Below are 108,012 nucleotides of genomic sequence, written 5' to 3'. Positions count from 1 at the left end.
AAAATAAAAATTACCCTCTCTGTCATTAACCCCCCCTAAAGTGTTTTGATATCTGACAGGAATTTATTTGAGTTCTTGCCCCTCCCTCCCTCCTCCTCCTCCTCCTCCTCCTCCTCCTCCTCCTCCTCCTCCTCCTCCTCCTCCTCCACTTAGCTCTCATGCATGCAGTGCTGAGCTCCAGGCCAAAACGCTACATCCGACAGACAGGTAATGAAAGTGTTTGTGCAATATTAACCACAATACTTCACATTACAGCGCTGCTGAAATCATTATGTGGTTACGCGGCATTTAGGTGTCACACCCGCTGAATATTACATCCAAAGAGCATCCATGCATAACGCATATAGCCTACACGTTTTGTACTAATGAAATCCGTTAATGAAAGCCTTGTCCAGCTGTTTACTTGTCATGTTCAATGAAGAGAGATACAGACAGACAGAATTTAAATCACTTTTACCATCAAAGTAGAAGGCGTCCCCGTGTGAACTATAATATCTAACAGGGTAGCAGTCATCGGCAGCCATCATGGACCTGGTAAAAAAACAATATATCCACAGCTACTGTTGAGAGATGCAAACTTTTTAAATTCTTGCAGTTATGAAAATGTTTCAAATTATTGCTCAAATGTGAGAAGGAATGTTTTTCAGCAGTTACTGGGTTAAATGACGTGTTTGCTTGAAACTGTGTTTCATGTGTTTCACAACAGATTGACTTGTTTCAGTCAGAGCTCATTATGAACCCAGTAGTGGGGGAGTTTTTCCTCTCCACAGTTGGGAACTGTTGGGTTTCTCTATATTTTGATTTTAAGGTCCTCACCTTCTATGTAAAGTGCCTTGAGATAATGTATATTATGATTTGGCGCTATACAAATAAAATTGAATTGAATTGAATAGTGATGTAGTCAGATGTCACTCGCCGCAGTTGAAATCTGATCGGCCTCTCAAGTGCCCCTGTAGTTTTTTAAAGAAACTAGTCACTTGTTAACAATACTACAATAAAAAGGACAATTTGTTAAGAATTCTTTTTTTATATATCTTTTTAAGAACATAATTAGCTTGAACAAGGAACAACCTTCAAAAATAAATTCAATAATGTGTGTCTTTTCTTAAAGTGACTGATTCAGGAAGTGTGCATTCCTGTAAAGTGTGGCCCCTTCATGACCCCTGACTATGGAAAATCCTAGATATGCTACAATATTATTAACAAGAGAGAATAATATAGGCCAAGATGATTATAGCTAGTGATTATTTTACATCTATCAAGAGGCAGAGATTTCATCACCAGGAATTTGGTTGGAGACATAAAAAAAACCATATAAACCACAGCGCTGCAATCGACCGTGCTGCTGTGCAGAAGCTCACGTACTCACTCTATATATCTTACACACGTATAGTGTAATGTCAAGAAGTATGATTCATTCTACTGCGTCAGCATGAGAGGTGTCAGAAAAGAGATGGGTCTCAACAGATCTCAGACTGAAGTCCGCAGCAGACATCGTGATAACAAGTCTGAGCTGAAGCAGTTCAACAAATTACTAAAATGCAAATCAGACGGGCTCACGCCTCTGCCAACACATTTCAATCTCAACCTCTTTTTTTACCGTTAGCGAGTGTGTTCCTTTTTTTTTTGACATATTTTGACTGACAAATGTTCCACAGCCAGCAGAGAAGCTTCTTCTTTTGTTTGTTTTTCCATGTTCCCATTATTGTAGAGCAGGGGCAATAAAAAACTGTGTCAGACACTGAGTCATTGGATCGCTCCGGGAATTCGTCTCTATTCTCGTTGCAGCCAGATGTAAATGGGTGTGACTAGATTCTTTTGACCAGTGGGAACAGGGGTTCTTCACTGGGACAACTGGAAAATGTTGAATGATTAAATGTAAAAAATAATATGCAAACAATGCAACAAAAAGAAAAAAAAGGGAAAATATGGCTACGCAAAAAAAAAAACGGAGGGAAGAAACATCCCGGATCTGCCCACACAGCCATGTCACAAATGGATTTTTCCACCAGGGCTGGTGGGAATATATTCAGTCTCTGTAATCGTGATAACAAACTACAAACCAACCCCCAAACAAAGATAGCGTTGAAAACATAACCTCTTACTGGAGGTAATGATTAACAATTCTGTTGCACACCTCGGATCTTTAGCTATAACAGCTTGTTTTGTGTTTTTGCTGCTCAGGCAGGTTTGATGAGTTTAAATCCAATGGATTCACTACCCATGTTTGAGCTCAGTAAAAACATCAGAACACATTGATTTACACAGTTAAACAGGAGTTTAAACTGGACGTGAAGAGCGATGTTCGTGTAATTACATGGACAGAAGTTGTGAAACTGAGCTCCATCATCAGATAAAGTGCGATGCAACAGAGCTGAGTCAGTGATGAATCAAGAAACAAATCAATCAATCAAGAAACAAATGGAACGTACCTGTCCTGATGCAAACTGGAGATCTTCTCTCAGTCCTTTGCACGTTCCCCCTCTCACTCCTTCAAACCAAAGTCTTACAGAATGTGTGTGCGTGTGTGTGTGTGTGTGTGTGTGTGTGTGTGTGTGTGTGTCTTTTTTTTCAAGTTCATTTCCAACTCTTTAATTCAGGTGTGATTGACATTTGTGGTTCGTGTATGTGTGTTTGTGTAGGTGGGGGGGTGGGTGTAGTTTGTGGTGGAGGCAGGAAATGATCCTACGCTTGAGTGAAAGTGAAAGTGTCCCTTCCTTCATTTTCTGTGCAAAAGATTTCCATTTTTTTAATCTGCCTATTCTGCTCTGACGTCCCCTGTTTCTCTTGTGTTTTTTTTACTTCTATGCATTTGCTTATAGTGTGAAAAAAAACACTTGACTCTGACAGTGCTGCTGTCTGCCACCAGAGGGCTGAAATACGCTGAGGGAAATAACCCAGGGCTCTTTAAATGAACCTCAGACATAACAAATAAATGCTTGTATTGAAATGGCACAAATACTTAAAGGTCCAGTGTGTCAGATTTAGGTGAAAGGGATCTATTGGCAGAAGGTAGAATAATCCTCATGATGTTTTCACTAGTTCATTTCATCTAAATTGTATGAACTGTAGTTTTCTTTACCTCTGAAAAGGCCCTTTATATTTAAACACTTTATATTTACATGGAGGGGGCCCTCTCTACGGAGGCCGCCATGTTTTTTTCATTAGTCCAGACTGAACAAACTAAACACCTTTTGAGTTTTTATGACAGTTAAAGTTTGCCACAGTTTATGTTTCATGTTTGGAAGGAGAGGGTGAGGTGAGGGCTGTTCAGCTGCAACATGACACTTCAACACTAGATATCACAAAATTCTACACACTGTACCTTTAAGTCCCATTAAAAGCAGTAAGTATATACACATGTATACATGTATTTGTTGTTCTTACAGTATCAGGCTTCATTTTTTGGAACCATCAGACTGAGGGACATGTATGTATAACGACTGAAGTTAATTAAAAGCAATTAGAGCAAACTACAAAACCACTTCTAAATCTGCAAAATAAAAATGTGAATGTTAACATTCCTTATAGACTGCTTGTAATTCTGTAAAAAGTGTGGTGAACAGCCCAGAGGAATAAAAACCTTTGGTGAATGCACTTTGCAACGTGTCTGTGTGTGTGTGTGTGATTTCACCAGCAGTACGTGATGTACTGTTGGTGAAATGACACACACATGAGATTTAAACTCTACGCATCGGTTCATTTGTTTAAAATGTTTCTTTGGACTCAAATCAACCTGGACTTAGAGCAGCTTTTGTATCAAACAGACTTTTGCCACTAATTACTGACAATCACTATTTTATAATAACACAGCGTTCTTTAACGAACATCATCAACTGTCTCCTTATATCTTCACGTCCATGAAATAAAAACCGTTGAACATTAGATATTTTGCTGAGAAAGTGGCATCAGACTATCAGACATTGAACTTGACAGTGTCGAGCATCTGAATGCTTTTGGGTTTCATATGGAGCAAATTACCTCATCTCATGAGTAATGAGGCCTGATGCAAATGTCAAAAAGTAGCACAGCTCACGTTCTATCGGTCACAATTTTCCTTCCAAAAGGGGAAGAGGCTCAGTAGAATAATAAGTCTGAATGAAGTTAGGGTGCACTGATGTTTTTATTTTAAGAGGAAAGAGACAGATCAGTTGGTCACGCAGAGATCAAACTTCCTAACGGGACATTGGTTGATTCTTCTGAAGACAAAGCACCTTTTATGGAACCACTGGTAAATAATTTACACTTTCCCACTGGCACAAATAAGACAATGTGTAATAGTCATGACACGGTATGACTGTGCAGGCAGGTATGAGTCAAACTTTGCCATTACAAGTCTAATTTTCATTTACGGCACAGGCATACTGAAGTCTTCATGTAAGCTAATAAGATGATGACCTTGCACCAGTGAGAGAAATATCAGCCTATCTTTTGAGTTCAGAGCGAAGACTATCTAATCAATGACATAAATTATAAGACATCTCTAATGCCTTGTAAACCTTTGTCTGACTTCAGCCATGAGAGATAAGAAGCCCGATAAGAAAAGTCACTGAAAATGCAAGGGGTCGTATAGAGTATGGTGAAGCCCTGGTTACGTCATAGAGGTGTATGTGTCCCAGCGCAACAGAAGATCTATAACACCTCTGTCTTTGTGCAGAAAATCAAAAGATAAAGAAACAACTTGTGATGGTCATAACCCCGGTGTCATTTGAGAGATAACTCTGTGCGAAGGAGGGGTTTTACAACCAAAACGTCAGGAAGGAAAACACAACTGTAACCCTGTGGACTGCGGTGTAATCTGTCAGCACCAGTTCACCACACTCTATACGACCTCTTCAATATCCTATCTCTTCTAACTGAAGTCAGAGAGTTATGTTGTTATATGAATCAGGATTTCTGACTCCCCTGAGGGTTACATATTTTCAAACCACAGCAGGGGAAATGATTCAGGAGATGATTTTATTTGGCGAAATATCATGAGTGACGGCTGAGACTCACGAGAACCCTAATTCCACAACTCCACTCCATAAAAACTTTACTGAGCCAATGCAAGATGGTGGCACCTGTATCTCAGAAAGCTTGGCTTCGTTTTTGTACAGTGTCTACACTTTACAGCAGTGTGGAGCATCCACAGGACACTGCTGCTCCAGAGACCTACACATGAATCAAATATATTATCATATAATATCTTTTTTTTTTAGATAAGATATGAAAATTCACTTGTTACAGCTGCAGATGGTCAAAACTATAAAAACGTATGTATAGGCAGGTTTAGCATACAATATAATGAATATAAAAATAGCATGTATACATAGATATCATTTCATATTAAGCGATATTCATATAGAATATCAAGTGTATGTGTGTATATATGTAATAAAAAGGTTTCCTGCTTAAAGGAGGGTGTTTTGCAGGGCTGTTGCATCAGACTGTATTTTACAGCATTGCTCTTGATAAACTGTCAACAGAGTGAATATGTCCGGCAACTTTTTATGGGGTCAGATTTCAGGTAACATGATCAAAGCCAGAACAAAGGCATTGGTATTGACCTTCTTATGCCTGACCACAACGATTAACACACTTTTTAAACAAGAAGGTAAATCAACAATCTTTTCTCTCACCGGACCACGAGCGCCCGAGTATGTTCTTTTAAAACATTGGGACGTTTCATCGAGCCACTGTACCCTAGTGGTGAACGGAGGCCTGCAGCACTGGAGGACCTAAACTTCATGGTGGTCACAAGGTGTTGCTCAACATCTACAGCCAGGTTTGTTTGTTGTGTATTCCCTTGAGAATTTCCAATCATGGGTTCCAACGTTGTGGCCCAGTGAACCAAATTTCCCTGTGAACAGACGTTTGTGAAGCACTTTGCCTCCAGTGTTTTCTACCATAGAGCTGCTATGTCGGGTTTTCCATTGCACTGCAACAAGAGTGGCCTTTCCCTCTATTTTCCACTTCACTTGTCTGACAACAAAATAGCCGTGAGGATTAATCAATCGTCCATGACGCGCAGCACTATGCCTTTCCAAAAGCACTTTCAGCTGATGATAACACTGATAGTGGAATTTCCAACTTCTTCTATTTTAAAAGAATTGCTTAACAAAAGTTCAACACGTGAGTTGAGTCTCATATCTGTCTGGGCAGCAAATATGAAGCTGCAACCAGGAGGGGATTAGTTGAACGCTGAGAAACCATAGTCCAGACTGAATATTTGTACAGTTACAACTTTGTTTTGTTTTTGTTTAGCTTTAATTTAACACTTTAATCCACCAATCAAATGTTATTTGTTGGTTTCGTCGCCGGATAACGCAGGGTTAAATGCAATTGGAATTATTTCCTTAAATTAAGCTACAGCACTATCAGGTAGACATCTAGAAAAGGAGTTTGAACTTTGGAGGGAGATAGCTGTTAAGTCTAACCTCTTCCTGACCACAGGTACTGTATTTACACAATGCTCAGACAGTACACTGCTTTCCATTTTCTCACGCGACACTGGAAAATAAAAATGTTTTCAATGTGATTCATTCATTGATTGTTGCTGTTGCATCAGCTTCCTGTTTTACTGGATATTTCCAGCAGCTGTTTTTCTTCAGCTCTAGACAAACAACTGATAATGTCCCACATGTATCATAGCAGAGAGTTAAATCATTGTAAATAAATTGTTAATATCACAAATACTTGCTGGTTAAGCTGTGAAAAGTTTAAACTCAACTACTGTCTTTTTCATTCTTTGCAGAGATGGCCAACAAAAAACAAAAAAAGTCAGTGCTTGACTGTACTTAACATGCTAGAAACAAATGTACATTAATACTAAAAGAATGTTGCACACATTATCTGTGTTTCAGCTCAATGACCAGGACTGACCTGCCTCAGCCTCAACACTGGAAATTCTGCAAATGACCTAATTGTGTCCAATCCATATTCGGTGGTGTGGTTTCTCCAGGGCATCAGCTGTTTTTGTGGGAATTCCCTAGATGCGCCAAATTAAATAAATGTATTTTTTATTTTCAAGTTGGGAAGTTACACTGACGTTTTTTATTCTGACATTACAGTTTGCTGAGGTTTTACCTGAACCACATATACAACTGTTTCTCACAATGCATAAAGCTTAATAATAATAGTAATAATAATAATGAAAATAATAATAATAATATACCTATGACCAATTTATTAGCTAATTAATTAATGGAGAAAGGAAACTGATGCAATGCTATGTATTGACCATGTACTGAATGTGAATATGAGCGATATAAATAAAATTTGATTGATTGAAAGTTAGAAAGTGAACTTTCAGTTTGTAAACTTGAGACGACATAAACAAACTGGTGCATGTAGGAGATAGCTTGATATTTTGGGGAAAATGATTAATTGCTAAGTTGCAGAGATTAAGATGAGATGATTGGAATGAGAACTATGCTAAGCTAAATTCTCCTATTAGCTCAGAATAAAGACTGACAACAAACATTTTGTGATTTTACAGTTGGCTACTTTTGGAAAGGAAAAAACAAATATACACCTTGAATCTTATTCTTAGTTTTCTATAGATTAAACAAAAACAAACCTGGATTCTTAGTTTGTAAAATGCTGGCAGGTGGATTTCACTAGCTTTGGACAAAGTTTGACTTAGGGCAGATATAAACTCGCTAATGACTTTGCAGTTTTGTGCACATGCTGGTTCCCTTGTGTATCTTGCGTTTATTTGAAGTATTGGTTGTACACCAAGAATGAACACCGTGCAAACTTGCGATGCGACAGACACAAAGAACAGTAGAGGGGATGGAAGGGCAGTGTGGTGGTGGGTCTGCAATAGTTTGCATCTGTACAATGTGTTATTGCCACTGCTCAGTAACAAACATGCAACTCAAAATAGCTGGGAACAGTTCTATTTTGTGGAAAATAAACAGGCCTATTCTGTCTGTACACAGTGTAAAATGTGCAGTAGGTCCTTTCATGAAAAACAAGAAGTGACACTATAAGCTACATCGCCTCGAGCAGTGTAACCATAATGTTCCAGCCCAGTTAAACATCAACGTTCAAATAGAAAGCAACTGAAAACAAAGTCGCAGAAATGGTTAAGCAAATTCGCGACTCATATGCAAACATCTCTCCTCCTACAAATTCTGACAAAAAGTGTGTTCACCCTTTTTTCCATAGTGGGTGACTTGTCAAAGTGGCTCTGACACACCTTTCATCTGGTTTCAAACACCAGCAAGTTTGAATATCAACAAGCAACACAGCTCTGGCCTGTGAAAAAAGGAACTCATTTGTTGGAGGTTAATGCAGGTTTGTTAAATCAGCCCAGCACCAGGCTAACACAGGGTGGCTCTTCTGTCAGTGTGGCAGAGTTGAGCTGAGGAGACTATGAAATAGTTCCTCAAAACTACTGCCCTTTATTTCACCCACACTACACATAATGTGCATTGGTGTTGATATAGATAAGACAAAGCGACAAGAGCTGATAAAAGAGAATGAACTGTGCTTCCAGTCTGGAAGATGTTCTGTCCTATCAAGTAATGAAACTGTTGAACATGAACTGGCCTGTTGCCACTAAAACGAGTCAAAGATATGTGCATATTAAATATTTCACACCTACTTTATTTATCTATAAAACAATTGAATTAAATCAGCACGTTAAAAACAATTTGACCAAAGTGCTGCATATGTTTCCTTTAAAGGCAACAAAAGCAATGCAAGTGAGATATATGATAATAATACGAAAACTAGAAGATTTTCCAAACTCTTGAATCGAATAATTAGTCTTGGTGAAATCCAGAAAAATGGCGACAAATGCTCCATTTTACAGCATTAAAGAAAGTGAAACATCTTGGCTCTGCCCTATTAGATAACTGGTTCTTCCTTTGGCCCCCTTTCACTTTCCAAGTGTGTGTGTGTGTGTGTGTGATTTAAGTAATTAATTTTCTTCCCAAACACTCGTCTTGCATTCATATGACTTGATGAGAAAACACAAACAAAACAAAAAACACAAAACAGTCAGTGAGCCTCTTAAACAGACAAATTAACAGTATTTCAAATATGTATATGACATCGAACATACATTTCTTCGCAGTGTTTTAATTTAGATTTCCCTTGTGCATTGTGCTGCTAAAGGACCATGAAAATATCAAGATATGTGCAAAAATGTAAACAAAAAAATACTTTTAATGATTCAATAGTGCACCCCTTTGTGTCTGATATAGAGTACACGTACATGAACTTTGAATTTTAATTCATGTACTGTGTCTGTATCACATCATCCATGTCTGCTTTATGTGAATGTACCGTGAATTATATTGTTTGACACACAGCTACTGGGAATATTGCTGATGCTTAAAATAAACTTAAAAGGAGAAAAAAGTACTGAATGTTTTAAATTATTCCAGAAATAGAAAATGCAATAAGAAAAACAGGCAGATGGTGTGTTTTCCTCCCTCCCAGCTACTTTTCTGGTTTATCCCATCTCCACACATCTGCCTGCATTAACGATGAGGAAAAAAGAACTACTTGAAATGAACTATGAATACTGCCACAGTGGTTTTTCTACTTCACGGTTAATGAAGTGATTATCTCTCAATGAGTACACTTGTATTATCTTGTGATGACAATGTACTATTTTTTAAACACTTACATAAGCATGAAATCACAGCATGCTTTATCTGACTGTTTCCAGGGGGTGTGACAGCAAGAAGGACGATATAAAGCAAAGTGCTAGTCTTGGAGAAACAGCAGCACTATACAGGACACCCACCACCGCTACATACCCAAGAGACAAAGCTACAGCCATGACCTCTATCAAACATCAACAGACCAACCGCCCAGGTAAAGATTTGATTGTACCAGCAGCTTTTACATTTGAATTTCATTCGCGTTTTGCTGTACATGAGGACAATGTGACTATGGTTTGCACTTTTCTTCTCTAGCACTCAAGAAGACAAAGTCTCTGCAGAAAATCAACCACTTCACAGACGTGCAGGGGCTGCCGTGCATTGAGAAGATTGTGACCTCGGTCGAGGAAACCCCTGATCCCATCAACACCGATGTCATAGGCAAAATCCCAGAATGGATCAGCGGGAACTTCCTGAGAAATGGGCCAGGGAAGTTTGAGATCGGAAACCATAGGCGAGTCAGATGTGTCCGTTCTGGGGATGTGAGAATGGAATTTGTGTTTTGAGAGGTTTGGGGAAAATAAATATAATGGTCTTGACTCATTTCTCCTGTTCCCTCCACTGTCATCAGGTTCAACCACTGGTTTGACGGTATGGCTCTCCTGCACCAGTTCAAAATATCTAACGGTCAGGTGACTTACAAAAGCCGCTTCCTGTCCAGTGACAGTTACCAAACCAACATGGAGTACAACCGCGTCACTGTGAGTGAGTTTGGGACGATTACAATGCCGGACCCCTGTAAAAACTTCTTCCAACGCTTCCTGTCAAGATTTGAGTTACCAAGTGAGTTTGTTATTTAGAAGCAGGAACACAATTATTCTGATGCAGTTAGATGTAATAAGAGTGCGACTGTGAAGAGGGTTTACTCCCACATACATACATACAAACATGTGAAATATGTGGACGATTGTACAGTGAGTTATTGTTGAGGTTGTGCTGTGTTATTAACTTTGACATCTTGCTCCTCTTCTCCAGAGACCACAGATAATGCAAATGTGAGCTTTGTGACCTACAAAGGTGATTATTATGTCAGCACGGAAACCGATACCATGCACCGGGTGGATCCTGAGACACTGCAGACAACCAAAAAGGTGACTGAGAATTTACAGCACCACTTACAGACTACTGTCATCATTACATGATATAAGTATCTGAACTATCTCAACATGTATGTTAGGTGAACTGGAACAATTTCGTTGCTGTGAATGGAGCCACCGCACACCCTCACACTGAGCCTGATGGAACAACATACAACATGGGGAATTCCTACTCCATAAAAGGTATTTTAGGAAACATCACTCAGTGTCATTGGAACCTGTGCAGTGAGAGACGGGGGGAGACACTTCATTAATTATCTGTGTTGACAGGAGCACACTACAACATCATCCGGGTGCCTCCAACTAAGGGAGCAGAAGATGAAACCTTGGAGGGAGCCACAGTGTTGTGCTCTATTCCCTCAGTGGAAAAGAGTAAACCCTCTTACTACCACAGCTTCGGTGAGTAAGAGGTCTCGTCAGATGTACAGGCAGAGTTCAAGCACGAGGACTCCGCTTGAACTCTGACTGTACATTCATTTAAAGGAGCAAGAGTTACTATTTATGTGTATTCTACAAAGGGGACCGCAAAGTTTTACTTAACTTTATCAGGCTGGCCAGATGTGACCAATCCTGATGAAATAGTTTCTTCATTAATTTAATTCGGAGTTTCAGATATCCAACATTCAGTCACTGGTTTCCAGCTCAGATTCTAATGTCACAGCAATCCCTGGCTAACTTAACTTAGAGTGATATTTGTCTGCAACTAGCCATCGGTTTCATTATTGATGAATGTGCAGATGCTTTTTCTTCAGTTTACTATGATGTATGAATAAGAAAAGAGGCCAATTATCCCATTTGATAGACCGGACACTGAGAAACTGGCATTTTAGAATAATTTTGGGGGTGATAAAAGACTAATGATTGCTTAACTTTAAAAAATAATTGTTGATTACTCGATCTACTAATCAATTGCTTAAGGTCTAAAATGATCCCGGTGAGTTCTGTGCAGTTCAATATAAATGAGAGAGAGAGAGAGTCCTGCTATCAGGGAATGGTATTTTACTCAATGTGGGTTGGTCTGTCGATTCTGATAAATGCGTTCAGGATTTTGAGTATAGACTAATATGAATATTTTCAATCCATCCCAGCGATGACTGAGAACTACGTGGTGTTCATTGAGCAGCCCATCAAGATGAACCTGGTAACGATTGTAACAGGCAAGCTGAGAGGAAAGAGCATCAGTGATGGCTTTTACTGGGACCCATCTCTCAACACAATATTCCACCTGATCGACAAGCAGACAGGGAAGGTAAGTCCCCAACTCACTCCTCTAGAACGCAGTCTATTGTAATGTATATCAACCAAAAGTGGGTTGCTTTCATTCGTCTCTCTTCACTACTGTGTCCCAGGTCAGCGCCGTCAAGTATCTTGCCAAGCCGTTGTCAACCTTCCACCAGATCAACGCATACGAGGAGGACGGCTTCTTGATCATCGATATGTGTGTTTCAGATGATGGACAGGCAATCAGTAACTACAACATCCAGAATCTGCGAAAGTCTGGAGAAGCTCTTGATGAGGTAAAATGCCACTAGTCGACAAGCTGCACCTTCAATGCTTCCGTGACTTTTCCCGTGCAAGGTGTTGTGTTCGCGGTTAGGTTTTGGTCTGTCCCTTGGTTTGCTGAAGAGAATCTTATCTCCTCACCAGGTGTACAACACCTTATGTAGAGCGTTCCCACGGCGTTTCGTGCTGCCTCTCAATGTGAACCATGATACACCCTATCACCAGAACTTGAACCGGCCCAACACCACAGCCACTTCTATAAGAACTGCCAAGAAACAGGTAGGCCACAGAATCTACATTTATCAACACACAGGCAACTGTTAAAGTCATTTCTATGTCAAGTGGATCTTTGATAGATGTGAAGTAAAAAAAAGGAGATGCCAATACCTTCTGATAACACAAGAGAACATTCAGTATCTTAAGATGTTTGGTTGATAAAATGGTATCACTTACACAAAGGATACGCAAACATACAGGTTTACGCCCTAATGGCCTTGAACATATAGTATGCGGCATAATGCTTTCCACAGTATTTGACACCAATTGAATACATTGTCAGCTTTTTATGAATGCAGCAAATGCTTTGTGATTTCAATTTCTGTTTGCTATTTTGCACAATATTATGGCATAATATTTATTTTGGTGATATGTATTAATATATTGTATATTCATTTAATATTTATAGAAAACATCGAACAACATGCGAACTAGATTTTGTGAAACGTCCATAATTTACAAACACATTTGTTATTTTATTTCAATTATTTCCTTTTTAAAGTTTGATTTACAGTAATTAAACCAATTACAAGTTAGAATCCCGTATCAAAGCTTTTGATTTCATGAAAATCAAAGCCATGTTTCGATAGGCCTACTGTTAACGTTACATTCGGTAATTATCTCTCCAGTATGGGAAATTATTATAAATTATTTGATTGCTAGTGACAGAGATAGCACCACATTCAGTTTGCCTTTCTGCACATTAGGGATTCACATAAAACTACATATAATCCAATATGATGTTGTCATATCAGCTTCAGTTACTGTTCGCTCCCTTACTAGTGTTTTTATAGTGAAGCATTCAAAAGAAACACAAGCCTCTTTGTTGCAGTAACAACTGCTTTATCTGCTCAACACACCTTTTTCTTTTTAATTACACCTTTCTAGCTCAGTGCCCTCATACTGTGACTGCCAGCCTTCCGCAGGTCTCATTACCCACACTGCTGTTTTTCTTGGTGCAGGTGTTCTGTACCCATGAGGACCTTCACGGGGACGAACTTCACCAATATGGTGGTCTGGAGTTCCCACAGATCAACTACAGCAAGTACAACACTCACCCCTACCGCTACTTTTATGGCTGCGGCTTCAGACACCTTGTAGGAGACTCACTAATCAAGATGGACCTCCATGGAAAACACATGAAGGTGAGTCCCTCAGATGTCACCAACTGTAACAGACTGGCTGTGATGTACTCTTACCTGTGATCTATATGATCCAGTTAGAGTTATACTGTAGTATGTCAGCAAATAGAATATACTAAAATAAAAGGGAAAGAAATGATCGATAAGATTAATAGATTCAAGACTGTACAAGAAAACAGCCAAACTGAAAGACTAATGAGTCATGACTTTCTGAAAGGTGTGGGAACAACCTGGTCTTTATCCATCTGAGCCAATCTTCGTACCCACCCCTGACGCCACGGAGGAAGATGACGGTGTCGTCTTGTCTGTTGTCGTCACCCCGAACAAGGTCAGTCAGGTTGAGTGAAAGATTTCTGACAAAGGGATCATTTCTTTGGACCTCAAACAATGGAAATCCACAGTCACAATGCCTTCAACTGCTCTCATGAAATAATTCATGGCTTTATAAAGGGGTCTAGACTAAGGTCTAATGTTTCCTTTTACAATCATACAATCACAGTCGGTCTTCAAAACATCAGCATTGAGGTGGGAGGAACTTGTTAGATAGGGGTATACAACAGCCGAATCATGGAGTGTGTACTGTATCTATGCTTAAAAGAAGTGTAGCTCTAGATTTACAGAAGCGCCAACTGGTACTTAAATAAATCAAGTAGAAAAATAATTTTAAATGCGCGCAGCTTAACTTATCTTTTGCCTTTGTCTTGTAGGAAAAAAGCACATTCCTCCTGGTTTTGGATGCCAGGACGTTTGAGGAGCTGGGCCGAGCTGTGGTGCCTGTCAACATTCCCTATGGTTTCCATGGAGCATTCAATGCCACAGCATAGACGCGTGAGGAGGAAATACATGATAAATACTCTTGATGGCAGATTGTATACAATGTAAATATTGTCCTTTGATGCTTCGTTTATATCTTTGTACATGCAAATTTAGAGATCTCTACACAAGTATGGATGCTGCTTCTTTGTTGTTATCGATAAATGAAAAGCTATAACTGCAATTATACGAAGCTGTTCTGTTGATTTTGCATTATGTCACATTCCGTTCACATTTACCATTTTGGCGACTTCCAAAAGAGGCACAACAGTAACACACCTTACAGCAAGCACTGACTTCAAAGTCGGTTCATTAAGACAAAGTGTAGGAGATCAAGAAAAGAAGTGCAGTAAAAATGTACAGTATGTGCTGATAAGACGTTAAGAGTATCAAGAGATTGATAAGCTGAGCTCTGATTGGGAACACAAGAACAATCTGGGCTGAAGTTTTATTGCAGACAAGCAGTGCTGCTCTAACAACAACTGTCTGAAACCTGCAGTGATAATGTATGATTAATGTTTACAACAGTAAGAGTACACAGGAATATCACTAACACTTATGTTAACTGCAGCCTTCACATTGCCCATGGGCCCTAGGCCATAGGTCTTAAACTTTAGGATGTCGTGCTTATCTATGCATTTATTATTTCTAAATAATTAATACATTCAAAATGTTATGTATTTAAAATGAAAATGTATACTGAAAGTATTGAAAACTTTATTACTTTGATACTTGGAATATTTCTTAATATTTCAATCAGGCACATATACAATTAAGGAGAATTGCTGTTTTTCTGTATTTCTGCCAGTCTATACATGCTAGTCTATAAATGCTCAGACTCTTGTCATTCCATCTTGTAAGCAGTAAGGCCGATGTGTCGGAGTAATGAGTGAGTCATGAATGGACACAACTAACGTTTCCTAACACACGACTGTTAAAATCCTCTGAATAAAAATCTCCACTTTAACATCTTGTGTGCATTTTTCTCATGCTTGGAGCCACTCTTTACTTCTTGAGGGTAGACACTGATATTTAATCAAAGTTTTTTCGAATCAAGCACTAACTCTACAATGAGTTATTTCGATTTATGAGGCTGAGGCAATAAGGTCTATGGCACACTTGCACCCTCTGCTGGCCACCCATTGCACATGAATACAGTGTACGGAATTGGACAGCGCTCATGTGAAAAGAGACCTCTGCCTCCGGTCATTCGTTCCATTTGTCCTTTTCTATTTGGTGTAAATGTGTGTTGGTGGAGAGGACTTTCCTCTCAAGCCCCCTATCTATTAGCTTTCAATGATGACAACACATAAACATGTTTTTTACTTCATAGGCACTTTATTAACAGTAATAAACACATTGTGAATCCTAAACTTTAAGTACACTTAATACAAGCGTAAGAACAGCATTATACTACACATCACAGAATGTAAGCTTTGTGTGAAGAGTCAATAGTGACACTGAGATCACTTGTGTTGAGATTAGAGAGAATAAATAATTCTATTCAAAATGAGATTCTTATTTAACTCAATAAACTCCCAACAGTAAACATATTATTTTATTATCTAAGTTATACTAGACTGTATGGATGCATGACACACTGTATATGTATATTTGAACTGCAGAGGGCACATATACAGTACACAACTATACACAAAAGAAAACTACTCCTCAGTAAAATAGACTGGTAACATGTAGTTGACAGGTCGTGATTAACGCTGCAGTTGATCAGAGATCCGAGCTAAAGTTTGACTCAGGTGGTTTTTCTTCTCTTTCAGGTAGGACTCGAGGTTTCGAGCTTCGGTCACAATATCCTGCAGTTTTTTCATCTGTGCAGTATCTGCTGCAGCTCTCTCACTGAAACAAACCCCAAACGGTGGGTTACACTTAAAAAGGAATAGCTGAAGATCACTGTTACAGAGCTCGTGATTCATTTGCTGATGCAGTACATGAGGAAACGAATCTTGCAGCAATATTCAGTGACTAAACAATGTGTAGTGACTTTTGGGGAAGAGAAATCTAGAATACTTACAAAAAAAAACAATAACCAAAGGTCAACTTATTACTAACATAATAATCACAGCAATCGAAGAAATTGTCAACAAAAATTGTGGCAACCCACTCAACCTCTTTCCACAAACCTGAGCTGGTGCCTCTGTTAACTATGAGCTATCACCCACATTCACACGACCCGATGTTACTAATCACTGTGATCACAATAATAAATCATCTAAAAAACAATGACAAATGAAAATACCAGGATTTCTCATAGTATTACTACAAAAATAAATTCCTAGTACTACTACTTTTAAGGCTCTTACAATGTGGTTGTTGGTCTAGCAAGTGAAAAAATATGACTTGTTTGTGGTGTGGCTGTGAAAAGTTTGGGGATCACAGAAGTTGTTAGAATTAGACCTCGACTTTATTCACCACATCTTTCTCTCCTCAGCAGGAAGTGCTGAAACCTTTATCTATAGCAGAGCATTTCAAATAGAAAGACTGAATTTGAGTTATTAGTATGCAGCTTTCTTCTCCTTGACTTTATTCCCAAATACAAACCAGCCCCTCACCAGAATATGTATGTTTTCCTTCATTTATCCTTCACTGTCAGCAGTTTTCAGACGAAGCGCTCATAACTCTTAAATTCTCGAGTATTTAAGCGTACTGAATATTTATTGTTTATTAGTAGACAACAGAAGGAATTCAGATTAAGTTGATAAAATATGACCTACCCTAACACCTCAGCAAATTGTGAAAGCAGCTTGTTGATCTGTCTACCTGCACCTGCAAGGAGAAAAGATGAAACATTCATAAAACTTTACTTGCCATTTCATTCCACTTCATTATATGATCATTTTACCTTTTTGTATAATTATTTTAAATGTTTTATTCATGTGAGTTGAGGTGTGGCCACTGGTCCGCAGTTCAAAATTACACCCCTCAGTCAAATCTTGACGATGTGATTCTGAATACTTCAATCTCTACTTGTTTTACACCTCTCATAGGAAACACAACCTCCTGTGACCTGCGGCTTGTGTCAGTAGCAGTGAGAAACCAGTTTGATGCTTCTTTCATTTGTTTGGTAAACACAGTTACTGAAAGACGTTGCACATACCTGCAGTTGTAGCCGCAACTAAACATGGTGACTCTAAAGAGGATGGTGTAGCAGGAGGTCTTTTCTTTTTTGGTGGAGATTTGTCTCGATTTTCAGGTGTACGTTCCATCTGTCGTAAAGAAGAGATTAGATCGTTTGAAAGATATTGTTTTAATGCAACTATCTATCAAACTGTCTGTCTGTTTTTCCACAACATATTCATCTGAAATTAATAAAGTATTTTTCTCTCCTGAATGTTTTATTAGCATTAAGAACTGATACTCGTACCTCTTGGGATGTTGTCTGTTTGGGGCCTGTGCTGTCGTTTGCTACCCTCTTGTGAAATGCTGGTGGAATTGTTTTTTCTGCCACTGGTGTTGTTTCTTTCATTGTGTTGTAGTGCTACTGCAAATATGACATTAAATACACATAACAGCCATTTGTTAGTGTCTCAGTACCATCACACAGTGTTACAATATACAGTAGTTAGCACACAATGGGCCTATGCAGCAAATCTTTAATATTTATTTTCTTTAATATATCTTTAAAATATAACAACTGGCTACTGCCAATGGGCCCAGCTCATGGTTGGGAGTACACACTGTTGTTATTGTGCTGCCTTTGCTTTTGTAACTGTTGATCTGGTTACTCCGAGTCAAAATCAGCTTTACTGTCAATTTCTTCCATGTGTATGGGACATAGATGGAATCAAAATACTGCTCCTCTCAGACGCCCGGTGTAAACACACATAAACACAAGCAAATAAGAGCTACAACACAACAAATAAGAGCTACAACACAGCAAATAAGAGCTAAAACACAACAAATAAGAGCTACAACACAACAAATAAGAGCTAAAACACAACAAATAAGAGCTACAACACAACAAATAAGAGCTAAAACACAACAAATAAGAGCTAAAACACAACAAGAGAGTTAAAACACAGCAATACGAGCTACAACACAACAAATAAGAGCTACAACACAACAAATAAGAGCTACAACACAACAAATAAGAGCTAAAACACAACAAGAGAGCTAAAACACAACAAATAAGAGCTACAACACAGCAAATAAGAGCTACAACACAGCAAATAAGAGCTACAACACAACAAATAAGAGCTACAACACAACAAATAAGAGCTAAAACACAACAAGAGAGTTAAAACACAGCAATAAGAGCTACAACACAACAAATAAGAGCTAAAACACAACAAGAGAGCTAAAACACAACAAATAAGAGCTACAACACAGCAAATAAGAGCTACAACACAGCAAATAAGAGCTACAACACAACAAATAAGAGCTAAAACACAACAAGAGAGCTACAACACAAGCAATAAGAGCTAAAACACAACAAGAGAGCTAAAACACAGCAAATAAGAGTTAAAACACAGCAATTAGAGCTACAACACAACAAATAAGAGCTAAAACACAACAAGAGAGCTAAAACACAGCAATAAGAGCTAAAACACAACAAATAAGAGCTAAAACACAACAAATAAGAGCTAAAACACAGCAATTAGAGCTACAACACAACAAATAAGAGCTAAAACACAACAAATAAGAGCTAAAACACAGCAATTAGAGCTACAACACAACAAATAAGAGCTAAAACACAGCAATAAGAGCTAAAACACAGCAAATAAGAGCTAAAACACAACAAGTAAGAGCTAAAAAAAATCACACTGTAAGGATACAATGCGCAGGTGATAAAAGCTGTAAATAGTTCATGGATGTGCACAAATGTTCAAATAATGTTTCGTCCACAGAATGAGAATTAGCAGCAACTCAAAGTGTTGTGTTGATCTGGTTACTGGTTCTTCTTCTGGGACCTGGCTCCATAATGTCAGCCTCTCGGTCAGAGGCTTCATGGTGAACGGTTGAATGCTGACATGTTGCCGTTGGCTCACATGTGGAACAAGATCATGTTTCTCTCTGGTTTGGCGTCTGTCTTACTTTTTTTGTTTCAGAGTTACAACAACACCACCGCTGCTGCTGGTGTTTGGTGTGTTAAACGCATCCACACGCGGCCACCGGACCGACTTCACCCACAGTCGAGCTGCTTGAACCGGCGAACACGAAGCTGGCAGCAAGTGCCAACGTTGAATGCTAAAGTTAGCAGGTATGCTAAGTTAGCAGGTATGCTAACCGCCAAATTACCTGCCACAAGTGAGCAAACACACGTTAACTGACGTCACCGCACAACTACGACACTGTGTGTGTGTGTGTGTGTGTGTGTGTGTGTGTGTGTGTGTGTGTGTGTGACGGAGCTTCAGTGTCTCGTGTTCCTTCACCTCAAGCATCGATTGATCATCAGTCACTGAACAAATCACCGCTGATCACAACGATCGATTATCGATCCGGGAGCGCGCCCCCAGCAACGCTCGTGCACAAGCTTCAGTTTGCTCAGGTGCTGCATTCAGGGCTTCTCGTAAATTCAGGCTTTGTGCAGGAGCAGGTGAACGATCCCCGGTGACCGATGGATCCGTGTGTCTGATTGATGAGCTTACAGAACGCACAGTGACCGTATTTCAATTGTTTGTGTGATACATGTGTGAGCGATATTCAACTTTGGCATAATTTCTGTTCTCGCTTGCATGTTTATCCACAGCTTGAGATACCGAGATACAAGAACTCGATGATGAACCACGTGTTGGTTGTCGATGTGGTCGACTGTTGATTAAGGATGCTGAGGATTTTCATCAATATTAGAGGAGGTAAACAATATAGACTTGTGAGTCCAGTAAACACAACCTCAGGTGACAGACATGATATTTTGACCTGTCATAGCATGGAGGACGCAGGTGATACATCCATGCATTATCTAAACCGCTTGTCCTTCGGGAGCTGCAGGGGCGGTTTGAGCCAATCCCAGCTGACATCGAGTGAGAAGGTTGTTACTCCCTGGACAGGTCGACATGTTATACTCGTTTTATTATGGCTCAGTTCCTTCAAGGGCCCCTGGGAGCCGTGCTACTGAGCCAGCATGCACAATACCAGGCTCCTGGAAGTGGCTCCTGGTAAATGGTCTGAATTCATGTCAATGTCTGCAGTAAACGAATGGCAGTGTGAAACGAACACATTTCGACAGCCAGTGTCTGTGATGTCACAAACCTAAGAAACCAATCCTGTAATTCTTCTCAACTGCAGGTGGCGCTGTGGAGACAGGGAGCAGGGGTAGGACCAGTTTTGCATATTCATAAATCCCAGGCGTGAAGGAAGGTGTAGAATAACATTTCGCTGGAATATTAACTTCTGTTTGTGACATTTATTTTTGATTTGTTCTACTCATTTATATTTCATACAGCATGTCACAGAAATTATAAGATGGCTGTCTTGTCTCTGAATAAACCATTAAAATATACAATGCTCATCTTTTGAACAGTGGAGATAGTTTGGTGTATCAGACAACACTGATTATAGTGTTCGTTACACAGGGTTAGGGTTTGGGGACAGACTTGTTATATATTACATGACATTTCAAACTAAAATGTCAAACTACACATTATATGAATTTAAGTTTGATTTGAATTACTTATTTAATGATATAAATCGGGGAGAAAGGTCCTGATTGACTTGCATTTGGTTGACCTGTGGCTCCATCTCACAAACTGGAAATACTGTAGTGCGGATCGTTGATCGCGGTGGTGGATCGTGATCGTGGATCATGATGGTGGACCATGGATCGTGTTGGCGGCTGATCGTGAACTATGACGACAACAAGACTGCTTGATATATAATACGCCTACTCACATACTCCACCATTAACGACAATAACGTCTCCATTTCAGTTAATTGCTGCTGATCTCTGTCTGACGTTTACTTACGCATAAATAATTTAAACACTGACACACCTTCTCGTTATGTTACAAACTGTGTCTTTATCAATGTGGTAAATATTGTGATATTGTTAATAAAATGTGTACAGTCACAGGTGGAGGGTTAAGAACAGAGGATGTCACACCTTGTTAAGCCCTATGAGACAAATTGTGATTTGTGAATATGGGCGATACAATTACAAACTTTCAAATAAGTATGTCTTTTTCACTGCTTATAATCTATTAATGTTGTTGGGGCTGGTGATACACTGATGCATTTGTCTGACATGTGTCTTATTTGCAGGTTTGTGTGTTGCCTTGTCCACTTGAGTGTCCTGATAAAAGACAGAGCTGTGGAGCAGAGGGGACATGCTGATGCTGCTGGGTTGGGGGAGGCTCGTCCTGTCTGAGTCCCCCCCCCCCCCCCCCCCCCTCGGTGTGTGAGTGCAGCAGCCGCCTGTAGAAGGAGCTCTCTCCGCTAATCCACCAAACGTACACAAACATGGCGACATCGCAGGCGGCCAGGATGCAGTCGTCTCTTCGGTGCGCGCTGTATCTGCTCGTCCTCGGGCTCGCTGGGATAAATTCGTCGACCCTCCGCGTCCACCCGGAGCAGCGCCGCATGCTGCCCCAGAACACGGGCTTTTGCACGATAGAGGCTAACGCGGATTCCCCGGACCGAGGCGGAGGTGGCGCCGCGGCGCCAGCGCTGCCCGTGGCCGACCGCGGTACCTCCGAAGGCGGGTCGGACTCGGGTACCTACCCGCAGCATCGAAGCCGCCGGAGCCCCGGTGACCCGGCCATGCCGAAGGTGTACGGACAGGTAATGTAACGCAGCCCCGGCGCTACAGCTGTTCACGTCAGTCGGTCGCGAGGGTTGTGCATTAGAGCTGGCGAGGATGTTCTTTACGCAAATTACGCAAGCCCCACTGTTGTTTTGAAGTCCCATCCTTTCTTTTGCACCTTGTTGTCGCTGTGCTGTGTGGAGGGAGACAGTGTGAGCGTCTCCTCCAGCCTCGCAACAACGAAGCCAGTGGTTGGAACACAAAAGCGTCTCCCCAGTGTTCACCTGGTGTTTCCAGTGCAGCTTGTGCAACGTTACACTTCAGCAAACATGCATTCACATGACTGCCAGCTCCACCTGGTCCCTTCTAATGGAAACCTGTCTCCAGAGGTGGACACCAGGCAGCAGGGTGAGGATGAGGAGGGGAAATGGATGCCCAAGTTCCCAGAAACACTGTGGGGTCGTGTAAAGGCTTCAGGTGTTGTGCTTCCAGGTGTGTTTGTTTGTGTGTTCGCTGGTGAACGACAACAGGAAAGACGTGTTATTGCAATAAGAGCAGTCGCGTTCAGTAGAGGAGAGCACCGAGGGGACAGGTCTGAAGATGCTGTGTCCTCTTATCTCGAGAGGACGAGGAGATGAAACCAAAAGCAAAAGTTTGTGTGAAGAAGCCAGTGTTGATGATATGGAGGTTTGTTAGTGTAGCTGTGCTGAATCATCTCCAACATGCACTGACTCACTGGTTTCTCTTTCTTTCACAAGAAGTTTGTTATTTTGGAGATGCGTAGTTTTTAACGGACAGACCAAAAGTTAAGTCAAGTTGTAAAGTGCAAGTTGTTAATACAAACAAAACAACACATTTGAAATGTTTAAGCTCCAGTGAATGTTGTTTTGGTTACGCTGATAATTAAATCAATAGTTAACTCCATTAAACGGGGAAACATTAGCCTGTTAAGTAACAGCTTCAGTGCTCAGGGCAACTGTTTCATTACAAAGCTCAGGCACCAAAATGAGTCAGAAACCGTTTTTGGTACAAAACCCCACAACTGACCAACAATTAAAACCCAAATCAGCAACTTCTCCCATTTCACAACCTTGATAAATCTGCTAACTCTGGAATTTGAACACTTTCATTTTGTTTGGACACTCACAGGAGACGCATGAGAAAAACGGACACACTGAAAAGGTATAAGCTCCTGCTTTTTTGTTCCTACTACTAGTATAGTTCAAGCACCAAAGACAAGTGACCCCCCCAATTCCCATGATGCATCTCATTGATGTATTTGGCTGTCCCATAACGTAGTTACACAATTTGTAACACAGGCTTCCTCTTTAAGTTCCTCGCCACTACAACCGATATCTGTCAATTGGACTCCTTAGAGGAGGTGAATACGATCCGTGTAGATCTGAAGGGAAGAAGGACATTGACACCTAGAGTGAGTCCAGTGGCAGAACGACACTGTGACATGTAGAACGTAGTTTGTTTGAAAGGTAATCTGATTGTCATTAAACCAAATGTAAATATTCATGTAAGCTCAGGGCGTGTAGCTAAACATTCAGCTAGCTCCGCCTTTTTACATGCAAACGAATGAGACTATAGAGCTCTGCTGGGGTAACAGCTGACTACTGGTTTCAGCCCAGAATGCTGTTTTATAGCATTCACTGTTGCTTCTACTAAAATAGTTATGATAAACAATTTTCATGAGAGTCTATCAGTCAGTCATATCATATCTGTATCAGTCCCGTCCCCTCGTGCCCTATATGAATACATGTGCGCTCTGCCAGGTAAAGAGCGCAGAGTCTCCTTCACTGTTTGATATAATTCAATAATACACATAATATATGGATAATGGCAAAATAACTGACAAAACATAATAAAAACTGCATTGAGTGCACAGACAGGGGCGACCTCAGTAGACAGACTACTTCAGAAAACACAGGGAGGAATTACAAAGTCCATCTTTATTTACATTGTGCTTTTTACGGCGTATTGTAAGACACACTGCAAACAAACAGGCAGAGATGTGACAGTAACAGGCCTCTCTCATATGAAGCCATGTCTTAGCCTCACATGTTCTCTTCAAGTTTATAAATCTGAGAGAACGCTTTTGTATTTATCATATATTGAATATTATATATTGCTTTTTCGCCGTTTACTAGTGTTATAAATCATGTAAATAAACATGATGTAGGCCGACTGAAACCTCCAACAGTCGTATACTGAATGTGATCAAATACATGTTTCTCCGCATCCAACATTTTACATTTCTCCTCAGCAAAGTGATGTTCATTCTTAAATCATACCTGTTTACCGTCCATTAATAATAAATAAGTAATGCATAAGTTTTAATGATTGTTATTTACAAACGTCCACCAGGAATTGGTTTTAAATATTCATGGCTTTTTACAGACTCTGGGCTTAGAGTAACTCCTTTTTCAATACATGTTTACACTCCGCTAGATAAACTATACAAATTGTACAGTGATTTACAATCTGTGAAAATGATGGAATAGTAGCACTGGACTGTGCCAGGATCCATCAACTTTAAAAGCATTTCTCCCCCCAGACGGGCACGACAGAGGTTCATTGTGATCTGACATTTTTTTTAACACTTCTCATCATACAAAAGATCCGTTTTTTGCTGTTGCTTCATGCGCTCTCTCTCTCTCCTTCTCGCTCTCTCACTGGACACGCGTGTTTCTGCGAGAGTTCTGTTATTAGTTGCAGAATAATAGTTTGTCTCCTTCACATGTAAACAGTAACACTGTAAAATGTAGGATTTCTCTGCACAGCAGCTGTTAGCAAAGAAAACAGGGTCGTCAACTCTTGTATTTGAGAATCCATGTTGCATTCTACACTAGCAAAGACCGGTTGTTTTCTTCCAGAAGAGGTTCATGTGATAGGCGCCGGACAAATCAGCAAAGTTTACGTCATGACCGAATCATCAAGCAGTTGTGAGTGTCTACGTCATTGTTTTTAAATGTCTTCGTTTCTCTCTACTATAAAACATGGCCTTGGAGTGAATTTTCAAATTAGAATTTAATAGTATGGATGTAACCTCTCTCTCTTTCTCACCGTATCAAAACATCCATTAAGCTTTTACCCCCCTCAGGGGCTGTATGTGTGAGCGTAGATCCTCCGAAGGTCATGTCTGATAACAGCTATACAGCTCTCAGCAGGTCGGCACACCTCGCTGTGCGTCCGATGCACATGATGGCATACAGAGTGCAGAAAAAAAAATCCTGAAAACATGTTTTTTACTTTGTCATGATTGTTTATTCAGTTATTGTCAGTTCATGTACATTTGGATGAAATCTACAACACGTTGAATTGTGCAAAAAGAAAAGGCAACCTGAACTGGATACTTGATATGTACTCTTTACTTTCATTACAACAGGAAGTTGGAACAAAACACAAGTTCACTTTTACCTCACAATAAATACAGTGTTCTAGCTAACAGGAGCTAACTGGCTAGCTGAAGGGTGACACTGATTAAGTAAAACTAGTCCCTATTATATTGTACATAATTTATTTATATGATTATTCATTTCGTAATGTACTTAAATATTGAACATTTTGGGGTTCCAATACAAACGACCATAGAGTTGAATTGACAGCTGTCTGAGAGAGCGTGAACACAAACTGAGTCATTAAATAAAGGTTGAGGGTGTCTCATTGTGTCATGTGGAACATGTGGCTTTAAAGCTTTAATGTGTAGAATTAAGTGACATCTAGTGGTGAAGTTGCATGTTGCAGATAAACACCCCTCACCCCACCCTCCTGACAGAGAACCTTCAGAACTCAAAGGTGTTTGGTTTGTCCAGTCTGGGCTACTGTAAAAAAAACATGGCTGCCTCCGTAGAGACGACCCTCTCCTGATGTCAATATAAAGTATTTATGTATAAAGGGCTCATTCTAGGTTAAAGAAAACTAGAATGAAACACACTCGTAATCACAAGGATTATTTTATCTTCAATAGATCCCCTTCACCTAAATCTTACACACTGAACCTTGAAGTATAACATGGTTGGCTGAGTTGAATGACTTTGCTTTTTATTTCATTAGCTGTGTTTCCCCTGTTTAGAAATGTTAGAGTGGTGTGAAGGCTCAGCTTGCTGCAGGAGAGGAACCCCCTAATGATAAGTCAAACGGCTTTAATCCTCAGATCTGCTGTTGTTTCACCAGCTGCTGCTGCTGCTGCTTGTTGTTCAGAGACAGTGTCACGGCTATTTCTGGTGTCCTGGTGTTACAATTACCGCTCTTAATCACCATGTGCTTGCACTAATGTGCAGTGTAAATAAACAGTAAGAGGCCACACAGAGACTATGCACAGGTTGTTTTTTTTACAGCACTATTCTGTTCGGATCACACTGCCTCACAATTCATGCCCGGTGTTTGCTGCTATTGATGAATGCTGAAAGGTTGTCACAGTATGGAGAAAGTGCATGACCTGAGCATGTCGTCAGATGTTACAGAGTTTTCTCTGAACCTGCTTCTTGCTGTGGATGACAGCAGCCCTGATGAGAGCTGTGACTCTGAACCAAAACAATCAAGTTACAGAAGAATGAGCTGGGAGATGCTAAAAAGCCCCTGAGGGGAACTGTGGGTGTCTGAAGCCCTGTTCAGACCTGGTATCAACAACCTTCTGATCACAAGTGGACAACGTAAAATACGTCTTTTCACACCTGGCATTAAAATGCGTCATGAGCGTCTCTCTTTTGACCTTTTGTGGTCGGATCTCACTTCCTACTCTATGTGTAAATAAACACAACTGTTAGTTAAAAAAATGAAATTAACTAGTTTTCACCCTGATTGAGTTTGTGTGTGTTGGTGCAAGAGAGAAACAGAGAGCGAGTGGAGTCAGGAGGAACTGAATGAACGAGTGTGTGCAGGCTATGAGGAAAGGTTTTAACAATTTAGTATCAGTCAATATGTGGTGATCTGTGTTGATATTTTCCCGGTGGTGACAAACAAATCAATTTATGGGCACTGAGAAGTGATATATTTAATCTGACCCAGGTCAAATAGGTCAATTGAGAAGTTGACCCTTCATATGTGGCCCAGACTGCTAAAAGAATATGGGCCCATGTGTCCCAGAAGACCTGGATCAGGCACTGCTCACTCAGGACGGTTAGGTCGGAACGGGGTCTGCGATAATTGCAGCCTCCTTTTCAAGTAAAGCAGATATGTGGTAAGAGCATAGTTGATAAAGAAAATGATGATGACAGCACGATGCATGATTTAAAGAATCTGTGTCAAACCTTCACTCCAGTTTTGGGATTGAGTTGGAGACAAAATACAAGAGCAGCACACATATCTTCACAGACTGTGACTGGGTGTCATTGAGTCACAGTTTATGTTTGCAGGTAGAGTGGATGTAAATCCCAACTGAATGACACCACATCACCCAGAGTTGGAGCAGTGTGCGTACAGCAGCATCAATCTCCCGTAAGATGCACGCTTACTCTCTAATCCCTGAATTCGGGCTAGTGGCAAAAAAGATGACCTTGTGTGTGTGTGTGTGTGTGTGTGTGTGTGTGTGTGTGGTTACACAGCACCTACCTCTTACATTTACATTGGTTCTTGACTCTATTGAGTTTGTGCAGTGGCTGTCAGGATGTTTCAAGCGCAGTTTTGTGATGTGAAACAACCTCTGTCCACTTCTCATTCAGCTGTAGAGAAGAACCTGAATATATTATTTACTATCCAGTGCCTCTATTCATCACAATAACAAGCCTTGCTTTAGAGCCTTGTAAACATTCAGTCATACAAACATGGCATTTTTTTCTGTCCTCAAGTTTTATTTTGTTTTTTTAACACTGACTAAACCCTCAATCTGCTGCGACGTTGTGCGGAGGACAGTGAGGTCAGCGAGGACTGTGGCTCAAATCATGAAATCCTCCCTGCAGTCAGAAATACAATGGTGGCTAACGGCACAGGCTAACTCACACATGCAAACTGTGCTCAGCGTCTGGTCAGAGCGCAATCAGCCCTATTTGCCTGCCAGTCCTGCAGAGATGATGTCACTGTTGTGCTGGTCGTGATGTCCCCTCACACCCCCTTGCTGTTGAATAATGGAGAGCTGAGGAGAGGGTGGGGAGGGTGGGGAGGGAAGCTGCTCTGCTCCACTGCAACAAACCAGAGTAATTATGAATTTGTGAAATATTTATCAGAACTATTACAATATATCACTGAAGCCCTCATCAACTGAAGGGGCTGAGCATCACCCGAGAGCAGGTGGTGAGAGTATTCGTAATTCCAATGTATGTTGACTGCTCCCAGGCTATCAGCAATCTCCTATAGCGAGATATAATGATTCCAAATGAATAAAATGACCCAAACCTGGTTGAATCCCAGTCTCCCACATGCCGAAGTGTCCTTGGGCAAGATACTTAACACCAAGTTGCCCCTGACGACTGAGCCAGTAGTGTATGAGTGATGTATGATACAGAAAATGCTGCACATAGATGCACTGCATGAATGTGTGTGAAAGCCGTACTGTAAAGCGCTCTGAGCGGTCAAACACGCTCCATTAAATAGATTGTTTGCTGATTAAAGACCATGATAGAATTGCACATGTCTGCAAATCACTCTCGGGTTAATACCAGACAGCGAGCTCAAGTCCTCCATGCTATAGATTTGGGATGATTCATCGTTGATAGTCATCACAGTGCAGAGCCTGAAAGACTCGGTTGTCTTATAGGGATATCAGGCCAGTTAAACACCAGAGATAAACCAACAAACCAGTGCTCTGATGGTGAAGGGCTTTGTTCTGAATAAGACTGGAAATATACCTGAAAACATCATTCTTGAGGTTTTCCCTTTATATTTAGTTGATAATATATATGTTTTGACATCCCAGTTTGGTTGACCCATCACTCAGCCCTGCTACCATTAGTCACCAACGTTATCAAAGTGCCACAGGGGTGGAAAGGGAGGAGAGGAACGCAGCAGCAGATAGCAATAAAGTAGTCTCAAAAAAAAGAAACTTGCTTTAGAAAGATTTAAATAACTTAATTCTACTGGCTGAATATAATATATATAAGATTATTTTTGGCAAAGAAAGAGTCAGAAATGCAAAGTCTTGAAATAAACTGAATAATTGAACCACTCCTTCAACAACCTGCGTTATTGTTCGTAGTGAGACAACGGGGAAACGACAGACTGTGCATGTGCCTACACTTTCCCAGGAGAGTGTCTACATCACGCCATGATACTGGGTCAACAGTATTGTCTAGAGTTTGTTTTACTGCATTATTGGTGTCCAGGTTTCACATGGAGAAATGTCTGGCATGCATGTCTGGTGTATAGATGACGCTATACAAGACTAATGCTGTATTCCAATAGGCCTGTATCAAGGCCTTTACTCACATGGTCCCATGGCAATTATAATGCTTTGTGAATATTTAATACTGCAAAAACAATTTGGTGGGACTTTAAGCTATACCGTAAATAATCAATATACATTAGTGAGGCTTGCATAACGGATGAAGATGCTTTTGTAATTGTTGTCAGGCAGCCAACTGAAACCCTCGTAGTTAGACAAGTCCGGCAGCTTTTTTTATTTGGATACAAGCATCAATGAGGAATGCAGCCAGTTTCTCAGCAGCATGTAATGGCTTGTTAGTGAAAAGCAAAGTCTGACACAAATAAGCCACGTAAAGTGAAAGAAGATAGTGATGTTTATGTGGAATATCAGATCGAGAGCACTGAAGGCACAGATCGCATGTCTGGGAAATGAGTTCAAAGTGCAGGTCAGGGACGGACCTCAGGCCTCAGTGTTGTTTAAAAGTTCTGGTTGAACAATGATGTTCAATGCTAAAAAAGTAAAGATGGATTAAGTGATGAATGTGTTAAACGCTGCACAACGGTTTGAATACTTACAGGCAACTGTGGAAGGTTTTTACTCCTGCCACTATTTCATCTGTTGTCACTTTTAGATTTCACAATATTCATGTTTGGTCTCAACCTCTTTTCCTTAGCAGTGTTAGTTAGTCCTTCCAGCCCAACATACAAGGAGGCAAACTTCCACTTTGAGGTTAGTTACTCAGATATATTCCAAGTGCACAGTTTCAACATCTTATAGCGACACACTGGTCTTGGTTATAGCTCGAGCTCCTCAGGCTCGACGGCCCTATAGTGTCCTTCTGGAATCTGCCTGGTTTCAAGTAGTTGCATGGACTGGGGTCCTGTTCAAGATTTGTTGGACAGTGTTGCCTCTTTGGATGCTTTCTGATTCTGCACTTTGTGGATTCGCCTGTGTCAGGCTCTAGGCTACGTTAGCCACCACTAGCACAACATATCAGAAATTCTGACAGGACTGTCATCGGCTGAGATGTGTGTTGTTGTGTCTGGAGGCCCCAGGTTCTGAAAAAGAGACAATACATGGAATAAAAACAAGAATATTCCTGGTTTCTTTCTTTAAAGAGCCTGACACTGTTACAGGAATGCAACCTGGTGAAGTGCTCTTTTAAGTGTTGTGACAGTGTTGGACGACTTCCTGCTCTCAGAGATCTTTACTTAGAAAATAAAACTTTGAATTATTAATGAACTGAATTAATGAATTAACCTACATTTGTATAGGTACAATTGTGTTATTCGGCTCAGTCTCATAAAAATGAGTCTGATTGAATCAGTCTCATTAATTATTAACCGTACATTTTGGATTTTTTGAATTAAATATTAAAATAATGGAAGCCGTAGTAAAATTAATGTGTTTGAATTTAGTTTTAATTATATTACAGCCCAATCTATAACACTAATTAAATAACAGAGTGATGGGTGAGAAAGAGAGAGGGAGCATGCATCTGCAGGAAAGGGGTGAGAGAGCATCAACCCCAAGATTCTAATGCTGAAATGTACGTGTACATCTATTTCAACACCTTTTCTTTCTTTTCAATTTCTCCTGCATTGTTTATAATGTTCATAATCAGCTAATGGACACGACAACATTATCTTCCCATAAAACTGGGGCCAGTGGTTATATAAGAAAACATGGTCCTGTCGTCTTTGTTCTGCAGGAAAGGGGTATCTCGGTAAGGTCATGGGAAACAGCACAGGAATTGAAATAATTTAGTGTACCTCTGGGTTTTGTTTAGTATGAATGATTGTACAATGCAGCTTTTTGTGAGTGTTAGATAAACAGACAGAAATGGATCCTAAACACATTTATACAGAGAATTAACACTCACTCAAAGTGGCATGAAGACTGGACAAGCTCGGAATCGAACCATCTCTCTACCTCCTGAGCCAAACCGCCACCGCACAAAGGTTACTTGTTTATTTTGAAATATCAGTGAAGCTCGACTCAGTTAGCAGAACCAGTTGTTTTGTCGTGAATACTGTTGTTATGGTCAACAGCGTCAATGCTTTGATGAGTCTCAGCCGCCAGTTTATTCAAAGTTTATTCATTTGGAACATATCATGTTTCCAAATCTCAGCAAATTAAGCTTTGCACTTTCCTTGGCCATGTGCGGTTCTTAGGATATGTGAGCCAGAGATGAACAAAGAGATTTCATTTTTTTTTCAACATGAATTTGGTAGCAGTAGAGTTTGATACCAAACCCCGAGCAGGGTTTTACGGTACAGAAATAATGCTCCCCGTCACAGTCCTGATGATGAGTGGTCCTTGTTGCACCGGCCTCCATTTTGAGCCACTGCTTACTTGTGAATGGAGCAGTGACTTGCAATGAATGGAGCTTTTGGCAAACAGATCCTCCACAGTCATCAGCATTGTCTTAGATTCATCAGTGATGGTCTGCAGGGCAGCTGGCGCTTTTCTTTTTGCCCGGTCACATCGTGGCCAATGAAGCCTAAAATGAAGAGATTTACAGTTTCAACACCTTGGCCTGACAGACAACCCTGGCTCTGACTGAGGCAGCCCTGAGGGAGACAGAGGAGGCGGAGCACAGGGCTGATTACTGAAGCAAGAGCAGGTTGTTTATCAGGGAAGCTGGCTGCATGACTGCATGACTCATCCTTTGTTGGAAGTCATGTGGGAAAGATAAAACTTGTGTCTTGTTGGTAACTTACAGTCAAATCCTGCATTAATGTTGTTGTTTTCTGGCAACGTCTTGTTATAGAGGAAAAACTCACATCATATTTGAGGCTTTCCATAACATAGAGATGTAAAATTGTCTGAAGTCTAACCCTTAATGATTTCCTACATTTTCAAGAATCACTCAGCCGTCTAACAAAATGCAGCATGTGTTGTTGTTGTATTGGATTATGGATTTTTGAGGGTGGATGTATCTGTGGGTCTCTTTATAAGAGGTGACTACTCGATGCTGGTACAGAATGGAAAATCCAAACCCTGGCCTAGCAGTGCTCACCACACAACCAGCAGCTATGCTTAATGGCTGAAATGTCTTAAAATGAATATTTTATTTAACTCAGTTTTCCTCACACCCTCACATTTTAGTGCTGTCATCTGCATCATTTGTTGTGAGAGTGGACGTTACAAAGCAGAACTGGGTGGAAGGACGTGTCTGAGTGCAGAAAAGGGCTTTGAAGCAAAAAAAAGAGTCCTTTTACAGGCCTGCCTCTCGGAGAATCATCAATAAAAGATAATGCAAGGAAGGCAATGTGGAGATGAGATGGCGAGGTGGTGACAATGAAAAATATGAAATAGCCCATTTCTTCTCATTGATCTATGTGCCCGATGGGAGGTGCACTGAAGGAGGGAGTATGTGTCAGAGCAAGCTGCTGCATTAGCCACCATATACTGTACGTACACGGAATTCTATACATGAAATGTGACCATATGCATAGGCACACAGTGATAGATCTTGATCAGCCAGATGTTTATGTGGCTTGGTTGTGTTCTGTGTTCATCTTTTATGGTTAGCGAATAAAAAGACCAAAACACTGAACTGATCCTTCCAGCGAGTTTTGTTTGTGTGGTTCATTTTTATCTGTCAGAGCTCCGCTGTTGTCCACAGACTATTAACACATCAACGAGCCTCACTATTGCTCTGGGTGACATTTTACTATCTTGTACACACACACACGTACAATTTCTATTCATTATTCTCTAATAATGAATAAAGTTATACTTATATTATAATGTGGTTTTGATGACATCTTAACTGTCACTGTCGTTTTTTCTTTATGGCAAAGATTAATCTTACATTGGTCAGAAGAGAGGTCGTGTGCAGTGTTTCCAAGCTTGCCTTTTCTGTGACATGCATATTTACGTCCACCTGTTTGTGTCCTGCAGGCCAACCTGAATGACTCCCATAACCAGATGGTGGTGCACTGGGCTGGAGAGAAGAGCAACGTCATTGTAGCTTTGGCCCGAGACAGCGCTGGAGCCACCGGGACCAGGACCAGCTCTGTAAGTACCCAATGCAAAAACAAAACAAGTTAGCATGCTTATGTCTCAAAGCTACAGTGGCTACAAGCGCACATTGATCCAAAGCTCTGTTTTTAGCGCTGCAGAACGTGTACGTGGTCACACTTGTCTAACATGTTGCTGGTGATGTTATGATTGTCACATTAATCAAGTTCAAGAAACAGAACATTTCTCTTATTTCTTCCTCTATTTCTGCATCTTTTAAAAGAAAACTCTCTTGCACACCTGAATGTTCTGAATGTCAAGTGCACAGGTGGAGCAGAGACAACTAAAGAAAAGGAGGTAAAACACCTGCACATTGTCTGTAAGAAAGCAGACAGTAGACGGTGTGCAGATGTTTCCTCTATTTCCTCCTCCCCCATCTGAGCTGCTTCCTTCTTCCCCAATTTAATTTGTCGCTGAAATGGTTTCATTATGATGTGTTTGTAACTTTAATACTAGCATCATCTTCATTTTTATTTGAAATTCAAAGAATTGTTCAGTTTAGACCACACATATATAGATGTAACTATAACTTTAAAGCCAAATAGTTTGTCACATTAGGTATTTAAATATTAAATTATGGAACTGCCTCAGCATGTTCAGTCACATACAGTAAATGGGAGGATTTCACATTCTAGAGACAGCAGGGGTTTGTAGTTTGTCCACAAGAAGTAATATAATCATTTCTTTTTCAGTTTAGGACAAGTCATCAAAAGTCAATTTTAAATTCTTCAAATTTTGAAGCTGATTAGATTTTAGAGGTGAAAAGTAAGAGTGACCTCATATGAGTCTGAAAATAAACTTCTTGTAGAAGAAGTTTCTTCTTCTACAACCACAGGGCTGTAATTCTAGTTACTCATCATCTATATCCTTTTGCTGTAAAAATAAATTGTTCAGATCTGATCTACATGCTAAATTCTAGAGCCATGGGATGTGTGTAGGCGCTGATCCCTCTCTGTCTCTATTGTCTCCAGGTCTACGTGTCGTATGATTACGGAACCACTTTCACGCTCGTCTCAGACAAGTTCCAGCTCTCAGGGCCCAAGTTTAAGGAAGGCAGCAAGCAGGTCATCTCCCAGTTCTACCACAGTCCTGCAGACAACAGGAGGGTGAGTCACAGCCCGGGGTCAGTGGTTACAGGCAGACCATGGTGTGCAACATGGTCACGTGCTCCTGGATACTAATTTAGTTCACTTTGGCTAAGGTACCAATGAATTTGTTTGTTGCTACATGTTCTGTCTCCATATCAGAAGTAGACTCCATCTACACTAACACACATGAAAACACATGCTGGTCGTGTGTGTGCCGGTGGAATCAGGAAGCAGATTTGAAGGTGCATGTTAAAAATGTCTGTTCTGTTGTGAGTTCCACAACTTGATGGAAAGTAATACTGAATTGTCTGGCGCGTCCCTCTAAAGATTATTAATAACATAATGCTACCCTACGTCTTTTTAATTTTCCCATTGGTCTGTGGTGATTCGGCCTTAAGTCAGTGAAGCTGCGCTGTGTCCTGATTATGCATCATTGAGAGGTTACTGGGAATACAGTGACACAGCACATTGAAGCCAGCTGAGAGTAGTGGGATTAGCACTGTGCAATTACATCATCAAACTTTGTAATGAGTCTGGGGAATAAACTCCTTGTGTAAGTATCTCGTCTTCCTTCCTAAGAATATTTTTGTCGAATGAGTTTAGAAATGACAGCACGCTGTATTTCTGCCTGAAATGTCTCATGACGTGTGTGTGTGTGTGTGTGTTTCTTCTTCTTCAGTACCTTTTTGTAGACTCCACCAACAACTACCTCTGGAACACGTTTGACTTCTGTAAGGGCGTCCAGGGCTTCTCCCTGCCCTTCAAACCAACAGACCTGCTGCTCCACAGCAGAAGCTCTAACCTGGTGCTGGCCTACGACAGCTCCCACCCAAACAAGCAGGTAAAGACGGCTTCTGTCTTCATGGGAGGAAGTCCAATCTTATTTATAGGTGCACTGTCTTTGTGGAGATATTTATGAAGATGGCTAGACAGACAATATTTTCATTTACAAACATTCTACCAGTCCTATTAACATACCTACATTTATTTGTGTCAGAAAAAGTAAAGTTTCATTGTCTGGTTTCAATGAATTTAATATATTCTGCTCCCTCTGAGCTGCTTTTAAATTTTTCAGCACGGTCTGATTAAGTGCTTTGTGTGGAGTCTGTGGTAACCAGGAGAGGAGATGATTGGTTGCTTAGATTTTTGCATGTAAGCTCTTTTGGTTTCATTGTCGAGTTCAAGCACAAAAGTGCCAAATGGCTCCCCAGTATTCTCGTCACAAGTGAAAGAGCCAAAGTAAAGGAATGAGCTTGACCTACATTTTTACATTGCACCCCCTCTTCATCTTCACCCTCCCCCTCTCCCCCCTACCCGCCTCCCTCTACTTGCACCCTCTCTCCCTTCCTTCCCCCTGCAGCTGTGGAAATCAGACGACTTTGGGGAGACATGGGTGTTGATCCAAGAGCATGTGAAGACCTACTTTTGGTAAGAATCCCTGATCACAGAGGTGCTGTTCAGACCTGGTGTTATTATTAACATCCGTCTCAGGTGATGCGATCACAAGAGGACAGCTCGGAGCTCATCACTTCACACCTGGTGTTAGAATGTCTCCAGAGATCGCTTGTGATCGAACCTCCCTTCTTGATCATATTTGTTCTCACAGCAAAAAAAAACATCAGACACATCCTGTTGTAAGTGTGTTTGTGTGTGTGTGTGTGTGTGTGTGTGTGTATGAGAGAGAGAGAGTGCGAGGCAAGGAGGGGCTGAGCTTTTACAGTACATGAGCTTCGCACAGCTGTACAGGAGAATAATTCTAGACTAGAAGCCACACAGACATATAGGCTGTGACTCACAACATTTGCAATTACATTAGGATAAGACACGGCAGTGAGCTGGTGACAATGTTTTCTGGAGTTTTAATTTTAAACTACTTCACCAGGCACAGCCAATTATCCAAAAGAGTTCTTCTGATATCTCATGAGAATGATGCTCACATAGTCACAAAGTCAAACCTTTGTCATGTGGTAGAACAGAAGATTTGCAGCTTGAATGTGCAGCTGATAAATCTGCAGAGAAGATTTGATCCATTCATGATAACATGGAGCAGAATCTCTGAGGAAACTTTCCAACTTCTGAAGTGCTCAGTGAGTGTGGATCAATCAGAGGATCTACGCCAAGTTAAAAGAAGTCAAGCGTTTTTGTTCCTGTATTACCTTGTAGACAGCAGATGACCTTTCCCTTTAAACACGACTGCATGACTCAGACTGATCTTCTTTTAGGACGGGGAAGTGAATGTGTTCACTATTTGCTGTAAAGAGAAACCTGTTGATATTTTCCTACAAAACCATTTCAGTAAAAAACAGGACTTGAGGAAAATGAGAAACTGCCAACACAGTGGAGGAAGGGTGTTTCAGAGGCGTTTAAAAGATGTATTCAAAGGAAGGGACAGAGACAGACTGGGAATAGCTCTCCAAGCACTCTGTGCCCAGACAGTGTCCATCAGTTAAACAGGGCTCTTTGAGAGAATGCCACTGAGGCAGAGCTGAGCCAAGACACTGCTCTCTCTGTTCGCCTCTCGAGACTCCGCAGGAAAACACTCTGATTTGGAAGGCACAAGAAGCCGTGAATCTACTTCATTCATTCTGGACGATTCTCTGCTCCGTGGCTTTTGAAGCAACCTTAGTCATAAATAGTTTGACCGTGCTGTCTGTCAAGGTTGACCAGATATTTTCACTTTAATAATCACGTCGCAGTTGATAGACTCAGACGTTTATTTTCTTGAAATTTGCCCATTTCTGTAGCAGAAACTGACGAGGACTCTTTGTCGGTGTGAGAAGCTTCTGAAGCAGCTCAGTGAAGGCCAGAAGTACTCAGTTATTCCAGGTGGTGAAGCAGGTTCTCTTGACACTCACACTTCTGAAGATGTTGAGTAAAGTTCTTCGAGCTGGAACGATTATTCAGATGTTGAACAGCCTGTTTCTCACCTTATTTTACAATGCAGGTGAAATAACTGAGAATAGCACCTCTGACACTGATGTGACGTGGTCCACTGAACAGAAGATGTCTCGCTCTGTTGTACTTGTCGAAACTGTGAAACACCTGTGGTTGTACAGTGTTGTTACAGAGTTATGTGTATTCTGTCACAGCTTAAACAAGTCGGGACCACAGCGTGCAAGTAAGTAAGTAAGTTTGATTATAGTTTGAACAGAATCGATTTAGAATTAAGCGACAGCATCACAGCAGCTTTTTGGTGATGACACATAGAAAGTGCTGGCCCGTGAAGAGAGAGAGACTGAAGAGGGTTTCCTGTTGGTGGTTGGCATAGATGGAGGAAGGGGGTGTTAAAAGTTTTATGTGGGCCTACTTGTACTCCATTAAGTAACCTCGAAAACTGCTGTTTTTGGAAGGAAGCAAATGGATTAACGTAGAAATATGCAAACAAAGTGTCTCAAGAAGAGTTGGCTGACAAACATCTCTCGTCCTCCATTATCTGCCCTTGCTTTTTACAATACCTCTTCTAACATCCTTCCCATCCTCCCTTTCTCTTCCTCCCATCTCCCACCACCCCAGGGGTGTGGAGCCCTATGACCCCCCCACCACAGTGCTGGTCCAGAGACACGAGCCCCAGGGAGTGTCCACCATTCTCAGCAGCACCGACTTCTTCCAGAGTGAACAGAACCGCAGAGTGATCCTGGAGCAGGTGGACAGCTTCCAGCTCCGAGACAAGTACATGTTCGCCACCACCACTCGGGTAAGAGAGAGAGAAGTCATTTGTAGTTAAATATATATGAAATGTGTTTAGTTGATCCAATGACACTACTCAAACTGTAACAGTTTATTCATTTCATTTTGATTAAGAATGAATTTACAAAGGATGTTTTGACCACAATCTTTTTCTTTATCAGTCTCTATGCTAAGCTAATCACACCGCAGCTCTAGCTCCATTTCCTAAATGTTATTTAGTGGCATAAAATATCAAGTTGAAAATCGAGTAATACTGCCCAGGAACCCTCTAAATCTAATTTAATCATTACAATTTGCAGTGTAGTATGGTTGCTAGAAAGTAATTAAGCACATTTGTGTGTTTCGCTGTATTGTCGCAGAGCAGTTCTCCTGTGGTTAGATGGATATCGTTCCTGAAATGTAATGTAGCATCTTAAACAAGGCATTTCCTGCTGTGCACCTGCATGCATTTTAAAAAGCCCACATTGTATTACAGCAAAGTGAAGCAGTGTAGTGAGTAACCACTTTCCCACTTCAGCAAATTCTGCTGAGTGTAACAGATGTGAGATCAATATTTGGCTGGAGGCAACTGGAAACACTGTATGTTTGTCTTTGTTAGTCAGTGTTTGGATAGTGGAAGCCTCATTTAGGCAGCAGACAATTAGAGCCAAGGGTAGATATGATTAGGATCTCACCTCCTCCCTTGTTAAACATGCTGCTCTGGACAGAAATGCTTTTCAAAGAAATGTGAATACTGCTTATGCACTTTCAACTAGCGACATGATCTGAAGATGCTGAGGAAGCTGTTCTCTGTGGCCTGTTGTTTGTGAGTGTCTGAGAGAGATCGTGATCTGTCTGTGTTATCTGCAAGTGCATGATCTGTGCGATGGAATTTACAGTGAACACAACAAGAAGGCAGCGTTAGACAGTGTAGATATAACTATATACAACAACATAAAGCAGCCTCAATCATTCCCTGTGGAGGATGTGGTTGATTCTAATTAATAATGTTCATTCTCATTGTGTTCTAAGAAGACAGAAGTCTAAACAAATATTTCAGGAAATGCAATACATATCCCTTGTCCCTATTTGATAGGTGAGTCCTTTATGGGTATGCTGCATTTGGGCAGTGACATATATTGGTTCATTTAGTGCTTTAGTATTGTTTATTTTATTAAAATGAAGCTGGTTGATTTTATTCACATTCATACACAACAGGGTGACGAAACTGCAGCCTTCTTTTTTCTACATCTTCAAACACTATTTAGACAGAACAAGGAGATGTCACACATTAAGATAATACAGCAGGAGCTTTCCTGGACCAGGAGTAGGATGATCTTCACTGGCAGAGTCAACCACCTCCATCCAGCAGGGCAGGCGTGGGGCTGAATTAAAAATCCGACCAAAGGTTGTTGAGGTCTAGCAGAACATAATGTAGCTACAACTAACATCAAGCGAGTACCACACTAGCTCTGGCTCACATCGGCTCACATCGTCTCACATCGTCTCCCCACACTTTGTTCTTCTGTCTCAGGCTGACTACACATACCAGCACAGAAATGGGCACTTGAGTTATATTAGAAAAAAATATTTTAAAACTACACTGCCCTGCTGTTCATGATCCCCTCATCTGGAATCTATGTATTCGGGGCACAATGCCTTCTCGGGGTAGGGAAGTTAGAGAGTATTGTTTCCAGACCTTGACTTGTGGGGCTGAGGTGCCTATTGAGAACTATTTGAGCTCTCTGGGAAACAGTTCACCAGTAAGGCTTTGTTGGTGGGATTAAGACAAGCCATCACTTTTGGCAGCATAGCTACGGCCAGCTGCTACATTCATGAGCAATAGTGATAGTGAAAAATGATGACAAGCATAATCCTATTTTAATAGGATTAGAATAATGGAATATCACAAGGGCTTCTGGCAGTGCCGAGCTGCTCAAGATAATTAAGGAGCCATAAATGGAGGGTTTTATCTAACAATAGGGATCTTGAGGAATAGAGTACTAATCAGACCTTAAAGAGCTCAGCCTTTGGTCCCATCAGTGTGACCTGGGGGAGATAACTGCTTTAATAGATGTACTGGGGGTGTTGATAAGGCCCATCCCTGCTCTTCCCAGTTACTGTATCTGTCATACTGTATATTCCTCCTCATTTCAATCTCAGATGCTCTATGAAAAAGGTCTGTGACAGAGTAAAGACAAGAAGTGGAGACTGGAGGAAGGATCAAAATGGAACATATCCTGTCTTTTTGCATATCATTGTACCATTGAACCATTGAATACCTTTTCTGCCATTGCCAGGTATCAGAGGAGAAGCCAAATGTTACGAATTATCTGCCTTTTGCAAGTGAACCTAAGCGAAGCTAAGTCAGCACTGGGATTGGCACCAAGCTTCAACAACACAATATTAGCTGTTACACAACAGGCTTGCAGAGAGTGATACATAAAGCAAATTCTGAATCATCAACTTGTGGATGATTCCTTAAATCTCATCATATCCCAGGATGAAAATTATCTGTCTTTCATTTAATTGTATTCTCTGGCAGACATTTAGAGTTGGAGCCTTGAATTTGAGATAGAGCCAGAAACGAACATATGAAAGATGAGACATGTTGACATCATGGTGTATTACAAGCCAATCTGACTAACAGCATTGCCAGAGGTGCACTGAGCCAGTGGCTCGTGAATATGTAAGATGATCCCTGAGATATGGGCTGGGATAGAGCAGGAAGGGATCCTCATTGCCAAAACTGTAAAGTGCATAAAGGGCTGATGGGATTCAGTCTACACCAGTCGGGTGAAACAAACTACTTTGCCTCAAAGGTTGGACTTGTGACATTTCCAAATCATTGCGGTTTGCGTGCAGGTACCCGTTGTCAGGATAAAATGTCAGCCTTAAATAAGAGGCGTTGGGGAACACACGCTCCTCCTCTCGGCTAGTCATTAACAAATGTCACCCTGTTGCTGTTCAGTGTGGGAGAGGAGCTCTCTCTATAGCTTTGGAGCTTACAAGGAAATATAAAGGAGAAGTTTATGCAAATCTCTCGAAATATTTGAGCATCATTTAGCACAAGCACCAAACAATGTTACAAGGGTGACACATTTGCTTAATTATTTTTGAGCAACTTGTGCTTTGCTTAAATCATAATGTAGTGTGGGGGCGAAGTGATAGCCACATGGTTATGCTGCATACCACATGGGCACAAACCTTGAGCAGCTGGTCCTTGGTTCTACTCGGATGCATGTTACTCCCGTGCTCTCTGACCCTGCTTCCTGTCTCACCTTCACTCTCCTGTCAAATAAAGACATACAAATGATATTTATAGAAATATTTATTTATTATTTTAGTAAGAATGTAGGGACCACTTCATACTCATGAGGGACTGCTAACACATGCAAGGTGAGAGTCATGAGACAGCCGGATGGAGACGGCTGAAGACATCAGTAACCATGGTAACCTTGCCAGCCTCTGTACTTGTACTATAACTGTAGCACATAACTTAACAGACCTTGAAACACGAGTACAGCCCTCTACAACCAAAAGTGCAATGCGACTAATGCAGCCAATGCAGTGATCATGAGAGAAAGTTGAAGTCTATTAAAATATAGCTCTGTATAGGCTGTCTGTGTAGAGAAGTATTGGATAACAGCAACATGGAGCCAATGTAGTGAACTGGAAAGCAGAGTAGTGTGGAAAAACTTTGGGAAGTTGGACAGGAAATGCATACTAGACTTCTGGGCTGTCTGTGTGGTGTGTTGGCTGACACAGCGAGGTGGGAGTTGCAGTAGACGATAAAGGCTTCAATGAGCACTTGGCCACCTCCCTTGAGTGGAAGAAACAAATCACTCAGATTTTAAGGCTCATTTCACAGAATGTTGAAGTGTACAGATAATACATGAATAACAGCGCGGCATCGTCAATATAGCAGTTGTATGAGCTTTGAGTTGAGTTTACAGGACAGGACCAAGTGGCGCTGTAGATAAAGGGTCCTAGCATTGAGCCCTGTTGAACCCCTGTAACTAGGGTGTGCATTTCAGGCACCCATCTGTGTTACAAGCAAGAGAAGGTGTCCCTGATGGTCAGATTTCAACATTGTTTGTGAATACTGATAAAAGTCACACAGGGAAAAATCAATTATAGACAAAAAAATCAAAATTTAGCATCAGATGTTGACGTCTTACAAAAAATTGAAAACATTTCACGTGATGTCTTTTATTCCTTGTAGTTCATTGTTTAGGAATAGAGCTCCAGGTGTTAAATTCAATGTCTCTTTTAACGTGTATCCAAAGAGATGCCGGACATCTATTGCTCTCCAAGTTGAGAGGATTTGTTTATTTTGAATGCTGGCATCTTTAATTCACCTTCGTGATAATGGATAATTGGACATTTAAATCTCATTCTAAGCTTAATTAACCGGTTTGAGATGGAGAGCGGCAATTCTTGGTGAATATTTTGGTTAACCTGTCCTGAGTGTACTGAGTTTTCTGAGTTTTATGTATTTGTATGCCACCACAACAGCCATGAGGCATTGTGTTGTCAGGCTGTCCTTCTGTCAGACAAGGATTGGATGGTGTCAGCTCCTCCATATTTCTACATTCATTCAAAATGATTGTTTTCATGTGTGTTTGCCACCTGCATTGTGTTTGTCTCAGGGATTTGCTACTTAGAGTAAGGATCATTTTGAGAGATGATGATCACAGTGTAGCTCACTTACTGTTGCCAGTAGGTTGCAATCTGTGGTTTCACTGGAAAAATATATCATTACTATGCCACTTACATGTGTAAATACATCACAGACATTCTACCGTCCAACTTTCCCTCTTGACTCATAAAGTAAACTGAGCCGAAAAACCTTGACTGAGTTACTGTTTACAGACTGGAGGAAGAAAAATACACAGTACTTACATATTCTTTTCTGACCTTTTGTCATTTTGTATATATTTTTCTGTCGGTGCTCCGTGCCTCCAGTTGTACCTCTCTCCATTCCTTCCATTTGTCTCAGTGTAGTTTTCTGCTTTGCTTTCACATCACACCACACAGTCAATGTGGGCACTACACTGGACAAATCAATAGAGTGAGGCTGAAATGCTTTGCTGGAGACGGGGGAAACTCAGGCAATCAAGAATAGACACAAATCTCTCCAAGGCCCACGCACAAGATTTTTTTTTTCATCTATACAAGTACAATGGAAGTTGCTGATAGCTGGTATTGTGACTTTAAATAACGAAATGGTTTATTACAAAAATAAATAAAAAGCAAGGATAGGAATGAATTTCAGCACTTCCTTGATTTTTGTCAGGTTGAATAACCCTCTGAAACACAACAACACAATACTACAGGTTGTTTCTCCTTTAGATTCATATTGTGCACCATGTCCAGAGTTAGCTGCAGTTAACATTAGGAGAGCAGGGATAAATGTTTTCACTGTTAGATTGTATTACCCTCAGTTAATCAATACTAATAAGATAACAACAAATAGAAGTGGAAATCTTTGTTAGTCAGCTAAATGTTAGAAAATACATCTTTTGTCCAGATGCAGACACATAATTGACTCATTCTCATGTTTGTAAATTAAACATGAAGCTAGAGGGCTGTTTGCTTAGCTTGTCTCAAAGTTTGAAACAGCTTACCTCTGTCCGTAGGTGAGCAAATGCTCCTGCCACAACTTTTAAAGGTCACAATTTTAGAAGTTTCTTGAGTGTGGGGATCAGCTCCCCCCCGGCCTCCAGTCATTATAAGCTAATCACACCTTCTTCTGGTTTTAAATCAGTATTAAACAGACAAGTATGAGAGTGGCAGTGATCTTCTACTGTGTGTATAAATGTCACACTGTTCTTTATTATAATTGTAAAAGTGAAATCATTTGCAGTACATGTTATTTTCAGGGGATCCCACTCAAACTTGTACTGTGTCTGTGTCTTCTGTCATCCAGAGTCTGGACACTAAATGTGAGGTCACCAAATGAGTCTGAATTCAATGAAGTGATTCAGTGTTGAATGCAGGTTTGATAAAATCCTGTTCAACCTCAACCTCCGTTTGTCAACCCCGTGGTCTGACTCTGCAAGGCCGATACGTGATTATTAAAATATGAGGTGACCATTTGTGTTCCTCTGAGTGTAGCACAAATGTAATTCTAACATCCCAGACAAAGTAAGTATAGTGGATGTGTCTCTGAGCTCTTTGGATTCCAGACTTTCCCCCCTCTCTCTCTCTCTCTCTCTCTCTCTCTCTCTCTCTCTCTCTCTCTCTCTCTCTCGAGTGTGTGTTGCTACTAAAGGCTCAAGCAGGGTGGTCCAAACTAATTCAAAGCAAAATAATGAAGCTGCACGGCTCTCTGTAATACATTTCCCTTTCCATTTATAGAGCAAGGGAGAGCAAGGAACGAGACAGAAGAAGAAAGAGTATGTAAATTGTAAATTATGAAGACAATGGAAACAGGTTTATTCACAGAGACGAAAGAAGACTTATTTCTTCTCTTGATATAACTATAGATTTGAAGAGCTTGGACAAAAGGATTATGTTTTAACACAGTTCATGAAGTCATAGACGTACAAGACAGTTTAGAGGGTTACACTCCACTTTGGAGGTCTGTAGTGAAAATGGGAAATCATGCAAATAATTTCCAGAATTCGAACCTTTATGACCTAGAAATAATGTGACACGATGTCGGTGAAGTGCACAGTCTTCTGAACTTAATTTGTTCTTTGTGGATGATAAAGGGTCTGGAGGAAAAAGCAGTCTCAGGCGTCATTAATCTTCTCTTTCCTCAGCGCGTTTGAGGAAACCGTTCATATATAGTTTTCATTTTGGCCTGAGGTCTTCATCCACCTCCTCTGTTTAGATTGAAGCTTCCCACTGCAGAAATGTGTGAGAAAAAAACTTATGTGTTTTAAAACTACACAGTAAAGCTCAAGATCACCAAACTTATTTAAGAATGTAGTGTCTGGTCTGATAATGAAACCAAGAAGAGGAAGTAGATTTAAATTGTGTTTTAAATTGTGTTTTAAATTGGGGGGATGTTTCCTGAAGGCCAAACACTGTCTTTCAAATGTCACGCTGAAGGTTGGTATTGTGGGTGTGGTGTATGAGGTGGTTACACTGGCGTTAGGATTTAGGATGTGCATTTGCTAAGACTGTGTTTAAAGTGTTAATGTGCAATAAAGAAAATATTTATTAAAATATATTTATGATTTATTTAGAAAAGGGACAAGAAATTGTTTAAACATAATATGAGTGAACAAATTAAAAAAATAGATTTCATTAAATTGATGTTATGTCTAAGGTCAACCCTGTGATATTCCTCTTACCTGAGAGTCACATTTCAATTCAGTTGTCTTTGTATATTACCAAATCGTAACATACGTTATCTCAGGGAACTTAACAAGCATTTCTTTTTGTTTTAAGAAAAAATATATGTTTTAAAAATGTGTAAACTTGTGATATAGAGTTTTGACATTTGATAGACAGCTATTGTGCTTCACTTCTTACATCCACGCTTCATTTATAAACACTCCACAACAGTTTATGTGTCACTTACCCATCACTGTACGTTCTTATGGTGGGTACTTCACTCTCAAATGAAAGTCTGAGTCACCTACATCAAAGAAATGCAGATTATATTCCCAGGACTCCGATCAGAAGGTAGCTCTGTTCCTCCCTCCCTCCCACACGCTCTCTCCCCCACATATACAGAGGAGATATGCTCAAGTCATCCACTCAGCCTGCTCAACGTGCTTGTAAATCTTGAATAATCAGAGCGCAGTGTCTCAAAGTGACAGCAGCGACCCTCTCTGGTTAATCAACATCCCAAAAAACGGGACACATTATATTTTAATACTTGAATAGAATAAGTGCATGTGATCTAACTTAACTTTTCCCTCAGGCTGTATTCTGATTCCAAGTTGGAGCTGACAACAGAAATTGACAGCAAGCTGCTCGAGGAAGGTTAAATGGTTTGACTTCAATTGAATGAACTGTGTCCTTTGCCTCTGCAGAAACTGTTTGGCAGCCACGAGCCGTCATCTGTTCAGCTCTGGGTCTCCTACAACCGCCAGCCGATGAAAGCTGCCCAGTTTATGACCCGCCATCCAATCACGGTGAGTCTGCCTCTTACACGTCGACCGATAATTCAGAAGTCAAGAATTTATGGGAGCATCAAATGTTAAAGTTGGGCTGGGCATCGAGCATCCAAACCTTGTGTTATCTATCCAGGTATCTGCACAATAAAGTTGTTTACAGACAAGACTTAAAGTTTACACATATCATATAACATATAGATTATATGGTAGGAGTGATGTCACCATGATGTCTCTATGAAGTCAGAAAATTAAGTCATATAGTGAAGTAATACATAAGCAATCAATAACATGACAGACACCATCTACAGCTGTAGAATAACCAGTCGTTCGTCATTTAAAGGTGCAGGTGGCGTCATGATGACATCGTTATGAAATGGCATGATGCCAAAATAAAGTTGTCTCGTCCAGTTTATTTTGAAAGTATCAGATGTGATATCTAAAGATTAATTTGGAGTCAACATGATCGACAACATTATGTTCCCACAAATGATCAGGAGGTTTACGACAATTAAACTATCGTGGAGTCACCGATGAGTCAAAGTCAGTGTCCGTACGTCCGCAGCTCCTCTCCGCTCCAGTCTGTTCCTGATTTACTGGGTAACATTGAATAAGCAAACTATGTATGAAAACCTGTTTCCGTAGAATAAATACAAACCTACTTCCTTAAATTCTACACAGTGAACAAGGCATCCAGTCTTTTCACTCTGTGTCTAATGCGGTTGTCTGTCTGACAGTAGGTCATTGACCTCTTTATGCCACCCCCCCGCCCCAGACCTCACTCTTGCCCTCTCTGTTCAACAGGAGTACTACATAGCAGACGCATCTGAGGACCAAGTGTTTGTGTGTGTGAACCACCTGAACAACGTCACGCACCTCTACATCTCAGACACACAGGGCGTGTCCTTCTCTCTGTCGCTGGAGAACGTGCTGTATTACAGTCCCGAGGGCTCCGGCAGCAACACGCTCATCAGGTGCAGTAGCGCACGCACGCATGCATGCACAAATTGTGCAATGGGACGTTTTCCACAGAGAATAATAACAATGGATCTTGACAAGAAAACAGGCGTGTTTAGGAGACTGAGTGAGAATTTTGGTGCAGATAAAAATCTGAATCTAGTAAATTTAAATGGTTTTAAAAGAGCAAGACTTTCACTTTACTGAGGTACATTCTTACTAAAATACAACTCTTTTCTTTTTTGATATTTATAACTATAGACATAGAATTTAAGTTCATGCACAATCACTTCTATGCTGCAGATCCTGAAAATAAAGTGACTATGCTTCAATGCTACGTCCTTGAAGTGGAGGGAGTGGACGTAAACATACAAGATGTCCACGGAATGAAAAGTCAAAAACTTCTCAGATTAATATTTAACTGTCACTTACACAGAGGAGGCAGCACGGAAAGAAGGGTAATTATTGCTGAGGGGTAAATTCTTACTCTACACTATTAAGACTCACTGATCCACACACAAACACAGCATTCCTCCCCCCTCCTCCCCTCTCTCTCTCTCTCTCTCTCTCTCATTCCATAAGAGTTCTCCAAATGAAAAAACCACAGACGTCTATCATCAATTATACAGCACACAAGCCTTGGTTTGAAACGAGCCTTCCTCTCTTTAGTTTGTCCAACTGTTCTGTAACCCAGCTAATGTTTTTTCATGCAGTCAAGTCCGGTCGACAGAGCTCCGGCCTGTAGATGAGCTGAGATGTGGCGCTCCGTGAAAAGACAATTACGTTTTAACCAAATAACTTTTATGTTATATCCATTTCGTCCTGTTATTTATTCAGCCAGTGCAGCGGCTGTTTGAAATGTGCATCGGGATGACTGGGCTGACAGAAAAACAACTTGACACACTTTTATGTTATTCAGATTTCTGTGGTCTCGTTACCAGGTTAATTAACCTGCACCTCTTTGAGCTGTGAGAGGAAAAACCGTGCTGTCAGTTGGATGGTTGCATATTGAATATTTTATTCCTGTATTTTTGATGTTGTCTACAACATTGCTCTTCCTTGGGTCCTCAGTTAAACACCCATGAATAACCCGATGTGCGAATTTTGCAGCGGATATCACATGTTTTTGTTTACAGCAAAGCAACACAGGCATAGTTTCTAATCACACTTTTACCGGCCGCTCACTTTTGGTGAATCCAGTGAAGGATCTCATCCTGTGTTCGGCTCATCTGGACATTTTGCGAACAAGATGGAGAAACTCCGGAGGTCAGTGTATGTCTCAAAGCAGCTGGAGAGACAGACCGACAGACAGACATGCCTCAATTAAGAAGGTGAAGGTAGAAATGGAAGTGATAGGGAAGAAAGAACGAATATAATGTATTATCAGCAATGTGGAAATTTGATCCACGTGTCCACGATAAACTACGTCACATTCACCTATATTGTGCAAGAAACTGCAGCAGAGTCGGGAGCAGTCAGATCCATTTATTACCTCGACTGCACTTGGGACAAAGGATTTCTATATCTCTCGATCTGTAACGTTTCCCTGAAGGTAAAATGTCTAATTTACAACAGTACAGTGGATGAGGCGGGTCGTTAATAATAACTCTGTCAGCTTTACTTCATAAGAGCTCATCGTATTCGCTACATAGCTGCTCTTCCCTATAATTTTCGAGGCCACAATCATTATTTTCTGCAGCTTGTTCCTCCTCTCACTGTTCAGATTACTAACACGACATGATCCTGTTAAAACATCAAATGCTTTCCACTCTGCAGAATATTTTGGCTCACTCCAAAGTTGTTGAGCTTGCAAGTTGAGGCGTCATGAACATATCATAAAAATATGCTCAGCATTTTATCCTGAAAGAAATACTGCTGCTTGTGTTCGTGCAGAGGTATTTAACGTTGCAACCATTTGTGCTTTACTCATTATTGGCTTCGTTAAATATTTACATTCACTACAAACACAGACAATCAACCATTCAGATGCTCATCTACGGAGTTAATCTTACTGGACTGTGGGAGGATGCTGGAGTAGCCTGAGAGAACTAAAACACAGGGGGGGGGGGGCATGCATCACATTCATGCACAGGATCATGTTACTTATATGAACATTAGTCATCAGACAAGATCTTACCTATATATTCATCTTGTTGTTTAATTCATTTTAATTTGAATTAATTCAAATATTAACCATACTGACAAAGTGAAAACGCGCTTTTAGTAATTTCTCAGAATGTATTAAAAATCACCTGGTCCTGTTTGAGTCAGATGAGTCCTCTGCAGAGAAGAGAGTGTAGTTTTTAGTTTATTCTTCTACCACATGTGGAAGATTCAGTGTTACTTCGGTATAAACAGTGTTGGCTCAGGCTTGTTTTAAACGCAATGTGCCGTAAACATTAACTGTGGACCTTTTGTTTGTTTCTCATCCTCATGTAGTTGTGATAAACCTAAAGAAAACTTCACAATGTTGATGAATTCAGTTAATCAGCTGCAGACATGGATAGAAATTTTCTTCTGCTATACATTAACCTACCATTGCAGCACTACCGTCACCTGTCGAGCAGAAACAGAGCGACCTCCATACCCGTCTTCCTGCCTTTAACGACCACTCTGAGGTCTATGCACCATCGTCGCTCTTGCAATCAGACGTTAGTGGGCCGGTGGTTTGTTGAGAGGGACATTAGATCGATGCAGGCTCCACCTTTTGAAAGCCTTCTTAACAAAGCTCTCCTCTGATCATAGCACTTATCTTTTACCTCTGCCCAGGTGGTTATGTTTTCACCCCCGTCTTCGTTAGCAAAATTGCACGAAAAACCAACCAAATGGATTTTCACGAAACTTGGTGGAAAGACGTGGAATGGATCAGAAAATATCTCCATTATCTCAGAAAGCTTTCTGTGACATTGTGAGTTCACAGTTTTTTCCAGGAATCTAAAAAATCATGCACAAAAAAAGAAACTGTTCTATGATTGAATGAGGACATGAATGAGGACATGAATGAGGACATGAATGAGGACATGAATGAGGACATGAATGAGGACATGAATGAGGACATGAATGAGGACAGACGGGCCTTGATGGAGATATTCGCTCGACTGAGTGCTATTCTGGTTTGAAACGTTTGAGTATCCAACCTGTTTCGCAAAATTTCAAATAGTTTTTAGTTTCAGCCACTTTGTTTGTTTTCTTTTCAGTTTTTTTCACACACACACACACACACACACACACACACACACAGCACAGGCAGCTAGAAGGTAAAGATATCAGTGTATTGGATAACAATCACTTACTCCACTTTTAATTTGTACATTTATCAAACAAAGTGTTGCTCCCTGACTTAATGTGCCCTCTTTGTCTTTCAGGTACTTTGCCAATGAGCCTTTTGCAGACCTGCATCGCCTCGAGGGGCTGCGAGGCATCTTCATCGCCACGCTCATCAACGGCTCGGTCAGCGAGAACAACATGAGATCTGTCATCACCTTCGACAAGGGAGGGACATGGGAGCTGCTTCAGCCACCTGCTGCCGACAGCCTGGGAGGAACTGTGGACTGTCAGGTACAGTGAAGCGGAACAATGATATAATAATAATAATAATAATAATCTATTAACTGTGTCAGCTCATGAAGACAACTTGATAAATGTCTTATTGCGACCTTCGTCATTTAAAGGCCGCAAAAAACTTTTAAAGATTGGGATTTTTTTTCTGAAATCCAATATGTTTTTAACCTTCTCTTTTCACTCGACAGATCTCGGCTCCTGTCTGATTTCACAGTTTAATTATAATCACTCAGAGCAGAAACTAAACAACACCCTGTGATCCTTCTCTCCTTCAGCTCAGTAAAGGTTGCTCTCTTCACCTGGCCCAGCGCTGGAGCCAGCTGTTCAACATCCAGCTGAGGAGGATGCCCATTTTATCTAAGGACTCTGCACCCGGAGTCATCATGGCCACAGGTGGGACGAAAAGCATCCACATCACAGATACGAGTTCTTCCACAAGCTTAATAATCACATTCTTCCAATTCTGCAATACAGTGGGAAAAAAACTTTTACTTGGCAGCAGTCATCTTTCTTATCGCAGCCTGTTGGAGGATTGTCTCAGTGATAGAGCTGCTGTTATCATCGGGTTATGCACCAACTTCCTCTTGTTCTGATGACAGACAAATTCGTCCTTGACAGCAAAACAAGCCGTGGAAACCCACAGGTCTTCCTCTGTGGTCACTGCGCACCGTGTCTGTCTTTGTTCGTAGAAATGTGGTTGCGCTTCTGAAGATCTTACACTGGAAACTTCTTCCTCAGTTTGTGCAACGTGCAGCGTGCAAACAGGCGAGAGATCCAGATGAATTAACTAAATGAATTGGAAAATGGCTCCAGACAGAAGTCATCAGAAGGAGGTAGACGCTCCCTGCAGTTTTACTCTCACAGCTGGTGGACAACATTGATGTCTTGATGCTCTTCAGTGTCTGGGAGGCTGCTTTCCCTCTAATTAAATTCTTACTACATAAAGAGCGTGGAGAGAGAGAGAGAAAGAGGGAGGGAGAAAGAGAGGGGAGGAAGGATGAGTGGCAATCACTGGACCCATTCACTTCATTATCACTTGTGAACAGATGGGCTAATTACTGCTGCAGCCCCCAGAGGGCACTCGACGGGTCACACACACTCAGACAGGCAGCCACACAACCTATACAACCATGATTACATACACAACCTGAACCCACCATTCTTCCACATGCTTGACTAATATTTCAGTTTGAGGATATTAGTGTGAAATGAATATACTTTTTTATAATTTTTTTCCATATACTGTATTTAAAAGCACCAGACAATACCCGAACTCACATACGTGATAAAACACAGACAAACAGTAAATTCATTTATTTTACATTCGTGCAGAAGTTAACGTGCAACGTTCAAAAGGAGCCCTCCATCAAACGTTAAACGTTTTTCATTCTCTTGACATTTACATCCAGAGTTTGCACTAATGAGTGAAATCCATTCTATCCTCTACCTGCAAATGGCTTCCTGTGCCGCTGGCTGCCACACAACCCCCCAAAAATATCATTTCCACTCTTCACAGTCGGTGACGTGTTCTCCAGGCAAATTGAAGAAGTGGACTTTAATGTTTCAGTTCTGCGTACAGGCTTCTGAGGATGACTCCTTCGTCTGATAAACTCTGCTGCCGCTGCTTAGTATTCATGCGGGGGTGGTACTTTGCCTTTCTGAACAGCAGACCTGCAGTTTTATTAAACTCTTATAAAAACATCTGTAGGATCACTTTCGCTCTGTTTCGAAATCTTTTCCTTTCGTTGTTTCTTAATTCTCGTTTCCCCTCTGTTCTCTTTAGCTGCTGTTTCTTAATGAAATGTCAGACAGTGGAAATTTATTTACGGCCGGAAGGATTTAACTTTTTATTGCCTTCCTCGCTCTGTAGTCTTCAATCAGCTTAATTTAATGATGATGATGATGATGATGATGATGCCACACTTCATTAGGGTGGTAGTAGCCAACTGATGAGCAGCGCCTGTTGTTCATCCCCCCCCCCTCAGATCTTTCACGTTTATGGCCGACGCTAGCGGCAGCCGTGGTCAGAGGTGGTTTTGTGGTTTTGTGTCCGTCTGTCTGAAAGTGGTATGTTAGAAACTTCCTGAGGGGGTTTCTTTTGATTGGTTCTAAACGTTAACTTGAATGTGAGGATTTGAACTCAGTAGAATTTGATTTATCAAAAAACCAAACAGAGACCGATGGGCTCTACTGAGCGACATTCTAGTTATGATTTGTGTTTTGTCTGAATCGATGAAACTAGACTTTGTTGGAATCTGGAATTGTATTTCTCTTACTGAACTGATGCAGTAGACATAAACCAAGAACAACAAAGTTTTAGAAAGTCAAATCTTTTTTTAAATTTTAAATCTGTATCACAAAAAAGAAGTTAATAATTGTATTAAGTTCTTTTTATGTCTTCCCAAGCTTCACGTATTAGGATTCTGGGCAGACGGGAACATGAACTGCAAATTGACTGGTTGACCGAGGTGAACAACTGTGTGGTGATAAGTGTCATTGTTGCGTCAGACTACAGAACCATTCTCCTCGTACTCTCAGACTCCTTTAAATGGCATATGGCTTTTACTCCAAGTGGAGTCTCTGGGACTATAAAGACCTGATTGATGGAGTACTGCTGAGACGGTCGTTCTTCCAGCAGGTTCCCTCATTTCCGCAGAGGACTTCTGAGGCTCTGTCGGAGTCACTTGCCTGGTTAGTCACTGTGGCCAAAATAAGTTCCTGGAAACACTCAAAGCTTTTGGAGTGTTTTTATAACCTCGCTCTGATCTGTGCCTGCCCCCGCAGAGAGCTCCTTGTACTTGGAGGCTCAGACGCAGGTCAACGTTTTTAATTCATTCAGCAGAACATCAACATCCACTGGATGGAATGAGAAAAGATTAGGCTCAAAGTTGTTTTCCCTCTGGGGTGAACTGTATTTACTCTGGTGATGATATCATCAAGTGGCTCCCACCATCCAGTACAACCAGACACATCTCTGAACACTTTCACTTTGCTCACAACATAACAAACATGTTTGACAACACCAGTAAAACTACTGAGGATCAGAAACAATCCTAGGATTTAAACATTTACTCGATAACGATGAACATTGCTGTTGATGTCAGGAGTGTTCAACCAGGTCTGCACCTCTGAATGTAAGAAGTATTTCATAATGTGCACCTTTCAGGCTGCAAGTGTGCAAGGCATGATATACTGCGTGTAAAACAATACCCCTCACTATACCCCCCACAAATACTCATATTTATGTGGTATCCTTACTATAGCAGAAATAATTGACACTTAAAGCTGTGCAGAGTTTTTTCAGCGAGTCGATTAAAGTGCGCGGCTTTGTAGATGTTTGTAACTTGATCCAGACAAACTCCACTTCGACTGCTGGAAGCTGAACTTCGTCACAAAGTGCTTTCATTAGTTTTCAACAAAGTTTAAGATGAAATTCTTTCATATGAATTTCTAACCAAAGTAGCAGAGAAAGGCGAAAACATGTGAGATGTATGCACATGGTCGTCTCGCGGAGGCAGTGGTGAAGTCCCAAATCTACAGAAGGGAGGACTGCAGTGTTTTTGGTCTGGTTTGATTACTTCATCACTCGCATTAACGAAGCTGAAGACGAGTTTTATGTGTTCTCAGCAGAAGAAAGTATTTGACACTGCACGCAGCAGCCACATGCATGAGAAGTGACAGAAGTGAACGTGGTGGTTTGACTTCTTAGGTTACAAATTTTCCAACTGTGAAAGCAACAACAGTGGTCACACCAAGACTGTAATATTCAGTGGGAAGCTCCAGCAGAGCCCGCGTGTGAAACGTCTGTTTCTCCTCTGACTGCAGGATCTGTGGGCAGGAACCTGGCCAGCAAACCTAATGTGTATGTGTCGAGCAGTGCCGGAGCCCGGTGGAGAGAGGTCAGTACACAATCTGACACGGATCACAGGAAAGACACTGCTCGCCTGACTCTCGGAGCGTTTTTGAAACATTGCAATGAATTTCACTTCAGTGCCTGAAAGCGTGATAGACTTCTCTGCATCTTTGCCTCCTATAGTTTAATTAGTCCCTTATTGAATATTCTGAATACTTGATTGAATAATTCACTGTTTCATTATTTGAAATATATATAAGAGAGAATATCCACTCCTCATTAGCCACAACTATTTTTTTATGGTCTTTAAAGCTGTAAACCTAATCTCTCCACATCCAGTATAAACAGAACATCATTGAGTTCAATAGAAATATTGATTCATGCAGCTTTAAATCCTTAAACCATTCTGTGTATGTTTGTTGTGGCTGAATACACTGAATCTGATATTTCCATGTAGACTCACCTCAGTGTTCTCATTTACAAGTGACCAGTATTTTGGTTTGCTTGGTAGACGATGTGTCTAAATTAAAGATGCTATTGTCCAAAAGTTGAAAAAGCCTTTAAAAACCCAATGAAATGAATTTCCTGTTGAGAAGCGAAGCTGGGAGTTGGAACCATAACGTGTTTTTCAGTGTTCTGTCCTTTTGCTGTTGCATCCTATCTAGGAAGTCAGGATTGTGTTAAGAACAGTTCTTTCAGATAAATTATGTTATATCTAAATGACAAAATATGTCAAGTCACAGAGAAATATTACTGTATTATAATATTATGGCCTATTAAGCACAGTTCCTCTCATCCAGGCACTGGCAGGCCCTCATTTCTACACTTGGGGGGACCACGGTGGTATCCTGATGGCTATCGCACAAGGAGGCGCCACCACACATCTGAAGTAAGTCCACAAGATCTGTTTAAATGTTCTCCCTGTGGAGGAAGTCCAGCTAATGTGAGCTCAGAAGCAGAATCTGCCGTTCGGTTGGTTTTAGCTAAACAAACGGTTTCAAACATAAAACCTAGAGAGGCTGGAAGGTTTCCACGTCAAATCCCCGAGCACATAAAGCGGCGCACGCACCGGCGGACACGCTCGTAAATAAGCAGGAGCAGATTGTGAGAAAGTGAAGCAGCTTGATGTTGAGGGGAAAAAACAAAATAAACCTTAAGTGAACAGAAGCGTAATAAAACATCTCTAAGCCAACAGTAGCACCGCAGGCTTCATGGGCAGGTGACACGATATACTTGCTTTGTTTACATGCAGAGATAATTCAGTGTTCCTGCGTTTGGGTTAAAAAAAACCTGGTTGAGATGTTTTTTTATGCAAAGGATGAATTAAATATCAGCCTCGTCTCTGGCAGGTTCAGCACCAACGAAGGGGAGACCTGGACCGACTTTCAGTTCTCCGAGCAGGAGGTGTATGTTTACCAGCTGCTGACGGAGCCGGGGGAGAAGAGCACCATCTTCACCATTTTCGGCTCCTACGCAAACCAGAGACACAGCTGGCTCATTGTTCAGGTCAACACGTCGGACGTTCTGGGTACGTTTGAGAGCGAGGAGGAGGTTGAGGTGTAGACAGAGGAAGAGTTATTCTTAGATGATTGGTTAACTCACATCAATAGCAATAAAATGAATGTGTGACTGATTTGCTGAGTTGTAACCTGAACTGTACGCAGGTAAAAATAAGGGATCTTCTCAAAAACAGTGAGAACGTTATCGTAAGAGTAATGTCTCTGTTTAGAATATCCAGACTTAAACCGACCAATGGTTTGTTTGTTGAAAAAATAAATAAATAAAGCCCATAAATGTGATTTTAAAATCAGCATTAATGTTTTTCATCCAAGAGCAGATCTGTCATTTTATAATTTACAGCTCAGAAGCACATATGAGTGTGTAGTCTCCCATTTAGTATAAGAAGTACACCATAGAAGCTACCTGCTATACTATATATTACTAATACAGTATAATCAATCTTTTTTTCTGCAGGTGTCCCGTGTTCAGAGGCCGACTATAAGCGCTGGTCTCCGTCAGACGAGCACGGAAACGAGTGTCTGCTGGGCAGAGAAATAACGTTCAAGAGACGAGCTCCTCACGCTACATGTTTTAACGGAGAAGAGTTCGACCGGCCCGTCACCATCTCTAACTGCTCGTGCACGCGCCAGGACTATGAATGGTAAGAGACTCACTGAATCCCTCTTTCATCAGGGCTGGTTGTTGGAATACAAAGTATTGAATAAGTATTGAACGTCTAACTTGGAGTTTGAGATGGAAGCAAGGTCTCAGGTTGAACTGGAGCTTCTGTTACCTGGATGAGAGACAAAAACAATATTGTAAGGGATAGTATGAGAACTATAAGGCTGCAGCATACGAACAGTCTGTGTTGTTCCCAGTGAATCAACTGAAATGAGAAAACAAAGCAGAGAGCATCTTGAAAATGAATATTCAGAATGAACTGTGAAGTGAATCACTCTGGTTTACGCTTCACTTCAAACTTCACTCGTCCCCAGTGGGAACAGAACGTCACAGACAGAACTCAGGTGTGAGCTATTCATCATGATCGGCCTTGAAGTGTCTCCGCCTGACAAATTCACTTTGACAGTTTTAAACTCAGATACAGAACTTTTTTTTTTTTTCAAAAATCGAACAAACTATATGAGTTGAATGTACTGATATTTAGACATTCCATACTCACATGACATTTTTTACAAGTCACAAGTGCTGAGAATTTTTAATACATGTTTTCATTTATATATTAATACAATTAATTTCATTTATTTACAAAGTTGTGCCTGAAGGTCCATCAATTCTAACAAGCTGAATCAAATTTCACACACTCATAGATATCAGTCCTCTCAATGTACCTGATTTATTAATACTTGACCCATTACAACAGGTTTGGTGGAGATCCTTCCTGTAGTTTTTTTATTCCATTCAAACCAACCACCAAACAAACAAACAGACGGGTGAAAACACAATCTCACTGCAGGAGGTAATAATTGGTAAGCAGCTCTTTGAGTCAAGACGAGGCAAATTCTCTCACAGCACATTATAATGACCGAGCACAAATGATTTCGCTAAAAAAAAAAAAAAATCTATATTCATTAGCTTTAATGTGTCTGGGACTTCTTGTCTTATTAGAGGTAGATGGAACTGACTGGCTCATAGCTGACTTTCATTTCATTTAAATACTGGCAACCCAATACATTACAACCCAAGCCCACTCTGCACATTTTTATTGCTCCCATCGCAACTCATCAGGAGTCTGTTTTGAAATGCACATCATGCGCCGCCGAACAATCCGAGGTCAGAAGTTAACTGTGGTTTCTTCTTCTCTTCTCTCCTAATTTGCTCTTTCCAGTGACTACGGCTTCAAGCTGAGTGAAGACCTGTCTCTGCAGGTGTGTGTGCCGGACCCTGAGTTCCTCGGTGACCTCTATGCTCCTCCGGTCCCGTGTCCTGTAGGCACCACCTACCGGCGTAGCAAAGGGTGAGCTCCAGTTATCTGACTTAGCGCTTTACCCAATATGCAAACTTCATTCTTCTTTGTGGTTTATTTGCATAATGTCTGCCGAACCATTAACCATTGCACGATAACACTGAGGTGAGTTAGACAGTTAAAGCTCATTTTCTCCTCGGCTTTCTGCTGCAGCTACAGGAAGGTACCGGGCGACAGTTGCAGTGGAGGAGATGTGCAGTCGAGGCTGGATGGAGAGATGCTGCCTTGTCCCGTCGGAGGTGAAACTGCACTTCATTAGATTGAACAAGGCTTTGAACATTTGAAGTCCCCTGTGCAGTTTTCTAATACATTTCATGTGTTTCAATCACTGAGGCATTTCCTCTCTCTGAAAAAATGTAATCCTGCATTTTTCACTCACACGTTTGCTCTATTTCGTCCTTGTTTGAGCATGAACAGAGTAAAAGTGTGATACCAGTGAGAGTAGCCTGCTGTATTAGCATTTACTGCATTTAAAATGTCTCAAAAATCCTTATTGAATTTAAGGTGCTGTTATTTTGCTAGCTTTTTCTACGTGTTTCTGTATTTTGTTGTTTGTTTGTGTGCAGAATGCAGGTATGTAGTGGTTAGATCAGGTTTTGCATACTCTCTGTGTATCAAGTCTGCAATACCTGGGAAGGGATTGAGTGCTCAGTCTCTTGTGTTCCTGCAGAGAGTAACGAGTTCATCCTGTACGCGGTGAGGAACTCCATCCATCGGTACGACCTGGCCACCGGCACAGACCAGGCCCTGCCTCTGGCCGGCCTCAGGGAGGCTGTGGCTCTGGACTTTGACTACGACAAGAACTGTTTGTACTGGGCCGACATCTCCCTGGACACCATTCAGGTGAGTTTTCAGACATGAACTTCAGAGAGCGTCTGCACTACTGGATCCAGACTTTCCCCCCTGAAGTTTGCCTTTCATACATAAAGTAGTATTGGCTCATTCGGGACATTCTCCGGAGTTTTTACTGGAGTGCTGGCAGGAGAGACTCCAGAGAAAGTATGGAAGCTCAGCGTTAACGCGTCACAGTCATCTCTCGTTTTACGGTAATTACACTCAAGGTTTCACATGTAGGGTCCTGTTGTCTGTCTCTCTTTATCCCGCAGCGTCTGTGTCTGAACGGCAGCACAGGTCAGGAGGTCGTGGTGAGGAAAGACCTTCAGAACGTAGAGGCCCTGACCTTTGACCCCATCAGCCGACTGCTCTACTGGGTTGACGCTGGAGCGCAGAAGATTGAGGTACAGAGGTGTTGTGTTTGTTTGCCCATAAACCTGATAAAAGTAGAGCTGGGCAGTACAACAATATCAATAATCATCGCAATATTATTTTCATCAATAGCATTTTAAGAAGTCCAATATACAGTACATCCATAAAATGTGTGTGCATTGTGTAGCACGGTGAGGAGAATAGTTCTACCTTACATCTGGAAAAAGTTTTGTTAACAAGTGTTTAGTATAAAGAGGAGATTAAACAACAATCCTTCACTCCAACACTGAACATGATAAATATATAAAATACACACAGATGCCTCACTGTTGTTGTGTTTGAAGGTCTCTAACCCTGATGGAGATCTGCGTCACACCCTGCTCAACTCGTCTATCCTGGAACATCCCCGTGCTCTGGTTCTGCTTCCTGGAGAGAGGTACACACACACACACACACACACACACACACACACACACACACACACACACACACACACACACACCCATGTGAACACAAGAAACAAAGCTCAGAAGATCATTCATACTCTCCTCGCTTGTCAATGAGCTCAGCCGGCCAATATTTCATTTTTATTCTGTTCGGCAAATGAATTTAATTTTGCCTCGCTGCTCTCACTTAACGGTTCTCTCCTTTCAGCTGTTTCTTATTAAAGGAAAATAAGTTCAAGACTCTTGTATTTGTGAGGAAGGAGACACTGCACTCTCTTAAATCAAATCTTAATGAACCTTTATTAAAATGAATAAGATAAATAACAAAAACAGAAGTTTTTGTTTTCAAACTGTCACAAATTTGGATCCATTAACAAACAGGTTAAATGTGTTAAATGTCCATTTGAAGCTTTCGAATAAAGTTAAGTTACTTCCACTCAAATTGGTGCTGTCATCTTCCCACAGTCTGATGTTCTGGACGGACTGGGGGGACCGAGCGGCCGGTGTTTACCGGAGCTACATGGATGGAACCAATGTGTCCTGCATTGTGTCAGAGGGGGTCCGCTGGCCCAATGGGATCACAGCTGATGACCACTGGCTCTATTGGACCGAAGCGTACAGCGACCGCATTGAGAGGGCCAACTTCACCGGGGGCCAGCGGAGCGTCCTCATGGAGAGGCTGCCCCACCCGTACGCCATAGCTGTCTTCAAAGTACGCCAGTATAATCCGTTTTTTTTAAAAAAACATTTCGATATAATGCAACCTGCTCCTGAGCTTTCATAATTCTCTTCATGTTGAATCTTAGAATGACCTTTACTGGGACGACTGGTCCAGAATGGGAATTTTCAAAGCTCCAAAAGCTGGTTCCCAGAGCAACGAGCTGATTGTTGGCAGACTAACCGGAGTCATGGACCTCAAGATCTTCTACAAGGGGAAGAATCGAGGTGAGGAACAAAGAGGGGGGACCCCACAGGCCAGAAACCTCAGTATACACTGTCTTAGTTATGGCCAAGGCTGCAGATCACAGAGAGATATTATCTCACGCTGTCTTGAATATGCCCATTAGGCCATAACGCCTGTGCCGACCAGCCCTGCAGCCTGTTATGTCTGCCTCAGCCCGGACACAAACACACCTGTGTCTGCCCAGACGGCACTCCCACTGTCACCATGCCCAACGGCGAGCTGCAGTGCCAGTGTCCCTCCAGCTACCAGCTCGTAAACAACACCTGCGTCAAGACTGGTGAGACGAGAGCAAGTTCTGCAGGATCGGTGTGATCATGTGGGGGGAAAACTAGCTGATGAGTGAGTTGTGTGCATGTAATCCTTCTTCTCCTCCAATCAGAGCACAGCTGTTTACCCAACCAGTACCGCTGCTCCAATGGCCGCTGCATCAGCAGCATCTGGAAGTGCGACAGCGACAATGACTGCGGAGACATGAGCGATGAGCAGGAGTGTCGTACGTATCCAACAGCATCTAGTTCCCACGGTGTAGATAAATATAAGGGGACCACACATATTTATTTGTCTTCTTTTGTGTCCTTCTACTTCAAGCTACTACAACATGCGACCCGTCCAACCAGTTTCGCTGCGTAGCCTCAGGATCCTGCATCCCGCTGGCATTCAAGTGTGACCACGAAGACGACTGTGGAGACAACAGCGATGAGGAGCACTGTGGTAAGATCTGGTGCTGGCTGTTCATAGCGTCAGCAAAGGATGCGTTGGAGGTGCTGTACTTTGGTGGCTTTCTCAATAAGCTGTATCTGCTCCAGGCCATTTTAGACAGTGTGAAGATTAGTGTTAAATGATGGAAAAGAAAAATAGTGGAAGCAACAACATCAGATATCACAAGTATGTTTATGTGAAGAATTGTTTTTTTTTTTATGGTAGAAGACTCGGCAAAGCAAAGAGCCCTGTGGAACTCCACTTCACTGTATTGATGTTAAAGTCTCTAAAACAGGAAGAAGAACAGAATATGCTAATTCAAAACATGCTTAAATATTGCAATACATTATATTTACAGACCATTCTGTGGGTATTTTTTGTGTTTGTTGACTTACTTTATTACAAAACCACTTAAACTCAGTAAAAGTATTTTTTGGGGGGAATCCCTGTATGTCTGTACATTTTTGGGTCACGTTAGAGAATTTCTTTCGCACACTCAGGACAACACAGGGCTAACTAACTGTATTGTTGGTCCTTCTCTCAGAGTCTCACCAGTGTGGCCCGGGGGAGTTCACGTGTGCACGAGGAGTTTGTATCCGTGAGGCGTGGAGGTGTGACGGAGACAACGACTGCAGAGACTGGTCAGACGAGGCCAACTGCACAGGTTCCTGACCGCATGATTTAGCTCAATTAAAAAAACAAACTGAATGTTTTCCCAGGTGTAACACAAGTAATCAAACAAATGGTTGTGTACTTAGTGAGGTACACGTCGACTGCATGATCACAGATATCTATTTACATCCTAGACCAAATGTGTGAAACGTGGTAATCCTCTTAATCACCTTTAACCTTTTAATCACTCTGTGTTTGTCCCTAGTTGGCCACCATACATGTGAGGCCAGCAGCTTCCAGTGTCACACAGGTCACTGTATCCCACAGCGCTGGATGTGTGATGGTGATGACGACTGTCAGGATGACTCAGACGAAGACCCTCGATATTGTGGTGAATATTCAACTCAATTCAGAAGTGATGGCGGAAGCAGGAGAATCCGGAATTACTGTCTCCCAGAAATGTGACGCTACCAAGCGGAGTGTTGCACATCAGGTTGCAGCGTCAGGTTGTGTGTAGGGCTCATGGTTCTCTGTTAGTGGACGTATTTCATTTGAATTGTGTGTTTCAGATGGAACTCGGTGTAAAGGCTTCCTCTGCTCCAATGACACCTGCCTGCCAGCGACCGTCCACTGCAACGGCATCCAGGAGTGTCCAGACGGCGCTGATGAGCGCAACTGTGGTGAGAGATCACTTTTGTTGTAGTCAAAAATCATACCCATCCTCTAAGTCTTAATTCAGGCAATTATAAAACCTAAACATAGATATGATGTAACATAACAAATATATCGGAGCAACACAAGTAGAAGAAACCAACGAAGCCTCACCACAGCGCTCCAGAGATCTCTGTGTTGTTGTGAACGCAGAATCTCCGGCTGCGTTCAGAAGCGTTCGTGTCGCTGTCTGTGGACCATGAGTCATTTTTGCAGTTTGCTTTGTTTCCTCTCACCCACAGACCCCCTGTGCACTCGCTACATGGAGTTTGTATGTAAGAACCGAACCCAGTGTCTGTTCCAGTCTCTGGTTTGTGACGGGATCAAGCACTGTGAAGATGGATCAGATGAGGACGCGGAGTATGCTGGATGCGGTGAGAACACTCAGCGTGTCTGTGCTGCAGCCCTCCACTGCAGCACCGTGTGTGTGTGATCCCAGGAGAAAACCCAAGAAATAACTTTTTTAACGAAGCTGATCCAGACATGAAGGCAACATGATTTCACTTTGTCAGCTTTGCTTATAGAAAACAGTTCAATATTGTTAAATTAAATCAGTATCACTACCTCGCTGTTATCCATCTGTATTAATCTGAGCCCTGTTGTCATGATGTTGTTGCACCATCTGTCACCTACAGATAATGAAATTAAACCAGTCATCTAAATTTGCTTGTGTGTTTCCTGTCAGCCACATCGTCGGAGTTTGGCAAAGTGTGTGACGCCTACACCTTTCAGTGCGCCAACGGAGTGTGTGTGAGCCTGGAGTGGAAGTGTGACGGCATGGACGACTGTGGGGACTACTCTGACGAAGCCAACTGTGGTGAGGGAGGAAATGTGAATCCACTCGATGACACTGTGTGGATAGAATATTTTTTTGTTCTGCTGATTTGTCCCTAAAACGGAGAGTTGCAGTTTTCCTGATGCTAACATTTGCTCCCTGTGCTGCAGCTGCTCCCACCGAGGTTCCAGGCTGCTCCAGGTATTTCCAGTACGAGTGTCGGAACGGACGCTGTATTCCCACGTGGTGGAAGTGCGACGGGGAAAACGACTGCGGGGACTGGTCTGACGAGGCCCAGTGTACAGGTGAGCCGGCTTCTTTTTTTTTTTAAAGCAACAAAACCTTTATGGAACTTAAATTTATTCAGTCACTGGAAAAAAAAAAAAAGATAAATTAACAGAAGTCTGTTATCGACACAGTCATCAGACCCAAGTTCCTCTTTTAAAAATAAATAAAAGCATATTACATCATTATCCACAATGCCCTGGTTCTGTGTGGAGGCAGTAACAGCACAACAGCAGCCAAAGTGTTTAATATATAAGGATGCAAGTTCAACGACGTGATGTTGATATTTAATAGAGCTAAAAAAAAAAAAAAACACATTCCCCGTCATTTCACTTTAATATCCATCTTTGCAGGCGGCGTCACTCCTCACACTGTGGCCCCTGGTCCCTCCACCTGCGCCCCCAACCGCTTCCACTGTGTCCACTCTGGAGCTTGCATCATCAACACCTGGGTGTGTGACGGCTACGCTGACTGTCCCCATGGCAGCGACGAGCTCGGATGTCCCACAGGTACGACCTCCGCTGATTGGTATCCAGTGGTTCCCTCACAATGCACGAAGAGAGAAACCACTTCCCCTCCCGGGACAGAAAATCTACAGTGCACATACGACAATGAACTTCAGAGGATAAAAATGTTAAACTTCATTAAACAGCAGCAGCTTCTACAGGTCATATTCTGTCTTTCTCTGACAGCAGTTAATGGAACTGCGACCCTGGCTCCAGTGCCCACCCAACCCCCTCCAGCTCCTGGTCGTTGCAGTCGGGGTCAGTTTCCGTGTCGGCGAACCCAGCGCTGCATCCCTGACTGGCAGCGCTGCGATGGACAGCTCCACTGCGAGGACGGCTCTGATGAAGCCCACTGCCGTGAGTCTCACCGGTGGTGCTGTAGAAAGTGTTTTTTGATATAAGGATGCAGGATGGATTCAGATTTACTAATAGAATGATGAACTTCTGCTCAGCTGATCTAAAGATATTAGAGTGTGGATACCTGACCTGAGCTCTGACCGGATTTGGACAAAAAATTGAATATGTTATTTGGCTTCTGGTCAGTTTCAGTCATGTTGTCTCTTCTCAGTTGCTGCACATCTGAAATCTGTGAAAATATCAGGCTCGGCTAATATTCTTTCAGGCTTGGTTGAATTCGGCTACCGCAAGTGTTTTATATTTAGCTTTAATGTGTAACGGCTTTGTTCGTCATTGTGTTTGTCTGCACTAGAGGAAACACACTTTAGTATTTCAGATGCAGACAATGCAACAACAAAGATAACAACTCAATCCTGCCCTCTCTGTTTCCCCTCCCCTGGCTGTGCAGCCACCCGTGGGCCTCTGCTCTGTGTCAACGGGACTCGCTGTTCGGACGGTGAAGCCTGCGTGCTGGACAGCGAGCTGTGCGACGGCTTCTTGGACTGCTCCGACCACAGCGACGAGGACAACTGCACCTGTAGGTCCACACGTTTACACGTTTACACTTTCACCAGATGCTTCACGATAAAAGTCTTAAAAACATCTCACAGGAACCAGGTTAACGGTTCAGAGCTGACACACTGGCTCTGGTTCAGCTGCAGCACTGCCAACAAAGCACTCCCGCGTTCGTGTTGACTAAATCCATTAATTAGTTTTTAAAAGGTTTTTATTGTGAAATATTTGCAGAAGCGGACGATGGACGGCTTCTTACTGTAGTACTGGTATTTACTTGACTACCTAGGAGTACTTTTATTCGAGGAAATACTGTAGATACACCAGAAAATAAAGGGAGGTCGTTAATGTTTCGCCACCATTGTAGTTCATTAGCGGTGCAATGTTGCCACCTACTGGTTGTAAGTGTGCACTTGGGTTGTAAGTCACCAAACTCATTAAACTCTCTCTCTCTTTCTCCCCCCCTCCCCCCCCCCCCACCAGTGGACACCCTGGCTTATAAAGTGCAGAACCTCCAGTGGACACCAGATGTTTTAGGTGCCATCACTCTGACCTGGTCTCGTCCCAAGAACCTTCCCCTGGACTCCTGCTACTTCCTCGTCTACTACAGGTGACCCCCCCCCCCCCTCCCCTCTGCCACCGGTCACCTGATCATGTTGAACTTCACCTGTGGAATGTGTCTGGAGCTTTCTGTGTGTGTGTGTGTGTGTGTGTGTGTGTGTGTGTGTGTGTGTGTGTGTGTGTGTCGCCCTGCAGCCTTCATGCCTCCTCTCATGTTTCTGTCTCCAGACTTGTGGGCGTGCAGCAGTGGACCATCATGGACACTCACAGTAACAAGACCAGCTACAAGCTGACCGTGCTGAAGCCGGACACCACCTACCACGTGAAGGTGCTCACTCAGTGTCTCAGCAAGCTGCACAAGACCAACGAGGTGATCACAGTCAGGACGCCAGAAGGAGGTGAGGCTCATGTGGCCGATGCACAGGAGGCTGGTTCGCTGTCATTAACAGTCAGTGACCTCAGTATTTTCACACATCGCTGTCACTCTTCACAAAAACACGTATAGAAGAAGTCAACAGCACTAGAACAGGAAGTGGAGTTACATTTCAAATGAAGATTTTAAACAGAATAGACTAAATATTTTTTACAGCTTTTGAATTTATAGAGAAATCTGTCGATTAGTTATTTTAGCCGGCGATAAGACGTCAGGCTTTTTACCTGTGCATTTATGAATATTACATTTCACTAATGAAATTACAAAAGAGAATAAATTCACATCTTTCCTTACAATTAAAAAAAAAAGGGAATACATCATCTCACAGGATGAAGCATTTCTACTAAAGGAGCAGTGATACTCTCAAATGACCTTTCTGCCTTTATGGCAGATAAAAGAGGATATAGTGAGCCGTTCTTTATTTGTCTGTGTTTCCATGGCAACAGGATTGACTTAGCCAAATTGAGAGCTCAGGCGTACTCACCAATCTCAGAGTGATACCGAGCAGCCCCCCCCCCCCTGGTTTGCAGGGCGTGGATACGAAAGGGATTCACTGTCTGTAAATGACAAGGTTGTTGAGGAAACGTCCTCTCCTGGCGTCTCTTGATTTTGTTGTTTTTCTGAGAGCAGGCAGTGAGAAGAGACGCAGAGAGTAACTGTGGACGACGATGTCGATGTAGTTACACAAATGAAACCATTGAGTGGGCCTCTTCTAATGTGTGTGTGTGTGTCTCAGTGCCCGATCCTCCCCGGAACCTGCAGCTGTCCTGTGATAACGGTGAGGATTGGACAGTGGAGGTCTCCTGGAGTCCTCCTGACAAAGGACACGGCCTCATCAGGGAATACATCGTGAGTGACTTTCCTCCGCAGAAGCTGCTTCACGTGTCCAACGACAGTCTGAATATTTACTGAAACTTATTTGCTGTGTGTTGAATTCAGGTTGAGTACAGCGAGCGTGATGGTCTCGATTGGACATCACAGAGATGCATGACAACCCGCACTGAGGTGAAGGAGCTGCAGCCAGACACCATGTACAGGTTCAGGGTGAGTTACATACACACACACACACACACACACACACACACACACACACACACACACACACACACACACAGACTGTTGATATTATGGCGCACACATGTGGATGTTTCTGACACGATGATTCTCAGGTGGCAGCAGTGACCAGTCGAGGTGTGGGGAACTGGACAGAGGTGAAATCCATCACTCCTAAGAAAGGTAACTCGTCCGTCTGTCAGTGTCACGCACACAAATACAACTTAAAACATCTGTCCAACACTGTCCCCTGCTGGTGTTAGGTAGGTATGTCAGGTTGTGCAGGTGTGCTGTGCTTGGAGTCACACCAGAGTTTGTAACTTCGGCTGTGATGGTTGAACCGCTGATTAAATGAGATCGTTCGGTCTCCGTGCACAAAGCGCGTGCTCGTCCCGGTCATCAGAAAATAACTCACCACATAACTTGAAAACCACAGACGGCTTCAAGACTGAATTCATTCAACTCAGTTCATGGTCATTTAAAGTGCTCTGAAACCTCATTAAATTAATAATGAGATTTCGTGGCTATTATAAACTCTCAAAGTTAATAACCAGGGGAAAAACTCAACTTACCCAGAACTTGCTTTTGTGGTCAACTCAACACGGTGTCACGGCGTCGTCGTCGTCACACTGTTCAGATTCAATTATGTCACGTTCAGTTTTCTATTGATTCGTCTTTCACATTCTACTCTGTCCCATAAAAAGAAATGAGAAAAGAAAATATGTTCACAAAGATTCTGTCCCTCCTTCAGTCAAATATTTAAAACATTCTCCAAACTGCACTTTAAGCATCCAAGCTTATGGATGTTTTAACTCTTAAACTCGGAGAAAGAAGTTTTAACCTCAGTGACGAGGTGTGGTTGAACCTGTTGCTTGGTAGGATGGATTCTTTTAGAAGCTGTGATTGGTTGATCAAAAAAATTAAATAAAGATTTCTCCCATTCTCTGTAACTGTTTAATTTAACTTTAACACGTTTTTCACTTTGAAATTCGTTGTGAAGAAAGAATTAAATTTAGTCACTGTGAGCAACTGTGACGAACCTTTGAGAATACAGCTGCTGGAAGGCTTTTAATGTGAAAGTCCTGGTGGTTTCATTTAAGTTGAGTTCCTCTTTGTCCTGCTGTTCTCTGCTTCAGCTCTGCCCCCCCCCTCTGTGATCGCCGACAGCCTCACCAGTGACTCCATGAGTCTTTCCTTCAGCCTGAACTCGCAGTACGACGTAAGTCTCTCTTCTAACAACATCTCGGGTTTTGCTGCCTCGTAAGATCGTGTTCTGTTCGCGTGTGTCCGGACACGACTCACGGGTCTCCGGTGTTTTCTTTAAGGTGAAACAGTACATCGTGATCCTGTCGTGGCAGTTTGACAAACACGTCAAGGAGAGCAAGAACTACACAGTCAGAGAGGGGATTCTCAAAGGTACCGTTTGACGGTGACGTGTCTCCGACACTTCAGCACTTTCAATTTCACGTGACACCCACTGTCATTTCAATCCACTCATTCCGTGTGTGATGCCTGTTTCCAGCTACGAACCTGACGGCAGGAACCGTGTACGAAGTGGCTGTGTGGGCTCACACCAGCATAGGAGACAGTCCCACCGCCCTGTCCCATCATCAGACCGCCAGCACGCAGCCAGAGAGGCCGTTCCTCAAAGCCAAGGCTCTGAATCAGACAGCTGTGGACTGCAGCTGGACCATCAGCGGACCCCCCGTTCAGGTACAACAGACACCAGAGATGCACACCAAGCAGCAAAGTTTGAAATGAAGATTTGAATTATTTATTTACATAAGATCTCTGAAATATCGTTGCAGTAAAGTAGACCAGGCTTTAGATGGATCCAATGTTCCCTCTCTGGAATAAATACTTTACTGTAGCTGCCACACACCATCCACAGAACCCTTCACTGAGTCCGCACGTCCACTTTGTTTTGTTTGTGCTGTGTGTGTAGATGTACGGTGTGTTTTATGCCACCTCCTTCCTGGATTTGTATCGGAGTCCTCACCTGGTCCGCACCACTTCCCTCAGCCTCACAGTCACAGTGGACAGTGATGAACAGTATCTCTTCCTGGTGAGTCTTTTTTTTAAAAATCCTTTACAGACTATTTCTCTCCACTTAAACATCTGCTTCCTCGAAGTCTGGGAGTTTGTGCTGATACCACTGTCATGTGTACCTGAGGTGTTTTCCTTTTATGCTGTAAAGCTAAAATGCGGAGACATCTGGGCAGATGTCTGAACCCCCGAAAGTCTCACATGAAATCATTCACATCTCTCAGTCACACTTTGCCGTTTTCACACCAAACAGGTTGGGCTGGCATGAAGCCAGACTTGTTCCAGCAGTCAGGGGTTCTGAACCGAGGCGTCTGGAGGGCGGAGTGATCCTCAGTCTTTCCACCTAATAAAGAAAAAGTCAGAGCAGAAGTTGTAAATTATTCTGCGTCAGGTTCGACAAATGCAGGTGCAAATGGGAAACGCGATCTGATGTGGAAGGAAAAAGTGAAGAGCTGATCGTTGAATTTAAATTCATGCACTTTAGTGTGATTCACTGCAGGAACAGATTTAAAACCATCAGAGTATTCAGCGTCACTTTGCTTACGATACCTTTCAATACTTTAGATCATTAACATCATCCATCGTCTGTATTTTATCAACAAGACCTCATCCAGGTCTTCCTTTAGTAAAATGTAAGAGTACGATTTTATTGTTGTTGCGTCACATTGTTGTTCTTTGGGTATATTTGTGTCCGTTGATGTTAAAAGCAGCGTAATAATTAAAAAACAGAGATTTTAATGCAGAGCAGTTAATTCTAACTGGAGGGTTTTCTAACCTTGTAGGTGTCACTGTTGATGAATGATGTAATATACAGGTCACATCATTGTTGGAGTAGAAGTCATTGTCCAGGTGATCGAGAGCATCAGCTTTCTTCTTTTGCGTCATTGTGATTTTTCTCACGTGTCTCTTCTCAGGTGCGTGCGGTCTCCCCCTTCCTGGGTCCTCCCTCCGACTACTCTGTGGTGAAAATGATTCCCAACGAGAGGCTGCCTCCCAGAAACCTCCATCGTGTGCGAGTAGACAAAACACAGGCCACGCTGAAATGGCAGCCGCCTTATGACGCCCCGAACAGCGCTCTGGTACGACACTGTCTCATGTTCCTGATAAATACATGATGATAAGCATCAGGAACATGATCAGGAGGCTGTTTCATGTCCCGATAGAGCCGAGCAGACAGCAGCAGACAATCTGATGTGCAAATGCTGAGGTTCACGCCTGTGTGTGTGTGTGTGTGTGTGTGTGTGTGTGTGTGTGTTTCTTGCATCTCTAGACATATGCAGTCCACGTGCGGGACGTCATCCGTAAAGTGGAGCGTGATTACAAGGTGACCACACCCAACAACACAGTCGAGTACCTGCTGAAAGGCCTGGAGCCCGGAGGACGCTACAGCATCTCTGTCCGCCTGCGCAACATGAGCAAGGAGGCCAGCTTCACTCTCAACACAGGTCACACACACACACACACAATTTAATTCTTATTCATTTTAATAAGTGTTAATTGTTTTACTTAATACATCAAAGTGCACACCACGATGCGGTTTGTAGTATTTGTATTACATTGTACTCTGTCATGAGCTCCCACCGCTCTTAGATACAAGCAGTAGCTTCACAGAGTCCGACAGAGTGAGAGTCCAGTGTTGCTTAAAGAATGATTTGCTCCTCTGCTGCAGTTCCTCTTCCTGCTCCTGAGGCCCTGAAGATCTTGACAGAGAAAGACCACGTGTTCCTCTTCTGGAAGAGTCTGGCTGTCAGAGAGAAGGACTTCAACGAGAGCAGGGTGAGACGCTGCCGAGCACTAACTTCTGTTTTACTTCTACTGCTTCTCACACTCTACTAGAGGCCTGCTGGTCTCTTCATGCAGCTAAATGATGTAGAATAATAATAATGTTCTTGACGTCGAGGTTTGAACAGATGGTTAAGGGACATGTAGCATCGATAACAAAAATAAATCATCTTTTCAAGTATCATTGGACACAGTGGTGTGTTCTTAAGGACAGATTTTATTCCCTGTGCATTGACGCTCTTTTGATCGTCCTCTGACTTTCTTGGCGTGACCTTCACAGGGGTATGAAGTGCACGTACATGACAGCGTCACCAACCAGACGTCCTACCTGGGAAACACCACAGAGACCTACTTCCGCATCAGCAGCCTGCTGGTGAACCACAACTACACGTTCACAGTGCAGGCCCGCTGCCTGCTCAGCGGTCAGCTGTGCGGGGAACCCGCTCTGCTGCTCTATGACCAGCTGACAGCAGGTACTGCGTCTCCAGACTCACTGCATGTTCCAACCTGAGCTGTAGCATAAAGGATTAAAAAAAAAAGTGTGCACGGTTAAATCCAGTGACCGTGAACTTGATTTTCCCTTTCGTGTGATTAATGATCCCTCCCACACGCCCAGGGGCCAGTGACGCCTCCCGCAGCGAAGGCCACTCGGGGGACATGGCAGCAGTGGTAGTGCCCGTCCTCTTCCTGCTGCTGCTCGGAGTGTGTGGCAGCTTGGTGGCACTCTACCTCCGTCACCGCAGACTGCAGAACAACTTCACAGCCTTTGCCAACTCCCACTACAACTCTCGCTTGGGCTCTGCGATCTTCTCATCAGGGGATGAACTGGGTAAGACTTTCTACTTTATATATATGGTCGTCCAGGAAGCTCCCACTGGCTGCTCAGGTTGTCTCTGAAGTGTAGAAGGTGGAGAGATTCTGAGGGGGGGAAAGAAATCACCTCACGTTAAACTTTAGAAGAAGACACAGAAGAAGAAGATGTAGTTTCCCTTCACCCGCAGCAAAGGGCAAGAAAAGAAAGATTACGAGTTGTTTGGATAAACAAGAGAATAGATCCACTAGGGTTGACACAGACCTTAACATATAACAGAAATCCTTCTTCGTGTGCCGTGTTTCCATACACGTCAATGGGAGATTGAAACTTCTGAGACATTCAAGTCACAGGACTGATCAGCTGTTTCCTCTTCTCGAGAAGAAGAAGAAGAAGAAGCTGGTAACAGAGAATAATTGTAACTTGCCTGTGTAGAGGACCAAAGTAACTTTTTTCGTTTCTTCCCCTTCGTCATCAAACACATTTACTGAAAGAACCAATTCCATCTTAATGCACTTATTTAAAAAGTCAAGTTTTCTCGAAAATGTATTGGTAAGACGGAGAGTCACTCTGATTTGCAGTCAACGTGATGAGCTGTGGTCGTGAGGGTGCTCGTCGGTCGGTCTGTGTATGAAAGCATCATGAAAAGGTTCTGACTAACTGCTGAACAACAAGCAGACGCAGAACAAATCTGTTTCTAAGAAGCTGGATTTTCAGGAAAGCGCTGCCGTGCTCACAGCGATGGAGAAGGAAATTAGTTTTGATCGGCACACAAGGCAAAAAAAATAACTAATAACAACATAAACCATGTTGGAGCGCTACCCTGCAGGTTACTGCATCAGGACACAACTAAATGGATATGATGTAAGAGGGGCTGGGCTCATTTATGAAATATTATTAATGTTTCAAATTCTAGGATTATGGTCAATGCCCCCTAATATAATGAATACAGAATATGAACGAATAGAAAAACATGTTGATCAGTGCGGCCGTAACTCACACAGCAAAGACCTCGCTGTAAACATTCCGCTCTGTTCTCTCCTCTTCCTCTCCAGGTGATGACGATGAAGACGCTCCCATGATCAGCGGCTTCTCAGACGACGTTCCCATGGTCATCGCGTAGCAAGACATCCCTCCATTACCTGTTTATCTCTCCGCCCTCCTCCTCGCCTTCTCTTTCTCTGCCCCCCCAACCCCATCGCTCCGCCCTCCCTCCCCCCTCCTCCTCCCTTCCTTCCTTCCTTCCTTCAAATAACAGGAAATATGAAGAAAAAAAAAAAAAAGGAAAAGTGTAACAAGAGAAAGAGATATTTTTCAAATATACAATGCACTTTGTTTTGGATGCGCAATAACTTATTTTTTATAATACTAAATATATATGTGTGTGTTTGGGGTCAAAAAAGAACTGGGAGGAGGACACTGAAACAAACTGTGAAGGATTTGAGTTTGTGGAGGGGAAAGAGAGACCCTGTTTGTGATGCAAACTCACTATCCATATGAGCGGTTCACTGCTTAAAGCCAAAAGAAGCATCCAGAGACTGAAATATAGAATGCAAAAACATTTTACGAGTCACAAAAGAAAAAAAAATACATATTTAGAAATGGTATATGCTGTAAACAAAATGTCCACATAGAAACGGTCGGAGCGGTAACTGTTACATAGTTCGGTGATAGTACCGCGTGTACTCTATAGCAGTGTACGTAACGGTGGTGAGAGTCGGATGAGTTAACTGCGGCTCACGTTTCTTCATTTACTGAATCTCGGAACTGTTCTTGTAAACATATTTAAACAGATCCGTGACTGGATCGGCCATCGGCACCTTGTAGTGTCCCCCATAGATCCACTTTTTTTTACTCTGTTTTCCACCACCAGCACACTGTTCTATGTCTGTATGTAGAGGCAACACATGTCCCACGATATATGAGAATACTTCTGGCTTTGAGGGGGAAAGAATCCCTCACAGCATCGCCAAGATCCTAACTATTTGTAAATATCTGCTTTTAATATGTCCTCTCCTCGTGATGCTGTACCATATCATTCTGTAAAATGTGTAATCTTTTTTTTTTTTTTTTTTTAATCATTCAGGACCACAAATTATTGCCCCCCCCAGCATTTTGCCATAGCTGTAGTCGTAGAGGAAGTGTGTTTGGGGTTCTCAGGGAACTGTGTCAGAGCGGACACCAGCGCAGCACCACCACCACCACCACCACCACCACGGCTTAGGCAGCACCGTCCATCTACTGTTGATTAGGTACAGAAACCTCTGAGGAGGTCAGGATCAGCGGTGGGTGGGATGACTGGCAGGTACACGTCATTGTCAGCGGTGATGATGATGATGAAGAGTCAGGTTCGGTTAAAAAGGTTGAAAGGGCTGATTCATGCAAAAATACACAAACGTGCGTGTTCTCATACCTCACCTCATTGTTGGGGTTTTATTGGACGTGGTTTTAAGAGATCCGTCGCTGAGATTTCTCTACTTCTCTTTCTAGACACGTTTATCTTTTAAAAATCGCTTGTGACCGGCTGCACTGAAAAGTGTGAGAGCAGAGTAAGTGGCACTGGAAGCTCTCGCGGATTCGGAGGCGAACTAGGCGGCGAAGGTTCACCTTCACACGCATGTGTGACCGGAAGCCTTATCGCTCAGTCAGACCTGATTTTACTTTGAAAACTAGCGTATGTTGTGGGAGCTAGCACGGCTAGTCGGCTAACTCTTAACCAAACAATTTGATTTTAATTGTCCTCTACAAACGTTTTTGCGTCGGTTGGAGTCAGTAGGTGTCACGTCTTCGAGTTATGTAAAAATAAATTTGTGCAATACTTAAATGTAGCATTTTTTTTTTTTTTTTTCCATTTGACATTTTTTGTTTCGAAACTTCAACAAAACTTCAGTTCGTCAATAAAATCCAGTTCAAGACTATTTAATAAAAACGGTCACTTTTAAAAAAAAAAAAAAGATTTTACGGCTACAAACAATAATAATTTTTTTGGTTGATGACATATCCTTGTTTTTTCGATCATTCAATTCCTCGTTCGGTTAATTCGTCACAAAACATTGATGGATGTTTAACTTGAATTTGATGTGTTTTCTTTTTTCTCTCTTTTCTGTTGAGGCAGAAATCTCAGAGACCGATATCTCAAAACATTTACGAACATTAAAAGAACATAATCTAGATTTCAGGTCCTGTGTGTGAGAAAACATACTCTCTATTGTTCGGTTAGCTGATCTGTCTTTCTCAGTATGTACGGTCACACTGTTTTAAGTCCGCACTAAAGTCCATTAACTGATTTTTGTGTTTTGCGTCTCAGCTTGAGCCATTTGATCCGATGGTGTTCTGCTCTTGTTTTGTTTTGTTCGTCGAGGTGTCTTCATGAATGTATTTTATACTGTATCTATACTTTCCAAGGTACTGTCCCAGCTCATAATGCTACTGTCACCACCTGTGAGGTGAATGCACACTCTCCGGTTCTGTCCCGGCTGCAGTGAGTTTGTAAAGCACCCGTTCTGCACCACGGGCTCTCTGTGGGTCCTCTGTAGATCTTTGCAGCTTTCAGCGCTCGAATCATTAACCCAGAGCAGCAAACCTTTGTCTTTGTCAGGTAAAGCCCAGAAAATTCACATTCACCATCTCATTCTTCCCTCTGTCATTAAACCCAGTCTGTGCTGTAACGTGTGAGGTTTGGTTTTTCCGCTCTTTACCCTGTTTTTCACACTTTTGGTTTCTTGGCCTTAAAATCTGATTTTTCTGGCATCGATGCTGTTTTTTTTTTTTTTTTGCTCTGTGGATTTTCTGACTTTGTGTTTTGCCACATAATGCCTTATTAGAACACATTTGGTTTTTGTGTAATGTATTGTTTTTTTGTGATAGAACACAAGTGCACATGCATGCCTACACAGTCTCACACACACACACACACACACACACACACACACACACACACGCACACGCACTACCCATACATCAGGCTAAGGAGGCTAAAGAAGAGGTTGGTGTCGGGGCATTCGGTTTTCTTTGTCAGATCACTGCTCCTTTCTGCGTCGGCTGCTGCAAGCGGCCACTTAGTCTGGTTTTAGTCAGGTTTTACTCATGTACAAAGTATGATTATTTGTTATTATGTGGTGGTTTGCTCCCCTCTTGTCTTAATGTCAACTCTTGTCAAATAGTTTGCTTTAAAATGTCGTTTGGCACAGAGGACAGTTGGACTTGGCCGTGTCTGAAGATGTTAATGTCTCGCTTGCTTTTCTCTGAGGTTGCAAGAAAACGGAGATGTTTGGAGAAACAGTGTGAGGTGTTTTAAAAAAACCACTTATACTGGAATAAAGTTGATGAAAATGAAACTCTCGTCGTACTCTTTCTTTTACGCAGACAAGGAAGTGAAGTCAACCTTTTTGTCTTGTTACTGAGGTATGGATGAATACGTCATGTATGATGAAAGCACAGGAAACGTGAACTCCAACATACAGTTGAGAAATGCCGTGTTCAGTCATGCATGAGGACTCAAGAGGAAAACAGTAGGAGGTTCCTAAAGAGTGACCCTGAAAGGTCCTCTGTATGGAGGCTGACAGGTGCTGTCAGAATAATTAAAGTTTTACACTGTTTGATTATAATCAATTAATAAACTGACCTTTTAAAGAATAAAGTAAATCATTTAGATTAATTAAAACAATAGCGTATGAAACGTAAAGAAATCAGTAATTTACACAATTTAAATTGTATTTATTTTCTCATTCTGTTTTCGAATAATTCATTTAAAACAACAATAACTTAAGTTCCATTTAAAGTGTGGACAATCAATCATTTGATTGAGGAAGGATATAAAATATAACTTCATGTTACTCTTAGCTCTCATACAACATAAAAGATAAAGGACATGATTTACTTTTAAAAGAACGAGATACAAAGAATAAATAAGATGTTAATGTCATAACGCTTACATCGTTTAGGAAGAAGGAATTGCAGTGACAGTGATCAGCAATGTCTGAGTGTATTTTGTATTTCTTCAACACTACTTTAACCCTCTATGACTCTTCAACGGCTCCGCAGGACAAATCCCCCCCTGACGTTTACTCTGGTGTCCTCAACAGCTTGAAGTCGTAATGGTGAAATTGTGAAATGAGAGCTGAGCTGGAAGGTGAAGCTTTCAATTTACCAGTCGATCCATGAGTTCATTTGCAATCCATGCAAAAATATTTATTGAAATATAAGTATTTGTCTGGTTGACCAACGTACACTGAGATCCCTGAGTTATTCAGCTGAAATGGTTAAGCCATTGAAATCATTAGGAAGCCAAGAAGCAGCTCAGGGATTCGTACATTTAATAGAATAAATCTCAGAGCATTTTAAAAGACTGTAGATTATAAAACCACCTGGTTGTAAGCATCACTTCTATTTTAATCAGGTTTCTAATTTAAGCCTGCCCAAATTAGTTTAAGTCCAATTTTACAACATTCGTCCTTAAAAAAACACACACACACACACACACGCTCTCTAGTGAAGCTATCGTCAAAGGTCAGAAAGGTTGAGACTATAGCACAAACACACACACGCACACACGCACAACAACAACTGAGCACTTGTCTCACCCTCCACAGGTCAAGAGGTGATCAGGAGCTTTTTGATGGTTTCTGATTTCCCGGGGTCAGAGGTCAATAGACGTGGACGGTGGACGAAGAAGAGAGTGGAAGCAGATTTGTCCACAGAGGACGGGTTTACCATCGTGCTCCGCTGGAAGAACATCACCATGAGCACAGTCGAGGAGGAGGTGGACTCCTACACTTTACAGCTGTATCGAGGAACGTTTCATTAATATTCTACAAAGCAAATAAAAAAAAACAATCTCAACATTTAAACCATTTTAAAAATTACCTTTTGATTTTGATGCACGATGCACCACAGCTCCGTGAAGCCAGGGGGAGCTGCAGATTCTCTGTGGGTTTGAAAATGAAAGAAATCTGAATAATAACAATGAAGAGACGTTGAGAGAGAAGTTTTAAATCTCCCGACCTCACACCTGAACGAGCGCTGTCTGCCGAACCGCTTCACGAGCAAAGTTACAGAAAGCAGAGGTTTCTAATTGTGTCACAGTCAAACACTGTTTCATCGGGGCCGTCACAGGAAGCTGGTTCTGGTTCTGGTTCCCACGGGCTCCGACTGAAACGACTCTGGAGACAGGATTAGGTTTTATATGACGGAGCTGCATTTAGTCTTTATCATCCGCTCCTGCTGACATCGCCGTCTTCTTGCCGCCTCGGTTTAATAGATTCTCCGTGGACATTAGCCAGACTGATATCTGATTGTGAAACTCAGCGTGTGTGATTTAAGCTAGTTTCATTAAGGCAATCAAAAGGCTTAAATTCATTCAATAAATCTTTTTTTCTTTTACATTATTTAACCGTATCTCGGTACAAACTGCGCTCAGTGCTCTGCCGTGATCTAAAACTGTAATATTACTGAAAAATGTTCCAGGTCGAAATGAAACTTACATTAATGTACTTAAATGCGAAGGCGTAAGAATGGAGGCTTTGTATTATTTAACAGCTCCCCTGAAGTCTTCCTGGAGTTTCACTTGTATTAACAGATCGACCTTCAAAACACAATGTGCTTTATGATCAAAACTCCAACAACAAATACCATCAGTGAGAAAAAAAAAACATATTAAAAGTAGGTTTTATGAATTTAGACGACAGAAGTTGGGAAAGTGTAAGTTACAATTTTCTTTAGGATCAAAAAATGACAAAAATATTTCACAAATCTGAGGTAGAACATTAAAAACAGATGTGTTGTATCGTCCCAAAGAAACAAGGAGGAACTATGTGGAAGCAAAGAAGCAGAACATTCTCACCATCCAAAATACAAACAGTCATCTTCATCCCCCATCACTGATTTAAAAGTGTAACACAGATTCAACACAATGCAACGCTTTCACAATATCAGACTTTCAAGGCTGCATCATCACGAACTATAAAGAGTTGGACGTATCCTGACATCTACAGAAACTTTGGAAAATGTTCTACAACTTTGTCAAAGTACATTTTGTAAGAGAGAGAGGAGGTGACAGCGTTCATCATCGCTGGTCGACATTTCCGTCCTGCTCCAGGTCTTCTCCCGAGAAGCCTTATTTGCCAAAGCTCTAAAATACTATGTACTTATCTGCATATATATATATATATATATATATATATATGTATATGACTACACCATGCAATGGTTTTTACTACTAGTACTCCCACTTACTTCAGCATACTGGACATCGGCATTGTTAGATATTGGAATTGTGCGTCTCTGACAGTATCACAGCTGGAGCCGTGCTTTGGGCTGAACCCAGACTCTCCCCGTCTGCTCGAGGAATCGCTGCTCCGACCTTGTCAGACTCACAGACGGCAGCGAGAGGCAGACAGAGCCTGAACGAAATGAGTATGTCTTCCTCCCTCGAGCCCCTCGGGGATCAGTGAGTTTGACTTTTTTGCCCTTTAGAAAGATTTAGAAGACTCGAAAGTTGGATGAGTGTTGTGTCTGTGGTCCTGGAGACGGACAAAAAGCAAATCCAGTGGAATTTTTTATTTTTATTCATAATTATTTCTTTACCTCTTTACACTGTTTGCTTAAAGGCAGAACTTATGTAACAGCAGCTCTAGCATTATAGAGCAGCAGGCGCTGAAACGACGGAACACAACATTGATGAAGATGTATTTAGGGATCCATGAGTGAGTAACGTGTGGTGAGCATCGTGAGAAAATGTGGTTTTATTGGGGAGTTTGCTTTTGTAGCCACTGAGTGGTGATAAATGTTGAAGCAGATCCGGCAGAGGGGCCGATCGGCGGAGACATGTGTTCTTCTCATCAATTTTCTATTTTCCTCAGTTGTTCTTACTTTGTGTATCTCCTGCTTGTTATACTTCCTGCTCCGCCCCGATGTGTTCCACCTGTTTTCATGTATCCCTGGTTCTCTTCTCCTCAGTTCTTCTCCTCAGTTCTTCTCTTCAGTTCTTCTCGGTTTAGTTCTGCAGTGTTTGGTTTCTTCGTGTTCTTCAGGCTTCAGGTTATTTTACTGAACATTTTCTTCAGTTGTTTTCTGAGAATCTTTGTTTCCTGCGTCTCTGGAATTAAAGTTTTAATTGCACCTTCCTGCGTACCAGCACTGTACCGTTAAATATATGTACATACCAGTGGAAGCAGATTAGTATTTCACGGTAGTAATATTTAGTTATTAGATAAGTTCAGCGCAATTACACACATATACAAGCTGCACTATGTAATATAAAAAAATTTGGCTGATGCTCCTCCTCCTTCGATTGGTCACCTGGAACACTCCAGTTCATTGTTACCAGGCTACAGTAACTACGAACCTGCTGCACAGGAACTGTTGCTTTCTGACATCTGCCACAATATGTTTCTTCTGGCTCTCGGTGACGCTGACGGCACCATGTGACCTGTAATAATATGTTTCCCTGCACGTACTGCGTGGACCTCGAGAACCCAGCTGACAGGTGTGGAAGTGAATGATTGTTGTTTTCATGCACATCACGGTTCAGTCGTCACATTTTCTGGATCAGGTGAAGCTGAGTGGTGGATACAGACGCTTTATCAACTTCATTTATCTTCCACATCACAACAAGCACAGCCTATACTTTTACATCCACGACGGCCCTGAGGAAACAGCATGGAGCAGGTACGATTAGGTATAAACCTGCTTTTTGTTTTTGTCTTTACATTTTTAAAATCGGATTTAATCTGCCCACCAATCACACAAATGTCTGTTTGTGGATCTGCTCGACTTATCGGCTTCACGTTTGTCTTACATATATTATATATATACTCAATGGTCCGAAGAAGTGCAGACTTGAATCTGGTCTGATGTAGACATGTGATATTTTCACCATTAATAAAAACTGAATAAATCGGTGATCAGCGCTCTGTAGCGATCAGTGGGGGCGGGGCAGCGTTGAACGTGTCTTCTAAAGAAAGATGGCCGAACAGAAACGAGACGGTCTGCTCTACCTGTTGCGTCAGCAGCTTGTCCTGCTGTCACAACCGTGGACGACTCACTGAAGACCAGGAGTAATTCTGAAGTAGCTCCGGAGCTTCACCACAGGACGAGAGAACAGAACATTTAAGCCGAGCAGTTTTGTTTAAATGTATCTTTGATGGATTCCTCCTCCATTTGAAATGTGAGCAGTTGTCTCCCCTGCCGTCAGCGGTCAGATCTCATCTCTTCTCCCGAGTCAAGTCTCTTGTGTGTTGATGGCGTGTCGGGGCGAGTCACAGATTATCATGGAGGAAGAGAACGCTACACTTTCCACTAAAGTGCTGCAAATCAGGAGTTAGATTTGTTTTCAAGAGCGACAGACGATGTGCTGCTATAAATGATGGGAACAGCATCAGTGCCTGCTGGAGGTGTAAAGCACCCCCCCCTCTGTGCTGCAGTGTTAAACCTGAGCTTCGATTTTACAGGAAGTGAAAAGACTTTGATGAAAACTATGATTTTTGACACATGTTTGGAAAATAACAAGAGATTAAAGAACAATTCACGCAGGATTTAAACTGGCAGCATGTATCCGTCATTTCAAAGTTCAAGTTGGGAGAATATCAAATCAGAAATCTGCAGCAGTAAGGCTGGAGAATAATTCTTATTGGCATCGCCAGCATCCTCTCCCAATACATACTCTCTGCATTTCAAAAGATGTGCATGTGTAACTTCCACCTTAACCTCTTCTCCTCCGGCCGACGTCCATCATCCGTTTCATTAGTGACCTTTCCATCAGCGGCTCCTCAGTCCACTTCAGCTGCAGTCAAAGGGAAAACAATGACTGTGTCAAGATCAGTGTGTTATTGCTGTAGAGATTTTATTGGACGAACATCCACATCTTTCTGGCCAATGGAAGAGATCGGAGTTGTTGCTCTCCTAGCAACAAGATTCAATGGTTCTGAAAAAGCCACTGACTGACTGACGCTGTGAAGAGACGCTGTTTAAAAACTGTTCTTCTTGTTGTGCTTGATGGTGATTATGTTTATCTCATTAGCGACGCTGCGATGAATGAAAGCTTCGTTTGTCAAAAGAGAGACGTTGGGTGTAAGTGTCTTCTCCGACTGACTGTCACTTAATGATTCCTCTTCTCTTCCTCTGTTGTGTGTGTGTGTGTGTGTGTGTGTGGCGTCAGGTTCCCTGCCACGTCTCGGAAATTAGCTGAAACTGAAAAATCTACACTCGTCTCCATTTTTACGTTTATTAGATTTTTTGAAGCTCTCACACACACACACACACACACACACACACACACACACATACAATATACGTGCAAATAAATCAATGTACATCAATGCAGGATTTTACAAATATTGTTTACACATTTAAATGTCAATGTACTCATTGACAAGTTTTATTTTGCACATTCATTTATGGTGTTACACTTTAAATGGGGACAGAATTAAAGATTCCTTTTCACAAATTAACAAACCTGCACACACACACACACACACACACACACACACACACACACACACACACACACACACACACACACACACACACACACACACACTTAGATAGTCTCCACTAAAATAAGTAGCATGCTATAAATTAGCTCAGTGGCGTAGCAGCCAGTTAACAGTGAGGCCATCATTAATAAATGATGAATAAACAGATGTCTCCATTGATTCTTGTTAAAACACAGATAAATGTCTGTTCTTGAGTTTCACTTAATGAAAATTAAAAAAAAAAAAAAAAAAAACCTTCAACTGCGGAAAATGTCAACAGAAACATCATCGCCATGCCAACACCTTCCTGTTTACTGTGTCCGTCCACAGGAGACGTGTCAGTGCTGCTTCTGTCAGTTTGTATCCAGCTCCACCAAATACAATGGACTGACGAAGAGTGTGTGAAGGACAAGAGTGTGTTTATTACTTCTGAAATTCAATTTTTATATATTTTTATTTACGTATTCTTCCAGTCGGTAATTTGCAGCATTTTAATTATACAACACTCAGTTACTTTGGTTCCTTCACCCTGAACACTGTGTCGCTCCACTTTTCCGAGGACTCCCGTCTAATTATCTTTTATGACTAATTAATTATTTACTGTCCCCATAGTAAATGTAATAGTATCAGTTAACGGAAAGAAACCTTCATAAACAAGAAATCTAATTGACATATTGACTGAAAAACAAAGTAATTGTTTCAGAGCGTTCACAGCGTTGTACTTTATTTAATCATGGCCTCTGACATTAGGAGGTAGTGACACGCAGTACTGCATTATTTGATACTATACCCCATACTACTTCATTAAATATATAATTTGATGTCAAAATGTGTGACCAAAGTAAACTTTACAAGAATTTCAACTAAAACTTTAAGATGATTATTTTGAACCAAATCTGATTATTTTTTATAATGATAAAAAAAATCAATTTAAAGGTGTGAATTTAATTGTGTGTCTATAATATATAATATAATTACAATACATAATTTAATTATCGCATAATAAATTATAATATAATATTGTTTTCAGAAGATTTTCCAGCACACCCTAAAAATCCCACTTCATCAAAGTCGACTCCTCCACTGGATCTCGCAGCGTGGCCAATGAACTACTGAGGAAAGTCATAAATACGTGTCGGTGCGACTTCCCTCTGACCCACAGAGGTGTTGCATTACTGCAGAGTTCAGACTCCGTTGTGTGTGTGGAGAGACTCCCTGCAGCTTCCAGCCGATAACACTCCTCAAAGGGAAGGGAGGCTGCAGCCACAGGGAGGGAAGGAGTAGAACCTTTTCTCATTGGCAGTGAGGGAGGAAGAAGACTGAAGCCGAGGATGTATAGACCGGCCTACGTGCACGGAGCAAACTGCTCCCAGCTGCTTGTGTGGACGAGCAGGATGTATTTGATTTGTCCTAAGTGTGTTTGATGCTTTCCGCTCTGTCAGAATGTTGTGGTCCGAGTCCGACTGAAATTATGACAGTTAGGAAGTTTTCAGTACACATAGTGTAGAGATGAGGACTCTGTGTGTGTGTGTGTGTGTGTGTGTGAGAAGACATTCTCATTTCCATCTGCAGTGTGAGAATACACCCCTCCTCATACATTTCACTATTCTCCATTCTTGGACCGAGGCCCCCACTGGACATAAAGGCCACATTTGTTCTCAACCTTGTGCCATTGTTCTGCGAGCCTACTGTTAATATCCGTTGCAAATCTGCTTACTTTCAGATTCCATCAATACGGGTGGGGAGGACAAAGAGACGACTATATGGCCGGTTCAAGGCCCAGAGAAAGCAGAGAAAGGATGCGAACAGAGGTTGTCCGTGTGTTCCTTGACTCTGGGAGGGCGCTGACAATGACAGCAGTATGAAGCAGCCTGTTGATTGATCAGTCTGATGTTGTGCTGTGTGGGATGGATGTCGCAGACAGAATTAAACAAACAAAGGCTGAGAGGAAGTGGCCTGATTTAGTTGAGGGATTTAAAAAGGATGAATACAGTATAAGCTGAGTGGATGCGGTGGGTCTACATGTTCTTCCTGTAATCCATAAAATATTTCACACCGTGAGATGATTAAGGCCAATGGGAGAAATAAAAAAAAACACAGAAACACCTACAGGCTACAGAAAATCACCAAATTACAACCTGCAAATTCTGTTCCAGATTTTTCTTTATTTTTTTCACTGGATTTTTCAAGATCACAGCTGCCGGTGCAGAGATTGATGGAGGCCAAGGCCAACAGTGAGGGAATTCAATTCACAGGAGAAAAATACAAACAGCTTGACATGGAAGGCCACCCAACCACCAGTTATGTTTTAATTATAGACAAAATAGAATGAATAAATGTGCTGTGTGCACCTGCTGCAACTCATTTCATTCCTGTATATGCACACGTTGGTGTCTGTGTACTGCACCAGAGAAAAGGTTTGACTCCAAAAGCAAAATATTTTTCTATAATTTTTATCAGAAATTAAACTTCGATAAACCTTCTCTCGGTCGGCAACTTATAACAGTGTCATCGGCATATAGATGAAATGTTTTGAACCACATCATTTACAGAAACAACAAAAGTGAAAGTAATACAGAGCCCTGTGGTGCACCCTGGGAAACTGATCAGAACAGAGACCCTCACATCTGATGCACCGTGTCGGAGCCTGAGTTTTAGTTTTAGGATATCACGGTCAACCGTGTCAATATATTGTTGATTATCAATACAACAGAAATATGATTTACCACCTTCACTGCTGCAGTTTTTTGTAAAGCCTTTCACTAGAGCTTCAAACATCTTTGACAGAACTGACAAATTCGATATTTGACTATTATTTAGAAGTTGGAAGGCATATCTCCATACCCTGGGGATTTCCTGATCCTCGGCTATAAAATCAGCTGCCAAAAAAAGGTAAGGATTAATAAGATCGGATCTTTTATGGTGTAAAGTTGTTCGGGCTTAAGGAGCTTCCTGCGTAGAGAAATGTAAAAAAATAAAAATACGAACCAGTACAGGGTTTCACAGATGCAGAACAATAAGAATCAGACAGCGAGCCGGCAGATTGATAATTGTTAAAACAATTCAAAGTTTCCATCAATCAGTAAAATAATTTCAAAAAAGGTACCTACAACGAGCTCGAGAGGGATTTTATGGTTTTCTAAAGTCTCCTACGATCATTTAAACCTTTAACGTGACAGATGATTTTCAAAATGATATTCTGTTTTGGCTTTCTTAATGAAAGAGGAGCATTGATTCTGAAAATCAAGAACAATTACTGCTCAAATCCATTGTCTTTGTCTTCGTCTTCGTCTGAGCCACGTTACTGAGTCATGGTACGTGTATTCATTTCTGGAGTTCTAGAGGTTGTTGTGTATGTAAAAACGCTGTGTTGGATGATATCAGCCAGGATTGGTAAACATGTTTGTTTACTGACGTCACCTCAGTGAAATTCCATTTGCATTGTGTCATGACTGCATTACTGTCGCTGCCAATGGGCAAAGCTGTGTAGAGCTGTAAATCTGATTATTCTCAGCAGGAGCTTTGATTCATTTGTTCTTGCTGAAGTGCGCTGTGGATTCTTTGCAGGGTAGTGTGACCTGGCACTTGTGCTTCAGAACAATGGATCCATCCGTGCGAGCTCTCATTGTGTCTCGTGTGTTATGAAGGAAGTTCTCCCCAGTGATGAACCCTCGCTCATTTAGCTTCAGACAGTCTCCGTGCCTGCTGCCCCGTATTACTCACAATCTCTTGTGTTAAATGAAAACAAGTGTTGAGCTGGTCTGGGCAGGATCCCCATCATCTCCCAGTCAAACCAGTTCGATCGAGTTCTGGCCCCTCGGTTCCCTGGTTCTCTGGCTTCCCTTTAGCTCGTTAACAATGCTCCCCTGGTCAGATCCCGGGCTCACCACATACCTGATGATCAGTTAAATATCTCCCATCAACCTCCTCAGCCTCCATTGGCTTGTCTTCCCCTCCCTTGCTCCTCCTCAGACTCTCATCCCACATCTCACCACGTCCCCGATAGTCATCGATAAATACTCAGTCCTCTCAGGACGGTAATAAACACGACCAATCATTTAATTCAGTCTGAATAAAATGATTGGCCGCTGTACCTGTCCGTCACTAACTCACCTGCCCGTCTGTGCGCACCCTGCTGGAGACACAGTATCCAGGTATCAGCTCACGAGTCGCGGAAAGGTCGACACTTCCATGTGTTTTGGGGCCGTAGCTTTAATGACAGGGTCCATGGGAAGATGTCGGGTGTATCGGTTGCATTTGTTTTGCACTTGCTGGTTTTTACAGGATTCTCAAGTTCATTGCTCTCGTGTTTTTTTTTTTTACAGAAATTGCACTCTTAGCTCAAAGCGATTAAACTGCTCTTTCATTGTGTTTATTTGTGGATGTTTGTCTTTTACTTGCACTGAGCTAAATTGCCTTCGGACTTAATAAAGGTTGTATTGCATTGTGCTGTATATTGTATTCACCAAGCTTTCCAGCTCAGAAGGTCTGATGTGAAACTGGATCTCACGAGTCTACCTGATCAAACTCCTGTTTCCAGGCTAAAGGATGAACGTGGATACTTAAATCAAACATGAATAATAATAATGAAGTGTTGCTGCCCCTCTCCATCACCTACAACACATTATCGGGCCAGAATCCACTGCAGCGCCATGATGTAGTCGTTTAATATTAACTTGCAAGGACTAACTGTTAGGTCCCATTTTTTTTGGCAACTGTGGTTTATTTTATGATATTGGATAATGGGCTGTTTTAAAATTCACCAATATTCTTTGAATATATGATCTTCAAATTAATAATGTCATGAACTCCAGTTACTGGAGTAAAAATGGAACCAGCCTGTGTGTGTGTGCGTGTTGCTGAGTCTCTGCAGTACTGTGACTGGGTTTGGGGCGAAGGAAAGACAACAGAGAGATTAACAAGAAAGAAATAATGAGAGAAATAGCAGGTTGTATACACAGAATGACTTTACAACAATTGTTCCAGTGCAGACAGTAACGTGCCCTCTGTAGTAACGTGGGAAGTAAAGTTTGCACTAACCACTGTGTAACATTGATAATACCATAGCTGCAGACTGTCCAAGATTGAGGTTCGAGTCCAGCAACACTAAGTGAGCAGAGTGAGACAAGAGCAGTATATATATATATATATATGTGTATTTTCAAGATCTCTTGTGTCATGAACCTGATTGTTTTCTATTTGGGCCACTTGGGGGCAGTGCAGTGAGCTGTAACCGCAGCGTGTCTATCACCTGGAAGTAAAGTTGTTATGGCTAACAGTTGCCTGTTTACGCAGCCAGATGACACGGAGTAACATTAGCATTCATATATCATGTTTGTCCCCGTGATGAACAGAAATCCAACGTCCCCCCCCCCCCCCCCCCCCCCCCCATCACAGCCCCTGAAGGCTCCGCCGTGGTCACCAGCCTGTTGCTTGATATGCTGGTTGGAGATCAGTGGACCCCGAGGTTATCCAAGATTTTCTGCTGCGGCTGGAAACTGGATTGACGAGAGCTGTGAGAGTGAACACAGAACAGTTGTGGGCCTAAAAAGCAAAATGATGAGCTTCCATCATTCTTCTTCTTTGAGCTGCAGTGATAATTCTCTGTGACACTTTTTACAGTCCTCGTTTGATCCATGTAATATAACTGTGTTGATTTTATATATAATATTCACATATTAAATTCACATTCACGGTTTGAATGAACTAAATGTCTTGGTGTGGGTTTTAAAAAAAAAGGTTTGTAGATTAACCATCGTCCAGCAACATGGAGCAGAGTGAGTAATGTTATTATAGAGAACTGTGTGAGACGCAACCTGATAAAAATATACTGAGGGAGAGAGGAGTGCAACACAAAGAGAGACAGAGAGAGGGTGAGAGGGACAGAGAGGGACACAGAGAGAGGGAGGGAGGGAGAGAGAGAGAGAGAGATATTTGGAGGGGTGGGAGGTGAGTCGTGCAGGTTCCTTGTGTGGGGGGGGGGGGGGGGGGTTAGTGCAGTGGAGTCAAGCTGCCGTCTGGCCTAATGTACGAGCTGCGTGATTGGCTGGAACGGCTGGCCTGCATACCTGATACCCAGCTCTGTTCTAATCGTCCTTTTCCTGTAGCTGAGCTCGGACAACGCTCCTTTCTCCTTTTATCTCGTCCTGCTCCACTCCTGGCTCAGATCGGGTTGCTAAAAGAAAAACGCAGCCTGCCACTAACTCTCTATTTCAATGCCCCCTTGCAATCCCTCTCTCTCTCTCCCCCTCTCTCTCCCCCTCTCTCTCTCTCTCTCATTGCCTCAGTTGTGATGGCAAGAACCACTTTCTTCCCATTCAATAAAAATCTTCAGTGCTTCTACAGCGGAAGCCGACACAAGATGGCTGCTGGAGGGATAAGAAGACAGGGAGTTGAGGCCGACAGCTCAGCAGCTCGATGCGTCTCAAAGCAGATGACTGTTAACGTGAACATTAAACAGATGAGTACGTTTTTCTGACGACTGACAGCTGCTGAAAAAAAAACCAAACGATGATATTAGTTTTCTCAATACTTACTTTATAAATCACACTGATTTATTATTGTGTTCAGCTGCTTTAAATTCCAATACTCAGTGTTTTTGTTGTGGTTTTGTCTTATTGGTTTATCAACCTCACAGATAATGATTTCGGTTAAATAACCTTCTGTTTAAAGTCACAGCATCATCTCAGTCTCATCAATCATCAATATGATTTATGTTAAGTTTTAGTTAATAATGTCAATTATCCAAACACAAACAATCAGATAACACCGACAGATGGACCAAATCTCAGAGAATGGCTTTGGATTTTATTTTCAGGAGAAACACAATAAAAGTGTGTTTGCTTGTTTATATGGTTAAGGTAAGTCTGTGTGTGTGTGTGTGTGTGTGTGAGGGAGAGAGAGAGGGGGACAGAGAGAGCAAGACAAATGAAGTGGGATCCTTAAGTTTCCAACTTGGCCTCTGCCCTACACTACAGGATAATTGGGTAGATTTGGGGTCTGGATTGCCCCCCCCCCCCCCCCCCCCCCCACCCACCCCCCCCCCCCACCCCCCCAACAATAGCTGGGGCGTTTGCAATTCGAGGCCAGTCAGAACCAATTATCAACCCTAATGATCCTGTAGCGTGGGAGGTTCATAGACCGGATCTCAACTTACTGATGCTCCTCGATATGTGAGATTATAATGAAACCTGCGATGGTCAATAAGAGAGAGCTGACATGAAGGTGTCACCTCTCGGACTGAGCTCAGTTATTTTAAGAAGGAACAGCATCTCGTGGAAGGTCAGACACTACGTGAAAATGATCACGGTTCTAATGACCACGCGTTTCACTTTCACGTCACCTGTGTACAAATAACATTAACTTGTACTAATAACTTACACTGTGCTCCTGTTTTGAGACTAATTCAATTAAACCAATATTAGTTGTACTAAATATCGTCCACACGTGCAACAACAATGATTCACTTGTTTGTTTGCTTTGTTCTGAAGTCAATATTTGACCATGATATATTCTGTGCGCTCCCAAGACCATGGAACCACCACAGCCAAGCGTGTCGTCCTGGGTTTTGTCTAATATTTGCATTCTTACAATTAGAATATTAAAAATCTGGTAGCCCCTTTTTTTTTGGATGTGATTTCCTACATTTCCAAAATTTTAATTCATATTCATTTTTTGAAAATAAAGTAATCACGTATCAAGTACCTGTTGTAGGTTTATCTTACAATAAAATGAGTGTTAATGTAAAAAAGTGGGATTTTTTTTGTGCCCTTATCTGCAAGAAAAGATTGTCTCCATACTCCAACACAGCAAAGAGGGAAGAAGAAAATAATGTCACGATCGCTGATCAACAGAACCAATCAAGTGTAAATTCTAAATCTATTGGCAGATTTAAAGTGGGGGTCCATGTAACTGAGCCCATGACTCAGGTTCAGAGTTGTCTGAACTCTAAATGCTCTTGTAATGTTAACAACACAGAGGGTCCAGCATTAAGAATCGTGTGTGAGGTGCCACAGGGCTCATTCCTGGGTTCACTGCTTTTCTCTGCCTGATATAAACTATACACCTGCACACGTCTCACGATACCAAGACAGAAAGTTCAGGGCAAATAAATGTACTTGTGTCAGGTGAAGGAAATGTTGTGGTCAGAGTGAAAAGAAATCCATAAACTAACACTTCTTTTCTCTCCGTGGCCACAAGGGAGAGTTTGAGAAGACATTTTTAAACATAAGTGTCTGAAGAGCAGAATCAAAGCCGACGGTTTTCTGTTGAGGACAGAAAAAAGTCCTATCCTGCCCAATCTTGTGTTGTCCTACATTGTCCCGTTCTGTCCTGCCTCCTCCTGTGTAAAAGCGTTACAGGGGGCAGGTGTTGCTGTGTGTGGATTCTCAGTGTCACTGTGCACCATGGGAGGACAAAGACAGTATTGAGGAGGCAGGCATGGAGCAGGGAGCAGGCACAGGATACTCTTACAGACCAGCCAGTGTTTGTGCCAAGTCCTTTCCTTCATACACACAACAGACACTGTGTTCGGTTTCTCCCCACTCCCAGCTTTGTCCTATCTGGATCTTTTTCTCTCCCTCCCATTCCCTCTACCTCCTCCTCCTTTTTTTTGTTTCGAGCAGGTTGGCTTGCACTGGATTCAACATCTAGGGTGTAGATGAGAAGCCCAGATAGCAGCCAGACTGAGAAGAGAGTTGGGCACTGGAGACTGTTCTCTCAACATGGAGGATACAGAAAGGTGCATGGTGGAATGAACTTGAAAGTAACTAAATCAAGTTGCTCTTCAACCTGGGCGACAAAGACGGGATACCCAACATGACTGAATGCATGGTATTTGTCTTGGGATGATGACTTCCAACCTCAGGACGGAGGTCATATTGATCAGACCTCGTTACACAAAGCAGTGAAGGTGAAAGCATCTGAGATGTGAGCACAGCCTGAAGGAGTCATCAGTCAACTGAACGCTCCAAAGAAACAAATGGATGAGACCATTTAAAATACACATTTGAGCAAACGCACAAGAGCGCACGAGGAAGGTTTTCGCTTTCATGGTTACAGAGAACTTAGAAACTCGGAAACTTTGCAACGACAGACTTGGTTGCATTAATCTGATAATGAGGCTAAATGGTCACGTTGGTAACATTCTACCATGTGAGGCCGACAGCGGCGTGATTTGATTGCAGGTCACTATATCTCGTCTTTCTTCATCACCAGTGAACGACAGATCCAGACTTTCCGACGACGTTGTCTACCATACCCAAGACTGCATAAGTTAAAGGTGCAGTGCATCCGGCTCCTCAGTGTAGCAACAAGCTCCTAGAGCCATAAAACGAAGCCTATGGTCTTTAGATCATCATCTGAACAAAGGGGAATCATGTTTGTATTTAATATGTCACTTGTTGCATGTTTCAAATACAAATTTGATGGAATATCTTGAATTAAAGGTCATAATTTTCCATTGGCCACACAGAGTTGGGGAGACGAGGACAATTTGGCAGCTCAGCAGTTATTTTTCTTAATGACTTATGAGTAAACAAGTCGGTTTTAAACCTGACTGTTCATGATGTTCTGTTCTCTTGTCCCGTGTTAAATCTCTGATTGTATGAATGTTGTTGCCATGATGAAGATCAGCGTCTGTGTGTCTGTTCTGATATTCTGAGACAGTGATAATCAAATAGTCACAATGATCTGAGGATCTATATTTATATAATTTCAAACATTTCATTAGAATAAATAAACCTTGCTATAGATATAAGAAAATCAGAAGTATGCAATAAGATTGTATTTCTGAGAGAATCTTTTGGAAATAAATTTAGTAAGACAGAAGAACACTTGAGTGCTTCTCATCGTCTATTTTATTGTTTCAGTATTTTATCTGCTGGTTTTATTGATTAATCACTTTTCTTCCCTTTTTATTTGTCACATGAAGCACTTTGAATTGTGTCGCTGTTGGAGATTGAAGCACAAAACCTAAAATATTTGTTCAACATACCATAAACCTGAGCTGCCTTTGAGCTGCTCTTTTCATTTAAACTATAAAGTGACTTTAAATATAACTGTTCTTTAATATTAATATAATAACAGATTTTCACGTGAAAGAAAGAAAGAATCATTTTGTGGTTTTGGTGATGAGGTGGAAAACTGCTGAAGAAGAAAATGACTAAAAATTAAAATGACATAAAACCAAATTGGTTTAATTATTCTGAAATAAAGTGCAAATGTCGGCATAATGGAAACAGGACAAGACAAAAAGTTTGTTGGAAATAAAATCACCTTCATTTACATTTTGATATCTGTGATACCAAAAAAAAAAAAGCAACGGACCCTGTTCATGCAGCAGCAGATCAGAGTGCAGTCGTTCTGTGGAGCTGCCTCATGAAGTGATAAAATCCAAATCTGTGCTCAGCCTGTATGGCAGGGAAGAGCACAGGCTGGCAGAGTGTCAGGACGTCTTGGGTGGCACCTTCATGTGGGAGGCAGATCACCAGAAGGAGACTTAGGTCCCTTCACTGATAAAATCAACAAGAGAAAGGACGATTGTGTCTCTATAAATACCTACACGTCCACTCACAGTCTGTGAGTTACAGTAGCTGGAGAACGGATGGTTGTGCTACAGCTGAGCACGGCTCACAATGAGAGGACAGCGAGTGAGTGAGGGGAGGCAGACAGGGAGTGGAGTGATTGTGTGTATACACTGTGAGTGTGTGTGTGTGTGTGTGCATGGGGGAATATGCATGTGTACATCTGCCTTCACGTCCGTGGTCATGCACGTGTGCTGTGTGAGTGTGTCTAAGATAATTAACCGTCCACAGAAGCGTGTCATTCCTCTATTGTGTGTCAGAGTGGGCTGCGGGGGTCCTGAGGAGGAGCGGAAATGCTGATTTAGTCTCACATTAGTCCATGGAGTCTCTTTCTCCTCGCTTTTCCTTTTGATTTAGACCAGCGTCCTCCTCGGGTGTTAGGTGGCTCCATTTAGAAATACCTCCCAAATGTTACTTTCTACCACCTGCCTGGCTCCGAGACCGATGGACACACACACACACACACACACACACACTCAATCATCCTCAACATTGCTGTATCCACCTTTCATTAACTCTACCACCAGCCGACTGCAGTGTGGCCAGTTCGATTCTCGGTGGCCTTTTTCCAGAGGAATTCTTAGGGTGTTTTTTTTCCTTGTAGATATTCCACGCCGCTTTGCACCCTCAGATTTCACGCTGCAACATTAACACGAGCTGACACACTGGATTAAAGGCAGACAGCTGGAATGCCCGGGCCCTTTGTGCAGCGTGGACCTCAGCCAAGAGCCTTCGCTCCGAGGCCAAGAGAGACCTGGGAAAGAGAGCCCTCCTTAGAAATAAACACAAGACTGGCCAAGAGGGTGGAATGTACCTGACGGAGTAAAACCTTAACTGGCCTGAGTTGCTCTGATATGGTCAGATTCGTCTGCCAGAGGTCGATGAGTTATGCTTCAGGGCTGGACCAAAATTAAGTCAAGTCAAAACGACAGAGGAATTAGAGTCGCTTGGAACAAAAGTTAATTTAATTTGAAAAAAAAAGTTCATCAATAAGGTCAACTAGGTTGAATCGAGAAAAGTGATATTCGCTCAGTTTTCATTTTGCCATAATATTATTTCTTTTGGAGAGTTTTCTTTCTGGCCTTTAAATGAGCCTTGGAACAACAGAAGAGGAGAACTCAGTAATGTCAGTTACATATTCATCATGGGTGTTGTAGCACAGAATAACGTCAGCCATCATGTGCTTTCGATTATATCACAAACTAGGTAACACAACCAAAATCCACCCTCACAGATCACACACCCCTGGAAGCTTCACGATGAATAGCGACTTCTTGCACGTCTACCAAGGTAACGATAGCTCAGTTAGTAAGTGAGCTTGGTGGAAGAAGTTGACAGTTAACAAAACGGCTTCTTTCAACAAGTCCTCTGATTTGGAGAACCACATAGGTCATTGGTTCCTGCCCTCTGATACAACACATTGGAGGTATTGGACCTTTGCAACAATAAACATGTGGCATTTACCAGCACTGTTGGCTGCATGGCTTCAATTTGTACGGATCAGCTTTTCCCTGCTTATAGTTTGCCTTTAAAAAGAACTGCAGACCTGTGCACTCGAGTCGCTGCCGACTGCAGCTCTCACGTCGACTTTCTGTTTGTGTTTTGACTGAGACTGATTGGGAGTTTCAGAACTTGCCAGATTTGTTCATGTACAAGTAAATTAGGTGGGTAATTAATCATATTGTTTTATTTCCACTGCATGTTAGTGTTCCCTGCACTCCTGTGGCCTGAACGATTATACTCAATGCATTTACAGATACAGACCTGATAAATACCGGGATAAAATCCAATCCCTGATAATATCAATCAATTGATCAACCAATTAAATTGTATTTGTAGAGCCCATATGGCTTAAATGGTTCTCTAGATCTAGATGTTCCTCTAGAACATCTATATTTTTGACTTCCTCTCTCTCACTGCAAGAGAATATTCTGTTTCTGTTTTTTATCAAAGAAGACAGAAGATTTTGAGATTGACAGCAGCTACGCTAACTCAATCTTTACTTCCGCCTGAAAATGAGAATCACACAGAAAAAGTGTGAGTAGGAAATAAAATGGCAAAAAGAGAGAGAGAGAGAGAGAGAGAGTGAGAGAGCCACACCGCCTTGTTGAGGGTCTCCATGGAAACGGAGCAGTCTAGTCACACATCATTATGGCGAGCCAAATGTTTGTATTGGCCAGCCAGTTCCGGAATGTATTCTCTCCATGCTAATAGCCTTCAGATGCCATCGGCTCATTGCGCTCAGCAATGTCACCGGACTCACACACACACACACACACACACACACACAGATGGGGATAACTGGCAGTTTTATGGCTTCCAATATTTCCCCCAGGAGATCTGTCTGAATAGATAACATAATCATTCCCTAAGTACGGCTCGCTGGCACAACCGGCTATATTCTCTCTACTAAGCTCTTCCCTTGTGTGTGTGTGTTTGTGTGTGTGTGTGAACAGTGAGTTCACTGATGTTTTTTTTTTATTTTGTCAAGTATTTCCATTGAAAGTTTCTATCTATATGTACATACCTAAATCTACCTACATTCCCTATCTTGCATTTGTTTTTATATGAAATATTAAATATACAAACCCAACTCTAATACAATAAATAAAGACGGCAGTGATTTCTAAATTAAATCTGACCTGTATTTCATTACAGACGATATGAACGTGAGATATTTTATGTTTTGTCTGGTCAACTTAATTTTATTCGTAAATTTATTTGTACATCCGTCCATTTGCCAACAAATGTGTGAGGAAATTGCGTCAACAATCGTCATTCACCCATCAGCGATATTACCACTTGGGCTCAGGATTACTTTGGCCAACATTTGTCAAGGACTACAACATGTAGTTACATCCACAAATGCCAGTTCAAACTTGACTGTGCCAAAAGGAAGCCTTAAGTTAACCGTGTCCAGAGGCACCGTCGACTTCTCTGGACTCGGAGGCATCACAGTGGAAACGAGTCAGTGTTTCAGGTCTTTTTTTGAAATAAATGGACCAAATATGAAAAAGACAATCAAGACTGTTATCAGCAACAAGTCCAGACGCCGGGGTCTGTCGTGGTATGTGGTTGTGTCAGTGCCCTTGGCAAAGGTAACTTACACTTCTGTGATGGCACCATTAATGTAAAGTACAAAGAGCAGCATGTAATGCCTTCACCGACGTCTTTTCCAGAGGCATTTCAACGAGACAATGCAAAACCACATTGTGCACGCATTACAAAGGCATAGCTGCGGAGGAAGAGGGTGGGGGTGCTGAACCGGCCACAAAAGAGAATGTGCGGCGCATTTTGAAACGCGACAACGGAGACCCCCTACTGTTGCACAACTTGCACACAAGAGTGGGACAAAATGACACCTGAAACGTTTCATCACTTGGTGTCTTGAGTCTCTAAACATATTTTAATTGTTGTGAAAAGGAATGACAACATTACAAAGTGGTAAATGATGTTTGATAAAATGAAGAGAAAGATATGCACCTGTTCTGTTCTCCCTGAAACGCTGATGTGCGTACCTCTATGCCTCTGGTTTGCTATAAAATAAACCAAGAAGCTGTAAAAAGAAAATTACTTGGACAACATGATTGGTCCCATTTATAAGTGATGTTAAACCATGACAGGCTTCAGTCAGTATCAAATGTCTTCAGTCCTATAATCAGTCAGTGAGTCTAGTCTATTTAAAATGGAAGGAGTCTTCATTGTACTAGTTGAGTGCGAACAACACTGAACAGGGAAGAAGACATCTGAGGACACGAGACATGAGAAAATGATTTCCAGACATGGTTCCGGTAAAGACGATGAGAACGTCTCTGAGCAGGTTGATGACCTGAGATTAAACAGGTCATCACTGGTTACCAGTGGCTGCCCGCATCCGCTTCAAGACTCCAGTATACTGTGAACCGAGCTGTGAACGGATCGTCCAGTCTACATCCAGGACCCCAGTCGCCAACCGCTCTACATCTGCCACTCGTCCTGCTGCTCCCTCACTGCGTGGGACAGTTAACCCTCCCCCGCTGCAGACGAAAGACTGTTTTCCTATTTTTATAAATATATATATATATATATATATATACATCCACTATTTTTGTGGATATGTAGACATGGGAAAATACCTGCAGTGATAGATGTATCATAGTAGATGTGTTTAGACAAATGGCTGTTTGGATAAAGCCTCTGTGGGTTTCCTCAGTGTCTGCGCTGACTGATAAGTGGCCTGTGATTGTACTTATCTCAAAGTGTGTGAGATGAAAAGGAACATTTAGTTGTGCGGGCGAGATAAAAAAATTAAAAAAAAGTTACAAAACACTTTGGTCAAAAACAGTTTATGTAGTTCCACACAATTGAATATAAATAGTTTGTAATAAAAAGCCTTTTACGGTTCGGTTGAGACGGAAATACCCTGCTCGTGGCATAGCATGATATACACTGAACAAACACACACCCCACACACACACACACACACACACACACACACACACACACAAACAGAGCGATTGTATCAGGCAGCGTGGTTCATCCGAGCATTAAATAACCCCAACGTCTCTCTGCAAGAAAAACAGTCCGTGTCTGCAATCTAGAGCAGGCGTCTGCAGCGTGGCAGCAGCAGGGACCGGCCTGCATGTGGGCAGCCATGGTTGCGCCGCGCAAACACTGTTATCAACACAACTCTGACACTAACAGACCTGACGGAGGAGAGCGAACCCTTCTGTTATGTTTGTCACTTTGTTGTTTAAAGTTTAAACGAAACATTACAATGCTTTCGAGCGAAAGAGCTTCACGCACAAAACGATCCTGTCTGCTGAGAGCTGCAATGGCGCATTTCACATTTGCAACTTTGCTTTCATTTGGACTTTTTGTTTACAATATAAAACACAGCTTCTGTCCCAGTCGCAGCGTGAAGAGCTGGTGAAAGGGACTCAGGTCAGCGAGGTTTAACGGAGACATTGTTCTAAACATTATAACTGCAGTATTGCTGTATCAGTGTGTGTTGCACCAACTCCTGATGCTGCTGTCGGTCTCTGAGGAAAGTCTCAGATTGAACAGAACCAGACCTGTGTAAATATATATGAGTTGAGACGCAGCCCACCCTGACGTCTTGATTTCAATTTTCATATCAACCCATATTCAGCATTTTCTAGGTCACAACAAAACATGACAAAAATTATATAGACAATGCAATAGCACATGACAAACTGAAATAAAATAAACAAACTTAAAACGTCTTTAACGGCAGATGTGTGGATTATGAGCAGTCAAATTATTAATTATAAGGCCTAATTGAATATTACGTGGTCATGAGTGACGATTCGGAAGAAATTTAGGCTGATTCTATAGAAAGTGATGATGATAAAAGCAATGTCACCCTTAATACGGAGGATAATTAGCTTCATTCCTCAACACGGAACAAAAACGACCCTGAACTTTAGCTGAATAATGAGTTACAAGATTTGGTTATTTCAGAAATCATCCTGGATTCAGCAAGTTCAGCGATCTGTAGATTCTTTAAAGATAAAAAAAAAAAAAAAAAAAACCTTTTGGAGCCAGCGGGTTGAGAGGGGGCGAGGTTTTTAATGGGTGCTGTTCATTCATACCTTCACGGCCTGTGATTGTGTGGCCGCGGCTGTGTTTCTTCTGAGCGTCTGCAGCCTGAATACGGTCCTCCCTCAAATATATAATAGGGTTTTATTTGCCCCTTGAGAACAGGCGAGGAAACCCAGAGTGCAGCTGCAGGGCCTCAGGAGTGCTACCCCCCCCCACCCCCCGAAACTCCCCCCAGAAGAAAAAGAAGAAGAGGAAGATGAAACTCACAAAGAGGAGAACAGAGGGAACTGTGTGTGTGTGTGTGTGTGTAATTTGTGTGTAAAACACCCACAATGACATTTTGTTGTTTTTCTTTAAAATCCAATAATTGCTTTCGAGTAATTATCTCTAAAAACACATTTTATTTTACCTTCAAATATCTGCTTTGCATTTCAGTTTGTTGTTGTTTGTTTGGCTCAGATGGAGCCACATTGATCCCACTCCTCACCCTGAACGTCTGCTCTTGCTCTTTGTGACATGACCGACCGATTGGCGCAGCGGAAATGATCAGAATCAGGTTCAAGTTCAAGAGTTAAAGATAGAGAAGTCATTAAAAACCTCTGTAATATTCAGCGAGGAAACTTTAGAAATATCAAGAAACAGAGTTTGGTAGATTAGTTACAGCTTCAGCTCTTCTGGGATCATGAACTGGCCTCCGTTAAGTTCTGTTTCAGTTCAGTGAGCGGGACTCCGCAGTCACAGCTCTGCTCAGCACATTTGATAAATTTAGATTTCTTTCTTCAACACTTAATCGCTCGGACACTGAGTCCAACAGAAAAAATCACCACGTGTGGCTGCAGAGGGCGCTGTTGCTCAGTTGAGGTTAGATCGTGTTGCTTTAAGTATTTTCTGTGTTTGAGTGTAAATTTGTCCTAAAACACGATCAGGTGCGTCTGACCTCTAAGTCCAGTCGGTGAAACATATTGAAAGTGTGTATCAGAGCTGATTCGCTGACGGGAAACTACATTTACAATTACAATCATATTTGTAATTACAATTAGAATAAGATATCAGAAGACCTGCAGTCAAATGAGTATAAAGCTGGTAAAGGTGACAGGGTTATCGAGTGAGTGTCCAGCCAAGATGAAACCAGAGGCCCAACACAGAATGAATGACTCAGGCTTGAAAAAAATCATTGGAGAGCTCTCATCCTCGCCAGAGCCGTGGTGCACACTTTGGACAAATCTACCGTAGGAACGAGCCACAATCAATTATATGCAAGTTCACATTCCTGGTGGATTAGTTTGAAACGTGAACGCTACATTTCCACCATTAACCTCGCGATCGTCGAGCTGGACGATAAAACAAGATTCTACAACTGTCCAGGGTTGTAAAATCCTGTCTCATAGTAATAAACCACTGAGCAGAGTGTTTGGTTTCATACAAGCCTTGAACTTAACTCATGTATCTGTTACTTCTGCTGGACTTCCTGGATCATATTTTAAGTCTCACTGGTACCTGAAGCAACACTCCCCCATCGACACAGCCCCTGGCATTGTTTTAACACTGGGCGGTTTTCAGTCGGCGTTAAATCAACTCGGAGGCGTGTTCAGCTGCACAAGACGTCTTAAACACGCTGCAGGGGAGGTTTGATAATTGTGCAGCACATGCACTTTGATTGTATTAATCTTTTGATCTAGTTTTGTATTCATTCACACAGATTGCACATTTTGGTTCATGATTTTATAGTTAGAAGTGTCTTATGCTGGTAAATTGCCAGACCTTTCTAAACTACGTCTAATTCAATTCAGCTGTGAAGAGTTCTTGGCACATCGCAGGGATAATTGGAAGTATTTGATAATTAGAACATGCGTGAGATTAAGTGGCAGCTAGTGATGTAATTGCATGTTGTAACTGACTAAATACTTCCTCCCTCACTCTTCCACCCTTGATGGCCTTCAGGTGACAGAAGAGCATGGGAGCAGTGTGTGGTTTGTCCGTTGTCCGGGCTGTAGGAACATGGTCATGCGACACGGCTGAATATGATATAAAATTCACGGTCATGCACTGTGTGTCGTGTGCAGTGCATGTCTGAGATGGAGGTATGGAGGCGGGGTGGCCGAGCTGGTAGGTTGGGTTTGTATTGTGTGTGTGTGTGTGTGTGTGTGTGTGGGGGGGGGGGGGGGGGGGTTAAATCCCATGAACAGCGGGGCTGATTTGAGGTGAGGGACCCCTGTCGGCTGCTGTGAATGGTGAGACGCATACCTTTTCTGACGGCTGTTTGTGCAGCAGCGCGTAGGAGAAGAAGAAGAGAAGAAGAGAAAAAGAATCACAGGAGGGCGGGAGGGAGGGAGAGGGAGAGGGAGAGGGAGAGGCAGATAAAGAAGAATGTTCTTGAACTTGGTTGATAGCACGTGTAATTTCCTCCTCCTCTGTTCCTCTATATGTATCAGCCACTGGCTTATAACTGACTGGTCCCACCCCCTGATCTGAGAGAGAGAGAGAGAGAGAGAGAGAGAGAGAGAGAGAAGAACATTTGCACTTTGTCTTTCTGCTGCAGAGAATTACATATGAACTGGAATCAACCTTGTTGTCCAAGTAAATTGAAAAAACACAACCTTTTTATATCCTCTTGCCGGTAAATACTTGTTTTACTACTTTAATAAGTGTGTAACGGAAAACTTGCACATGAACTTTGCTTGAACTCTCTCCTAAGTCTGATCAATGGTCGTGTGCCATATAGAAACACAATTGTGCTTTCATAAGAGGAATACGGACGATTCGAAACCAGACAGACACCTTTTTACTTTTTTATCCAATGCCATGACTGTTGCTATGCACTTGGCAGATGTAACCTCAGACTTCAATGACGTTTCTCGATGATGGTCCTCTTGTTGATCCTGATCTTTGCAGTAGCAAACTTCTTCTTTCATGCGGAAGTAAGAGCGGACAGCTTCCTGTGTTACCCGGAGGACAGGTGGCTTCAGTTTTTCATGCTATTACTCAGAAACAGTTAACTGTTATGTTTCCTGTGTAACTGACTGTATAAAACCTTTTTCTTTCCCTATTCGGGGTTGTTCCACTCTGAGCGTTCATGCTGAGTGTGAAACCCTCTGCAGAGCTTTCTATTAAATGACCTAAAGACAACTGTGGTCTGAGAAACTGTGTTAGTGTTATTGTGTACTGGATATAAAGGGTTTGGTGTTTTATAATGAAGGTAAAAACTTTGATAAGCTGCTTTCACACGTACACAAAGTGTCCGAGTGAGCGGCTCCAGACTCTTCTGGAGTTTCTGCAGACAGTCCCCTGGGAAAAACTCTGGATGGAGTCTGGATCTTCTGATATTGGAACACAGAGGGAGATTATCCACAGGATTTATAGCTGGTGAGTGGGTGTGTTGATATTTCTAACACGGAACAGATGCAAAACTTTAAAAAAAAGCAAACAATCGAAATGTTTCAGAATAAAAACCATTAACACGTAGAAGACACCCGAGAAGAATTCAAGAGAGCTTTTGGTGATAAGAGCTAACACAGGTAAACGTGATATTCATAAAAACAATGAATACCTCCGCCTGCGCTGCACATCCTGTCACCTTCACGCTCCGGAGACTTCTGTGTTGCTGCGAACGTGTCTGAGCCGAGAATCTTCTGCTGCGTTGCTCATGTGTGACAGTCAAACTTTTGGTTCATGGTTATAAGGTGCAATGTTGGATCCATCAAATCAAGAAGATAGAGCGCATGTAACAGAAACATATGTACATGTGATCTCCCATCACAATGAGACACACATCTCAGTGTTCTTCCCCTCTCGCACACTTGTCTCGGCTGAGAGAACCCTCATCTCAGGTCAGACGGAGATGCACCAGAGGAGCAAACATTCAGGATCTCCAGCTCACCACATTACTATGGCAACACAGAGGGCACTGCGTTACATCTTCCCCTCTAAAAGGGGTCTAAATCATGATTTCTCACTGGTGGGGGTACTTCACAGGGCACCATCACATTTTTCTTCTCGCCGCAGAGAGGGCACCCATGAGGGCACTTCATTCCAGACTGTCACATGTAAAAGCACTCTGAAGGGCACTTCATGCTGTTTTACCGATAACTAAGACAGCCAGAACTTCGGTATCTTTTTTCTTCTGTGTGGGTATTAAATCATGTTAACTCTACCGTGGAGTCACCTCAGAGAGCACTTTTCCCATACTTCCTTGTACCGAGTGGAGCATTTGCTCCCCTCACCTCCCCTGAGTCATTGGGGATGTGAGGAGTCATAAACCACAGTGTTAAAAAACGCACTCTGCACCGTGCAACAGGAAAATTCCAGGTTTTGTCAACATGGGTTTTATTCTTGCATTGTTGGGAGTGATGACTCTTAATCATCATAACATTTTAACAACAACATAAAATGGAAAATATGACCTTCAATGAAAAGGAGTGTAACTTTGGCAAAATGGCAATTTTTGCAAATTGGCAGAAAGAAATCTTCGTCATATTTTGCTCCAACTCCTCTGGCTTGCTTCAAAGCTGAATGAAACAGTAATCACTGGGGTAAACATGTCAGCTGAGACATTAACAGGAATTTCCATGGGACTGTTCTGCGTGTTTGAGAAAGTTCTGTTAAACCGAAGGTCTCTGAACGTTGGTATATGATCAAGAGTCTTTCTAGAATAATACGACAAAGGTTTATTGACAAATTCCAAAGCACACACAACAATATGTGAGAAATACTGAATTTCTTGGGTTATTGTGATTTAATGTTGAAACACGCCACAAAAAAAGACCTTTCAGAGACTCACAGAATTTGACCATATAAGCAGCAGTTATCAGGATGTCATCTTCCATTCGAAGTTTTCCCGGGCACGAAAGATCTGGGGTCGGAGGGACTACACTTCCCATCTGGCCTGGGAACACCTCGGAAAGTGTGGCTGGGAAAAGGGATGTCTGGATGTCTTGCATGTCAGACCCGAGCTGGGTCCTGACTGAGGCTGAGTTCGGTCAAAAATATATATTAAATATGATAACGATGTTCAGTTTCAGGTTGCGTTGGCGAGAGAGGGGACAGGAAGGGAACCTGTCGCATTTATGAAACAACTTACAAGGTGTTCACGTGTGTGTGAGATAACGTTTTCCATTAACACACTCATTCATTCATACAGTGCAGCACTTTCTTCTATGACACATCACTCACACACTGCAGGCACAGCCTCAACTTCAGTACCGATGTCTCGTTCAAGGACGCGGAGCGAGGAGGACCGGGATCAAACCGCCGACCATCTGGTCAGTGGACAACCTGCTTTAACTCCTGAGCCACAGCTGTCATCGCAATATATCATACTAGAATTTGCTTTTTTATCACAATTACAACTTTAGTTTTATCTTTCGTTTTTTTACTCAGCAGCTTCAAGGTCTTCCTTTCAGCGAAATCATCCACGAGGAACTGTTTGAAAAACAAAAAATCATATTTTCAGCAGAGGTGCAAAGAAGACGTAACACGAACTTTGTTAGCTTCGACCCGAGCGGAGTTGACAGTGGCTTTGAGAAAGCGATTGCGGTCGAGCCTTCATGCGTATTATAGAGCTCCCACGTCCCCTCCAACCATTAACAGTTCCTATAAGGTCATATAGTTTCACTTCCACCCAATCCGCCCATCAGACAATGCTGCTCCACTTGGCTAACGTATTGTTCAGCCTGTGGGAACCAGATTCCTTTATTGAGAAAACTGAGGAGGGAGACACAGGGAGAGCGAGAGGGAGAGAGAGAGGGAGGGAGACGGAGGGGGTAGGAGAGAGAGAGAGAGAGAGAGAGAGAGAGAGAGAGAGAGAGAGAGAGAGCCTGCTCATTCTCCCACTTTCCACAGACATAATAGTCGTCTTAGACTGAGAAAGCAATGAAAGACAGTGGGAGGAAGTTGCACACTCTTCACACTTCAGTGGTCAACACAGCCCCCCCCCCCCCCTCCCCCCCCCTCCCTTACTCCCTCCATCCCTCCTTCTCATCGTCCTCTTCTTCTTTCTACTCCTACCTTTTTTCCTTCCCCTCCAGCACACACATTTTTCTTAATGGATTCTTTTGAAACGGGACAAGAGAGAGAGCGAGATCAAAGCAGGCCAATTGCCACACACACACACACACACACACACACACACACACACACAAACCTTTCCTTTATTTCCAACTTCTCAAGGTAAGAGAAGATGTTGTGCAGCCATTACATAGTTTCCCTCAATTGCACTACTGTAATGAAAAGATATTTCTTTGAATACTTTACCTTAGTCTCAGAGCAGGTTCACACACACACACACACACACACACACACACACACACACACACACACACACACACACACACACACTCTCTTGCTAAACTAGTGTAGTCAGCTACAACTGGAAAAAGCAGAAAAACTTTGCCACCTTTATCCTTCACTTTATTTATTTATATTTATCTGTATCTGTATCACTTTTAATCCCTGTCCATACTAACACGCCTGAATATGCACATCACGTGACCACTCACCTACACTGATCATGCACACGCTGGAGTAAACGGGCAGTGTTTGGTTGTGAGTTGCAGAATTGTCACGGATTTCTCAAATGACAGCTTGTCATCACTGCAGAATTTAATTCCACAGCAGCAGCGAGCGAAGACAACAGGGTCTGCACCGCTTGCAATTGATTCTTTACATTATGTTCTAAACCGATAGCGAAGGCCAGGAGGCCGACGAATAAGAAAGGTGAGGACATGATTGAAAAGGCCAGACTCAATTGGAGTTTTCAAACTAAAACCAGCAGCGTTTCCAAACTTCTGTGTTTCAACTGCTTTAAAACTCCGTGGTGTGGATGCCGGGCGTATCCGTCGATCTGAGTTGATACAGAAATGTAGTAGTATGGATGTAGCCCAAGTTTTCTCTGAGCTAACTACGCTAATAACAAAATGGCCGGATACAATATCGTACTGAGTTGGTCTCTCAGCCGCCTAAACTTTTATGTTAGCTTATTATTTGAAGGGTATCACTGTTGCTCTTCATCAATTTAATCATCAATTTATTCTGGAAAACTTAAAAGTTTGTGAGAATTTATGAGATTCACAGCAGTCACTACTCCCTTTGCAGTTTTGTGAAATGTTAATTAAAATGGTCAAAGACACAGTGGTATTTCTGTTCAATCGAACTCCACTTCAGAAATCTTGGAACACTGTTAAACAGCTCAGACGCTATAATTTCTACTTCATGTAGAACAATGCATCGCACTCTGTCTGCACTTCTAACCCCACCAGCGCCGCCATCAGATGTCGGGATGAGCTAAATGTGGCCTCACAACTTCTGAGACACCACATGCACCCTGGTCTTCAGGGAAATAAGATGTGGACCACAGATACAGAACATATTCCATGTTAGATTTAGAGACTAATGCAATTTCGGACCTCGAAAACAAACCCTCAAGTTCAGTTGGGAAACTCCTGCTGATTCCTCTTCAGAGGTCAACGCACTCGCTGAAGTTACAGCTCAAGGCACTGTGACGGTTTCTTCTTCGGACAAAAGTTTCCAACTCTGGACTCCTGACAGCGACAATAAATCATGTACATGCTTTAATTAGAATTCCTTCGGTTGATAATTCTTTGGTGTACTCAAGACAGGCAGTGAGCGTATTCGGGAGTTTGCAGTGGAGCTGGTTAAATGGCTTCATTAGATGTGTTGCTGGAGTCTGACAGGAGGCTCATCCAATACTGATTGAATTTTAACACCACTGCATATAAACGAGAAAAAGAAATTCAACTAACAAAACTGAAATAGAAAATAAAGGTCTGAATAAGAATGAAAGGCTGAGATGCATCCAAACACGCATTCATCGTAAATATAAAGCTAATGAAAGCTAACATCTGTACAGTTGTTTCCAATGAATGAATAAATAGATGTCCCATATATTTACATAATTCATAAGAAAAGACAGTTTCTAATGTAAGTGGAGCAGCGTGTCAATGTTTATACAAAAGAAAATGTGCGACAGAGATGAAGCAGCAGTAAGTAGTTGGAGTTGTGATGATGGTCAAAGTGTTCCCAGTTACACCAGTAAATGTGAGCAGGCATATTATACATCTAAGCAATCTTGTTGTATCATGATCCACGATCAGATCAACGTCGACCCCTACATAACTCAAATTAAAACCAAGACATCGAGGTGTCTTCAATGTCCTCAAGGGGCAACTAAATGTGCCACAATATGCAAAGTGAAGTGTAGTAATACTATAAAGCCAAACATTTCCGTTTACTTATACTTTAAAATATACTGTGTATAAATAAGAGAATTTTCTTTCTCTAAAGTATTTTAAAATAGGCCTTCTAGGCTGATTCCTCCATCTTTTTTCTTTAGCCTTTGCCCTCCATTATACCGACAAATAGCATGTGGTCATATTTCTATTCACTTATTCATTTATTCCTCTCTGCCAGGCACAGCCTAAGGGATACATGCAAAATTATTAGGTGGTGGTGGATAAGAGACTAAATTTTAAGACGACTCTACAGTCAAGACAGAGACAGAGAAGAATGTGCATTCAAGTGCATCTCTAGTATCACTGAATCTGTGTGTGTCTGCTTTTTATTTAGTTCCCTCACAGTCATTTCTTGTGAAAAAATATGAATTATTACTATTAGGAACATTTATGAAATCATAGATTTAAACATCTGTGTGTTTGTGTGTGTGTGTGTGTGTGTGTCTCTGTCTGTGTGTGTGTGTGTGTGTGTGTGTAGGCAAATTAAGACAGGACTCTATTTCAAGAGCAGTCACGTCTTTGCAAACATGACAAATACAGTGAGACGCATGAAATTGCAATGTCACACTTCATGTTAAATAAGTAAAAGTTGCCACAACCTTCTGAGCGGAGCATCCAGGACTCCAGATATTCATACTGAGATTAAACAGCAGAAATACTTTATATTATATGTTGTTAATTGAAAAAGCACTGACTATACGGATCATTGTTTTCTATTACAGCAGCTGACAGTTTCTGTAATTTGTAGAGAGACTGCTGCTTAATAAGTGATCATAGTTTTTTTCCCCTGTTTGTTCAAGGGAACAGCTGCTCGCCCTCAATTAAAAGGTACATTTTCCGTTTGGATAAATGATCAGTGTGAAGTGAACACTGTTCATTCTCTACATCTGAAAGACTCGTTGTACATAAACTCAATGTACTGTAAGAGCAGAGACGTTTCATTACCTCTGGAAAAAGTGTTTCTCCTCAGAAATGGTAAAAAAGTTTTGTCCATTTTCAAGTATTTCAGCCTTGTGTTGCTGCTATAAGTGATGTGAGAGTGTATCACAGGTGACACTGGATATAGAGAGTCGAGAACAGAAGAGGGTTATCCTCTGCAAAGAAAAAAATCATTGTCTGTCAAAGTGTCTCAGCTTCTAAAACCTAACCACAGCCAG

At 41.9% G+C, this 108,012-nt stretch overlaps 3 protein-coding genes and 1 long non-coding RNA gene across 7 annotated transcripts; 3 read left to right on the top strand and 1 right to left on the bottom strand.

Annotated features, from left to right (window-relative positions):
* Positions 1-5,504: 5,504 nt before the first annotated feature.
* Positions 5,505-7,282, top strand: LOC138412058 (uncharacterized). The gene is made up of 2 exons (XR_011244581.1): positions 5,505-5,767; positions 6,846-7,282. It is a non-coding gene; the product is annotated as an uncharacterized lncRNA (long non-coding RNA).
* A 2,385-nt stretch (positions 7,283-9,667) lies between these two features.
* Positions 9,668-15,460, top strand: LOC109639361 (carotenoid-cleaving dioxygenase, mitochondrial). Its single transcript, XM_020102769.2, has 12 exons — positions 9,668-9,816; positions 9,918-10,116; positions 10,234-10,445; positions 10,638-10,753; positions 10,840-10,942; positions 11,030-11,158; positions 11,848-12,008; positions 12,109-12,276; positions 12,407-12,541; positions 13,501-13,683; positions 13,898-14,008; positions 14,388-15,460. The coding sequence occupies exons 1-12, from the start codon at positions 9,780-9,782 to the stop codon at positions 14,502-14,504; spliced, it is 1,671 nt and encodes a 556-aa protein (XP_019958328.1). The 5' UTR covers positions 9,668-9,779; the 3' UTR covers positions 14,505-15,460.
* A 349-nt stretch (positions 15,461-15,809) lies between these two features.
* Positions 15,810-20,026, bottom strand: LOC138412109 (uncharacterized). 3 transcript variants are annotated; one of them, XM_069535077.1, is made up of 5 exons: positions 19,884-20,026; positions 17,876-17,992; positions 17,609-17,717; positions 17,226-17,277; positions 15,810-16,350 (listed from the first exon to the last, which is right to left on the bottom strand). In XM_069535077.1, exons 2-5 carry the CDS (start codon positions 17,975-17,977, stop codon positions 16,206-16,208), a joined length of 408 nt encoding a protein of 135 aa, XP_069391178.1. In that variant the 5' UTR covers positions 17,978-17,992; positions 19,884-20,026; the 3' UTR covers positions 15,810-16,205. The 3 variants fall into 3 exon arrangements, with proteins under 3 accessions (XP_069391178.1, XP_069391177.1, XP_069391179.1); XM_069535076.1 differs by having other exon boundaries at positions 17,876-17,989; positions 19,884-20,020; XM_069535078.1 differs by lacking the exon at positions 19,884-20,026 and adding an exon at positions 19,546-19,689.
* Positions 20,027-21,858: 1,832 nt separating this feature from the next.
* sorl1 (sortilin-related receptor, L(DLR class) A repeats containing) lies at positions 21,859-74,964 on the top strand. Of its 2 annotated transcripts, none has more exons than XM_069535074.1 (48): positions 21,859-22,230; positions 33,408-33,524; positions 34,499-34,633; positions 35,295-35,456; positions 35,976-36,043; positions 38,129-38,309; positions 46,276-46,377; positions 47,161-47,330; positions 50,679-50,871; positions 51,150-51,267; positions 54,700-54,773; positions 55,528-55,616; positions 56,077-56,255; positions 56,702-56,888; positions 58,074-58,202; positions 58,365-58,450; positions 58,882-59,054; positions 59,318-59,449; positions 59,762-59,853; positions 60,329-60,575; positions 60,670-60,808; positions 60,931-61,104; positions 61,207-61,320; positions 61,416-61,538; positions 62,071-62,190; positions 62,404-62,529; positions 62,708-62,818; positions 63,092-63,223; positions 63,535-63,666; positions 63,795-63,929; positions 64,263-64,418; positions 64,602-64,772; positions 65,221-65,349; positions 65,808-65,934; positions 66,114-66,283; positions 67,055-67,167; positions 67,258-67,362; positions 67,488-67,554; positions 68,508-68,590; positions 68,697-68,787; positions 68,894-69,084; positions 69,317-69,436; positions 70,332-70,496; positions 70,688-70,862; positions 71,087-71,193; positions 71,480-71,672; positions 71,816-72,028; positions 73,066-74,964. In XM_069535074.1, exons 1-48 carry the CDS (start codon positions 21,910-21,912, stop codon positions 73,131-73,133), a joined length of 6,705 nt encoding a protein of 2,234 aa, XP_069391175.1. In that variant the 5' UTR covers positions 21,859-21,909; the 3' UTR covers positions 73,134-74,964. The 2 variants fall into 2 exon arrangements, with proteins under 2 accessions (XP_069391175.1, XP_069391176.1); XM_069535075.1 differs by having other exon boundaries at positions 21,860-22,230; positions 64,605-64,772.
* Positions 74,965-108,012: the final 33,048 nt, after the last annotated feature.

The sequence above is a fragment of the Paralichthys olivaceus genome, chromosome 11 (assembly GCF_024713975.1).
Source record: "Paralichthys olivaceus isolate ysfri-2021 chromosome 11, ASM2471397v2, whole genome shotgun sequence".
In the NCBI taxonomy this organism is placed as follows: Eukaryota; Metazoa; Chordata; class Actinopteri; order Pleuronectiformes; family Paralichthyidae; genus Paralichthys; species Paralichthys olivaceus.
The sequence above is the reverse complement of the archived record's forward strand: the minus strand, read 5'-3'. Positions and strand labels throughout refer to the sequence as shown.

Bases quoted from the DNA above. Each gene is read 5' to 3' on its own strand.
- sorl1 (XM_069535074.1), top strand. From the start codon at position 21,910: ATGGCGACATCGCAGGCGGCCAGGATGCAGTCGTCTCTTCGGTGCGCG. The intron at 51,268-54,699 runs GTGGGACGAAAA...CTCTGACTGCAG, and splicing joins CGGAGTCATCATGGCCACAG to GATCTGTGGGCAGGAACCTG. The intron at 68,788-68,893 runs GTACCGTTTGAC...GCCTGTTTCCAG, and splicing joins CAGAGAGGGGATTCTCAAAG to CTACGAACCTGACGGCAGGA.
- LOC109639361 (XM_020102769.2), top strand. From the start codon at position 9,780: ATGACCTCTATCAAACATCAACAGACCAACCGCCCAG. The intron at 10,943-11,029 runs GTATTTTAGGAA...CTGTGTTGACAG, and splicing joins GAATTCCTACTCCATAAAAG to GAGCACACTACAACATCATC. The intron at 12,009-12,108 runs GTAAGTCCCCAA...ACTGTGTCCCAG, and splicing joins TCGACAAGCAGACAGGGAAG to GTCAGCGCCGTCAAGTATCT.
- LOC138412109 (XM_069535076.1), bottom strand. The intron at 17,718-17,875 runs GTACGAGTATCA...TCTTTACGACAG, and splicing joins AACAGACAACATCCCAAGAG to ATGGAACGTACACCTGAAAA. The intron at 17,278-17,608 runs GTATGTGCAACG...TTCTCCTTGCAG, and splicing joins AGTTGCGGCTACAACTGCAG to GTGCAGGTAGACAGATCAAC.